The sequence below is a fragment of the Lynx canadensis genome, chromosome X (genome assembly GCF_007474595.2).
Source record: "Lynx canadensis isolate LIC74 chromosome X, mLynCan4.pri.v2, whole genome shotgun sequence".
Classification (NCBI taxonomy): domain Eukaryota; kingdom Metazoa; phylum Chordata; class Mammalia; order Carnivora; family Felidae; genus Lynx; species Lynx canadensis.
In genome coordinates, this window is record NC_044321.2 from 46063004 (window position 1) to 46207182 (window position 144179).

Genomic DNA, 144179 nt, shown 5'->3' on the forward strand with positions numbered 1-144179 from the left:
TAGATGCAATGATGTTGCATAATGGACTGAGTTGGGGTAGTGGAGATGATGCTGTATGGTCAGGTACAGTTTTTAATTGAAGGAGTGCTTCTGTGAAAGGGGATGTATCAGTGCATGTGCATGGTCCTGGGAGTTAGGTGTAGGGGCAAGTGCTATGGCAGAAATGTTACAAATACTTAATTTAGGTTCAGAGTTAAATAACTTGCCAAGGATACAGTTGGCAAGTGGCAAAGCTGAGACTCAAAATATGATCTGTGCCTGTGAATCTACAATTATTTCAAAATAAAAAGTTTTTTTAAAGGTCAAACAAATCAGATGTATGTAATTCTGAAACACTACACTGACATTTTAGGCAGACAGGGATACTTACAAAAGAAAGAGTGTCAAACTAATTTCAGTGATTTCATTCCCAAATCTTAATGCTAGAAGATAGTGGAACAGTATGTGGCATTGGCCTATGGACAACAGAGTCTTAAAAAATCAAAATTTACAAATCACCAAGAGGAGTTATGTCACCAGAATAATCTCAAACCTTGAGAACAGAGGTTGTTTACAACTTAACCTGCATGGCAGGGAGTCCTAGCTTCTCTGGAAATCCCCAGACCCCAGGAGAAAGATGCCAGCCCCAGCGGTGATGGGATAATGTACCCATATAACTCCCTGGGGTCAACCTCCTCAGTGATATCCCCAGGACTGTCCCTGAGACAAGGACAAGGGAAATCTGCCAGGAGCAGAACCTAGGGCAGCCAGATTTTCTGACAAGAGACTTGTTTATCTTCCAAGGATATAATCCAACAACTAATGACCATGAGATTCACTTTCTTGTCATGTATGTGTCCTGCTGGATGCAATATATGCACCAAACAGATGATGCAGGATGAAAGGTCTCTTCCTTCCTTCTTTCTCTTTTGAATTAGTTTTGTTGTTGATCCCACTGTTTTTCTTCCACCATTTTTTTTATGAAGTTTATTGACAAATTGGTTTCCATACAACACCCAGTGCTCATCCCAAAAGGTGCCCTCCTCAATACCCATCACCCACCCGCCCCTCCCTCCCACCCCCCATCAACCCTCAGTTTGTTCTCAGTTTTTAACAGTCTCTTATGCTTTGGCTTCCACCATTTTGATGAGTCAAACTACTGAGTCTCTCTCCCAGTAATTGGTTTATTTTGGTATTTTTTAATGACATTAAGATGATATGATTGTCAGAGGAACCAGGGATAATGGAATATTTCCCCAGACCACTGTCAACATTCCCTATAAAGTTCTAAATTGAGACATACAGTCAGAAAACAACAAATGAAATATATGATGCAACTCCAAAGGCCTGCTGGCTTGATGGCACCTACTCTTGTAATGGTAGGATCCCAGTTCTACCTCAAAGTATCCCACAGTTATTTCTCTGTCTCCCCCTCATGTTTCCTCCTGGTCACTAAGTCTCTCCAAATAATAGACAACATCTATCTGTTAACATTTTAGATGAATTTTCCTTGTTTCTGAACCTTATATAAATGGAATTATGTAGTAAGATAGTCTTTGTCTCTGGCTTCTTTTGCTAAACATTGTTTGTGAGATTCAACCCTGTTGTGTCTAACAGTAGTTCATTTATTGTAATTATTATGGAGTTTTCCATCTTAAAATACACTTTTGTTAAAATAAGAAAATTTTCAATGTAAAGGTGCTGTTTTTTTTAAGTGTATTTATTTATTTTGTGTGAGAGAAAGAGTGTGAGCAGAGGAGTGGCAGGGAGGAAGGGAGAGAGAGAATCCCAAGCAGACTCCATGCTCTCAGTGTAGAGGCAGACAGGGCTCAATCCCAGGAACCATGGGATCATGACCTGATCATGGTCAAGAGTCAGGTGTTCAACTGACTGAGCCACCCAGGTGCCCCAAAGTAAGGGTCCTTTTAAAAGTTGTGATATGGGGGTGCCTGGGTGGCTCAGTCAGTTGAGCATCTGACTTCAGCTCATGTCATGATCTCGCGGTTCATGAGTTTGAGCCCCGTTTCAGGCTCTGTGCAGACAGCTCTGTGTCTCCCTCTCTCTCTGCCCCTCCCCCACTCACGCTCGCTCTCTCTCTCTCTCAAAAAAGGAATAAACATTAAAAATGTTTTTTAAAAAGTCATGATATGGAAAAGAGGAAAGTGCCAATGATTGGCTTCTGCTTTGATTGAGCAACCTTACAAATTACTATTTAAATCCTTTAGTAACATCTAAAGATGCTATGATAGGAAAATATAGGATTCAGTAGGCAGAGAGGGAAGGATTAGGACCTGTGGTCCCTGGGTGGGAAAAAACACGTCTTTTGGAATGATGCTGGGAGTGTCTGACCACAGCAAAGCCCTTCAGGCTTAAGGTCCACTTAAGAATGTAAAAGACCCCACCTACTCCCCCTCAGGTTTCCCTCAAGAATTTGACAAAAGACCTAAGTATGGCCATAAGCCACTCCTCATACAATGGAATAGAACTAATCAGGAACAGACCACCCAGCACCTAGAGCTATCAATCCAATAAGGGTGGGACCTGAGAGGGAACAGGGGGGAGGGAAGGGCTAACTAAAACCTTATAAAACAAAGACCCTTGCCTATTGTTGTGGGCATTCACTTTCAAATATACCTTCTCTGTAAAGAGAGCTTTCCTACTGATGGGGTTTGGGGGTGATGGTGGGGTGGTCCAGAGCTGATGGTTGAGAAGGAATTTTTGAAGACATCTTTGATGTAAAAAAGGTTATTTTATTAAAGCACAAGGACAGGACCCATGGGCAGAAACAGCTGCATTGGGGTTGTGAAGAGTAACTGATTATAGGCCCTCAGGTTGTGAGGGGGTTAGGGATAGAGTAAGTCTCTAAGGAGCTTTGGAAGCAAGGCTTCCAGGACCTTGAGAGGCTGTCTGTTGTTAGGAAAATGCCATTTGTTACCATTTAGTAAAACCTCAGTCATGAGACCCTTCAGATGTATATTAGGGGGCCATAAGCTTGGAGTATGATTGCCAGCATATATCTTGGGGCAGTTGAGATAAAGGAAGTTTCCAAAGGAATTTTTATATTTTAAAGTAGACTTACAGGACCCTGGGAGGTCAGGATAATGTTAAGCCAAGATTCCCTTTTGCCCCTATCAAAGTGTCATCATGGAGGCAGCTGATCTCGTAGAGGGAGGTCACTCTGCCGGTTTCAAACACTTGTCAATGGGCTGTAGGCAGTAAGGGAATTTAATTTTTCATTTGCCTTTGTTTCCCACATCACCATGGCAAGCGCTTAAACCGCCTTACATCTTGATGAGGGTGGTATTAGGGCTCCAGGAAATGGAGTCTATGGGTTTCTAGAGATTAGGCTATGGATAAGATTGCCTTTTTCTTGCAGTTTACTAAGTTATCCATAAACTGAAGGAGACTCCTCTCCTGCATGACTGTGATCTCTATCAGTCAGCCATTTGCTTTCTTTCCTTTCCCCTGTTCTTGGGCAGCCAGGAGTGTCCGAGGAATATCACATATATCCCACCTTTGTGGGGGTGGGGTGGGGTGGGGTGGGGTGCTCTTATCCTGTACTTTTCCCTCAGCTTGCCCCACACTTCCTCATCACTACTGTTCTTACTTTCTGAGTTCATACTCTAATAAATTTTTGCCTGCTGTTCATTTTGTATCCACCTCTTCAGTCTTCCAAGCAGCGAGACAACAAAACCCAACAAATATGGGGGTATTGTGGTAAAATATCCTGCAACAATGTCAATTGCAACATTATTACCAGGGCAAAGATTTTTGTCAAATATGACAACCAAAAAGAATTACAGGCTTCTTTTAGAGGCTATTTTAAGAGGACATTGCAACAATTTCTCAAGTTTTTGGAATCTTAAAAGATCCTGTTGTGCAAATGATATTTCCAAGGTTATATTTATATAAAGAGAGAATACAACAATTTATAACAGTTATTCAATATACAGAAGACTCTATTGTGCACAGAGAAACAAAACTGATATTGTTATGAATGTTTTCAACCTTGCAACACTTTATCAAGTCAGATTCTTTTAAATACTTTGGGATGAAGATTGGTAACCTTCTAGCTACAGAGGAAAGGGTACAACTTCTACATCGTTTTTCTGATACTTTCTTTTTAAAAATAATCATTTTATTGTAAAATATAACTTAGACACAGAAAACCACATGGAATACGTGTATGGCTTAATGAATTTATTATGAGGTGAAAACCACTCAGGTATGAAATATAGTTTCTCCAGTCACCAAAGAAGCCCCTTCCATGGGGCGCCTGGGGGGCGCAGTCGGTTAAGCGTCCGACTTCAGCCAGGTCACGATCTCGCGGTCCGTGAGTTCGAGCCCTGCGTCGGGCTCTGGGCTGATGGCTCAGAGCCTGGAGCCTGTTTCCGATTCTGTGTCTCCCTCTCTCTCTGCCCCTCCCCTGTTCATGCTCTGTCTCTCTCTGTCCCGAAAATAAATAAACGTTGAAAAAAAAAATTAAAAAAAAAAGAAGCCCCTTCCATGTACCATATTCCAATCACAGACTCTCTTGCTGCCAATAAGAAATCGCGATCCTGAATTTTATAGTAATCAGTTCCTTGTAATTTTGTTTTGTTTTGTTGTACAAGTTTTATCACCCAAATGTGATTCCCTACACAGTATAATTGAATATATACTCCTTCATCTTTTTTACTTACCATTTATATTTATACCAATAATACTATCAATATAATTACTAGAGATAGAGCATTTTTGATACATGTTATCCCAATTTTTATCTGCCACCAATATTTTAAAACAATCATACTATATTTACAATGCTAGCATATAGCCTACATAATACTCTCTCCCACTTAACCCATGTTGATTCTTCTGAAGCTGACTCTCCAGGAGATTCTTCTTCAGGAAGGGCTCATGGAAACAATATTCTCTGAGTCTTGCATATTGATAACAGTTTCTCTGTGTCACTTATACTTGAAAGTCAGTTTTGCTGGGTGTAAAATCCTTAGCTCATGCCACTTCTTTTTTCTCTAAGTATATTAAATATGTGACCCTATTTTCTTCTGGTATAAAATGTTTCTGTTGAAAAGTCTGATGATAATCTAAATTTCTTAATTTTGTAAGTCACAAGTTATATTTTTTCCCTAAATGCCCCAAATATTTTCCCTTAAAAAAAGGCCTAGTAATTTTGCTAAAATGTGTCTTAATATTGTCTCTCTGGGTCAATATTCTCTAGTACATGGTGTGCTCTTTTAGTGTGGGAGATGCCACATAGTTCTACCCTTCCTCTCTCCTGTTAGTTGAACATTGATTAAGATAGTTGGCCTGGACTGCTTCTCCCCTAGCTCTTGACATTTAGGTTTTCTCTGATTTCTTTTATCAGAAATGCATCATTTTCATCATACAGATTCTATACACTTGTCTTAGACATATATGTATGTATCATTTCCTTTGGAGCAATTAAAATAGTGTTGCCTTTTTATGTTTTGTTTTCCATTTTTTCATAGTGTATAAAAATATAAGTTACTTTTATGTATTGATCTTGTATTGTGTAACCTTGCTGAACTCACTCATTAGTCTAAGTGGGGTTTTTGTTTGGTAGATTCCTTTCATTTTCTATATGGACAATCATTGTTTTAATGAGTTATTTTTTAAATGTTCATTTATTTATTATTATTAATTTTTAAATTTACACATTTATATATATATATATATGAAATTTATTGACAAATTGGTTTCCATACAACACCCAGTGCTCATCCCAAAAGGTGCCCTCCTCAATACCCATCACCCACCCTCCCCTCCCTCCCACCCCCCATCAACCCTCAGTTTGTTCTCAGTTTTTAACGGTCTCTTATGCTTTGGCTCTCTCCCACTCTAACCTCTTTTTTTTTTTCCTTCCCCTCCCCCATGGGTTCCTGTTAAGTTTCTCAGAATCCGCATAAGAGTGAAACCATATGGTATCTGTCTTTCTCTGTATGGCTTATTTCACTTAGCATTACACTCTCCAGTTCCATCCACGTTGCTACAAAAGGCCATATTTCATTTTTTCTCATTGCCACGTAGTATTCCTTTGTGTATATAAACCACAATTTCTTTATCCATTCATCAGTTGATGGACATTTAGGCTCTTTCCATAATTTGGCTACTGTTGAGAGTGCTGCTATGAACATTGGGGTACAAGTGCCCCTATGCATCAGTACTCCTGTATCCCTTGGATAAATTCCTAGCAGTGCTATTGCTGGGTCATAGGGTAGGTCTAGTTTTAATTTTCTGAGGAATCTCCACACTGCTTTCCAGAGCGGCTGCACCAATTTGCATTCCCACCAACGGTGCAAGAGGGTTCCTGTTTCTCCACATCCTCTCCAGCATCTATAGTCTCCTGATTTGTTCATTTTGGCCACTCTGACTGGCGTGAGGTGATACCTGAGTGTGGTTTTGATTTGTATTTCCCTGATAAGGAGCGACGCTGAACATCTTTTCATGTGCCTGTTGGCCATCTGGATGTCTTCTTTAGAGAAGTGTCTACTCGGGGCGCCTGGGTGGCACAGTCGGTTAAGCGTCCGACTTCAGCCAGGTCACGATCTCGCGGTCCGGGAGTTCGAGCCCGGCGTCAGGCTCTGGGCTGATGGCTCGGAGCCTGGAGCCTGTTTCCGATTCTGTGTCTCCCTCTCTCTCTGCCCCTCCCCCGTTCATGCTCTGTCTCTCTCTGTCTTAAAAATAAATAAACGTTGGAAAAAAAAATTAAAAAAAAAAAAGAGAAGTGTCTATTCATGTTTTCTGCCCATTTCTTCACTGGGTTATTTGTTTTTTGGGTGTGGAGTTTGGTGAGCTCTTTATAGATTTTGGATACTAGCCCTTTGTCCGATATGTCATTTGCAAATATCTTTTCCCATTCCGTTGGTTGCCTTTTAGTTTTGTTGGTTGTTTCCTTTGCTGTGAAGAAGATTTTTATCTTCATAAGGTCCCAGTAATTCACTTTTGCTTTTAATTCCCTTGCCTTTGGGGATGTGTCGAGTAAGAGATTGCTACGGCTGAGGTCAGAGAGGTCTTTTCCTGCTTTCTCCTCTAAGGTTTTGATGGTTTCCTGTCTCACATTTAGGTCCTTTATCCATTTTGAGTTTATTTTTGTAAATGGTGTGAGAAAGTGGTCTAGTTTCAACCTTCTGCATGTTGCTGTCCAGTTCTCCCAGCACCATTTGTTAAAGAGATTGTCTTTTTTCCATTGGATGTTCTTTCCTGCTTTGTCAAAGATGAGTTGGCCATACGTTTGTGGGTCTAGTTCTGGGGTTTCTATTCTATTCCATTGGTCTGTGTGTCTATTTTTGTGCCAATACTATGCTGTCTTGATGATGACAGCTTTGTAGTAGAGGCTAAAGTCTGGGATTGTGATGCCTCCTGCTTTGGTCTTCTTCTTCAAAATTCCTTTGGCTATTCGGGGCCTTTTGTGGTTCCATATGAATTTTAGGATTGCTTGTTCTAATTTCGAGAAGAATGCTGGTGAAATTTTGATTGGGATTGCATTGAATGTGTAGATAGCTTTGGGTACTATTGACATTTTGACAATATTTATTTTTCCAACCCATGAGCAGGGAATGTCTTTCCATTTCTTTACATCTTCTTCAACTACCTTCATAAGCTTTCTATAGTTTTCAGCATACAGACAGCCCTTCATAAGTTTACAAGAATTGAAATTATACCATGCATACTTTCAGACCACAATGCTATGAAGCTTGAAATCAACCACAGGAAAAAGTCTGGAAAACCTCCAAAAGCATGGAGGTTAAAGAACACCCTACTAACGAATGAGTGGGTCAACCAGGCAATTAGAGAAGAAATTAAAAAATATATGGAAACAAACGAAAATGAAAATACAACAATCCAAATGCTTTGGGACGCAGTGAAGGCAGTCCTGAGAGGAAAATACATTGCAATCCAGGCCTATCTCAAGAAACAAGAAAAATCCCAAATACAAAATCTAACAGCACACCTAAAGGAAATAGAAGCAGAACAGCAAAGGCAGCCTAAACCCAGCAGAAGAAGAGAAATAATAAAGATCAGAGCACAAATAAACAATATAGAATCTAAAAAAACTGTAGAGCAGATCAACGAAACCAAGAGTTGGTTTTTTGAAAAAATAAACACAATTGACAAACCTCGAGCCAGGCTTCTCAAAAAGAAAAGGGAGATGACCCAAATAGATAAAATCATGAATGAAAATGGAATTATTACAACCAATCCCTCAGAGATACAAACAATTATCAGGGAATACTATGAAAAATTATATGCCAACAAATTGGACAACCTGGAAGAAATGGACAAATTCCTGAACACCCACACTCTTCCAAAACTCAATCAGGAGGAAATAGAAAGCTTGAACAGACCCATAACCAGCGAAGAAATTGAATCGGTTATCAAAAATCTCCCAACAAATAAGAGTCCAGGACCAGATGGCTTCCCAGGGGAGTTCTACCAGACATTTAAAGCAGAGATAATACCTATCTTTCTCAAGCTATTCCAAGAAATAGAAAGGGAAGGAAAACTTCCAGACTCATTCTATGAAGCCAGTATTACTTTGATTCCTAAACCAGACAGAGACCCAGTAAAAAAAGAGAACTACAGGCCAATATCCCTGATGAATATGGATGCAAAAATTCTCAATAAGATACTAGCAAATCGAATTCAACAGCATATAAAAAGAATTATTCACCATGACCAAGTGGGATTCATTCCTGGGATGCAGGGCTGGTTCAACATTCGGAAATCAATCAACGTGATACATCACATTAACAAAAAAAAAGAGAAGAACCATATGATCCTGTCAATCGATGCAGAAAAGGCCTTTGACAAAATCCAGCACCGTTTCTTAATAAAAACCCTTGAGAAAGTCAGGAAAGAAGGAACATACTTAAAGATCATAAAAGCCATTTATGAAAAGCCCACAGCTAACATCATCCTCAATGGGGAAAAACTGAGAGCTTTTTCCCTGAGATCAGGAACACGACAGGGATGCCCACTCTCACCGCTGTTGTTTAACATAGTGCTGGAAGTTCTAGCATCAGCAATCAGACAACAAAAGGAAATCAAAGGCATCAAAATTGGCAAAGATGAAGTCAAGCTTTCGCTTTTTGCAGATGACATGATATTATACATGGAAAATCCGATAGACTCCACCAAAAGTCTGCTAGAACTGATACATGAATTCAGCAAAGTTGCAGGATACAAAATCAATGTACAGAAATCAGTTGCATTCTTATACACTAACAATGAAGCAACAGAAAGACAAATAAAGAAACTGATCCCATTCACAATTGCACCAAGAAGCATAAAATACCTAGGAATAAATCTAACTAAATTTACACATTTAAATTCAAGTTATCAAGGGCAGCTAGGTTCTTGCCTTGATTTTGCTAGTTTTCAGCATCAGATGGGCCAAAATTCAAAGCCAGATCATCTTCATTAGAATGTTAAATGGTTTAAACTATTTCCTTTCCTCTATAAATTTGGTTTTTGAAAGCCCCAGTTTTAAGCTATACTTTTTTTAAGCCATATTTTCTTTTGAAGTGATTCTTTTTTTTAATTATAGTTGACACACAATGTTATATTAGTTTCAGCCATACTACATAGTGATTCAACAGCTCTATACATTATATTATGCTTACCACAAGTGTAGCTACTGCCATCAGTCACCACACAGTGCTATCACAATACCATTGACTATATTCCTTGTGTTGTAGTGTAGATTGGTTTCAGGAATAGAATCCAGTGATTCATCACTTACATATAACACCCAGTGCTCATACCAACAAGTGCCTTCCTTAATGCCCATCACCCATTTAGCCCATCCCTCCACCCACCTCCCCTCCAGCAAACCTCAGTTTGTTCTCTGTATTTAAGAGTCTCTTATGGGGGCGCCTGGGTGGTGCAGCCGGTTAAGCGTCCGACTTCAGCCAGGTCACGATCTCGCGGTCCGTGAGTTCGAGCCCCGTGTCGGGCTCTGGGCTGATGGGTCAGAGCCTGGAGCCTGTTTCCGATTCTGTGTCTCCCTCTCTCTCTGCCCCTCCCCCGTTCATGCTCTGTCTCTCTCTGTCCCAAAAATAAATAAATGTTGAAAAAAAAAATTAAAAAAAAAAAAAAAGAGTCTCTTATGGTTTGCCTCCTTCTCCGTTTTTATCTTATTTTTCCTTCCCTTCCCCTATGTTCATTTGTTGTGATTCTTAAATTCCACATATGAGTGAAATCATATTAAGTGAATTAAGTCAGAGATAGACAAATATGTATTTATTTATTTTGAGAGAGAGAAAACGTTCAGGGAAGGGCAAAGAGAGAGGGATAGAGAGAATCTCAAGCAGGTTCTACGCTCTCAGTGCAGAGTCCGATGTGGGGCTCAACCTCATGAACCATGAGATCATGACCTGGGCTGAAACCAAGAGTCGGATGCTTAAACAACTGAGACACACAGGTGCTTCTCTACATAGACAATCATATCATCTGTGAAGAGAGTGTTTAATTTCTTCCTTTCCAATTTGTATTACTTTTCTTTTTTTTAATTGCCTTATTGCAATGGCTAGATCTTTCAGTACTCACTCTTAGAGAAAATTTAGCTTTGCATCACTAAGTATGATATTACCTGTGGGGTTTTTTTTAGATGCTCCTTTCAAGATGAGGAAGTTTCTCTCTATTCCTTGTGTAGTGAGAGATTTTTCTTCCTGAAATCATGAATGGGTGTTGGATTTTGTCAAATCCCTTTTTCTGTGCAAATTATGTGCCAATCCTGTTGATCAGCTGGGTTGCATTAACTGACTTTTGAATATTGAACCAGACTTGTATACCTGTAGTAAATCCTACTTGGTTGTCTCATTGTTGAAAATCAATTAACCATAGATGAATGGGTTTATTTCTGGACTCCCAATTCCATTTCATTTCCTATATACCTGTATTTTTGCCAGCACCATACTATTTTGATAATTGTAGTTTTGTATCATGTTTTAAAATAGAGAATTTTGAGTGTTTTGTCTTTGTTCATGGTTCATGTCAGGATTGTCCTGGCTAATTTTATGGTCCCTTTCAGTTCCATATAAAATTTAGAATTGGGGGCACCTGGGTGGTTCAGTTGGTTGCGCTTCTGACTCTTGACTTTGGCTCAGTCATGATCCCAGGGTCATGGAATCGAGCCCTCCACACTGAGCATGGAGCCTGCTTGAGATTCTCTCTCTCTCTCTCTCTCTCTCTCTCTCTCTCTCCCTCCCTCCCTCCCTCCTGCTCATGCACTCTATCTCTCTAAAATAAAAAAAATAGAATTGGCTATTTCTATTTCTGTAGAAAAGGCCATTGGGTTATTTTAGATACTTCGGGAAGTGATGATGAAAGGGGGGCTAAAAACAGATGAATTGCATGAAAGTCAGATTAAGAAGCATGAAAGCAGATGAATTGTGTGAAAGTTGGGTTAGGTTTCCAGATCCCCTTGTCATACTGTGAACTGGTTGATTTATCTCCTGTGTCCCAGCAGAAGACTCAAGGATTTTTCTTGGGAGAAGGTAAAACAGAGGGTCTCTCAAATGGGGGATTCAAGACATAATTGAGGTTGGGAATCCTATATTGCAATAGGGAGCTAAAGGAACATGTTTATACAGACTATTGGTCACCTGAGGTAAGTCTAAACATGAAAAAGGGAGGTGGAAAGAAACTTGAAGGAAACTGTGTGGTAAGAGGAAATCTTTTTTAAAAAGCCATTTAGCCATTCCTCAGAAGATAAAATATTTATGAAACAAGAAGAAAATACTTTATTTTTTTTAAATGTTTTATTTATTTTTGAGAGAGAGAGAGAGAGAGAGAGAGAGAGAGAGAGAGTCCAAGCAGGGAGGGGGCAGAGAAAGAGGGAGACACAGAATTGGAAGCAGGCTCCAGGCTCTGAGCTGTCAGCACAGAGCCCAACATGGGGATCGAACCTACAAGCTGTGAGATCATGACCTGGGCTGAAGTCAGGTGCTTAACTGACTGAGCCACCCAGGCGCCCCAAGAAGAAAATACTTTAAAACAACAAAATGTGCTCTTGGAAATTAAAAATATACAGTTGATCCTTGAACAATTTGGGTTGGAGCATTGACCCTGGTGGTGTGCATGGGTGAAATATGTGACGGGGATTAAAGATTACACTTATTGTGATGAGCACTGAGTAATGTATAGAATTGTTGAATCAGTATATTTTACACCTGGAACTAATATAAAACTGTACATCAATTACACTAGAATTTAAAAAATTAGTAAATAAATAAATTTTAAAAATCTATATATAACTTTTGACTCCTCCAAAATTTAACTACTAATAGCCTACTGTTGACTGGAAGCCTTACTGATAACATAAACTTTCAATTACATGCTTTTGTATGTTTCATGTGATATATACTGTATTTTTACAATAAAGTGAGCTAGAGGAAATATTATTAAGAAAATCATAAGGAAAATAGTTATAGTACTGTACTATATTTACCCAAAAAAATCCACATATAAATTTGACAAATTTAACTGATGACCATAGGGGAAGGGAAGGAAAAATAAGAAACAGGAAGGCAAACCATAAGAGACTCTTAAATACAGAGAAAAAACTGAGAGTTGATGGGGGTGAGGAGAATGGGTGATGGGCATTGAGGAGGGCACTTGTTGGGATGAGCACTGGGTGCTGTACGTGATGAATCACAGGAATCTACTCCTGAAGCCAAGACTACTACACTGTATGTTAACTAGCTTGACAATAATTTTTTAAAAAATCCACATGTAAGTGGACCCACACAGTTTCAAACACTTGTTATTTAAGGGTCAGCTGTATTAGCAGAAATGGAAAACTCGTTAGAAGGATTGGATGATATGTTTGAAAAAAATATTCAAGTAAGTAAATCCAAACAATTACTATGCAGAGAGAGAAGAAGTAAGAGGTCCAGACAAGAAGAGCTAACTTCCAATTAATGGGGATTGAATGGGCAAATAACAGATAGAAAGAAATGATCAAAAAGTAAAGAAATATTTTCCAGAACTGAAGGTTATATATTTTTAGCCAGAGCAAGCAAGGGCAAGTATACCTGGCACTTTCAAGGGACAGCAAGGAGGCCAGTGTGGCTAGACCAGAGTGAATCAAGGGAGAGTGAGAAAAGAGGTCAGAAAATTGATATGGGTGACAAGTAAGCCTGACAAGCTAAAGATTTGGACTTTTACTCCGAGTGAAGTGAGGGATCATTGAAAGGATTTTGAGCTGAGTAATGATGTGATTTGACTTACATATTTTAAAGTTCATTTATTTATTTTGAGTGAGAGATAGAGAGAGAGAGAGAGAGAGAACAAGCTAGGGAGGGGCAGAGAGAGCGAGCAAGAGAGAATCCCAAGCAGGCTCCACACTGCCAATGCGGAGCCAGATGAGGGGCTAGAACTCATGAACACTGAGATCATGACCTGAGTCAGATGCTTAACCGGCTGAGCCTCCCAGGTGCCCCTGATATGACTTACATTTTTTTTAATAGTTTTTGTAAATATTTATTTTTTGAGAAAGGGGGACAGAGCACGAGTGGGGGAGGGGCAGAGAGAGAGGGAGACAGAGAATCTGAAGCAGGCTCCAGGCTCTGAGCTATCAGCACAGAGCCTGATAATGGAGCTTAAATTCGGGAATAGTGTGGGGCACCTGGGTGGCTCAGTCAGTTAAGCGTCCAACTTCAGCTCAAGTCATGATCTCACGGTTTGTGAGTTTGAGTCCCGTGTTGGGCTCTCTTCTGACAGCTTGGAACCTGGAGCCTGCTTCAGATTCCATGTCTCCTTCTCCGTGCCCCTCCCCCACTTGTGCTCTGTCTCTCAAAAATAAGTAAATGTAAAAAAAAAAGAAAGAAAAAAGAAACTTGGGAATAGTGAGATCATGACCTGAGCCAAAGTTGGACGCTTAACCAACTGAGTCACCCAGGTGCCCCTCGACTTACATTTTTAAACTTTTTATTTTAAAATTATAGATTTAAAGACTGTTGAAGAGACAGTTCAGAGAGTTCCCATGTTCACCCAGTTTCCTCTAATGGATAGATCTTAATTTTACTACAATATTATATTGTACTGTGGGTGTAACCATGAATTTGATGTTTTTTGCATTGTGGTTGTGTATTAGTCTGTCGTTTTACCACATGTGTTGATTAATGTAGCCACAATTAAGATACAGCACTATTTCATCACCATAAAGATCTTCGTTATGCTTCCCCACTGTTATAGTAACACTCCCCACTTTCCCTATGACCATCCCTAATATCTGACAACCAATAATCTTTTTTTCCATTTTTATAATTTTGTTAGAGAGTTTTATATAAATGGAATCATAACAGTGTATCACATTTTAAAATTGGCTTTTTTTAATTCGGCATAATAATGACCCTGAAGCCCATCCAAGTTGTGTGCATCAATAGCTTACCACTTTTGGTATTGGCATGGATGTACCACAGTTTAACTATTTACCTACTGACATACAATATTTGACCTTTTGGGCATTTGGTTTTTTTTTTTTTATTCCACATAATGCCCTTGAAGTACATACAAGTTTTATATATGAAAAGTTTATTTCCAGTTTTTGGCTATTAAAACTAAAGCTCCTGTGAACATATGTGTACAGGTTTTGCACCAACATCTATTTTCATTTCTTTAGAGTAAATGCCTAGAAGTAGAATTTCTGGGTCATATGATAAGTGTATGTGTAATTTTTTAGGAAACTGAAAAACTGTTTTTTGAGGTGAATGTGTACTATTTTATATCCCCACCAGCAATGTATGGTGGATCTACTTTCTCCTCGGTTTTTCCAGTATTTGGCATTGTCATTTTTTATTTTAGCTATTCTAATAGGTGTGTAGAGATACCTCATAATAGTTACAATTTGCATTTCCCTAGTGGATAATGACCTTGAACATCTTTTCATGTGTTTATTTTCCATCGTATATCCTCTTCAATAAAATGTCTCTTCATGCTTTTTTGACCATTTTCTAATTGGATTTTTTAATGTGGAGTTGTGGGGGTTCTTCATATATACTAGATATGAATCCTTATATGAGGTTTGCAAGTATTTTTTGTCTTTAGCTTGCCTTTTGATCCTCTTTTAAGTTTATTTTGAGAGAGAGAGTGTGTGTGCATGTGTGAGTGCAAGCGGGGGAGGGGCAAGGAGAGGAGAGAAAGAATCCCAAGCAGGCTCCACACTGTCAGCACAGCTCCTGATGTGGGGCTTGAACTCACAAAGCATGAGATCATGCCCTGAGCTGAAATCAAGAGTTGGATGCTGAACCAACTGAGCCATCCAGGCACCCCATTGCCTTTTAATCCTCTTAACAAGGTCTTACACAGAGCAAAATTTGGTTAAGTCAATTTATCAACTTTTTGTGGACAGGTTTTTGGCATCATGTCTAAAAATTCTTCACCAAGTCCTAGGTTTGCAGATTTTCCCTATGTTATAAATTTTATAATTTTACATTTTACACATAAATTTATGATCCACTTTGAGTTAATTTCTCTATAAGTTGTGAAGTCTAGGTTGAGGTTCACTTTTTGCCTATAGATATCCAATTGCTCCAGAACATTTTTGTTGAAAACACTATCTTTCCTCCATTAAACTGCTTTTGCACCTTTGCCAAAAAAATGAGTTGGCTTTATTTGTGTGTAGATAGGCTAGTTATTTCTGGGTTCTCTGTTTTTATGATATATGTGCCCATCTTTTTGCTAAAATCACATAGTCTTGATTACTGTAGCTATATACACTTTGTTGAAGTCAAGTAGAGTAATTTTTCCTACTTTTTTCCTTTTCCAGAATTGTTTTAGCTATTTTATTAGCTTCTTATTATCTATTACAAATTATCTATCACAGGCTTGGTGGCCCAAAACAACATAAATTTATTTTCTTACAGTTCTGGAGGCCAAAAGCCTGATATCAAGGTGTTGGTATGGTCACCCTCCCTCCAAGAGCTATAGGGGAGAATCCTTTCTTCCCTCTTTTAATTTATGGTGGCTCCAGGTGTTCTTTGGCTTGTGACTGCATAACTCCAATCCTTGCTTCCATCTTCACATGGCCATATCCTTTGTGTCTATGCCATTTCTTCTAAGGACAGTTGTCATTGCATTTAGGGCTCACTCAGATAATCCAGGATGATCTCAAGATCCCTAATCAAATTTGTAAGAATACTTTTATTGAATAAAGTCACATTCACAGATTTGGGGGTTAAGAAGTGAACATATGTTTTGGGGGACCAACATTCAACCCATTTCAGTTATTCTAGTTCCTTTGCCTTTCTATACAAATAGAATAATCTTATCTATGTACCAAAAAAAATCTTGCTGGGAGCTTTGATTAGAATTACATTAAATTTCTAGATCATTCTGGGATAAAAAAATATCCTTACTATGGTGAGTCTTTTAATCAATGAACATGGAATGTCTGTTTATTTAGATCTTCCTTGATATCTTTCATTAGCATTTTTTAGCTTTCAGCATACAAGTCCTATACATGTTTTGTTAAATTTACATACAAGCACTTTGTTTTTTAGCAATTGCATGTTTTAAATTTATATACTTTAATTTATATAATCTTAATTTTATGCTAGTATATAGAAATACAATTGATTTTTTTCTGTTTATCTTGTATATAAATATAGCCTAGCTGAAGTCACTTTTCAGTGCCAGGAACTGTGTTCAACTGGGTCATTTGTATTCTATCTTCAGTTTCTCTGATTACTTCCTCATTTGTCTTCATTCTGCTGTTGAAGCCATCCACTGTTTTTTTTTAATGCGTATTTATTGAGAGAGAGAGAGAGAGAGAGAACGAGCAGGGGAGGGGCAGAGAGAGAATCCCAATCTCACGAACCATGAGATCATGACCTGAGCCGAAAGCAAGAGTCGGATGCTTAACTGACTGAGCCACCCAGGTGCCCCAAAACTTCTTATATTTTAGTTCTAAAATTTCTATTTGGTTCTCCTTTATATCTTCTATTGCTTTGCTGAGACTTCTAATTTTTTTATTTATTTCAAGTGGGTTTGCAATTGCTTGTTGAAGCATTTTTATTATGGCTCCTTTACAACACTTGCCAGAAGATCGTATCTGTGTTATCTTGGTGTTAGCTCTGTTGTCTTTTCTCATTCAATTTGAAATTTTCCTGGTTCTTAGTAGAACGAGTGATTTTTTATTTACATCTGGACATTTTGGGTATTATTTCATGAGTCTGAACCTTAGTTAAATCTTCTGGTTGAGCTGGCCTCTTCTGAGAAGGCTGTGGCAGGGGAAGGTGTGGTGTCACATTACTGCCAGGTGGGGGTGGAAGTCCATGTTCTCCACTTGGCTTTCTCTGACACCACCTTGGTGGTGGGTGGAGGGAGGTTGGAGACTCTCATCAAAACCCAAAAAGAGTCTAGGCTCAGTCTTTGTTTCTGAGGGTGGGGGGTGGAGCCATAGCTTTTCTATGGTTTGCTGCAGTAGAATGGTCATGGTCTAAAGGTTTTCTGTATTGCCAGATTGCCCCTTTTATTAGTCCTTCAGCTAGAGAAAACAGGGTTTTGTCTGCCTCTATTGGTGTTTGAGGATTGCTGGCTTCTCCAGTATCCAGTCTAGGATGTATGAGGCAAAAAGCAAACCAAAGAACTTACCATTGTCTTGTTCCTCAGGCCCAATGCCCTTAGTGATCTGGCTTCTATTTACCATTCAAAGTCTTATGTCTGTTTTATATTGAATATCCAGGGGGTTTATTGCACTTAGTGGCTGGAATAGGAAAAGTTATGTCTTCTCTATCTTCTCTGAAGTCTCCAACATATTTAAAAGATTTCTCTTGATGCTGTATTGAGATTAGACTATGGCAGGGGGCAGGGGGGATGGAGGCAACAGTGAGATGGGTTAGGAGGCTATTGTAGTAAGAAATGACGCTGGTTCTGGCCAAAGTGGCAGCAGTGGAGATGGTGAGAAGTAGTCAGATTCTGGAAACATTTTGAAGGAAAGCCAAAAGAATTTGCCTACAGCTTGGATATAGATTGAGAGAGAGAAAGATATGAATCAGGGATTGCCCAAGTTTTTGACTTGAGCACCTGGAAGGATGAAGTTGCCATCTACTAATATGAGGGAGGTCAGGGGAGAAGCAGGTTTTGCCTGGGAGCAGGGGGTGGGATCAGGAGTCACATTTTGGATATATTTCCAAGTGAAATTGTTGAGTAGGCAGTTGTATATTATATTCCCCTTTCCCCTTACTTATTCCTTCTGCAACTCCAATTACTCATTTATTAGACCTTCTCATCGTTTTCCACATATTCTAGCCTCTTACTTTTTTTCCTTTCACTGTGTGTGCCATTTGCTGAGTAATTTCCTAAGATGTCTTCCAGTTAAATTCTCTCTTCAACAGTGTTTAATCTGTTTAATTCATTCATTGAGCATTTAATTTCCATTATTGCATTTTTCATTTCTAGAAATGTTTTGGTTCATTTCTTTTCAAATATGCCTATTCTTTCTTTAGTGTTTTGTTCTTTTATGTTATTTTATTTCTTCTTTTATATCCATAATCAATTTTAACATACTTTATTAACTCTATTAGATTCTTCTATTATCTAAAGTTCATGGAGGTTTATTCCTACTGTTTGTTTTATTTGCTCTTGCTTATTGTGAGTTACTTTATGTTCAATTGGGTTTTATATATGAAATTCTTGTTCAGCCTGGTTTACAGACATGTTTATATTGAGAGGTGTGGTGTGTTTTTTCCAGATGCCCCAGAGAGACCAATTTTTCTGTTAATTTCACAAGTTGTAGGTTCTGGGACCACATAAGCAGTATAAGCTTGAATCACAAACCCATGTAAAGCTCAGTTACATGATTAATAATTCATATAGGAGAAAAATTTGTCCCCCTTCCAAAGCCTAGGCCAAGACAGACAAGATGCCTCATTGTGTCCATATGCCAGTGGGAAGTCTATTTTAGAAAATGCACCTTTCCATGAGGATATAGATCTTTAAGCACTTTCTTTCTCATCTCAGGTGGTCCATGAGTTTATCTCCTCTCTCTTTTGTGTTAAGACTCAATCCCTTAGATGCTACTCTATATTTCTTGAACTGGGTAATGATTACACAGATGTGTTCACTTTGTGACAATTCCTCAGTCTGTACATTTAGACTTTGTGCCCTACAGAGAAGGGCACTTCTTGGGCACAAAGTCTTTTCATTTCAATTAAAAATTATATAAAATCTAGAAGTATTTAAAACTTGCAACATGTTAATTCTCTCCAAATTGAGCTATAGATTTAATGCAATTCCCTTCAAAATACCAGCAAGATATCTGTAGGCACAGAAAAGCTTATTCTAAAATGTATTTATGAAAAGGCATAGGCCCTGGGATAGCTAAACAATGCTGAAAAAGAAGAATAGAGTGGGAGGAATTACCCCACTTGATATTAAGGCTTTCTATATAGCTACAGTAATCAAAATAGTGTGGTACTGGTGGAATTATAGAAACATAAGATCAACAGAATAGAGATTCCAGAAATAGAACCACACAAGTACAGCTACCTGATTTTTGATAAAGGGGAAAAAGGAATTCAATAAAGAAAGCACAATTTTCTTAGCAAGTGATATTGATATAATTGGACATTTTAAGCCAAAAAAAAAAAAAAAACCTTTGACCTAACCATCTTACAGTATACAAAAATTATCTTAAAGTGGATCATAGAGGGGCACCTGGGCGGCTCAGTCAATTGAGCATCCGACTTCGGCTCAGGTCATGATCTTGCAGTTCATGAGTTCAAGCCCTGCGTTGGGGTCTGTGTTGGCATCTCAGAGCCTGGAGCCTGCTTCGGATTCTGTGTCTCCCTCTTTCTCTGTCCCTCCCCTGCTCACACTCTGTCTCTCTCTCAAAAGTAAGCATTAAAAAAGATTTAATACAAAATACAAATAAAAATAATAAAATTGATCATAAATATAAATGTACAACATAAAACTATAAAACTTTTAGAACATAGGAGAAATTTTTCATGACCTAGGGTTAGTCAAAGAACTCTTAAACAGGACAATTTAAAAAATAGGTAAAATTGATAAAGAAATTGTCAAAATTAAAAAGGGTTCCTCTACAAAAGACACTGATAAGAGAATAAAAGGACAAACTGCAGACTGGGAGAAAATATTTGCAAATTACATATGCAACAAATAATTTATATCCTAAATATATGAAAAGTTCTCAAAGTTCAATTGTAAGAAAACCATAGGCCAACTAAAAATATGAAAAAACTTAAACAGGCACTTTTTACCAAAGAGGATGTATAGATGGCAAATAAGCACAAGTGGAAGAATTGTGTACAGCCAGCTTGTAACCATGAAGAAGTATCCAAAGATAAAGCTAACACACACGAGGGAAGAACTGAGATAATCAGAACCAAAGATCTGATTAAACTGTGCCTGAAATCCACATACATCTAGACTTTGTAAGTACATGAGCTAATAGCCCATGCTTTACTTGGGTTTTCTGTTATTTGTAACTTAAAATATCTTTATGTCTGCCACACTTATTACCAAAGTAAATAATCTTCAAGACTTAACTCCTCTCACCTGCAGGAAATTTTTCATGGCTGCTAAATACTTTCCCCCTTTTTGAGTTCCTCCAGTCTCAAGAGTCTGAGTCATTCATCTTATCTCTCCCTGTTCCCCACTTTCCTCTCCTCTCCATACACACACACACACACACTACAAACCCTTGTGGCACTTTTGTGTTTTACCTCAGTTTTTACTCTTTACTGTTATGGCACTAACCCTGGTGCAATGCAACATTCAACATTTGTTAACACTGAATTGTGACTGTGTTTGTCTCTCCCTGCAAGATTGTTAGCTCCTGAGGGCTTGGCAGTCCCTTGACTCCACTCTTCTCTGCTCCACTGTTACATGCATTGATCCATAAAGATGAGGCTCTGTAGCGGGATAGGAGGAGGCTGAAAGGCATCCATTCAAGCTTATTTACTAATGTTTGTGTACCCCTTATGGTTACCTGCTTTTATGACTTCGCTGGGGAGTGAGCCACTCAGGCTCTGGATCATCTTTCTATTTTCACACATTCCAAATTCTATGCTTTCAAACTCAAGGCCTGCTCCAGAAGGGGGAAGGGCTGTGATTGACCGGGGACACATTTATTATATGGAAATTTTAGCTTAAAAAAGAATCACAAATGTATACTAAACTCTAGTTAATGGCATGCATGCAGATATGCTTAAGGGGAAATATACAGATGTCTAATTTGAAATACATAAAAAATAATATGGGTTGATGGATAGAGGGATGAATAGATGTGTGGGAGAATCAAGTATAGTAACATGCTAATTGTAAAACCTAGATGGTGGATATATGGGTGTTCGTAGAACAATTACTTTGACTTTCTGAAATGTTTGAAAATGTTCATAGTAAAATGTCAGGAGAAAAAGGGCTATGGGTTAACATCTCTGGTATCTTCACAGCCACTGCCTTGCAACTTAACTGGAAACTTGCAACAACCCCTTTCACACTAGCCTCCATACTAACCTGCTTCTATCTCTGCCACCCCAAGGATTACCAAAGAAAATATTCTGAAACATAAATTGGACCTCCACAGTCCCTGCCAACCTCTTCAGGCTTCATTCCCCAGCACTTGCCATACCTTACTCTAGCCTTTACACCAGCCCAACTCAAGGGCTTATAGTTCCACCCATACACCAGGCTTCCTCCACTTTCCACTTCTACTTATGCTAGTCCTTTTGCTTGGAATGCTCTATTCCAACACATTACTCTGCCTTCCCTTGCCTAGTGAATGCCCTTCAACATTCAAATCAGACTTCTCAAAGTCTTTCCTGTTCCTCTGACTGGATTCAGTCTCCTTCATGCTCTCATAGCACCCCACAATTATTTGTAACATATTTATCCAGTATGCTGTACTTGGGTTTCCAAGTCTGTGTATTAAACCACATGCTCCTTGAGGATCAAGCCCTCTGATAGCATGCACAGGGCCTAATACAAAGGAAGTTTTGATAAACCACTGTAAAGCTGAATCAATATTGAATTAGCATGGATGATAATCTGGCACCTTCCAGCAACTTCGTCATAGACTTAGTTGTACCTCCTCTGCAGGACTTTAAGGTGTATCACACCTATTGACTCAGCCATTTTTCTAGGTCTTTCAAACACTTTCATCATGGAACCAACTTGATTTCCTGCCCCAGTTTGGAATATTCTCTCCAATTCCTTTAAAGGCTTACTATTTCTGTAATCTCTATAAGATTATAGGATTTGCTGGGAAAATCTTAAGTGGGTAAATTTACTGATCACTGGAGTGTCAGATATTGAAGTAAGTTCTTTAAAGCTACTGTAATTCCTCCCAACAATTCAATGAGGCAGGGATTATATCTTCATTTTACAGATGATGAAACTAAGTCTAGGAAATATAAAGTAGCCAGCTCAAGATCACATAGGTGGTAAAGATGTAATTCAATCATTGGTCTTTTCAACTTTCAGGAACATCCTCTTTCTACTACAGCCCATTATCTCCAGGCTGGGCCAGGTTCTGAAAAGCCTTGAAACCCAGAAGGTGTAATAAGCAGCAGGAAGTCTCAAATGTTCTTGTGCAGGAGGGGATGATGAAAAGAGGCCTTTGGGGAGGTAACATTGAAAAGTTGTGTATAATAGAATGGAATGTAAGGGAGGCTTGCTGGGCTCCGACAAGGAAAATGTAAAATGGATATTGTGTATCTCTTACCACATTCATTGGTGACTGCTGGCATTGTGTTGTGGTCCTATGGGGAAGGAGAGGGCCTCAAGAGGTAAGCTATTTTGAGTTAAAAAGCTAAAAGGGGGATAAAGGAGTGCAATTTCTGTCTTGTGGGTTGTATGACTGGACAACTCCATGTGTCTGCCTCCTGGAAATAGCCTAGGATTTCTGCCCTTTATGAGATGTAGAAGTCCAGGAAAAGGCCAGAATTGACTGGACAATTGAATGAAGGTTACCTTAGGGAAGCAGCTTTCAATGGGGGCACTAGAAGACGAGATGGTGCCCTCTCCATCCCTCCTTCAGTAACATCCTCACTTGTCTGACTTCATCTCACTTCCTCCTAATCCACTCCTAAGGGATGTTTTTTATTTTATTTTTTTATATATATGAAATTTATTGACAAATTGGTTTCCATACAACACCCAGTGCTCATCCCAAAAGGTGCCCTCCTCAATACCCATCACCCACCCTCCCCTCCCTCCCACCCCCCATCAACCCTCAGTTTGTTCTCAGTTTTTAACAGTCTCTTATGCTTTGGCTCTCTCCTAAGGGATGTTTTTTAAAAGCAAGTTAGATCATGCCATTTTCTGCTTAAACCCTATCATTTTAATGGTTCTCTATCATTCATGGGATACAGTTAAGTCTTTTGACTAACATCAAAAGATAAACATCACACCTAAAACTAATCAACTTTGATCATGTCTTCTCAAACTAGACATGCCCTCTTGGAGATTATTCATGATTCCCCAGGTGAAAGTCACAGCTGTAGTTATACCAAATTGCTTGTCCCCTATATGCACATGGGTGCTCCCCTCTGACTTTATTCATGCTATTGCCTTGGCTTGGACAACTCTTCCTACTGTTCTTCACCTGACTGGCTACTTTTCATCCTTAAGTTCAGGAATCACCCCTGACAAGATTTACCTGCTTTCTGAACACCCTGCTTCCCCAGGACAGATTCCCTAACTAGCATCTTGTGCTCATCTCTGGTGCCCTTCTGATCTACTCAGTTTAGTGGAGGGCAAGTGCCATTTCAGTCAACTTGACATGAACAGGGTCCTGATGGAAAGGGAAGGGCCTGTGTACCTGAGGCAGGGAACACAACATGAACAAGCAGAATTGGGGATCTGTACTCAGGACAGGTCAGGTCTAAGAAGATTCGGTTTGGGAATCAACAGCATCCAGAAAGTTTGGGGGTGACCATACTTCTAGAGGGCTTCATAGTTGAAATAATTCCATCTAGACAATGTAGAAACTGAGATCCAGACAAGCAATCTCCCCCAAATTATTTGGTCATTGAGAAGGCAGGTTCTTAGTGACAAGTCCTGTGTACTTTTCCACTCCATAGAGGAAAAACTGAAGTTGGGTGCTTGTTTTCCTCCTAATTTTTCGACAGGATCCTCTCATCTTCTGGCACCTCCTGTCTGGATGAGAGGTAAGGTAACCAAGACTCTAGCTTATCCTTGAGCTGATGACAAAGAGAACCCAACCCACCATTCCTGCAAAGGCTCTGAAATCCCTCCCCTCTTTCCTATTGCATTTCTACCACAAGACACAGTTCCCCATGCCCCAGACAAGAACCTTTCCTCCCTAGATCCTAATACCAACATTCAGATTGAAAGAGCTAGAGGAGGCTATCCAGCCAGTAGATGCCAAACACAGTCACCCCAGACGCACAGTAGCAGAATCTCTAGGACGAAGAAATTCTCTGGGGCACCTGGGTGGCTCAGTTGGTTAAGCATCCAACTTCAGCTCAGGTTATGATCCCTCGACTCATGGGTTCGAGCCCTGCATCAGGTTGTGTGCTGTCAGCTCAGAACCTAGAACCTGCTTCAAATTCTGTGTCTCCATTTCTCTCTGCCCCTCCCCTGCTTGCAGTCTGTCTCTGTCTCTCTCTCTCTCAAAAATACACATTAAAAAGAAAGAAATTCTCATTGGGTCCAAAGTCCTTTTACAATGGCTCTCAGAGAGGAAGCAGCCTGCCCTGGGTCACAGAGTCAGGGTGGTAGTAGATTTTGAACTGATGCTCCTGACATTATCCCTTGGGCTCTTTTCAAGACACAATTCCCAATGCTGCATTTTGCACACAACAGGTGCTCAATAAACATCTGTTGGGTCATTGATGTGCAAAAGATTTTCTAACATGGTGAGGGGAAAGAACATGAGTTTTGGAGTTAGGCAGATCCTGCTGTGGAAGACCACTGGCAAATTTCAATCTCCTTCACTGTAAACAGGACTAACAACTATCTCCCAACGTTGTCAGTGAGCATTAAATGAGATATCCTAAGTAAAACCCCTAGCCCAATGCCTGGCACAGAAAAGGCACTTAATAAATTGTAGTGGTTATCAGTGAGAGGTGGTACTGTGATAAGAACACAGACTCTGGAACCAGGCTGGCCCCACAACTTAAGATGTTTGATGCTAGAAGGTTTCTTCGCCTGTTTTCTGATCAGTAGGATGAGGACATCAGTGAGGATTAAATGAATCAATATACATAGAACACTAAGAGAAGTGTCTAGCACAAGGAAATGATCATGATGTGTTAGCTCTAATAATTCTATCTTATCCCTTGCACTGAACCTAAACACAGTAATCAAGTTCAGCCTGGAGGAGCATGTCAGATAAAGAGAGAGGGAAGAAAAACAAAACACCAAAATTCCATATTCAAAGACAATACAGGTGTAGCCACTAAGAATAGCCCATGGAAGATATGGAAAGCCTTCCCAACAAACTTGTCAGGCCACTTTGAATTGTTGCCTTTCTTTTCTGCTCACTGTACTTCTGGTTATGTTTCTAATGTGTCAATTGTGTCTCTCATGAAAGCTGGGATTCTGTCCCCTCCCCATCTCAGGTGTAAGGTTGGGCACCAAGGAAGTGCTGAGTTCACAAAAGGGAGAGGAAGAGAAAATGTAAAGAGAAGGCGGCACTCCTGGACCCACCCCACCACCCACCACCACCACTACCACCACAAAAGAATGCCAAGCAAAGCATTTGCCAAGATAAATCACTTTTATCTATATAGGAAAGGGAGGATCTAAAAAAAATATAAATTACATTAGTAACACAACATAAGAAAAAAACAGGGGAAAAAACAACAGAGAAGTCTGTATGATGCTATTCTAACCTGTTTATAAAAAGGCCCTGCATCAGAAATTCACAATCCTACCCACTTCTAAAAATATATTTAGACATGTACAGAAGCGGTGGGCTTGTTTTTAAATTGTTTGCTTTTCTGTAAAAATATATTAAAGGTGAATAGAAATCCTCTCTCCCTGCCCCCTATCCAACCCCCAGCTCTGTGCTAGGGACTGGATACCAGAGGTTAACTCTCACCATGTTCTACACCTTAGTTACTACCACTCCAACCCCTCCCCAACTCACTTCACTTAGAACCTGAAACATTAAAAAAAAAAAAAGAAAGAAAGAAAAAGCACACTAGCCTCTTTGGAAAAGCATAACTCTGAGGGTAAACTTGCTTTTCATTTAAAACACAAAACAACATACAGGAGACTCTGAGAGCCCAACTAAACTAAATGGAAACCCAGTCAAATGGAAGTTGGGTTTCAGCTCCACAGAAACTTCTAACAAAGAAACAGAGGGGAAAGGGGCCTGGAACCAGGGGGATTTGCTAGCAATTAGCTGCCTTTGAAATATCAAGGGGGGAGGGTGTTAATGGGCAGAAGGGCTGGGGTCCTGGTCTTTGTTACAGCAGTCAGGCAGGGCCTAGTCAGGCAGTTGCCCACACAGGGACACAAACTGTTCCTCCTTCCCTCCCCTCACTACCCTCTGCTGCCTTGAAATCCCCAAGAAGAGCAAAGCTGGGTGGAAATAGAGGGGAGGGGAGTGGGGACCTCACGTTCTGGGGGGGGGGGGGGGAGGTAGCCAGGCTTTTTGCCTTTGGTGTGACTAGATGGCGGACTGCATGGCCCCTGGGGTCCCCAAAATAAAAAAAAGGAATGGGGTTAAGGGGCCCCTGATTCCAAATGAGGAGAGTAGATGTGGGGCTGTAGAGAAAAGAAAGAAACTGGAGACACAAAGACAACAAGGGCAGCCTCACATACTCCCATAGCCTGCAATGGTAGCTATTAAATTCCCCAGAAGCACTGGGCAAACTGGGGTGAGGTCAAAGTGGGGAGTAGAGGACAAGGATGCACTCCACTTGGGCAGTACCAAAATGGAGGGAGTGGGGCATTATCCATCCAGTCCAGGTTGCCAGAGAGGCGGGACAAACTGAGGTGGAGGGAGACAGTGGAGGAGGAGGGGTTGGGCACTGTTTGGACAATAGAGACATCCACAAAGGGAAGACAGGGAGAGGAGGATCAGATGATCTGCTCCTTTACAGACGGGCATCTCCTCTCCCAGGTTCAGGCTCTCGAATAGCCCATCTGTACTCTGCTTGAGCATTGACCTGATGTCTGGGAGCACAAAGGCCCAGAAGCGAAGATGTGAGTTCTGAGGTCTTCTTTAGACCAAGACCTTAGGTGGGGAAAGGAGGGAGGCTCCTGATGGAGAACCCAGAGGTGAGCTGTCCTGTCACATCCTTTCCAGAAGGTCCAGGCTGTGCTCTGTGGTACAGGTGAAGAGAGCAGGCTGTACGTAGGGCCAGAGTTATCTGCTTCAGTGGTAGGAACTTTCAGACTGTTGGAAGATCACCTGTTGGGGCCCAGCTATAGCCACATGGATAATGTTCTGCAGGACCTCAAAATCCAGGCAAATCCCTGAAGCTCACCTTGGGACAGGGGACCTCATCTGTAGCCACCCAAAAGTAGCTTCCTCCAATGGGCTACAAAGTCATGGTCAAAGGCTTGGGTGTTGGTCCTCTCCCCACCTTTAGACATGACAGAAATCTCTCTTCTTCCCAAAGATGAATGAAGTCAGCCCACAGCCTTTCTAGTCCACCTCTGGAAATGGCCCCTACTGGGGCAATAAGGAGACTCCAGGCCCTCTTCTTTATTTTCATGATGCATTTGGCAAGAGGGGAAAGAGGCTAGACCCTTCTCCCAGGAACGAATCTGGAATGGGATATGTCCACTTGGCTGGGGGGCAGAAGGGGAAGAACATATGGGCAAAGGTGGACAGGCTTCTGCAGACAGGGCTGGAGTTGTGGGAAGTGTTGAGCACTGGGAACTCCATAATCAGGGAAATAGCAAGGGGCCCAGGCTCACTTTGTTTCTCTTCATCCTGCCTCCTAGCTCTAAGTGGGGATGCGAGTATAGGGCAGATAAGGCTGGTAAAAAAGAAATGGGTTGAAGCAGCAGAAGAAGGTTCTGGTCAGCCAGAAACCTCTCCCATTTACCTGCTAGTCAGAGGTATGGAGAAGGAAGGCAGGATGCTCTAGTGGAAGTAGAAAAGGGAGTTAGGGGAGTTGGTGAAGGGGCCCTTTGGGGAGTCCGTGCCTTTGGTCAGTTCCAAGAAAGCAGGACAATGCGCCTCAGCACCTTGTCCGGGGCAGATAGGATCCAGGAGTGCCCCGAGAGTTGACGATGGAGAAGGCAATGGGGGTGAAGGGGTGAGGGGCAGGACACTAGGAGGCTCACAGAAGTAGTTTGCCATTTCTGTGGATTTTCAGGATACGGCCAAGTCTCTGCTTTGCTGTGGCCAGGCCCTTTTTAGGACGCTTTCCTGTGGGGAAAAGAGAGGTAAGTAAAGGCTTTGGCAAGGGCTTCAGCAACAACTCCAGCACCATCTATATTTGTTCTACCCCCCTCCTCTGTTCCTTTGCCCACAGAGTGTCCCCATTCTTATACTGGCTCCAGGCACATCTTGGGCAAGAGGCCCTTCTTAACTACTTCCATCATGCCTTGGCGCTTCCTCCTATGACCTCCTGCAGCAGCTATCTACTCCCTGATTAGCCTGTCTGATTCCTTTTCCTCATTGATTTATTTGGTCCCAATCATTTTCCTTCCTAAATTCTGCAGGGATGTGGTAATGCCTCCCTGTCCTCTTATCCTGACCACGGAGACTGGATAAGTGCCTGGTTAGTGATTATAGCTCAGTGTTCTGGAAGGTGGCATTCCCACGGCCTTGTTTCATTAGCAACCCTCATCTTCATCATCCAATGCCACACTGACTTCACCACCCTTGAGCTGCATACTCTAGGGACTGGGCTTTGAAGGCCAAAGTGAGGAAAAAGAGAGCTTGAGTCATGCCCCCCCATTGCCTCTTCCTCTCTCTCCCCACATCAAATCACTTCCCATGTCTACTGTGACCTCCTCCATATTTGATCAATTTATCTTCTCCCTCTTCATTCCCTCTGCTATAGCCCCAGCTTCTCTTCACTGCAGCCTGAAACCTGTGTATATGTCTCCTCCCTAGACTTCTCACCCACTGCCCACCCTCCACTCTGGTCACCAGAAGGCTCTTTCTAAACCCACATCTGAAATGCCCCTGTTTAACATCAGTTAACGTCCCTTCATTGCCTAAGAGATCAAATACAAGCGCCTTAGGTTGACCATCAGTATCCCTCCCAGGTATTCTCATCTACCAGGGTACTTAGGGTTTGGAGCTGGTGACCCTAAGATCCTACTCAGTTCTGCAACCATATGGCAGCTGTACCTTGTCCTGCTTGATTGCTCTGGGAGCCAACTGAAGGGCGCCGCTGGGTCAAGAAGACGCCAGGGGCCATGGGTGTGGTGCTGCGGTTTGCCTGGGCCATACCAAAGGCATTGGGACGAGCAGTATATTCGTGGTCAGCAAGACTTCCTGAGAGGGCCTCTTGTTTAGGCTCAGGAGGAGGCAGGGGCGAGGAGGAGGTGAGAAGCTGGGGTGTAGTCGCCAGAGATGGGGCTGGCGCTGCCATGCTGAGATTGGACTCTTGAGGTTGAGGCTGTTCTACCTCCTTCAACAAAGGCTTCTTCTTGATGTATTTCTTCTTCTGGGCCTTCTGCAGCTCCTGAAATATAAGCCAAGTGGGAGGGGAAAATTCAGGAGTGGAGAAGAGAGAATTGCCCAGAAAGGAAACTAGACACTGGTAGATGTGGTTCTACAACTCTCCCCACCCCAAGTCTAGCCTGGATGTTATGTACACAAAACACACAGACCTTCCATCACCTGAGGTCACCTCTTTGGTACCATCCACCCTTAAGTTATCACTGCCACTAACCAGTACAGTGGTAACAGAAGGGTAAATGAGTTCAGAGACTTGGGTTTTAGTCCTAGCATTGCCATTTATGAGGTGGACTACGGATACTTCTAATAAGAATAGCTACATTTATGTCGGCACCTAAGGCCCTTTATACAGTTGACCCTTGAACAACGTAAGGGTTAGGGTAGTACTAACCTCTCACGCAGGCGAAAATCCACATTTTGACTCTCCAAAAACTTAACTACTAATAGCCTACTGTTGACTGGAAGCCTTACTGATAACATAAACAGTCGATTAACATATATTTTGTATGTTCTACATATTATATACAGTATCTTTTGTTTTTTAATATAATTTATTGTCAAATTGGTTTCCATACAACACCCAGTGCTCATCCCAACAAGTGCCCTCCTCAATGCCCATCACCCACCTTCCCCTCTCCCCTATCCACCCTCAGTTTGTTCTCTGTATGTAAGAGTCTCTTATGGTTTGCCTCCCTCCCTCTCTGTTTTAACTTTTTTTCCCCTTCCCCTCCCCCATGGTTTTCTGTTAAGTTTCTCAAGATCCACACAGGAGTGAAAACATATGCTCCTGTCTTTCTCTGACTGACTTACAATAAAGGCAGAGAAAAGAAAATATCAGGAAAATCCTAAGGAAGAGAGAATACATTTACAGTACTACACGAAAAAAAAAAATCTACGTATAAGTGGACCTGTGCAGTTCAAACCTGTGCTGTGCAAGGGCCAACAGTCTGCTTAACTTCATTTAATCCTCAGAGTAGCCCTGAGAAGGAAAATCCCTCAGTTTATAGAAGAGAAAACTGAGGTGCAGGGATATTAAGTAGTTTGAGCCCAAAGCCTCACAGGTGAAGAACTGCTAGGTCCAGGATTCAGCCAGGTCTATCTGAATATCCACCCTGTACACTTCTCAAAAAGGAACTCTGAGAGTGAAAGAGGAGTAGCTTTGGAATAAAATAAAATTTTTAAAAAAACAAAGAAAAACAAAAAAAAAAACCCAAACAAACAAAAACTGGGGTTCAAATATAGGCTTGTGCTCCCTGAGTGGGATGACCTCATCAAGTTACTAACCTTTGTCAATCTCAATCGCCTCATCTGTAAAATGGGCCAAATAAATCTGTTTTTCAGGGTTGTCAGAGAGATTAAATAAAATAATGATGTAAAAACACATAGCACATAGTAGGTACTCAGCAAGTGGTAAACTATTGCTCTATCTTCATATCTTACAAGGTTTCTCTTATTTTTGCTGGTCTTTTAATAGAGGACTTGGCAATCCTCCAGGCCACTAGGTCTTAAAACCTCAATTCTGGATGGAAGAGATGAATAAGAAGTTATGGCACTTCTCCCAACATCTTGGATTTCATCCATCCATTGCTCTATGGAGCTACTATCCACTGTGTAGTGGGTACCTGTAGAGTGGGCATCTGGAGCCCTGAGAACCTGGAAAGGTGGTGCTGAGAGCATGTGAACAACTTCACCTTCTGAAATGCTACACAGCCTCACAGACCAACTCAGTGATTACATTTCTTTGCCTTGGCAGCACGGGCCTACTCCTGCCAGGCTGTGGCTACAATAGGAATTTCTGGGGGATAAGAATAATAATATTAGTAATACAGGCCAGGTACTGTTCTACAATTTAACTCATTTAATACTCAGAAGAAGTATGAGAAGAAAGAATTAAAATCACATTTTGAGAAGAAACTGTGGCACAGAGAGATTAAGTCATTTTCCCAAGGTTATAGGACCAATATGTGACCAAGCTGGGATTCAGACCTAAGCCACTGGGCTTCAGAATCACTTTTCTCAGCCATACTGCTATTCCACCCATACCAGAAACTGCATTTCTGCCCCCATTACTCTCATCTGAATCCAGAGATTATCTATTCACACCTAGATCAAATAGCTGAAATTTTTCTACCTTTGCTGCCAATCTCCTCATGTAATTCATCCAGATGAATTACAGAAGACTAGACTGTTTTATGACAGGATCACTTACACTTGCCAATTTCCTTGCTCAGAAGCCTGTTAGCAGGTCTTCACCCAAGTTCAAATTTCCCAGTCTGACATTCATGGTCTTCTACAGTCTGGCCATTCATCCCTATCCAACCCATAATGATTACACTGAGAAGCTAACACGTCTATAGTACTTACTCTGTGACAAGTGACATGCTCTGAGCTTTTCCATATATTACCTCATCAAATCCTCAAAGTTTATGAGGAAACTGAGGCATAGAGAAATTAAGTAACTTGCTAAAGTGGTAGAGTGAAGATTCAAAGTCAGGCAGGCTAGTTCTACAATCCATTTTTTAATCTGAATTTATCTTACCCTATTCCCCATGAAGCCTCCAATCCAGAAAAGATCTGCTCATTTATTTATTCATCCATCCATTCCTTCATTCATTCACCCAACATTGACTAAACACATGTTTAGTATAGTGGGGATACCAAATTAAATTAGATATATCCCCACCCTTCAGGCACATACAGTTTAATAAGGAACACAGAAAAGCACACTTATGACTGTTAAGAGAGAATGCTACAGAAGCACAGAAGACTACTGTAATAAATTGGTGGTAGGTGGTATGAAGGTGTGTTAGGTAAGGCATCCGAAAGGGATAATTCCCAATGGGCAGAGGAACAACCTGTGCAAAGGCAGAGGCATGAGACACTGTGATACATGCTAAGTGAACTTCAAGTATCATGGTACAATAGTATAGCTGGTGTGAAGGGCATGTATGAGGGGCTGGTAGGAGGTTAGGGAGGAGAGGTGACCAGAGAACAAATTAAGAGGGCCTTGTGTGCTTTGCTAAGGATTTCCCTTCTCCTGGAATGCCTTTCTGTTCCTTCCAAAAGTTCAGCCTGCAAAATGCCTCCCAGATTCAAATCCTCTTCTTTCAAGTCATCCCTCATCAACCGAAACAGAAGTGAGCTCCTTAGAAGGCACTAAAAATAGTTTTCACAGCTTTAATTAATGTATCTGTTTATTTAAAGCAGTAGAACACTCCCCTCCCCCACTTTTTTTCCAGATTACATCTAACATGGCACTAGGGTATATATAACAGAGGGAAGTTCTGGTCAGAGATGGCCTACCTGCCCTGCTTGGTCTCTACTAACTCCCAACAACAGCCTCTGAGACATTTCTAAGCAACTCGAGCGCTCCATATAACAGCATATTTAAAACATCGTTCTATTAAATTTTATTGAGATAGGATATGATTATTAAATTCTATAAACATTTAACTATTTTATTGAAATAGCAAGTAACATGAAATTTGAAGTTAGAGGATATGAGTTTGAATCTTGTCTCCTCCATTTACTGGCTGTATTATCCTGGACTAGTCACTTAAAGAGAGCCTCATTTTCTTTACCTGTAAAATGATGAAAATATCACCTATTGAACAGGGCTACTGGGCAGATTACATGTGACGTTGTACATGGAAGCCCCTAACATAAAAGCAGATACCCAACAAATGCTCTAAGCAATAGTGTGTGGCATGAAGAGCCAAGAAGATGTTGATAAGGAGAGAACCAGAAAATTCAACTCCAACTGTTCCCAGGGATGCTGAGCACAGTATACACATTAGAGAACTTTGTAAACTGTAACCTGCTAGGAGGTCAATTTAATTCTAGTGAAGTGACCCTTTAGGACAAAAACTAGTGGGTGAAGTTTTCTTGGGCAGCAGGGGCTGAAGATTAAGGCAATAATATTTGGCACAGAGGACAAGGAAAGCCTCTCCGCCAAAATCAAAATCCAATACTGGTTGGGTGGCAGAGAACTTGAGTACACTCAGCTAGTAACCTCCTCGGGGTTCCATCTGATGGCAAATGCTCTCATTCAAGGACAGCCCTGGTCCTTCCCACCTAACAGGTTTTTACACACCTAGAAAGGCAAGTGATATCAACAAGAGCTTTTCTCTGGCCCCCTATTTCCTTTCATCCTAAATCATGTCAACTGTGTGATCTGTGGAAGTAGCTTGTCATCGAGTTGGGCTGTGAAGGATATAGGAGGAGCCTATGATAATGCCATATATAAAGATCAAAGGCTACCCACCCACTCCCCGATGAGACAACAGTGGGAACCTATCAGCCTGAAGGTCTCAGTTTTAAGGCTCTAAGGAAACTGGGGTCGGTAGCAAGGCCACTGCCTAGATGTCAGCACCTACCTGCTGGGCTAGTTTTGCAGCTGCTGCAGCCAAGCCCGTCTCAATGGAAGCTACCCGGGTCCCCTCACGCACAGGACGGTCCTGCTTTGGTAGAGTTGGGGTCACACGGGCTGCAGAGGAAACAGGATGAAAACATTTATCTGAATGTCAACCATATTCCCTACCTCTGAGCCTCCCCAAAGGTGGTCTCACTGGTCCCCCTGCTTATAGCTTTTTAGAAAGTTAGATTTTGTTTCCCATCAGGGAAGAAGCTAATTTACAAATGCTCAAAGAACACAATGCACACACTGATTACAGGGTAAAAGTTAACTTCCCTGAATTGGCATTTAAGGTTGTCCATGGTCTGCTCCTGACCTACTTACCTCCTCAACCTTATTTCTACATCCATATTCTCAGCTTCTCTAAACAGAATGGCTTATTATACCTCCAGAATAAGTACAGCTCATCCTCTCTCCCTGTGCCTTCATCCTCACCATCCATACTGCCTAGAGTACCCTCTTTCCTTTGTCCCCCACTTCAAAACCTGCCTATCCTTCAAAGGCAAGCTGAAATCAACTTTCTATACAAAACCTCTAGGACCTCTCTGGCTCACACCGACTTCTCCCTCTCCTGAACTTACAATACATACAAGTCACTCAATATATATTATGTACCATCTTGTCTCATTCCCTAACATTGATGTGCTGCTGTGTGTGTTATGTGGTCAACCAAACAGGCTATGAACTCCTGAAGAAGACTGTCTTCTTGTATAACCCTTTTATAGTGCCATAAGAATCTTGAATCAAAAAATAGTTACTTATCCCACATTTTACATAGGAAGTATACTTCAGGATAACCAAATGGCCCCAGATGATGAAGTTGAACTCTTCTTTATAGAAGAATGCCAGCTAATAAATGGAATGACAGAATTAGAAAATCACAGGTTTGCAAGGCCTAATAAAACAATTGATTCTAGGGCACTGGATATTCACACAGTACCTAAGTATTACCTCACATACTACTTGTAGTCTCAAGAAGGAAAAAAACTAGCTTTATGACAGTAAGATCCTATCACCCCCTTAACTAAGCCTACTTTTTTTATTTAAAAAAATCTTTTTTAATGTTTATTTATTTTGAGGGAGAGAGAGAGACAGAATATGAGCAGGGGAGGGTCAGAGAGAGAGGGAGACACAGAAACCGAAGAGGGCTCCAGGCTCCAACCTATCAGCACAGCGCCTGATGCGGGGCTCGAACCCACAAACCGCAGGATCATGACCTGAGCTGAAGACGGACGCTTAACTGACTGAGCCACCCAGGCGCCCCCCACCCCCAGGTAAGTATTAACCTGATTGTTACTAATAGTGAGACAGCTGACTTCATGTGCCTCCTGATACAGTGCAATATGAAATTCACAGCATCACCTGGGAAGTAGTTTTGCCAAAGACCTAAAATCAAGTAAGTGGTTCATATTACTTCCAGTTTTTAGGAAATGAAGAGATAAGACAACAAGTTAAATGACAACATGAGAAAACAATCAGACATTCTACAAGATAACTGGCCTGTTTCATTAAAAAGACAATGTCACAAGGAAACAAACAAATCTAGAAGTTGGGATGTGTTACAATTACACTAGCTTTTACAATAATCAACAGCATAAAACAAAAAAGGGGGAATGCTCTAGGTTAAGAAAGACTCAAAAGGTATGACAGCCAAATACTTTGTGAACTGTTAGATCCTGATTTAAACAAATCCACTGTAAAAATACTTTTGGTTAGACAATTGAGGAAAATTGATTATGGACTTAGTATTAGATTATGGATAGGAATTATCACATTATTAATTTTGTTATGTATGATAATAGGATTATGGTTATATGAGAAAATGTATTTTTTTAGAGATGCTTATTAAAGTACATTGGAAGTGAGGAATGACACAATATTTAGGATCTGCTTTAAAGCACTGACAATTTTGATAAAAAGAAAATAGATGAATCAAACATAGCAAAATCTTGGTAACTGTTGATTCTTAGTGGTGGGTGTATGGGAATTTATTGTACTATTCTATTTTTAATTAAAGAAAAAAATCAGTGTCAAAGGAAAAAAAAGAGGTGGTGGTGGTTATTGACCTAGATTTAAAGATTCCTTGGTTAGCTATTATTATTATTATAAAAAAAGACTTTCCATATAAGCAGTATGCAGATTACAGAATAAGCAATTCAAAAGGCTGAAGTCCTCTCTTTATAAAGGTGACATTTGTTTAAAAATGATGTGAAGCGAATGTAGCAAAAATGTTAATGTGCAGTTTTGGTTATAGATTCTTGGATATATTTTATATTGTTCTCTATAGTTTTGTTATGTGTGGTGGTTTTAAAACAAGGCCTCAAATTCTTTGACATTGTTCCTATTGATAGGTGGGGTCTTATGTTCCCTCCCATTGAATTTCAGCAGGCTTATTTGTAGCCTATAGAATGTGGTGAAGGTAACACTGCCTGACTTCCCAGGCTAGGTCAGAAAAGGCAATTTCAGTTTCTGCATTGCTTGCTAGAACACACACTTTGAGCCCTGAGCAGGCATGGAAGAAGTTAGATTGCCTTGAGGCCACCAGGCAATGAGGAAGCTAGTCACATGGAGAGGCCACATGTTGGCACTATGCTTGGCAGTTCTAGTCCTTGAGTCTTCCCAGCCTAGGCACCAGATATGTAAGTTAGTGACACCTCAGATGATTCAAACTCTTGGCCATCAAGAAACCCCCTCAGCTTTCTAATTTTCCCAGATAAGGCCCCATACTATATGGAGTAGAGACAAGCTACCCTTACTGTACCCTTTCCAAATGCCTGACCTGTATAATACATGAGAAAGTTCTTGTTTTAAGCTGGAAAAAAAACCCCTCCTTCAGTGAACCTGGATTTTGAGGAAAAAATACTATAAAAGACATTTTGTGGGGCACAGTGGAGAAAATTTAATGATGGACTGGGTATTAGACGATCTTAAGGAATTATTAACTGTTAAGTACAACAAAGGTAGTATGGTTAGGTAGGAGGGTGTCCTTAGGCGATATTGAAGTATTAAGGGGTAAAATATCATGTTATGGCTGCACACTACTTTGAAGTGGCTCACCAAAAGCTAGAAGATAAATGAATAAAGCAAATACAGCAAAATATACTGAGAATATAGGTGTTTGTGTACTATCTTTCTACATTTATGTTTGAAATCTGTCATCATAAAAAATTTTAAATGACTGAGACTAAGAGATTATAACAACCCAATGAAATGTTTAGTCCTTGAAAACATCCTGATTTGAATACACAAATTATAAGATACTTTTGGTACAACGGGGGGGGGGGGGGTATTTGAATAAGGATTTGGTATTAAATGACGTTAGAAAATAAATGTTATTTGACTTAGGTGTCATAAAATGGTACCATGGTTATAGAAGAAAATGTCATTTTCATAGCAAAGCATACTGAACTATTTGGTATGTCATGATGGATGGCAATAGCAAGAATGACAAAGTTAAGGACTTCCAAAAACACACTCCTGAATTAAGACAATGAAAAACTGGTAAAAATTGTCAGAAAAAAACTTTTTCAGAACTCTGGATAATTAGCTAAAGGCTTACAGCAACCCTCTAGTGAATTCTAGTAGGGAAGTGAAGACTGTGAAACGGGTGAGAAGGACACTTTTTATTGTATATCCACATGTACTTTTTGCCCTCCTGGAGTTTATACAATTATTATTATCTTTTAATGTTTATTTATTTATTTTTGAGAGCGCACACAAGTGGGGAAGGGGCAGAGTGTGGGGGAGACAGATGATCTGAAGCAGGCTCTGTGCTGATAGCAGACAGCCCGATGCAGGGCTTGAACTCATGAACCATTGAGATCATGACCTGAGCCGAAGTCAGACACTTAACTGACTGAGCCACCCAAATGCCTGCCCTTTTGGGCATCGTCGGAGATCCATCGTCGGTAAATAATCAGAGACACCAACACATATAAAGATGTTCACCTCAAATATTACTAATTGTGAAAATGTGGCAATAGGCTAAATGCCTCACGTTAAAGAGAAGTTAGGTAAACAAGGTATATCCACAGAATAGAATATTTTGTAGCCATTAAAATACTTATAAACAATGGCGTAAGGACGTGCGTATGAAATAATATTGATTTAAAAGGCCAGGTATATTTACTGGTTTTCAACTTTTACAGTCAACTGCTAGTTACTATAGAGTATTTATCACAAGAAAATGTAAATGCTAACAACCTTGACAATGTAAACAAAAATGTGCAGTTCATGAGAAGTGGGAAGCAGGAAGGAGTACTAATGTCTGTATCTTAGAAAGTGGATGATCAAGACAGACTGGCAGAAGCTGAGAGACAGAGAAATAGAGACTAAGTTGGTACATCAAGAAATGGTGGTATAAATAAACCCTATTATCTTGAATTTTGGAGGTAACAACCAGAAAAAAAAAAAAAAACTATGAGGCTGCTTCTCAGGCACAGGATTGGAAGTGGGGAAAGCAGGGGCAAAGACTACTGCATTTCATCCTAAACTCCTCTGTACTATTTGATTTGCTACCAAATATACACATTAATTTGATTAAAAGGCAAAAAAAAGCTTAAAGCAGGATATAGGCTTGTCTCTACACAGTGTAATTTTAACCATAAAAAGAAATACATAGGAAAAACAGACTTGAAAGAAACGTGTCAAAACACTAACACAGTGGTTGCTTCCGGGTAACTGGATCATGGGTGGTTTCTTCTTTACACTTTCCTCTATTTTCCGTATTTTCCCACTTTTCTATTTTGCTAATCAGCCAGAAACTATATGAAAAAATACAATCAGAAAATAGGACTTAAAAAAGAAAAAAGTAACATTTGCTGACTGGCTCACTAAGAGAACACTTCCTAAGATTACTCTGCCACCCTTGTCCCCCAACCCCAAGCCAACAGCAGAAAGGCCAAATAAGGATGGGTGGGGCCAGCAGGATCTTTATTTCCTGGGGAACCATGGGTAACTGAGATGCCAGCACCCTCTGTGAAAGACTGCTGCAGTAATGGCTTTCAATTTGCTCTCATCTCCCTGTAGCATAGGAGGATTCTGCAGCTGTCTCTCTCTCTCTCCTCTCTCTTGAGATGTAATGTATTTCTCCAACCCTGGAATTGAGGCTTGACTATGTAACTTGCTTTGGCCAGTGGGACAATTGAAAACATGACACATGCTGAGGCTTGAAAAGTGCTGGTAAGCTGGGGCTTTACTTCTCTTACTACTGGACATGCTTCTGCTATCCTGTGAAAAAGCTCAGGCTGGCTTCCTGGTAGACCAGGAGAGACCACATGGAGAGAGGCCCTAGCCACCCCAAATTAGGTCAAGACCCCTGAGGAAGATCTTTTTAGACCATCCAGCCCCAGCCAAGCCAGTCCAGACTAGGACAATAGCTTAGCCAACCTACAGAATCATGAGAAATGATCAGCCGTTATTGTTCTGAGCCGCTAAGTTTTGGGTAGTTTAATAAGCAGCAAAAGCTAACTGACACAACCTCCACTGTGAAAACCACCGAACCAATGAGATGAATAAAATTACCCTCTAAATTCCATGTTCAACTCAATGACCATTCTTTTTTCCTTCCTCAGAGCTGGCCTCTCAGCCAGTATAGGTGACAGTCTAAGGAGTCTTGGGCCTTGTGGAGTTAGGCAGTCAGCAGAATTTCCTTCATTTGACAACATTATTTATTACCAAAGGTCTGGGATGACAGTAGCAGAATGTTCTCAGAAGTCTGAGACTGCTTGTTGGAATATGCTCAAGATCTTTTTTTGGAAGTTTATTTATTTATAATGAAAGAGAAAGTGTGCACAAGAGCATGAGTTGGGGAGGGACAGAGAGAGGGAGAGAGAGAGAATCCCAAGCAGGCTCTGCACTGTCAGCACAGAACCCTATGTGGGTCTGGAACTCACAAACTGCGAGATTGTGACCTGTGCCAAAGTCAAAGTTGAATGCTTAACCAACTGAGCCACCCAGGTGTCCCTCAAGGTATTCTTTTCACTTCAAGCCATATAATATCAGAAGCAACATGGTTCATTACCTCTGGCTATGCTGAGCTGAGTGCATGAAATGTGTCTTATCGATCATTTTTACTCCAGCCCCTAACACGGTACCTGGCACACAGGTGGTAATCAACAAATGTTTACTGAATAAACAAATGAATGACTGAATCATGTCTCCTTATGTTAAATATCCCAACTACCCCCAGCCTATTTTCCCCAAACCATACCTACAGAGTTTAAGGACAGAATACTGGATCACCTTTAGGACTCCATGGAGCATCATCTGAATTTTTCTTTTTCTTGGGTCGAGATTTCAAAGCAGGGTCATCATCGTCAGACTCCAGGGAAGGATAAACTGCAGTGAAAGGGAAAAGCAGGGTAAACTGAGATTTCGTCCAGAAGGGTAAAGACAGATGGATACCTACATTTCAGCTCCTTCCACTCCTACCAGTAGACCCTTTACTTAATTCATATACAAAGGCAGGAACCCCTGAATGTGCCACATATTTTTCATGTCTTTCTACCTTTGTACTTTTGCTGCAAATGTCCTTCTCCAAGCATCACCTAATTCTGATTCACTCTCAACATCCATTTAGTGAGCAACCTCATGAGTTACTTTACTGACCCTGCAAAATTCAGCTCCAGATTCACTACCTAAAGAAGCCTTCCTTGTTCTCCCAGTCTGATTGAAATGCTTCCTCAACTCTCCAGAGCATCCTGGGTATACCTCTACTGGAGTTACTTGTTATACAGCATTTAAGAGTTGATAAGTAAATAGGTCACCCCTGATTTACCCTGAGGACAGGGATATGTATTATTTGATTTCAAACTAAGGGAGCCTAACAATGCAGAGTGGGCAATCAATAAGTGTTGGCTGAAACGGAAAAAGAAATGCTATGCACATTATTTACAGAAAGGGAATAGAAAGACCATCTGGGCTGAGTGGCAACTGAACTGGCAACAAGATTAGTGGAAATGAATTATCTGAATGACAAAACACACATATACAAGTATCTCATCCTATACACATACATACAAACATCCAGTTTTATCATACTCTCCTCATAAACCACATGTAACACCTATAGGATTTAATGGGAAAATGGTCTAGATAGATCCTACTGAAGTCAACTCTGTTACTACTGCTGCTAAACCTAAAAGAGAAGCAAAGTGAGAGTGAAACTTCTTCCTAATGATCCTACTCCCACTTCTTCTAATGACCAGCTTCAAATTTCTCTGGAATTCTACTTCATCAGAGGAATCCAGTCTTGTACTTCCTTCTAGTGGGACCTCTTTTTTTTTTTGTAACTACATGAGATCATGGATGTTAACTAAGTATACTGTGGTAATTATTTCACAATGTATGTAAGCCAAGTCTGTATACTGTATATGGTATACTTTATACAATTCTGTATGTCAATTATTTCTTAATAAAACTTAAAAAAAAGAAAAAAAGGATTTTTAAAAAAATTGTGTGAAAGAGAAAATTAAATTCATTTAAGACTTAATGACAAAAATATATTTTCTAGTTCCTAAAAAAGGAACGTTGATATAATACACACATTAATAAAATGAAAAGACATGATCATCTCAGTTGATGCAGGAAAAGAATGTGACAAAACCCAACACCCATTCAAGATAAAAAACACTCAGATAAAAGGGCACTTCCTCAATACAGTAACAGACATTTATGAAAACCCACAACTAACATCATACTCAAAAGTGAAAGGCTAAAACTTTTCCCTGAAGATGAAGAATGAGACAATTATGCCCACTTTCACCACTATTATTCAACATTGTACTAGAAGTTCTATCCAGAACAATTAGGCAAGAAAAAGAAATAAAAGGCATCAAATTAGAAAGGAAGAAATAAAACTCTATTTGCAGATGACTTTATGCTATGTACAGAAAAATCCTAAAGAATCTTCAAAAATCTATTAGAGCTAATAACAGAAATCAGTAAAGTTTAAGGATCATGAGAGCTAATAACAGAAATCAGTAAAATTTAAGGATTATGAGATCAATGTAAAAATCAGTTGTGTTTCTAGAAGAACAATATGTAAAGAAAATTAAGAGAACAATTCCATGTACAAAAGCATCAAAAAGAATAAAGCAAATAAGAATAAATTTTAATCAAGGAGGTATGAGACTTATATACTGAAAACTATAAAACATTACTGAAAGAAATTAAAGAAGACCTAAATAAATGGAAAACCAGCCTATGTTCATAGATTGGAGTTCTTAATATTGTTAAGATGGCAATAATATTCAAAGCATTCTACAAATTCAATGCAATTCCTATCAAAATACCGATGGCATTTTTTTGCAGAAATGGAAAAGTTGATCCTAAAATTCCAATGGAATTGCAAGGTACCTGGAATTGCCAAAACAATCTTGAAAAAGAATAGAATGATGGAATAAAATTGAGAGTCCAGAAAGAAACCCCAACATCTATAGTCAATTGAATTTCTGACAAGGGTTCCAAGAACATTCTATGGGGACAAGACAGTCTCTTTAAAAGTGAGTGTTATACAAAGAAACATAGTAAAAAACTCATTGATAAATTAAAATCAAATATTAAAAATTATTCAAATAACCCAAATGAGGGGAGGAAATGAGAAAGAAAAACAAAAAGAGAAAACAAATATAAATGACACAATAAAATGGTAAGCCTTCATCTGAACATATCATTAGTTACATTAAACATAAATGGTCTAAAAATAGATAATCAATAAGGATTTTTTAAAACACCATAGAACTCAAGTAAATGGTTACAAAAAAACTCACTTTAAATGAAATCATATAGGTAAGAAATAAAAGAATAGAACAGTAACTTAAATTTCCCCTGAAAAATACCTACCATTGTGTGCATTTTTAATTTGTTGAAAAATCTTAGTTTATTCAGTACTACATCTGAAATCTGTATGTTTCTGTGTGTAAATCTAACCCATTATTTCTGACTGTGCTAACATTTACCACCCATGACTTCTCCTTTCCCCGAGGGATGGCATCAAGGCCCCCTATAGGAATATTAGCATACCTGTCTCCTGATGGATTTGTGGGAGACATTCTCTGGGCTACATGTTCCACAGTAAGATTTCATGATTAATATTCTTGCCACCAGACTGCACCAGTATGGTCCTGCCACATCCCTGTAAGCACTGAAGTCAGAATTCTAAATTACACTAAGTGATTATGTGGTTGTATCCATTTGCATTTTTCTGCAGATAAGTGAGGTAGGTGTACAGCAGTTTCCTGACCTCCAATGAATGAGTCAGTTCAATCTTAGAAGCTTATTTTCCTTTCTTTTTTTCAAACAGTGAATACAGGTTTCCTCTTGGTTCAGTTTAGAGAAATTAGGCCTCATCTTATTCTAAATTATTTCAGTGAATAGCAGTAAGAACAGATTCAAGTTTTTTTTCTCTTAATTCTGTATGGATGTGAATCAAATATCACTTGGGAACCAAAGATAAAGGATACAGGCTGAGTTCTGGGTCATGGTAAAAATAAATGAATCAATGAATAAATGAATGAATACATAAATAAAAAGGAAGAAAGGAAGAAAATGATATAACATACCACTAATTAAAGAAAGCTGGATTAACTATATTATCAGACAAAGTATCTTCAGACCAAGAAAAATTACCTGGAACACAAAGGGAACTAACATAATGACAAGAGTTAACTCAATAAGAAGGCATAACAATCTTAAATGTAGATGCACCTAACAGCAGAGCTTCCAAGTACATGAAGTAGAAACTTATGGAACTAAAAAGGGATATAGACAAATCCTTAATTATAATTGGGAGACTTCAACACTTCTCTCTCAGTAATTGATACAAGTACACAGAAAATCAGCAAAGATATAGAACATTATCATCAATCAGCTTGATCTAATTGAAACTTTTAGAACACTCAACCCAACAATAGTTGAATATACATTCTTATCAAGTTCACAGTGCAAAATTATCAACATAGACTAAATCCTGAGTAATAAAAAAAATCATAGTAAATATTAAAACCAAAAGTAGGTCTTTTGAAAAGATCCATTAACGGATAAAATGCCAGCAAAAATGACAAAGGAAAAAGGACAAGACACAAATTACTAATATCAAGAATAAAAAGGGAGATACTAAAGACATCACAGACATTAAAAGGATACTAGGAGAATACTACAAGCAATTCTGTTTGTAGTATTAATACTATTACTACTAGTAATAATACCTACTAAGGAAAATAAAACCATAGTTAAAACTTGAAAAAGAAGTCTCTAGGCATAGATGGTTTCATTTACAAATTCAACTAAACACTTGAAAAAAGAAAAAAAAAAAACACTAATTCTACACAACCAGTTCCACAAAATAGAAGAGAAGGGAATATTTCCCAGCTCATTGTTTGAGGCCAGCATTGCACTTATACCAAAACTGAAGTCAGAGAGTAAAAAAAAATTACAGACCAGTATCAATCATAAACATAGACACAAAAATCCTCAGTGAAATTCTAGTAATTGAATCGGGTAATATATAAAAAGATTAATATACCATGATCAAGTAAGGTCTATACTGTAATTTTAAGTCTGGTTCAATATTTGAAAATCAATCAATGTAACCTACCATATTAATAGACAAAAGAAGAAAAACCACATGATCATATCCATTGACAGAACAAAAACACTGGGCAAAATTCAATACCCACTCATAAACAAACTCTCAGCAAAACAGGAATAGAAATGAACTTCCTTAACCTGACAACCTATGGTTAATATTATAACAGTGAAAAGACTGAGTGTTTTCCCCCTTACATTGGAAACAAGGTAAGGTTGTTCACTCACCATACAGTGCTTCAAGTTCTAGCCAAAACAAAAAGGCAAGAAGAAATAAAAGACTTACAGATTAGAACAAAATGAATAAGGGGCGCCTGGGTGGCGCAGTCGGTTAAGCGTCCGACTTCAGCCAGGTCACGATCTCGCGGTCCGTGAGTTCGAGCCCCGCGTCGGGCTCTGGGCTGATGGCTCGGAGCCTGGAGCCTGTTTCTGATTCTGTATCTCCCTCTCTCTCTGCCCCTCCCCCGTTCGTGCTCTGTCTCTCTCTGTCCCAAAAATAAATAAACGTTGAAAAAAAAAAATTTAAAAAAAAAAAAGAACAAAATGAATAAGACTGTCTATATTTGCACATGACATAATCATCTATACAAAAAATCCCAAGAATATATTTTTGAAACTCCTAGAATAAATTAATATACCAATATTGCAGGATACAAGGTCAATACACCAAAATCATATTTATGCATACTAGCATTTAACAATTGGAAACCAAAAGTTAAAAAAGGTACCATTCATAATATCTCCAAAAATACAGAACTTTGGGATAAATCTAACAAAACATGTACAGGATCTGTATGTAAAATCTATAAAACACCGATGAAAGATATTTTAAAAAGATTAAATACAGAGGAATATACCATATACATAGATTAGAAGATTCAATATATCTAAGATGCCAATGGTCTCACAGTCATTGTAGAAATAGGTGATTTCTCAAAGGCTTAAACATAGAATTAGCATATGACCTAGCAATTCTACTCCTAGGTATATGCTCAGGACAAATGAAAACATAACATATCCACACAGAAACATAGACGCAAATGTCTATAGCAGCATTATTCATAATAGCCAAAAGATGGAAATAACCCAAATGCCCATTAGCAGATGAACAGATAAACAAATTGTGGCATATCCATACAATGAAATACTGTTCATCCATAAAAAGGAACAAAATAATGATATATTCTACAACTTAGATGAACCTTGAAAACATTATGCTAAACAAAATAAGCCAGACACAAAAGGTCAAATATTACATTATTACTTTATATGAAATATCTATAATGGGCAAGAAAGAAATCAGACAGAAAGCAGATTAGTGATTACCAGGAGATGAGTGTTACCAACAGGGTAACAATCACTTAATGGATATGGGGAGTTTTTCTGAGGTGATGAAAATGTTTTGGAAAGAGAGAGGCACTGGTTTCATAACACTGTAAATGCACTAAATGCCACTGAATTGTACAATTTAAAATGGTTAAATTACATGTTTTGTGAATTTTACCTCAATGAAAAATAAAGATGCTAATTTTCACCAAACTGGTCTATACATTTAAATACAATTCCAATCAAAATTCCAGAAGAAATGTTTGTGGCTTCAGATAAACTAATTCTAAAATTTACATGGAAAGGCAAAATTGAACTCATAGTACTTGATCTTAAGAATTGCTATAGGGCTATAGTAATCAAGACAATAAAGTACTGGCAAAGGCACAGATACATAGATCAGTGCAAAAGAATGAAACAATTCAGAAACAGACCCACACAAATTTGGCCATTTGACGTTTTACAAAGGTGTAAATGCAAGTCAATGGTGAAAAAAGTCTATTAAACAAATGGTGGTGTTGTGACAACTGGATATCCATATGCCAAAAAAGGGGTGGGAACCTCAACCTAAACATGCCTTATGTAAAACTTCAGTCAGAATAGATCATGGATAGAAATGTAAAACCATAACATTTTTAGATGAAAAGAGACAACTGTTATGACCTGAGTTTACATAAAGAATTGCTAAAGGAGACATCAAAAGCATAATCATTAAAAGATAAAATTGAAGAGCACCTGGGTGGTTCAGTTGGTTGAGTGTCCGACTCTTGATTTCAGCTTAGGTCATGATCCCAGGGTTGTGGGATCGAGTCCCATGTCAGGCTCCATGCTTAGCATGGAGCCTGCCTAAGATTCATTCTCTCTCTCTCTCTCTCTCTCTCTCCCTCCCTCCCTCCCTCCCTCTGCCCCTCTCCTTCGCTTGTAGTCTCTAAAAAATAAATAAATAAAATTGAGACACTGGAGTTTTCTAGAAAATGTAAGTGCTTACTTTAAGAAAGAAAGTGTTAAGAATGAAAGACAAGCTATAGACTAGGAGAAAATATATCTGATAAGAGACTTGAACTCAGACTATAAAGAAATTTCAAAGCTCAACACTTAAGAAATAAAAAGCACAACTAAAAAAAGGAGCAAATGTTGGAAGATGGAGGAGTAGGAGGATCCTGATCTTGCTTGTCCTACAGACTTACCAAGGTAACAGCCACATCAGTGCAACTGACACTGAAAATGACCAAAGGCTGGTAGAACAGACATTACACAGTTAATTGTAAACAGGAGGCCACATCAAAAGGGTAGGAGGGATGGAGATGAGACTAATCACAAACAGAAGGGACACTACAAGCACAAAGAAGTGAGAAGATCAGACCCCACCCCAGGCACAGAGGACCCACACTGGAAAGACGAGTTTCTGTAACATTTGGCTTTGAAAAAGAAGTGGGGCTTCACTTTGAGAGTTTTTACTCTCAGCAAGGCTTACCTCCAGGTACTTTAAAAACCAGTGGGCTTAGATCCTGGGAAGAGCTATATTCTGGAGAATTGGGGGGCAATAGGAAACTGGGACCCAGCCCTTCAAGGGCCAGTAAAACAAATAACTTGGCCAAGATACAGCACGGAAGCAGCAGTTTGAAAAGCACCTGGGATATACTGAAGAAGATTTATTTACTAATCTCAGAACTTGCACTAGAGGAGCAGGAATTTTTAGGAGACCTCCCCAAGAACAAAACTGTTGGTAGGCACCATTTCTCTTTCCCTGTCCCCAGTGTGGATAGCAGGTCACTTGTGGGAACCAGTGTAAACACTGTCTACCTATCTTGCTAGCATCATGTGCCCTTCCCCCATGCTCTCCTGCCAATCGGTCCATCCAACCTACCCCACTGAAGAGAGAGGTCTCCCTCCAAAGCTACTCCTGTCCCAATATGCTCTGCAAGGAACCCAAGCAGAGAAAAGCACCAGTCCAAAGTGACTACTGTCTGGGAGAGAAGGGAAGATAACCATACACACCAGTATGCCCTCAGTCCCAGTGCCCGAACCTTATAACTGGCAGCACAGAGATAGTGCCCTGCCCATCAGTCCTAGACTGGGGGCAGGCATCTTGTCCAACTGTCAGCTCCACCGATCAATGAAAGCCTCTGGGAGTACAATATAGAGACTGCCCTGTGGGTCAATGTGACTACAGCCCCAGGAGATGAGCTGAGGGCAGGCAAGTGTGTAACTACTGACACCACCCAACTTATAAGCCCATGGCAAACCCAGACAGGCCCTTTAACAGCACAGGGACCAAATCCTGCCCTGTGTGCCCAAAGTAGGCAGAGTAGGTCATTGCAACCAAGTGGACTGAAGGTATACGTGGCTCAGTTACAATAGCAGAGGCACACCCACCCACAAAAGAGACACCTCTAACTTGTCTGGTTCTGGTGAACAGGGGACATTGTGCTAAAGGGCACCACAGGACCACTTCTTCATAAGGTCACTACTTTCAAGATCAGGAATTGTAGCCTAATTTCATAATAGATAGAAACAAAGACAGAGTCAGACAAAATGAGGAGACAGAGGAATATGTATGAAATCAAAGAACAGGACAAAACCACAACAAAACAGCTAAATTAAATGAAGTAATATGCCTGTTAAGAGAATTCAAAGTAATGGTCATAAAAATACTCACTGGACTTGAGAAAAAATGAAGGATCTCAGTGAGACCTTTAACAAAGAGCCAGAAAATATAAAAAAGACCCAGTCAGACGCCAATAACTCAATAACTGAAATAAAAATATACTAGAAGGAATCAATAGCAGATTAGAGGAGGAAGAAAAATGGGTCAGCAATCTGGAAGACAGTAATGGAAAGCAACCAAGCTGGGCAGCAAAAAGAAAAAAAAATGAGAATTGGTTAAGGAACTCAATAACATTATCAAGTATAATAACATTCACATTATAAGGATCACAGAATCAGAAGAAAAGAGAGAGAGAAGGGAGCAGAAAATTTACTTGAACACATAATAGCTGAAAACTTTCCTAATCTGAGGTAGGAAACAGATATCCTGATCCTGGAAGCACAGAGAGTACCCAACAAAATTATCCCAAGGAGGACCACGGCAAAACACATGATAATTAAAATGGCAAAAAGCAGTGATAAAGAGAGAATTTTAAAAGTAGCAAGAGAAAATGAAACCGTTACATACAAGAGAAACCCCGTAAGGTTATCAGCTAATTTCTCTGCAGAAACTTGTCAGGCCAGAAGGGAGTGGCATCATATATTCAAAGTGCTGAAAGGAAAAAAACCTGCAACCAAGAATATGCAAACCCACCAAGGACATCATTCAGAACAGAAAGACAGATAAAGAATTTCCCAGACAAAAAAAAAAGTTAAAGGAGTTCATCACCAATAAACCAGCCCTGCAAGAAATGTTAAAGGGAATTATTTGAGTGGAAAGAGAAGGCCTTAATCACAAGTAAGAAAATAATGGGAAAAAATTTCACAGGTAAATGCAAACACATAATAAAAGTAGTACATAAATCACTTATCAAATCAGTATGAAGGTTAAAGCACAAAGACAGTAAAATCAATTATATCTATAAAATCAGTCAAGAGGGGCGCCTGGGTGGCTCAGTCGGTTAAGCGGCCGACTTCAGCTCAGGTCATGATCTTGCGGTCCGTGAGTTCGAGCCCCGCGTCGGGCTCTGTGCTGACAGCTCAGAGCCTGGAGCCTGTTTTGGATTCTGTGTCTCCCTCTCTCTGACCCTCCCCCATTCATGCTCTGTCTCTCTCTGTCTCAAAAATAAATAAACGTTAAAAAAAAATTTAAAAAAAATCAGTCAAGGGATTCACAAAAGAAAAGGATGTAAAGTATGATGTTATATACATAAAACATGGGGAGTGGTAAAAATTTAATGTTTTAAGTGGGTACCAACTTAAGCGACCATCAACTTAATATAGACTGCTATAGGCATAAGATGTTATTATGAACCTAATGGTAACCACAAATCAAAAACTTGTAATACATACACAAAAAATAAAGAGAAAGGAATCTAAGCATATCACGCAAAAATGCAATTAAACTACAAGGGAAGAGAGCAAAAGAACTACAGAAATAACTGAAAAACAAATAACAATGGCAATAAGTACATACCTTCCAATAATTACTTTAAATGTAAATGGACTAAATGATCCAATCAAAAGACACAGGGTGGTTGAATGGATAAAAAAGCAAGACCCATCTATAAGAGGCTCACTTCAGACCTAAGATATATGCAGACTGAAAGTGAAAGGATGGAAAAACATTTACCATGCAAATGGAAGCAAAAAGAAAGCTGGCTAGCAATACTGATGTCAAACAAAATAGACTTCATTTTTATAAGTTTACTTATTTATTTTGAGAGTGAGAGAGTGCAAGAGTATGAGCAGGGGAGGGGCAGAGAGAGAGGGAGAGAGGATCCCAAGCAGGCTCTGTGATGTCAGCGCAGAGCCCGATGCAGGGCTTGATCCCATGAACTATGAGATCATGACCTGAGCTGAGATCAAGAGTTGGACACTTAACTGACTGAGCCACTCAAGCACCCCTGATATCAAACAAAATAAACTTTAAAACAAAGACTGCAACAAGAGACAAGGAAGGACACCACCTAATGATAAAGTGAACAATCCAACAAAAGGATAGAACAATTGTAAATATTTAAGCACCCAACATGGAATCACCTAAATACATAAAGCAACTATTAACAAAGTAAGGATCTTCAGTAAGGATCAATGCAAGGATCATTCAGAAAGAAAATCAACAAGGAAACAATGGCTTTGAATGACACATTGGACCAGATGGCCCTAATAGATATATTCAGAATATTTCAACTAAAAAGAGAATACTCATTCTTTTTAAGTGCACATGGAGCCTTCTTCAGAATAGAACACCTGTAAAGCCATGAAACAAGTCTCAACAAATTTAAAAAGACTGAAATCGTATGATGTATCTTTTCTGACTACAACAGTATGAAACTAGAAGTCAACCACAAGACTAACTCTGGAAAAAGCACAAATACATGGAGGCTAAATAACATGCTACTCAACAGTGAATGGATCAACCAAGAAATCAAAGAGGAAATTTTAAAAACACATGGAAACAAGTGAAAATGAAAACACAATTGTCCAAAATAACTGGAATGCAGCAAAAGGTGTTCTAAAAGGGAAGATTACAGCAATACAGGCCTACTTAAACAAACAAGAAAAATCTCAAATATACATCCTAACCCTACACCTGAAGGAGACAGAAAAAGAACAAAGCTAAGCTGAGTAGAAGGAAAGACATAATAATGAGTAGAGCAGAAATAAATAAAATGGAGACCAAACAATAGAACACATCAATGAAACAAAGAACTGGTTTGTTTCATAAACAAAATGGATAAACCTTTAGCCAGACTCATCAAGAAAAAGAGAGAACTCAAAATCAGAATGAAGGAGGAGAAATAACAACCACACCACAGGAATACAAAAGATTATAAGAGAATACTCTAAACACTTATATGCCAACAAATTGGACAACTGAGAAAAAATGGATAAATTCCTAGAAACACATAACCTTACACAACCAAATCATGAAGAAATACAAAAATATGAACTGACCAATTACCAGCAATGAAATTGAATCAACAATCAAAAAACTTGCAGCAAACAAAACTCCAAGACCTTCACAGGTGAATTCTAGGCTTCACAGGTGAACTTTACCAAACACTTACAGAAGTATTAATACCCACCTATTCTTCTCAAATTATTCCAAAAAAAAAAAAAAAAACAGAAGAGGAAGGAAAGCTTCCAAATTCATCCTGCAAGGCCACCATCACTCTGATACCAAAACCAGATAAACACACTAAAAAAAGAAAACTACAGGCCAGTATCTCTGATGAACACAGACGCAAAAATCCTCAACAAAATAGTAGCAAACTAAATCCAACTAAATGGATTTAGTAGCAAACTAAATCCATTTAAAAAATTATTCACCATGCTCAAGTGGGATTTATTCCCAAAATGCAAGGGTGGTTCAATATTCACAAATCAATCAATGTGATACATCATATCAATAAGAGGAAGATTAAAAACCATTTCAATAGATGTAGAAAAAGCACTTGACCAGGTACAACATCTATTCATGATATAAATTCTTAACAAAGTAGGTTTAGAGGGAACATATACTTCAACATAATAAAGGTCATATATGAAAAACCCACAGAGAACATCCTACTTGATGGAGAAAACTGAGAGCTTTTCCCCTAAGATCAGGAACAAGACAAGGATGTCTACTCTCACCACTTTTGTTCAACATAGTACTGGAAGTCCTAGCCACAGCAGTCAGACAAGAAAAAGAAATAAAGGGTATCCAAATTGGTCAGGAAAAGTAAAACTCTCACTATTTGCAGATGACATAATAAAACCCTAAAGATATCACCAAAAATTCACTAGAACTGATAAATAAATTCAGTAAAGTTGTAGGATACAAAATTATATATAGAAACCTGTTGCATTTCTATATACTAAAAATGAAGTAGCAGAAAGAAAAGTTAAGGAAATAATTCCAGTTACAACTCCACCAAAAATAACAAAATACCTAGGAATGAACTTATTTAAGAAAGTAAAAGACCTGTACTTTGAAAAACTATAAAATGCTGATGAGAGAAACTGAAGAGAACACAAACAAATAGAAAGATATTCTATGCTCATGGATTGGAAGAACAAATATTGTTAAAATGTCCATACCACCCAAAGCAATCTACAGATTTAATGCAATCCCTTTCAAAATGCCAACATTTTTTCACAGCACTAGAACAAATAACACTAAAATTTGTATCGACCCACAAAAGACCCTGAATAGTCAAAGCAATCTTAAGAAAGAAGAACAAAGCTGGAAGTTATCACAATCCCAAATTTCAAAATATGCTACAAAGCTGCAGTAGTAATCAAAACAGTATGGTACAGGCACAAAAACAGACACATAGATCAATCAAACAGAATAGAGAGGCCAGAAATAAGCCCATACCTATACGGTCAATTAATCCACAACAAAGGAGGCAAGAAGATACAGTGGAGAAAAGACAGTCTCTTCATTAAATGGTGACAGGAAAACAGGACAGCTACATGCAAAATAATGAAACTGGACCACTTTCTTAGACCATACATAAAAATATACTCAAAATGGATTAAGGACCTAAATGTGTGACCTGAAATCATAAAACTCCTAGAAAGTAAACATATGCAATAATCTTGACAATGGACATAGAAACATTTTTCTAGCTATGTGTCCTTGGGCAAGGGAAACAAAAGCAAAATTAAAGTATTTGGACTACACCAAAACACAATGCTTTTGCAGAGCAAAGGAAGCCATCCACAAAACAAAAAGGCAACCTACGGAATAGGAGAAAATATTTGCAAATGATATATTCAATAAGGGATTAATATCCAAAAAATACAAAAACTTAAACAACTCAACACCAAAAAAAGCAAATAAATACTCTGATTTAAACATGGGCAGAGAACCTGTACAGACGTTTTTCCAAAGACAACCTACAGATGGCCAACACATGGAAAAAATGCTCAACATCAATAATCATCATGGAAATGCAAATCAAAACCACAATGAGATATCACTTTATATCTGTCAGAATGGCTAAAAATCAAAGACAAGAAATAACAACCGTTGGGCAGGATGTGGAGAAAACAGAACTCTTGTGTACTGTTGGTGGGAATGCATATTGATGTGGCCACTGTGGAAAATATGAAGGTTCCTCAAAAAAATTAAAAATAGAATTACCATATGATCCAGTAATGTCACAATGTCACTACTGGGTATTTACGCAAAAAAAATAAAAACACTAATTTGAAAAGATATATGCACCTCTATGTTTATTGCAGCATTATTTATAATAGCCATGATATAGAAGCAACTCAACCACAGATAAGCCCATCCACAGATCAATGAATAAAGAAAATGTGGTATTACACACACACACACACACACACACACACACACACACACACACTGAACTATTACTCAGCCATAGAAAAGAATGAGATCCTGCCATTTACAACAGTGTGGAGGGACCTACAGAGTATAATGCTAAGTGAAATGAGTCAGAGAAAGACAAATACAACATGATTTCACTCATATGTGGAATTTAAGAAACAAAATGAAGGAACAAACAGAAAAGGAGACAAACAAAAAACTAGAATCTTTATAGAGAACAAACTGGTGGTTGCCAGGGCAGGTGGTTATGGGGAATGGGTGAAATAGATAAAGGGGATTAAGAGAACACCTATCTTGATGAGCAGTGAGTCACATACAGAACTGTTGAATCTTTATATTGTATACCTGGAATTAATATAACACTCTATGTTAATTATACCTCTAAAAAAATATAGGCAAGTAATTCAAAGCGTCTATTTAAAGACATCTCAAAAGAGAGATGCATGAATGGTCGATACATCATTAGACATTAGAAAACCCATTAAATGACATATCACTATACACTTATTAGGATGGCTAAAATAAATACAATGATAATACCAAGTGCTGAAAAGTATGTGGAGCAATTGGAACTCTCATACATTATTGGCAGGAATGTAAAGTGGCACAACCACTCTGGGAAACACCTTGGCCATTTCTTATCCACTGCCCAAACAGTCCAGGAATCCCATTCTAAGGCATTTACCCTAGAGAAATGAAACTCATGTTCACACAAAAGCCTGCACATGAATGTTCACAGCAGCTCATCCAAAGCTATAAACAACCCAAATGTCCTTCAACGGGTGAATGGATAAAGAAACTGTGGTTTACAATGGACGAGAGCAGTAAAAAGGAAACATCTATTGATACATAAGAACATCTATACTGAATAATAGATGCTAATCTGAAAATATTATATACTGCGTAACTCCACTTACATGACATTCTGGCAAAGGCCAAAACCACAGGGATGGAGATGAAATCGGTGGTTGCTAGGCATTAGGGTAGAGGGAGAGCACGGTTACCAAGGGACAACATAAGGGAGTGTGAGGAGGTTCTGTATGCTCATTGTGGTGGTGGTTACAAGAATCTAAACATGTTATAGCAGCAAAGCCAATTTTACTTCATGCTGATTTGAAAAATAAAATTTAAAAAACCCTTTATCAAAAGGGAAAAGAGACTGAAAAGAAAGGAACAGAGCTTTCAACTTGAGGTGTTGTGCAAAGAGCATTAAGAAAAAGGACTAAAATAAAACCAGAAATTAATAGTAAACAAACAAAATGATTAGTAGTCAAATGAACTAAATAAACAAACTACTGTTAAACACCATGATCAAGTACAGCCTATCCCAAGAAGGAAATGTCAACTCAAAATCAGTAATTCTATTAACATATATTACAATTAACAAATTAAAAGAGAAAAACTATGCACTTATAATCAAAAGATGCCAAAAAAAAACATTTGCCAAAACCTAATTCTGTTTCTGATTAAAACAAACAAACAAAAACCTCTCAAACTAGAGATCGATACTCCCCCCTGAACTTCATGAACACCGCCTATCAGAGACCTACAGAGAGCCCTATGTATCGAGTGGAGAAATATTGGCAGCATTACCTTTAAAGTCAGAAACAATACAAGGACGCCCCCTATCACTGTTACTATTCAACAGTGTGATAAAACTAGAAAAATCTAGAGCTATGGAACACTAGAAAGAAAAGGGATATTATGAGCTAAATTGTGTCCTGCCCTCCCAATTTCGTATGTTGAATTCCTAACCCCTAGTACCTCAGAATATGTGTATATTTGGAGATAAGGCTTTCAAAGAGATAATTCAGTTAAAATGAGGCCACTAGGGTGGGCCCTGATCCAATTTGTGTCCTTTTAAGAAGAGATTAGGATATACATAGAGACATCAGGGGCCTATATTCACAAAGGTAAGATCAGGTGAGGAAGCAGTAAGAGGGAGATCATCTGCAAGCCAAGGAGAGGCCTCAGGGGAACCTAACACTGCTAGTACTTTGATTTTGGACTTCCAGCCTCCAGAACCGTGAGAAAATAAATGTCTGTTGTTTAAGCCATATAGTCTGTGGCATTTTGTTATAGCAGCTCTAGCAGACTAAGATAGGGGACACAGATTATCTACCTCAAGAGCCCAAGACCATTAACTGAAACAACTAATAAGAGCATAGTAAGGTAATCCAATACAGGATCAAAATAGAAAAATCAATTATCTTCCTGCATACTAGCAACAGCCAAATGGAAAATGAAATAGATGAAAAGATGCCACTTTCAATAGGAACCAAACTTTAAAACACCTAGTAAATAAACTGAACAGATATACAAGAAAACCCACATGAATAGAGAGATAGACCATGTTTGAAGACAGAAGGACGAGATGGCCTGTTTTGTGACTGCTCATGTCCAAATGACGTCAAAGTCATCCAGAAATTACACTGGTTCCAAAGCAATTTTCTTTGGCATGTTATTTTTAACCAATCAGGGATGAATTTTCTCACAATTACAGAGAAAGCCCTAGCAATATATGAATACCTACAGACAGAAGCTGAAAATCCTGCAATAGTGCCTCCCACTAGAGGCACTAGTGTCTTTGTGGTGCCTTTGTTTCCTACAAAATGAAGCTCCGGTGGGAGGAGGATAGCTAAGAAAGCAGATGAGGAAGTTGTGAAGACATTTGCCCTATGTTTAAAAAAGACAAAAAGACTGCTGAAGACTAGGCCCTGAATCAGATTTTAATTTGATTATCTATCTTAAGCAAATGCCCTCAAGAACCCACATCTGGAAGGAAAAAGCCTGAGCCCAGGGTTTAAGGCTACAAAGAAACCACTGATTCTGATGCTGGGTGCAAATGCCAATGCCTTGCTAACTGGGCAAGGATTATTATGACTGTCATTATTTGGGTGTTTTGCCTTCAAAGCCACAGAGACTTTGAGGGGTGTGCTCTTAACCCTCTTTTTCTTGTAAGCCGTATTATTTTTAGTGTACACATTTTCAGGACAAGAAGTTTTTCGAGAATACATTCATCCCATTAGAGCAGAAAGGCCTCTCTGATGGGAGATGTCAGTCTCCATAAATTTATCTACAAATGCATGAGATCCTAATTTAAAAAATCCTAATATAATTTTCCATGTAATTTGACAAGCCGATTCTAAAATCCATCTGGAATAGAAAAAACTCAATAATGGCCTGGAAATTCAGGAAAAATAAGAACAAGTAGATCAGTATCTCCTTATTAAACTGCCTTTCTCGTGTTGCTGGGTAAAGCAGGGAACAAAAGGAAGTAGTTAGGCCAGGGGCAGATGTCTTAGCTGTAGGCTGATTCGACTGTCTGCTGAAGGTATGGTGGGTGGCCAGGGGAACTTGGAAGGCCCCTAAGACCAATCACAGCTCCACTCAGAGATGATGGGCTTGCTGAGCATTTGTGCTCTCTTTAGGTCTAAAGCAAGTTCTGCAGAGGGGATCTGTCCTACCAGACACAAGACCCATTGTAACTAACCTATGTGGTATTACAAAAGGAATGGACAAATTTTATAGAACAGAAAATATTAATAATATCTAACACTTATGTGCTGGGCAATGTTCTGAGTGCTTTATGTAGATTAATTCATTTAATCCTCACAACAATCTATGAGGTAGGTACTATTAGAGAAGCACAGAGAGGTTAACTAGTTTGTCCAATGTCATATAGCTATTAAAGGTCAGAACTGGAAATAGAGTAGAAAAACAAATCCACATACACATGGGAATTTAGTTTATGACAAAAGCGGAACTTCAAACCAGGGGGATAATGATGAACCAGTCAATAAATGGTGTCAGAGCAAATAACTATCCATATGGGAAAAAATTACATTTACATTCTTACCTCCCACAATTCATAAAACTTAATTCCAGAGAAAGAGATACAATTTTGACTTCTACACACGCTTTAGGTAAAAATATAAGAAAGTTTTCTTACACGAGACATAAAATACAAAAAAAAAAATCGATAAAAGATGACTATGTAAAAACTGAAATCTTCGACATGCTAAAAGATACCATAAATAAAATACAAGCAACAGACTAAAAGAAAACATTTTGCAACATTTCCAGAATATAAATTAAAAAAAAACCACTCTAGGGGTGCCTGGGTGGCTCAGTTGGTTGAGCGTCTGACTTCGGCCCAGGTCATGATCTCACGCTTCATGGGTTCGAGCCCCACAATGGGCTCTGTGCTGACAGCTCAGAGCCTGAAGCTTGCTTCAGATTCTGTGTCGCCCTCTCTCTCTGCCCCCCACCCCCTGCACTCTGTCTCCCAAAATAAATAAACATTAAAAAAAATTATTTTAAAAAAACACTCTAACAAATCTAGAATATATAAAGAACTCCTACATAGCAATAAAAAAATCAACATCCTAATAGAAAAATGGGGGAAAGAATGAATCAATTCACAGAAAATAAATTTAAAAAGAGCCAATAAGCATATAAAACAAATTGAAACACCATTTCTTTTGCTATCAGATTTGCAAAAAATTAAGAAGACTGATGATATCCACAGCTGGTAAGGCTGTGGGGAAACATGTATGTCTCATACACTGCTCATATACTGGCCCTTTTGGAGGGGAAATTTGGCACTATTAACATTTATTTTATACATACCTTTCAATCCAGCAGGTCTAGCTACCCTATAGAAATGTTAGCTGGCACATGCACACCAAGAGTTATTTACAAGCATTTTCAATGCAGCATTGTTAGTCAAACTAAAAAATCAGAAACAACCTAAATGTTAATCAGAAGGCAATGGTTAAACAGATGGTGGCACATCTATGCTATAGGCTACTATGCAACAGGTAGATCTCAATGTTATTGATCAAGTAGATAGATCTCCATGTACTGATATCGAAAGATATCCAAGCAAGTTGTAGAACCATGTATACTACACAAAACCCTATCTATTTATGTCCACATGTGGTTGTAAGTACAAGAAAATGAAAGGTATACATCAACTAATAGCACAGGTAACCTTCAAGTAACCTTCCTCAGAGGAGGAAGAGTATTAGTCAAAGGGCTCTTTTGCTTTCTCAGTCTTGTTTGAATTTTGATCAATGAGAATTTAAAAAAACCAACATTAAAACCCACATTAAAGTCAACTGCACTATATAAAAAAAGTGCTTTATATATTGTAGTACTTAATAAATCTTAACTTAAAAAAAGGTCATCTCTTAAATGTAAAAAGCCCGCTGAAAGGTCATTATATACCTTTGCAAGGGATGAACCAAACAGAGAAGTGGAAGTGATGGAGGTAAAACAGGCAAGAAGGGAAAAAAGAATTACCAGCAAAGGAGGTTAGACAATTTTAAAAATGGATGATAGCTAATTATAATGGCTACCATTTTTTGAGGGTCTTCCATGAGCAAGACAATGTGCCAGGTGCTCTGGACAAACACCATCTCTAATTCTTGAATCAACCTGTAGGTATTTCCATTTTACAGATTAAGAAAACATGGCTCAAAGAAGGCAAACATCAGGCTTAAGGTAAGGTCTTTGCTCACTACTGTCCCAGGTTATCCTGGATTGGGACTGGGTTTGAGACTGGGACTAGGGGGAGCGCTTCTGGCCTGGACCCTTACTATACTCTGCATCCTTGAAGCATGCTCCCAAGCTGTCCTGTTCATCCAGACTGGCATTCTCTTCCTCCTCCTCGCTCTCGGTTCTCCAGTATGCTGGACGCTTGATGGGCCGCTTCCCTGGGGTGCGCTGGGAAGCAGGACTGCTAGACACTGTGCCCAGCCCACTGCTGGAGCTCCCACTGCTTCGGTCCTGGCCCCCAGTCCACCAGGCCTGCAGGCTGGAGGTAGCTGGTGAGGACGATGAGGACTGCAGGTTGGCCATGCACAGCATGCCTTGGATGGCCTCCTGAGTGCTGGGAGAGGCAGGGGCCTCGCTGCAAGGGACAGGAGAAATGCTGAGGGAGTTTCTGTAGTTGTCAGAGGAAAATAGTCATCAGAACAGTCAGGGAGAAGGAACAATAGTGGGGCTTAGGGTGAGAGGAAGGAGAGAACAATTCCAGATGAGAAACCAGAAATCAAGCCAATGGATCAAGACAGTATATCAAAGACTGTCTTCACATCAAGGCCAGTCCTTCTTGCCTCAAGTCTTTCCGCAGACAGCAGGAAGGTGGCAAAAAGAGGGGTGCACCTCCCTCACTGTTCGCCCATGCTGAATTCTTTCATTTTTTAAACAAGGCCCAGAAAAGGCCCAGTTTTCCTTCCATGCCCCTTCCAGTCCCTCTTCCAAGTCCCAAAAAACCCAAAATTGATCCCTTTTGAAGTCTATATATACATCCACTTTCTGTCAGATCTTAAGTTCCCCAGGACAGATTTCATGTCTGTTTTAGTCTCTCAGCCTGAATGCCTTTGCTAATTCTTTGTCCCTTTAAATATCTCGATAAATATCTGCTGATTGGCTGATCTAGTCTTTTGGGTGGGGGTGGGAGGGTGTGGCGTCTGATCACCTGGAAAGGGGAAATCAAAGACAGTACTCACGTGAGGGCAGCATAGTCAGGTCCCCCCACCTGCCTGCTGGCCTTGAGCAGATCAAGAATTCCACCAGCACCACTCCCATTCCCAAGCTTGCCTTCGACCCCTTCTACCATGTCCTCATCTGTTGTATAGTCCTCCTGTTGGGGAAAGAGGATATCACCTCAGCTGCTGAGGGTTGGTTTAGTTAGGCCCCAATACAGTGTTGACATTTTCACTCCGGATACTAGTATCTTCTAAGCACCAAGTATTTTAATCTTCACAGCATCTTGGTGAGGTAGGTATTGTTAACTCCCATTTTACAGATAAGGAAGCTAAGGCTCAGTAAATAATTTGTGTAAAGTCATAATCAGATATTCCAAATCAGATACTCTTTCTGCTACATTGCAGTGCCTTTTCTTCTACCTGGCATTAAAGGATTTTTTTAATGTTTGTTTGTTTGGAAACACAGAAAGTGTGAGTGGGGGAGGGGCAGAGAGAGATGGAGAGGGAGAAATCCCAAGCAGGCTCCATGCTGTCAGTGCAGAGCCTGACGTAGGGCTCTATCTCACAAACGGTGAGATCATGACCTGAGCCAAAATCAAGAGTTGGAAGCCTAACTGAGTGAGCCAGCTAGGCACTCCACTGCATTAAAGGATTTTTAAAATATGTCAACTAAATTATGATCTCCCAGTTATATGCTTAGCTGTACTTAGCACACAATCTTTCACTTAATAAATATTTTAGGAATTGAATGCATAGGATATCTTTTTACCTCCGACTAGAATGACAATCTGTCTTCTGTCTCTGTAACCAGAATGGCAGAAGACTAGACACAGAGCAGGCTCCTACCTCAATGTCAAACTCAACTTCTCCTGGTTCCCGAACTCGGTTGGGGTCAGAGCAAGGCTTTGCACGGGGCAACTTTCGAGGAAATTCTAGAAAATAATGAAATGCATTTATCATGAAGCTAAGATAAGCATCTGAGCCAAACACCCAGGGGGAAAAGTAAGACTATAATTTTCCTAAAAGTAATGGCCACAGAAAACTAATTGAGGGAGGTTTGGACTGGTTTATATATAAATCTCTAGAGCAGAGAATACATGGAGGCCTAAAGAGCTTGTAAATCAGAATGTCAAAAAGCTCAGGCCTAAGGCCTCTGGTCTATCAAGGGTACCAGAAACAAATGTGAAATGGGCAGGGAAGGAACAGAAAGAATAGGTACACACTTGGTCTTATTATCAAGGTTGCCTTCTCCTTTCCCAATCTCTCGTCAATTTGCAGTTCATCATCTGAATCCAAGTCAAATTCATCCTCCATCACCTGTTCCACCACCAGCCTAGCCTTATCTGCTTTCTTTGTGAGCTTGGCTCGCCGAGACTTAGATAAGCTCTTTACCCTCTTGGCACTAAAAAGGAAGAGAAGGAGAGCATAAAAAGTCACATTCAATATTCTTAAGAAGGCAAGCCCCACCCCCCAAACTGGTCTACAGATTCAATGCAATCTCTATTAAAATCCAGCTAATTTCTTTTGCATAAATTAATAAGCTGATACTAAAATGTATATAGGCATACAAAGGACTTAACATGGGCAAATGAATTTTGAAAAAGAACAAAGTTGGAGGACTTTTACTACTTGGTTTCAAAATTTACTATAAAACAACAATAATCAAGGTAGTGTGATGAGCATAAGGACAGACATATACAACAGTGGAACAGAGCTGTGAGTCTAAAACTAACCCTTAAATTTATGGTCAGCTGCATTCTGCCAAAGGTGCCAAGGCAATTCAGTGGGAGAAGGGATGGTCTTTTCAACAAATGGTGCTAAGATAACTGGGTATCACATGCAAATAAATGAATGTGGATTCTTACCTCACATCATATACAAAAATTAACTCAAAATGGATCCTGGAGATAAATGTAAAGCTAAAACTATAAAACTTCTAGAAATAAATACAGGAAAATATCTTTATGACCTGGGATTACGTAAAAATCAACACATTTGTGCTTCAAAAGATACCATTAAGAAAGTGAAAAGATAAGCCATAGACTGGGAGGAAATATTTACAAGTCATTTATTTGGGAAAGGATTTGTATCCAGAATATTTAAATAACTTTTAGAATTCAATAATAAGACAAGCAAGCCAATTTAATAATGAGCAAAATATCTGAATAGACATTTCTCTAAAGATGATATACAAATGCCCAATAATCACACAAAAAGATGCTTAGTATCAGTAGTTATTGGGAAAATGCAAATCAAAACCACAATGAGATACCACTTAATATCCATTAGAATGGCTATAATAAAAAAGACAGACAATAACAATGTTAGCCAGTATACTTCTGGTGGGAACATAAAGTAGTACACACACTTCAGAATAAATTTTGGCAGTTTCTTAAAGAGTTAAACATAACGTTACCATATGACCCAAAATGTTACTAAGTGAGAAATGAAAACATATGCCCATACAAAAACTTGTACACAAATGCTCATCACACCATTATTCATAATAGTCAAAAAGTGGAATCACTCCAAATGGCTGTCAGCTAGTTAATGGATAAACAAAATACGGTATATCCATAGAATGGTATACTATTCAGCAGTAGAAAGGAACCAATTAATGATACATACTACATCATGGATGAACGTCAAAAACAAGTGAAAGAAGCCAGACATAGAAGACCACATATTATATTTTTCCATTTATATGAAATGTCTAGAAAAGACAAATCTACAGAGACAGATAGTAGATTAGTGGTTGCTTGGGCTTGGAGAAGAGAACCAAAGGACTAAGTATGAGTGAGCATGAGGCATCTTTTCGGGGTGATAGAAATGTTCTAAAATTGGACTGTGGTGATAGTTGCACATTCTTTAAATTTACTAAAAGTCATTTAATTGTATACTTAAAGCAGGTATGGTATATAAATTATACCTCAAAAAAAGCTATTAAAATACATAAAGGGGCACCTGGGTGGCTCAGTCAGTTGAGCATAGGACCTGATTTCGACTCAGGTCGTGATCTCATGCTTTGTGAGTTCGAGCCGCACACTTGGGTCTGTGCTGACGGTGCAGACCCTGCTTGGGATGCTCTCTCTCCCTCTCTCTCTGCCCCTCCCCTGCTTACACTTGCGCTCTGTCTCTCTCAAAACAAACAAACTTTATATGTATATATACACATACTTCCTATATACATATATGTATATATGTGTATATATATATATACTTCCTATATATGTGTATATATAGATGTATGCATATATATGTATGTGTGTGTATATATATATATATATATATATATATATATAGGAAATGGAGAAAATTAAAAATTTAAAAATGGCTTAAATAATCCTGTTACATATGGCAAACAATATTAACCAGTAAAAACTGTTGAAATAAACCGTATAGTTAAAAAGAAACCAGTTTTTGGTAAATCAGTATACTTGATACATTCAGCAGCCATTTGGTGAACTGGCTTTCTTTCAGTAAATTGGCTGACATTAAATTGACCTGTTTCCTACCCCACAGGGTTTTAGGAGGATTAAATGAGCTAATGAAGAGCCCAACACAAGGCAAGTGCCCAATGGTAGTTAATCTTATAATTAAGTTCTCTGGGCCTCAGTTTCCATATTAATAAAATGGGGATAACAACACTTCAAGGTTGTTGTGAGGACTAAATAATGTACTAAACAGCTAAGATAAAATCTGACGCAAAGCAGAAGCTCAATAAATGGCAGCTATTTATACCCTGGATCTTTTATTAACTTTTAATTGTAAAAAATGTATAACATATACAAAAATATAAAAGTATAAAAAACTCTCATGTACCTTTCATTCAGCTAAGTTTCAGCAATTATCAATAACCAGTCTTGTTTCGTCTATACCTCGGATTATTCTGGAGAAAAGCCCAGCCATAATATCATATTGTCTGTAAATATTTCTGTACCTTGTCTCTTTAGGTTGACTTAACAGCAGTCTCTGGCAGCTGCAGGAGGTGACAGAAGCAACATAAAAAGAGACTGGTGGGGAAGGGGAAAATGTCTCATTGTATTCTCAACAGCCATTATAGGTTGGATCCTTAGGATTCTCAATTTTTTACTACCCAGGAGATCGACCATGGACAAAGACAATGCTCAACAGTCTATTATTATTTAGTAACTAGATTCTCAAACCCCAAGAACAGCTCTGCTGCTTTCAGAATCTGCCCTGCTCTCACATTCCCTTTTCACTGATTTCTCAGCTAAGTGGGATCTGAAGGCCTTTTCCTACAAAAAGGCTATGAAGGTATCCTTGATGCTTGTATTCCTCTACTGTTCATACTTTACTTGGCTCTTGACTCTTCCTGTCTGGTGTTCTGAGTGTCCAGACGATCACTCTTACGGTCTTCCTCTGCCTCTGCCTCTGCCTATGTGTTTCAGGGTTTCTGATGATCTACTTAGCTTCTGGCTATACCCACACCATCATCACTATCACCACCACCATCACCTTTAATCTTCATCATTTTATTTATAAGAGCTACCATTTATTAAGCATTTACTATGTGTCAGGCCCTGTGATAGGCACTTTACATACATAATCTCATTTAGTCCTCCAACAACCTGAGGGGAAGCTTTATCTACAGAAGAGATATAATGAGGACACTAAGGTGCAGGGTTAATTAACTTGTTAAAATCACATAGTGAATTTGTGTCAGAGCTGGGATTCAAACTTGGACCTGATTCCCAAGCCCATGCTTTTTGCTGTGAATGCTTTTATTTTATTCTTTTAGAAAATGCTCTGTTAAAAATTATTTTAGGAAAAGTAATACATGCTCATTGTACACAAATCAAATGCTACTGAAGTAAAAATTTACTCCCCTGGCTCCCTTCTCCTACTTTCCAGAGAGAACTACTATTACAGGTTTGATGTGACAAGTATAAAATATACGATGAATATACTTATTTGCATGAATGTGTACAATTATCTCTAGAAGAAAATCATTGACACTGGTTGTCCACGGGGAAGGGAACTGGGGAACAGGGAGGGGCAGGAACAAAATTTTTCACTAAGTATTCTTCTGTACTTTTTCAATTTTAAACTGCATAAATTAAATTTTAAACCTCTTCAAAAAAAGTTAAATTAAAAATGAAGGAAGGGGCACTGGGTGATTCAGTCGGTTGAGTATCCGACTTCAGCTCAGGTAATGATCTCATGGTTTGTAAGTTCAAGCCCCATATTGGGCTTGTTTGTGTCAGCACGGAGCCCACTTCAGATCCTCTGTCCTCCTCTCAAAAATAAACAAACACTTAATAAAAATAAAGAAATATGTATGCCACTTTTCTACACAAGCATATACACACGCACACACATGTGTACACACACACCATTTTTAAAAATTAAAATGGAACTATTACTATATATTATTTTGTAACCTGATTTTTTCGCTTAAGAATATATCTTGGATATTTTCCCATGTCAATAGATATTTAACTCTTTTTTAATTCAATTCTTTTTAATAGCTACATGCTATTCCACTCTATAGATGTGCCATAATTCATTTAACCAATGCTTACTGATGAACATGTTCCTAATTACTATTACAAACAATGATGCAGTGAACACTGAACATTTCTCTTTACGTACCTGTGCAAATATTTCTGCAAAATTCCTAAAAATCTAATTGCAAAAGGTATATAAAAAAATGAATGTTCTTAACCAGTATGCTATACTTCCTTATTCCTGCCAGTGGTTCTGACCCACTGACTTGCTGAAATTTTTAGAACTTGTATACAAGATTTTTCTCAAACTGCCAATTAGATTCCAGGCCTCTCCCCTAACACAACCATAGTTCTCTGAACTAAGCAATGATATCTCATAATATCTGGGTCCTTCCCCAAGTACAGTAAGCCCCCCCCCACCCATGTTCCAGCCCCAGGTCCTAATTCCATGCCTTGTCTCAGTGACATGTTGCAACTGACAGCCCCAGTATCTCTGTGTTCCTTCTTCCCACCTCACCTGCCATTAGACATCAACAGGGCCAGCGGGCCCTCATTCCCATCAAGGTCCAAGTCTGGCGAGTCATCATCTGAGTCATTCAGGCAGGTACCAGTGACGTTGAACTGCAGAAGGAGGAGGCTCAGTTGTCACCTGTCTGGGACTCCCATGTGAATCACGATGACCAGTTCCTTCCGGTTTCACTGGTTGAGTTCACTGTTAAAATCACCTGAACCAAGGCCTTCTGCTACACTGTCTCCCACCCCCACCCCAAATGATTCCAGGAACAGGAGGTTGACAATGCATGGCTACCCCAGGGGAAACCTATCAATCTTGTAAACCGTGTTCTCTAAAAAGAGGGGAGAGGATCTTCACATGCCCATGGAGAGCACCACAATCTTGAAGCAAGGTAGAGCCCCAGAGAAGGGCTTTTCTTAAGGACCTGTTCAAGACTCCAACATGACACTCATATACCATGTTCTTAAATGTCATTCCCAACCAGCATTTCAAGATTCAGCTCAAGTGTCATTTTTTGGGAGAAGAGCTCCTGATCATAGCTTATGCCCACATAAAATCATCCACCCCTCTGTGTCTCAGGGTCCCCCACACACCCTTGATTATGGCATCCACAATACCTCATTGCACTCATTCGTTTTTATGCCTGCCGTTCTCACTAGCCTGTCAGCCTCTTGAAGGTTACATTCACAGCACCTATCACAGTGCCCAGCACAGACAAGGTCTCAATAAATGCCTATTATATGAGTGGGACTGGTAGCCAAACACCAGGGGCCCTAAGGGAGGTGGGAAGAGAGGACAACCCTTTTGATACCCTGCTCTTCCAAGGGACCCAAAAGGGCTGGGCTGAACCCATGGGCCAGCACCCACCTTTGCTTTCTGGGAAGAGCCTGTCTTCAGTGCCTGATGATTGTATGTATCCATGAGATTATAGCTCAATTGGCCAGCAGGCCCCAAGGCTGAGCTCTCCTTGCCCTTTCGCTCTGCCTTCTTGAAGAGTTCCTTGGGCTTCAGGCCTTTCTTCTTTGAACCACTTTTGGAGGGCAGTGACAGCCTGGACATGGATACTGAAGTGGAATGGACTGGCCTGGTTAAGGGAATGGAGCCAGCTGGGAAGATCCTCTGCAGCCCAAAGATATTGCTCGTCTTCCCAACGTTCTGTTGGAAGATATCCTACAAGAGTGTTAGTACACGAGGGGGTTAGAGCTTACTCAAGAGTTCTCTCTATGCCAAGAGCAGAGGACTGTTCATGGCACTGGCACTAGTGCCATGGAAGTGGCTTACGGATGCTCCACATCTAGATGCACACCCTAGTTTTTTTCACAATGTGTCATCAAGAATTTACGGGGTGGCATATCTTTACCCAGCCATTGACAAGTAAGGAGAAGACGAGCAGAGAAAAAGCCCAGCACTACTGTCAAAATTGGAGAGAAAAGACTCCAAATGCAGCTGGCATGAGACAGAAAATACTTGAGTACTAAACTATGGTTCCAACTCTAAGGACTGCAGGATTTGAGAGGAGAGAGTTTCTAGTCCTGATTCTGCTACTAGCTAGCTCTGTGACCACAGGTAAGTGATCTGAACACTCTGAGGCTGTTTGCTTGGCTGTAAAATTAAAGGATCAGACTGGAAAGGTGGTTTCAAAAGATGATCTGTGGCTCCTTTGAACTTCTTGGGAGGAGCCCTGAAGACTGGAAGTAGGTAGAAGGCAAACAAGAGGAACATGTGTAATTCTAAGCCTCTTGTTTTTATCTTATTCACTGCAGCTATGCTTTGATTCAGCTTCCATGTAGGATCTCATTTGAAAAAAAAAGGTTCCACTGCTTTAAAACATTTGAAAGCCAATGGACCAGACATGATCCATCTCTAAGTCCTTTTCTAACAAGCTCAAAATTTTGTATATACAAAATTGGTTTAAGTGCAAAGAGCTGGAGAAAAGGCAGGCCTTGTAACTAAAGTCTGAAGGGCTGTGACAGATGGGAATGCAGGAAAATGGGGTAGGAGGTGGACAATGTAAGCTATGGTGTAGGCAGTGAAACATGCTGTAAGCGGTGAGGCTAGAAAGCCCAACTTCCCAGTAGCTCACGCTGACCACCCTTTAGCATGGATTTGAGTGCCTATATCCTGAGTGCTAAATGGAAAGTTGACAGCTTCTGAGCTAAAGGAAAGTTTAAACTTCCCTAAGTCCAATTCTCCTCTGGTGCCTCTGCTACTTCACCAGCCCACACTGAGTTCTCTCTTTGCTGCAAAGTCTATTAATAACAATGGCTCACATTTATTGAGTACTTACTCTGCCAGGCACTGTGCGAGGGGCTCTACATACATTAGCTCTTAATCCTAACAAAACTCTGAAAAGGTGGTGTTATTCTCCCTTTACAGATAAGGATACTAAGGCTCTGAAGGGCTTGCAAGTGACAGAGCAGGAACCAGAACCCAAGTTTCTCTGAGTCTCTTACCATCTACACCTTACTGCCTTGTGGTATAAGCACCTGTTGAAACATGGCTTTGTAATCATGTTTAACATGGAAGAGCTGTCATTTTGTAGAATGCAGAGACTGAGTCAAAATATTAGTAACAACAACTACTACTATGAACTCCACCACCCACTACTACTGTGACCCACCATCAGAATTTATTGAATACCTATTATGTGCCAAGTACTATACTTAGTGCTCAACATATATTACCTTATGTAACCCTTTTAACAAATTCCTGAGTAGGTATAATTATCCCCACTTTAGAAACAAGGAAACTGAGGCTCAGGCAGTAAACTTCGCCCAGAGTCCTCTACAGGATTCCAAGTTCTTTGTGGGAAGACACTGAATTACATATTCTAAGCACCTAGCCTAATGTGAGAGACACTCAAGGCACATAATTATTATTTAAATGAATGAATAAACAGAATCTTTGGTGGGGTTTTTCCAACCCTTCCCCTGAGCTCTCAAGCCAACTGAAGAAGCCTGACCTGCCACTTGAGCCTTGAGCCCTTCCCAAACGCCTCCCCTGCTCCCCTGCTTCTTACTTCCACCAGGCGGATCTCCCTAGCCAGATCTTTAATGAGCTGTACGGTCCGTACTGTCTCCGGAATCTCATCCTCGTGGTCTGGCAGAGCCTGTCAAACAAAAGGCATAAGGAATAGACCCACACATAAACGGACAACTGATTTTTGACAAAGGTACCAAGGTAATTCAATGGATAAGGGTAGTTACTCTAACAAATGGTACTGGACCAACTGGATACCCATATGCAAAAAAAAGAACCTCAATCCACATCTTGCACCACACACTCACACACAGGCACACAAACTCAAATTGGATCATAGACTGAAATGTAAAATCTAAAACTATAACCCCTTTAGAAGAAAACAGAGGAGAAAATCTCTGTGACCTTGGGTTAAACGAAGATTTCTGAGGACACAAAAAGCATGAACCATAAAAGAAAAACAACTGATAAATTGGACTTCATAAAAAATAAAATCTTCTCTTCCAAAACCACTATTAAGACAAACCAGAGACTGTGAGGCAGTATTTGCAAAACCTGTATCTGATAAAGGGCAGTGTCAAGAGGTGTGAGGAACTCAATGGTGGGCTTGGGCCATAGCCCTCAAAAAGTCCAGAATCCCTGGGGAGAACGTGGCCTCTTTACTTGTGAGGACAGAGCTCAGTGCTGAGCAGCTACAGGCCCATGGCTAGCTCAACAGCAACCAAGGCTAAGACCTCTTGGTTGTCTCTCTTTTAATTTGTTTGTAATCTTTTTGAATCCTCAAGATTTACATCTTTATGTAGACAGATCTCCCAAGTTTCTCCCTTGTGATTTCTTCTACCAGTTTTCACTTCATTTCTGTATCCAGAGGACTGATAAAAACTCAGCATTACCTTCTTACTTCCCATGGTTTGAATCTTCTTTTTTCCTTGACTCTTTTAATCCATCTTTATTTTGGTGGCTGGGCAGGGGTGGGGTCCGAGAACCCATGTGATCCAGCTGGATAAATTTAATAGCTCCCTCCACCCAGCCCAAGGGCTCTGGAAAGGTCAGGGAGTGAGTACCTCCCATGGAAGTCATCTTCACTTCACAAAAGACTTATTCCATAAGAATGGGCTCCTCAGATCTGTGTCCTACTCTCCTCCAGCTCCCTTTGGCTGTGCTATTTGGGGCCAACCTGGCTCAGGGCCTGAGTGCTTAAGACTCTTCCCGCCCTCCCTCCCTTTTGTTATTCCTGGGAAAGAGTCACTCCAAAGTTCACCTCATGGAGGGGGGGAGGGGAAGGTCCGAAATGAAACCCAAGGCAGCCACACCTGAGGGATGTGGAGAAACAGAACAGTAGGCTAAGGCCCAGGTGTAGGTGAGTCCAGGGACGAAGAGAAGGCCCAAGACATGAAGTCCAAGGATATCTGAGGGGGGAAGGTTGGCAACAGGAAATGGAGACATTGTACAAGTTAAGCCTATAATGGCTGAAGATCTCCATATGCAGGGGGAAAAGTCTATAAAGAATATCAAAAGCATGAGAACAATATTGATATTTCTCTTTTTTTGTATTTCTTAAAATTGTTTTTTTAAGTCAACATTTTGAGTACGTAATCCATTTACAGAGTTCAAAAATCAAATAATATAAAGAGATATACTGAAAAGTCTCAACATACATTTGTCCATGCCATCAGTCCCATTAGCCCGCACCCACAGGTAACCACTTTTCTTCTACATCCCTCCAGATTGTGTCTTCAGGCAAATACAAGCACATATAAATGTAATTCTTGTCCCCCCTCCCCACTTTTAACACATAAAGAAGCACGTTATATACATGATTCTACATCTTTACTTGACAAATTCTGGAGATCTTTCCAGATCAGTATAGAGAAAACTTCCTTATTCTCTTTTATAGCTGTTTAGTATTCAATTGGATAGATGGACATTGGTGTATTTCTACAAAGCCATTTTGGCAGTATGCAGTAAGAGCCTTACGTTTTTTTCATATACTTTGAGCCAAAAATTGCTCTTCTTGGAATCTATCCTGAAGCAACAATCAAGAGATGAGGGAAAAAGGCTGATGCAAACAGATAGTCACTGCATGATTTTTCAATAACTACCCCCCAAATAAAGCAACAATAAACAAGCAGTTAGGTAAGGATGGTATATCCCTGCAAAAGAATATCATGTAACTATTAAATGTTCCTGGAGAACTTTGAGGACACAGGAAATTAACATAAGCTAACAAATTCAGATACAAAATTGTATGTTTAGTGATAGCAATCATGTTTCTTAAATGCATATAAAAAAGACCAGAAGAAAATACACCCACAGATTAATGTTAATTCCCTCTGAGTGCTAAAATTACAGGTGATGTTTTTCCTTCCTTACACTCTTCTGTATTTTTTCTAATTCTCTAGAGTAAGCCTGTATCACTTTTTATAATCAGAAAGAAAGGTTTAAAAATGTAATCCAAAAAGTCCTAACCCAGTCCTCCATTCTAACCCCAGAAGGCCACAAGCCTCCCTGGTCTCATCCACCACCCCAAAGCATCTACCCAAAGCCAGTCTCTGTGGAGGCCACAACTATAAAGGAGGTAGAGAAATAAGTATATTTACTTCTTTCTTTGTCCAGGCTCTAAAGGCCAAGTTCAGAGCTTTGCCACCATGGACCAGGTAGGATGCTGGGTGCCTCCTATTCTCTCGCAAACCTAAAGGGCGAAGGAGGAAGGCAGAGGGTCAATAAAGCCATGTGGGGAAGCAAAGGAACTGTTTCTTTTTTCAGGCAATCAGAGAAAATACTCAGGGTTCTAGGCATGACTCCAGATCTCAGTTCTTACAATAGTGTTCATTTAATAAGTACCTACTACATGCTGGGCGTTTAACATCTACTATCTCATTTAATCTTTATACCCACCTACTACCCAAGCATCATTATCTTCACTTTACTATCCAGGAAACTGAGGCTCAGAGAAGCAAAGAGACTTAACCAAGGGCACATACCTAGTAATTGCCAAAGCTAAGACTGAAGCCATGTCTATCTGAATCTGAGGCCTATGTTCCTTCTACCACACTGGAAGTGTGCTCTGCCTCTTGGGTTTCAAAATGCAAACACTCAGGAGAACCATGATTGCAACCTACACAGACATGAAGGGCCATTAATAAATGCCCTTATCCCTGAGTCACTCCAAGAGAAGGTTATGACAGATAGCCAGCTTTAGGGTCAATACAGAATTTTCTACTGAACTGAGCTATTCAGAACAGGTAACAAGTGGCTAATCATTGAGCCTCTGATTGAACACTTAAGTGCAGTCTGTCTAGGTGGCAGATTAAGGGCCTGAAGTAGTAGGTAGAAGACTGTATTCATTGGCCTTTGAGATTCTTTGTAAATCTAAAATACTGATTGCTCATGGCCAAGTTACCTTGAAGAATCTCAGGTCTGAGCAAGGTTGCTGCTCCATTTCAAAGCAGAAAAGAAGAAACCCAGCAGTTTGGCTTACCACCTGGTCTGATACCAACACAATGATGCCAGCATGGTCAGGACTGGCCTTGTCTTCATCTCATGGGAAGCACATTCAGGAAACTCTGAGACTGTCCAGTTTGAGTTTCTTACTTTAATTAGCAGGGGATAGGGATAATTTCACTGTAATTCAACTTTCTCAGCCACCTTTGCTAAATAAAGTTAAAATACATGCTCTACCATACATTATACTTAATAAAAAAAAAAGTCAATCTCAAAAGATCACACACTATATGATTCCATGTTTACAGCATTCTTGACAAAATTATAGAGATGGGAAACATATCAGCGGTTTCCAGAAAGTATGGATAGTGCAAGGGGAAAGAATGGGTGAGACTATAAAGAAGTAGCACTAGGGAGTTCTCTGTGGTGATGGAATGAACACACACACACACACACACACACACACACACACACACACACTTGGGGAAGCAGGGCAAAAGGGACAGCTGGGAAAGGGATCCATACCTCGAAAGATGTCCAGGATGTGCTTTCCCACGTACCAACAGATGGTCTCAAAGTTAGGAAACTTGAAGAGGTCTGCCGTGCTCAGCCGCTTCTCAATCTCATAGGCTCTAGAGGAAGCAGGCACAATAATAGCAATGATAATAAGGATCCTGTTACTGAGTACCTACTGTGTATCAGGTATTGTTCTGAATGTTTTGTATCCATTATCTCTAATCCTCACAACTACCCTGTAAGATCCAACTTTGTGGGTTAAGAAACTTGAGCTCAAATGTTATGTGACTTACCCAAAGTCACAAAACTACTAAGTAAGGAAGGGGTATTCATTCTCACACTGATCATTATCAGGAACCAGTATCTATTCCCTTCTCATCATCTCGCCTCCTTCTATGCTGCACTTCTCACTAAAGGGGAGAACTCAAGGACTCTAGCAGGTGGGAATGGCCAACTCAGGATCACAATAGCTTCAGTACTCACTTGAGCTGCATTTCGATGTTAAGGCTGTGTAAGAAGTTCCCTCCAAAGGCAAGGCAGTCCACGGGAGTCAGCACAGCATGGATCCATCCTGCAGTGTAACATGGCAAAATCATAGCTGGCAGAGGACCTTACTTCCTCTGGACATCACTGCCCACTCAGCTCAAACATAACTCCTTAGAGCAGCCAGCCAGCAGTGACTCAGAAAGTTTTAGTTCCTCCACTCTTCCAACACCCATTCTGCCACCATTATAACCCTAAACTGGACCACCTTTTGGGGTTAATAAACTCTTTCGACTTTCCTCCTCTCAACCTCAAGTCTCTTTGATGCCTCACCCATCTTCTCTCCCATATCTTAGAAGGGCATTACCTCCTTGCCAAGTCTATCCCTTCTAACTTTACTCCAGGTAAAACAAAGAGCTTTTGTGTTGAACAAACCTGGGTTCAAAGTCTGCCATCTTCTAGCTAAATATCTATTTCACAAGGTGGTTGTGTACAGTGTGCACCTAGATGGAACTCAATTATTCTCCTTGCCCTTAACCCTACACTGCCTTCTGGGAAGTTCTAATTCTACTCTTAAATATCTCTCATATTCATCTTCCTTTCCCGGTCCATCCATCCTATCAAAGCCTTGGTTCAGATCCCTTATTACCTGTCACCTAGGCTATTTGCAACAGCCTCTAAACTGGCTCCTCTACACCAGCGGTTCTCATGGTATGGTCCAGGGAATCCTGAGGCTCCCTGAGACTCCTTCAGAGCATATGCAAAGTCAAAACTATGCTCATAATACTAAGATGTTGTCTTTTTCACCCTCATTCCCTCACAGGTGTAGAGTGGAGTTTTCCAGAGGGTAAATGACATGACATCACAACACCGAGAAGCAGATTTAAGTATCAGTCATTTTCTATTAATCTAAACATCAAAAAGATTTTTAAAAAGGTAGATGTCACTCTTCTCACTGCATTTTTGGTTTGAAAATAGCTATTTTTCATAAAAATTATTAATCATGCTAACATGTAATGAGTTTATTTCTCAATGAATTAATAAACAAATATTTTTAAATTTTCTCTGTTTTAATTTATAATATGGTAAATATTGATGACTATAATCCACATAAATAAAAGCCCTTTGGGGTTCTCAGTAATACTAAAGAGTGTAAAGGTGTGCAAAAGTGCAAAGTGTTTGTAAACCACTGCTCTGTGCAAATCTCAATCTCTGAAGTCTATCCTCCACATCTCAACCCTAAGTGATGTATCTAAAATACAAATCTGTTCATGTCATCCCCTGCTCAAAACTCTTCAATAAAATGTACATCCACAGGAGAATAGATAAATTGCCATATACTAATACAATATAATATTGAAAAGTTGAGTGAACAACTACATGTATCAGCATGAATCTCATAATGTCCACAGGAAAAAGTTGGGAAGAACTGTCTAATATGATTCCATCTACATAACATCCAAAAACATGTAAAACAATACTAGATATTGGTTTGGTGAGCTATACCTATACAATAAAGGAATAGAAATAATCACCAACTTCAGAACAATGGCTAGCTCAGAGAGGGAAAAATGGGAATGAAGTGAGGAGAGGTATACAGGGGGCTTCAAATATAATTGCAATGTTTTATTTTTTTAGTTGGGTTACAAACACATAAATGTTTATTACATTATTCTTTATATCTTTTGCTACATAAACAAATAAACTTACTGTGATCCCCCAGCCACCTCTTGGGTAAGTTCAGCCCGCCTACCTTCTCAGCTTCATCTGTTTCCAGCCTTTGATCTTTAGGCTCCAGTATCCATAAACTACTTCACATAGCCTTGCTTTGCTCATGCCTTTCCCTATGTCTGAGAGGGCTTTTCTGCCTTTCTCCTCTTGGTCACTCCTACATTTATCTGCCAGGTGTTACTCTTCTGAGAATATTTTCACAAACCTCCAGCTAGACTAAGTGTTCTTTTCCATGCTCCCAAAACTTCTGGTGAATGCCTCCATTGTGGCTATTAGAACATTATACTGAAATGAGCCTGGGTGGCTCAGTCGGTTAAGCATCCAACTCTTGATTTTGGCTCAGGTCATGATCTCACGGTTTATGAGACTGAGCCCTGTGTTGGGCTCCATGCTGTCAGAGCAGAGTCTGCTTGGGATCCTTTCTCTCTCCCTCTCTCTGCCCTTCCCCTGCTCATGCTTTCTCTCTCTCCCAAAATAAATAAACTTTAAAAAATCTAGAACATTATACTGAAATGATCTATCAATCTTTTGTCCCTAGCACCTAGACCAATGCAGGGGCATTCAGCAGACCTGCAATGCTTATGGAACTAAGCATTACACCCAGTAATGTACTAGATTACACCCAGTTTGTGTGACTTTATACCAATAAGCAATTAATCCAACTCAAATCTCTGGTAGACAAATTCAATTCATCAAATAGTTATTAAGTGCCCAGCATAGAAAAGGTATTATGTGAGACCCTATTAGGCAAAGGATTCAAAGATGAATAAATGGATGAATAAGTGCCTGGGCTCAGAAACCTATAAAAGAGAAAAGCAGATGGGTATGAGGGGAGGTAATTTTGCCTCACCATATGTGAAACATTCTATAAAACCAATGTAATCAAATCAATATGATACTGACATATGAATAGACAAATCTGTGCAACAAAAAATCCAGAATTATACAATACACAACATTAGACAAAGATATTAGAACTGTATGACAATTTTAAAGCAGTGATCATAAGAATGTTTCAATGAACAATTATAAACATGCTTGAAACAAAAAAAAACAGAAAGAGAAGATATAAGAAACAAATGTAAATTTTAGAACCGAAAAATACTATATCTGAAATAATGAAAACAGATGGACTCAACAGAAGAATAAAAACAATGGAGAAATAGAAAGTACTCAATATTACCAAAAGAGGAAATAGACTGAAAAAAATAAACTCAGGGATCTGTGGAATACAGCAAAATATATACAGCATTCAGATAATCAGAGACCCAAAGAAAAGAAGTGAGAGTGTGGGGATGAAAAATGATTCAAAGAAATAACAACTAAAAATTTCTTCACTAATATGACAGAAACATAGACCTACACATTCAGGAAGCTCAGTCAACACAAACAGTATAAACCCAAAGAAATACATGCCAAGACACATTATAGTCAAACTGCTGAAAACTAAAGAAAAAAGAAATTACAAGTAGCAAGAAATGACACATGTAAGGGAAAAAACAATTTGAATGAGAGCCAAAATTTCATCAGAAGCCATGGAGGCAAGAAGGAAGCAGCACAACATTCTTCCAAGTGCTGAAAGAACTATCAATCCAGCAAAAATATCCATTAGGAATAAAAGGGAAATCAAGACATTTACAGATGAAGGAGAACTAAGAAAATCTACTGACAGCAGGCCTACCCTAAAACTCTAAACAGAGAAGAAATGATAAAAGAAGAATCTTGAAACACCAGGAAGGAAGAAAGAACAACCAAAGAGTAAAAATACAGGCAAACAGGTGCGCCTGGGTGGTTCAGTCGGTTAAGCGTCCGACTTCGGCTCAGGTCACGATCTTGTGGTTCGTGGGTTTGAGCCCTGCATTGAGTTCTCTGTGCTGACAGCTCAGAGCCTGGAGCCTGCTTCAAATTCTGTGTCTCCCTCTTTCTCTGCCCCTCCCCTGCTTGCTCTCTCTTTCTCTGTCTCTCAAAAATAAATAAACATTAAAAAAAATACAGGTAAATACAATAGACTTTCCTTCTCTTGGGTGTTAGAAGTTATGTTTGACAGTGAAACAAAAATTGAAACACTGTATGATATGGTTCTCAACGTATGAAGAAATATTTAAGACAAATACATTATAAATGGGAAGGGTAAAGGGATGTGAATAGAGGTAAGGTTTCAACCTTCCCCTCAAACTGGTAAAATGTTAATTAAAATGTCAATACCAGACTGTGATATGATGTATATATCTATTATACATATAAATTAAACAAGAGCAACTACTAAAAACCTATACAAACCACAGGCTAAAAATTCATATGGAAATACAAGGGCCCTGAATAGCCATAATAATCTTGAAAAAGAAAAACAAAGTTGGAAGACTGACACTTTCTGATTTTAAAACTTACTAGAAATATATGGTAATTGAAATAGTGTGATACTGTTATAAGGACAGACCTATAGACCAATGGAATAGAATTAAAAGTGCAAAAATAAACAAATACATCTGTGGTTAATTGATTTTCGACAAAGGTGTCAAGACAATTCATTAGGGAAAGAATGGTCTTTTCAAATGGTTCTGGGACAACTGAACAGCCACATGAAAAAGAATGATATTGGACCCTTACCTCACATCATATACAGAAGTTGACTTGAAATGGATAAAAGACCTAAATGTAATAACTAAAACTATAAAGCTCTTAGAACACAGGTGTAAATCTTCATGACCTTAAACTATGAATTAGGCAATGGTATCTTAGATACGACACCGAAAACACAAGCAAATAAAGAAAAAAGTAGATAAACTGGACTTTTGTTCTTTCTAGGACACTATAATGAAACTGAAAAGACAACCCCCAGAGAGAAAATATTTTTAAATTACATATCAGATAAGGTACAATATCCAAAATATATATTAAAAAAAACTCTTACAACACAACAATAAAAAGACAAATTACCTAATCAAAAATTGGGCAAAAGTTCTGAATAGATTCTACTCCATAAAAAGATACACAAATGTCTAATAACACATGAAAAAATGTTTGACATCAACAATCATTAGGGAAATACAAATTAAAATCTCAGTGAGGGGGTGCCTGGGTGGCTCTGTCGGTTAAGCATCCGACTTTGGCTCAGGTCATGATCTTACAGTTTGTGGGTTCAAGCCCTGCATCGGGGTCTGTGCTGACAGCTGAGTCTGGAGCCTGCTTCAGATTCTGTGTCTCCCTGTCTCTCTGCCCCTCCCCTGCTCACGCTCTGTCTCACTTTCTCAAAAATAAACATTAAAAAAATAAAAAATAAAATAAAATCTCAATGAGATACCACTTCACATTCCCTAGGATGGCTATAATCGCAAAGACAGACAAGAACAAGTGTTGAGGAGGATGTAGAAAAATTGAGACCCTTATAAATTGCTAGTGGGAATGTAAAATGGTGTTAGGTACTTTAGAGAACAGTTTGGTAATTCCTCAAGAAGTTAAAACAGAGCTAACATATGACTCAGCAATTCCTTTCTTAGGTATGCACCCAAGAGAACTGAAAATATACATTAACACAAAACTTTGCACATGATCATTCATAGCAGCATTATTCATTATAGTCAAAAAGTGGGGGCGCCTGGGTAGCTCAGTCAGTTAAGCGTCCAACTCTTGGTTTCGGCTCAGGTCATTATCTTATAGTTTGTGGGAGTGAGCCCCACATCGGGTCCTGTGCTGAAAGCATGGAGCGTGCTTGGGATTTATCTTTCCCTCTCTCTCTGACTCTCCCCAGCTTGCACTCTCTCTTGCTCTCTCTCAAAAAATAAACATAAATTAAAAAAAAAAACTTAAAACAACACAAACGCCTATAAGATGATGAAAGGATAAACAATATGTGGTATATCCATGCAGTAGAATATTGTTCAGCCATTTAAAGACTAAGTACTGACAAATGCTATAACTTGGATGAACCCTGAAAATATTTTGCAGAGTGAAAAAGCCAGACACAAAGGACCACATATTGAACAGTTCCATTTGTATGAAATAGAAGAGGCAAATCCATATACAAAGAACGGACAAAAGTGGGTTGACAGGGGTGAGAGGAGGGGTGGAAGGAATGGGGAGTAACTGTTAATGAGTACAGGATTTCTTTTTGAAGTGATGAAAATTTTCTGGTATTACATAGTGGTAATGGCTGCACGACATTGTGGATATATTTTTTAAACTTAACTGCACTCTTTAACATGGTAAGTTTTATGGTGTGTGTTATATACCAATTTTTTTGAAAAGTACACTTAACTAAATGAAAATGAAAACTGAACATATCAAAATATATGACACAGCTAAATCAGTGCTGAAGGGGAAACTTACAGCACCAAATGCTTACATTACAAAAGAGGTAAAGTCTGAAATCAATAATCTAAGCTCTTGTCTCAAGACTGGAAGGAGCAAAATAAACCCACAGCAAGCAGAAGGAAGGAAAAACAAAGATAAAAGCAGAAATCAATGAAGCTGAAAACATAAACAGAAAAAAATCAATTGAGACAGAAAGTGTTTCTTTAAAAAGTTTGAAAAATTGACAAACCTCCATCAGATTGACACAGAATAAGAAAAGGCCCAAAAAACTAATACCAGGAATGAAACCAAGGATATCAGGGTGCCTGGGTGGCTCAGTCAGTTGAGCATCTTACTCTTGGTTTCAGCTCAGGTCATGATTTCACAGTAGTGGGATCAAGCCCCAAGGTGGACTCTGTGCTGGCAGCTCAGAGCCTGCTTGGGATATTCATTCTCTCTCTCTCTCTCTCTCTCTCTCTCTCTCTCTCTCTCTTCCCTCTCCCTGCTCTCTCTCTCAAAATGAATAAACATAAAAAATTAAAAAAAAAGAAACAGAGGATATAACTAGAGACTTGGAAGACATCAAAAGGATAATAAGAAAATACAATCAACAACTCTGCATACATAAATTTGACAACTTAGATAAAATGGACCAATTCCTTGAAAAGCACAAACTACCATAGCTCACCCAATATGAAACAGATAATTTGAATAACCTACTAAAGTTTAAGGAAATTGAATGTTAATTAAAAACTTCCCCACAAAAGAAATCTCCAGGTCCATGTGACTGCACTAGAGAATTCTACCAAAGGTTTGAGAAAACTTAACATTAATTCTGAAATCAAAGAATGAAGTTTAAGAAATCAAGGAAGGAGCACCTGAAGTGGCTCAGTCGGTTATGCGTCTGACTTTGGCTCAGGTCTTAATCTCACAGTTCGTGAGTTTGAGCCCTGTGTCAGGCTCTGTGCTGACAGCTCAGAGCCCGGAGCCTGCTTTGGATTCTGTGTCTCCCTCTCTTTCTGCCCCTCCCCTGCTTGCATTCTGTCTCTCTCAAAAAGAAATAAACATTGAAAAACTAAAAGAAAAGAAATCAAGGAGGATCTAAATAAATGGAAAGACATACTGGGTTCATCAAAGACTCAACATGGTAAAGATGTCAACTTCCCCAAATTGAGACAACTGGGGGCACTTTTTCAAAACATACACTCAGATCCCACCCCAGACCTAAAATTCCATAATGCTAGGGGTAAAGCCTAGGCATGTATTGTTTAGGGGCGGGGGGGGGGGGGAAGCCCCACCCCCACCCCAGGTAATTCTGATTTATAGACTGCAATACCAGCCTCCCAGTCACTATTCCTAGAGCCATGGGGCTGAGAGACCTATTCTCTACCTGTCCACCAAGTTGGCATAGCCCAGTGCAAGAGGTCCATCAACCTCTTCCTGTACCTTCCCACCTGCAATCTCCCCAAGGAACTATGCTGCCTACTAGCCATCACATGCATTTTCTTAAGGTCCAATTCTGAGTCATCAGCTGATATGAGAGGGTTTTCCCACATAATCGGATCAATATATTATAGGAAGGGTCTACCTCTGGTACCACAACCTCCCTTCCTCTTCCAGCCCTCCTGAAACCCTCCCAGAGGGGGCCCAGGGAAGACCTGTAGGAATGAAAAGTGTCTGTCCTTGCTTCACGGAACATTTATAGCACTTGTCCACCTGGTCCCCAAAAAACATCTCATTCTGGTTAGAGGAGCTGCTCCAGCACTCAAAGAGAGTCAGATTGGCATTTGTTGGGCGGATCAGGTAGAAGATCTTCTCACCCTGAAACAAAACAGGTTTAGGTGCCAAAAATATCAACAATTTCCATAAAAATGCTCCAGAGGGTCTCCAAAAGGATATTTTCTCTCTCATGCTCCAAGACCACATAATATGACAGATTCTCCCCCAAACCCATCCAGTAATCATTTTTATGTGGATTTGGAAAACTTCAAAAGCTCCTTTTGCACTTTGTGCTTTTGAGCCTCTGTAAGATTGACAAAAAATGATTTGGAAAGGGCATTCCAAACAAAATTGTTCAACTTAGGACAAATATATACCAAAAGCTTCTACTTTAGATACAAAGTCAAATGAAAAATGACCTCTATAGATGAGTAGATCAATACTACTAGCCGTAGGAGAATTTAAGGCCACATTACTGATGAGAAAATTGAATTTGCCTTTAAATGCCGTTTACAGAGAGTGTTCCTTCTCACACCTGCAATCAAAGCTAATAAAAGTTTAAAAGTTCAGTAATTGCCCAAGGACTTCTAAAAGATTATATGTTAGGCGATTATCTGTTGGAAAAACATTTTATTTCCTAATTATGTTTTGCCTAGACAATCACCAGATTATTTGGTTGAAAAGAAATAAAAGCCCACCAGCACAAAAATATCCTCAACCTACAGCTGATTAGTTTACCCAATATTTCCTGATAATAAATTTCAATGTAGAAAAGCAATAACACTAGAAATTATCTATTGCACAATTGGAGAAATTTCATTCAGATCTGTAGATTAGATAACAGTATCCTATCAATATTGATTTTCTGATTTTGATAACTATACTGCAGTTATATACGAGAATGCCCTTATTTTCAAGAAATATGCACTGAATTATAAGATAAAGGGACACATGTCTGCAACTACTCTCAAATGTTTCAGAAAAAAATATATATATATATATAACTATTTTATCATGTTTGCTTTATAGAAAGAATATAATAAAATGTAACATTTGGGGAATCTAAGTGAAGGGCACACAGGCATTCTTCCTACCATTTTTGCAATTTTTCTATAAAAAAGGAATTATTTTAAAATGAAAAAGTTAAATCTAACATTTGCATAGCAGTGATTTACATGCTCCAATTTCATGATAAACCAGTGGAAACAACTAGTTTAGGATTTGTGATCATTTGGACAAGAGCCATATCCAAGTCTTCTGCTCTTTCCTTGGCATTTCTGATAAGAAAAATAGTATGATGGTGGAAAAGAATCAAAATTACTTAAGAAATTTGTTTTCCAGGGGCGCCTGGGTGGCTCAGTCAGTTAAGCATCTGACTTCAGCTCAGGTCATGAACTCATGGTTCATGAGTTCAAGCCCTGGGTCAGGCTCCGTGCTGACAGCCTGGAGCCTACTTCGGATACTGTGTCTCCCTCTCTCTCTGTTCGTCTCCCACTTGCTCTCTTGTCTGTCTCTGTCTCTGTCTCTCTCTCTCCCAAAAATAAATAAAGATTAAAAAAAAATTGTTTTCCAGACTTTAAAAATCCTTCATAGTCACTGATAATCAATATGCTAATTACAAAATTGAAACAATCACTAAAAGGGAAACTACCCATAGGAAGGCTAACATTAAAAAAAAAAAAAACACCTGTCATGGGCACCTGGGTGGCTCAATTGGTTAAGTGTCCAACTCTTAGTTTCAGCTCAGGTCATGATCTCATGGTTCGTGAGATCAAGCCCCACATCGGGCTCTGTGCTGACAGTGCAAAGCCTGCTTGGGATTCTCTCTCTATCTCTCTGACCCTCCCCTACTTGTTGCACATGGTCTCTCTCTCAAAATAAATAAATAAACATTAAAAAAAAAACTTGTTATATATATGCTCTATCTTGGTGGTGGCAGTTATGCAACTACATACAATGTCAAAACTCATCAAACTATACATTTAGAACAGATTAATTTTATGGTGTATAAATTATACCTCAATAAGGACGGGGGATGGGAAGTTTCTCATGTTACCAAGAATCTGCAGCAAATATGAACATTTCCATACATAGTCATAGGAGTATAGATTGGTTCAATTAACAGCCAGAAAACCTTAGGCATCTGCTGTTATTCAAAAAAATGTTAAGCATCAAAACTGTAGAGACAGTTTATACGGCATATCCACTTAGTGCCCAACCCTGATAGAGTAGTTATATGGAAATGTTACCCAAACAGAATCTGGGAGGCAGGTAGACCTCAGCAGCCTCTTCTGTGCTGCCACGTGAAACAAAGAGGGCGGCCCAAGGCCAGGCTGCCTCTAGAAGCCACATTCATTCTTACCTTGAGCACATGGTACCAGACCGAGGTGCCACCAAAGTCAATGTGAAAGTCTGTATAGCTATCCCGCACACTCATGAGGCAGTACTTTTGCACATTGGGCCTCTCAAATATACACTCCTCTGGCCACAAGTTCTCCACCCACGAGAGCTTCCGAACAATCTTGGGAGTCTCCACAAGGTTAGAAAGCCTAGCAAGGAAGGGGTGGAGAACAGACGTCAGCTGATTGGGAATTAAAGATTAAAGCCTGAATAAAATGCTCCCCATCGCAGTGAGAGTCAAATAAGACAAAGAAGTCCTTTCCACAGGATCCCCAAGGGCACATAGGATACTTATTTCTGTAAGTCTGGTCAGCATCCTCATTCCACTCAGCTCTAGAAGTCCCAAGTCCCAGCTCCACAGCATTCCCCAGTCAAAGGAGGTCATTTCCTCCACAAAATGCTCATAACTCCCTTCACCCAGGTCCACTCACTTGGCACAGAGTCAATAACAGTTATTGTACTGTCCCCATGTCTTAATGTCTTCTTTATGAGGAACCATTAGAGAAACCTTTCAAGGGCTCAGTTTCAGGTAGTGTTTCTCCCCAACATCTGGTTGTTTTTATCTTACCTAAAACCACAAACCTTATGATATTGCACTCCTTCCTTGTCCTTACTTTCAGGAAATTGACTGAAAACGCTACAGTCCTTCTCTAACAACTATCCAGACACTCATACACGCATTTTGTGTGCAGATTACCCACCAGATGCATCCTATTTCTCCACTTTTATTTTCCTTTTGTGCCATTTTTGTCTATTCTTTCCTCTCTGTATCTCTGTAAGCTACCTCAAATAGCCTTTCAAGATGAAGTGAGATACAAACAAACACAGCTTTAAAAAAAAACCCTCAGGTTGTTAACTCTGATGTTAACACCAACAGCAAAGATTTTAATATTGTATAGTTATTTAAAATGTTGCCATTGATGGAAACTGGTTGAAGAATACACAGGACACCCTGTACAGATTTTTGCAACTTCCTGTAAATCTATAATTATGTCAAAATTAAAAGTTAAAAAAGTACATAATCAGACAATAAGTTTTCTAAGTGCAAAAAGATATGTTACAATTTGGGAAATTTCCCACATTTCTGAGCACAGAGAAGACTACATGTATCTACTGAGTGCATGAGTCCAGATAGAATCATTTAAAGGTTATAAAAAGCTCTTTTTTCTTTTATATCTAAGTAACCTTACCCTTAGAGAAACTACTTGGGGGTAATTCAGTAAATCTATTTCCAGGGACAGAGGACCTATACTGGGAATTAAATAGTGACCACACCACAATCTAAATACCAAAAAAAAAAAAAAAAAAAAAAGTCTAAGAAAACTGTCCTGGGTCTTGGAGACAATAATTAATTAAAATAGCTACTGTATAATCTATCCAATGTTAGAAACTGTAGAAGAGAAATACAATTTGGTTGTTATAATGGGAACAGCTACCCTAGAAAGCATAAACCAGCTCATCATCCCAAAGGAAGAAACTACCAAGAGGAAGGGAAAAAGGAACACTTATACTCAGTATATCACAAGTTCCAGGGACTTTGTTAGGTTTTTTACTTACCCCTGCTCCTCCTACCTGGTATCAGAGAATTCCAAACTAATGACATTGAGGACTTTCTCCCTCTTCCCACTATAATAGTATTTCACAAAATCACCAAGCTTCATCTTGCAGTCAGCCTGGCGGGTCACATCAATCACATCAATCTCTTTGTCAGAACCTAGAATAAAAAGATAGATTCTGCACCAAGTGGTCTCAGGGACCAGGGAAGCCTCCCTCCCCCCTTCACCTGTACCTAGAATGGACTGACACTCAAAACTTCTCACCGCACACACTGTATTTGTATGTATGTATGTATTTAGGAATCCCTCACGCTCTCCTTACACCAATGTGCTGGGTCCAGGCCTATTAGAGTAACACAACTGCCTGACATACAGTCTCACTCATGATACAATCCACATGCCTGGGCCTATTCCCTCACTTCTCTTCCTATCCCCGAAATTTAATGCCCAGAAGACAACTGGCACATGAGGGCAAAAATCAGAGGCTTTCTTATCTCAAAAGAAGGGAGACTCCTGGGGCGCCTGGGTGGCTCAGTCGGTTAAGCGTCCGACTTCAGCTCAGGTCATGATCTCGCGGTCAGTGAGTTCGAGCCCCGCATCGGGCTCTGGGCTGATGGCTCGGAGCCTGGAGCCTGCTTCCGATTCTGTGTCTCCCTCTCTCTCTGCCCCTCCCCATTCATGCTCTGTCTCTCTCTGTCTCAAAAATAAATAAAAAGGTTAAAAAAATTAAAAAAAAAAAAAAAGAAGGGAGACTCCCATGATCCCTGGAATTTCCCTGGTAAAAAAAAAAAGTGGGGCTCAGCCTGGGGGCTCGGGGCCTATTAAGGAGGAAAAGAAAACCAGGATTTTGGTTCTAGTTTTGCCAAAGACTGACTCCAGGCAAAGCACTTTACCTCATATTCCCAAGATGGCTAGAAAAGAAATGCAAAGGTAGACTGGACGCAAAGGGTCACTGGTCTTGATGGGAGTGAATGATGTCACAGTTAGGATAGTTCATCTTTCTTACCAACATAGTGTTCCACGTCCCTCACAGTGAATGATGGTGAAGGCAGCGTCATCCCCAATCCATCCTTCTTCAAGACTAGGATGGGCACACTGAAGCTATTCTCCTCCAAGAATTCCACAGTCAGCTGACTTCCAGTGGGCTTCAGAATCACTTCATCTGAGCTGCGGGCCACATGAGAGAAAGCCTGAGCCCCAGAGGCACTGACACTAAAGGCTTCACTTGATGCTGCCATTCACCCAAGGGGTGGGGCCTTCCTGAGCAGACCTTAATGTGGACTGTAAACTAATGACATATACTTCATGTGCCAGGGAAGAAATGACTTATCCAAGGTAAGAAACCAGGTCACTGGCAGAGGTGGGGAGCTAACCCAAGGATATCTTGTTAATAGCATACTCTTCTCTGAATGGCAAAAGAAGAAATCAGTCAATAACCTGCCCAGAAAGGAAAGATGTATCTGCAATTTTAGTTAATTTACTCTAACCCAGAGCAGGGTCACCCATTTAAAACACTGGCAAATAAAAAAAGACTGATTTGCAAATGACATATCCAATAAAGGGTTAGTATCCAAAATATATAAAGAACTTACACACTCAACACACACAAAAAAAATGCAAGTAATCCAATTTAAAAATGGGCAGAAGACATGAACAGACACTTCTCCAAAGAGGGCATACACACGGCCAATAGACACATGAAAAGATGTTCAACGTCACTCATCATCAGGGAAATGCAAATCCAAACTACAATGAGATATCACCTCATACCCGTCAGAATGGCTGAAATCAAAAACACAAGAAACAACAAGTGTTGGCGAGGATGTGGGCAAACTGGAACCCTCATGTACTGTTGGCGGGAATGCAAACTGGTGCAGCCACTGTGAAAAACGGTATGGAGGTTCCTCAAAAAAATAAAAACAGAACTACCATATGATCTAGTAATCACACTACTGGGTACTTACCCAAAGAATATGAAAACACTAATTTGAAAGGATAATATGTACCCCTATTTTATTGCAGCATTATTTACAATAGTCAAATTATGGAAGCAACCTAAATGTCCATCAACTGATGAATGGATAAAGAAGATGTGTGTGTGTGTGTATACACACACACACACACACACACACACATACATACATATAATGGCATATATATACATTGGAATATTATTCAGCCATAAAAAAGAATGAAATCTTACCATTTGCAACGACATGGACAGAGCTACAGAGTATAATGCTAAGTGAAGTAAGTTAGTCAGAAAAAGACAAATACCAGATGATTTTACTTATATGTGGAATTTAAGAAACCAAACAAAGGAAAAATAAAGAGACAAATCAAAAAACAGATTCTTAACTACAGAGAATAAACATGGTTATCAGAGGGGAAGTAAGTGGGGGGGATGGGGGAAATAGGTGAAGGGGGTTTAAGAGTACACTTATCTTGAAGACCACTGAGTAATGTATACAATTGGTGAATCACTATACCGTACACCTGAAACTAACAGAACACTGTATGTTAACTATACTGGAATTAACATAAATAAAAAATAAAAAATAAAAGACTGATTAAAAAAACAATTTTTACAACCAATTTCTCAACACATGTATGTAATTAACTAGAAAACAGGAGTTTTTATTTTTTTAAATCATGTTGGAGGAAGATGGACTATTTGACCAAGTTGTGTTGGAACAAGCAACTGGAAAAATATTAAGCTCAATGTCTATCTTTCTCTTTACATAATTCTAGATAGATCAACATTTAAATTGAAAAAAAAATGAAGCCATCTGTATGTCTTCTTTGGAAAAATGTTCATGTCTTCTCCATTTCTTAACTGGATTATTTATTTTTGGGGTGTTGAGTTTGATAAATTCTTTATAGATTTTGGATACTAATCCTTTATCAGATACATCATTTGCAAATATCTTCTCCCATTCCACAGGCTGCCTTTTAGTTTTGTTCATTTTTCCAAAGAAGACATACAGGTGGCTAATAGACACATGAAAAGATGCTCAACATAACTCATCATCAGGGAGATACAAATCAAAACCAAATGAGATACCACCTCACACCTGTCAGAATGGCTAAATAGAAACAGGAAACAACAGATGTTGGTGAGGATTTAGAGAAAGGGGAACCTTCTTACACTGTTGGGGGGGAATGCAAACTGGTGCAGCTACTCTGGAAAACAGTATGGAGGTTCCTTAAAAAAATAAAAAATAGAACTACCCTATGACCCAGCAATTGCACTACTAGCTATTTACCCAAAATACACAAAAATATTGATTCAAAGGGGTATATGCACCCCGATGTTTATAGCAGCATTATCACCAATAGCCAAACTATGGAAAAAGCTCAAAAGTCTATCGACTGATGAATCGATAAAGAGGAGGTGGTGTATACATACAATGGTGTATATATACAATGAAATATTACTCGGCCATCAAAAAAAATGAAATCTTGGGGTGCCTAGGTGGCTCAGTTAAGCATCCTACTCTTGATTTTGGCTCAGGTCATGATCTCACAGATCGCAAGATTCAGCACCACATTGGACTCTGTGTTGACAGTGCAGAGCCTGCTTGAGATTCTCTCTCTCTCTCTCTCTCTCTCTCTCTCTCTCTCTTTCTCCCTTCCTCCCTCCTCCTTCTCTTCCTCCTCCTCCCCTGCTCACACGCATGAGTGATCTCTTTCTTTCTCAAAATATATAAAATTAAAAAAAAAAAAGAAGGGGCGCCTGGGTGGCTCAGTCGGTTGAGGGCCCAACTTCAGCTCAGGTCATGATCTCACAGTTCGTGGGTTCCAGCCCCACATCAGGCTCTGTGCTGACCACTTACTCAGAGCCTGGAGCCTGCTTTGGATTCTGTGTCTCCTTCTCTCTCTGCCCCTCCCCCGCTCATGCTTTGTCTCACTGTTTCTCAAAAATAAATAAATGTAAAAACAAAAATTAAAAAAAAAGGAATGAAATCTTGTCCTTTGCAATGATGCGGATGAAGCTAGAGTGTATTATGCTAAGCAAAGTAGTCAGAGAAAGATAAAGAACATATGATTCCATTTATATGTGGAATTTAAGAAACTAAACAGATGAACATATGGGAAGGAAGGGGGAAAAAAGAGAGGGAAGCAATCCATAAGAGACCCTTAACTATAGAAAACTGAGGGTTGAAGGAGAGAGGTGCATGTGGGATGTGGGTGGGGGGTGGGGTAAATGGGTGATGGATATTAAGGAGGGGCACTTGTGATGAGCACTGAGTGTTATATATTTAACCATATGTTAACTAACTAGAATTTAAATAAAAACTTGAAAAAATGAAGCCATATAGTAGAAAAAATATGGGAGACACAAGGCCCACTAGTCATTAAAAATAGCAATAAATAAATTTAACTACATAAAAATTAAAATTTCCTACAAGGAAATATAGGGGTGAATATACCTTTTTGAATTCATGTTTTCATGTTCTTTGGGTAAATACCCAGTAGTAGAATTACTGGATCATAAAAAATTTCTATCTTTAATTATTTGAGGGACCTCCATACTGTTTTCCACAGTGGCTACACGAGTTTGCATTCCCACCAACAGTGTACAAGGGTTCCTTTTTCTCTACATCCTCTGTAACACCTGTCATTTCTGTCTTTCTTATTCTCACCATTCTGACAGTTATAAGGTGATAATCTCATTATTTAATGTAGCCTTATTTACAATATCTAATATACAGAAGCAACCCAAATGTCCCTGCATAGATGAATGGATACAAAAGATGTGGTGTATATATATATATATATATATATATATATATGATGGAATATTACTGAATGGATACAGAAGATGTGGTATATATATACAATGGAATATTTCTTGGCCATAAAAAGAATCAGATCTTGCCATCTGCAACAACATGGATGGTCCTAGAGAGTATAATACTAAGTGAAATAAGTCAGATATAAAAAGACAAATATCATATGATTTTATTCATATGTGGATCATGAGAACTAAGTAATGGATAGAATTGCTAAATCATTATATTATATAGCTGAAACTAATATAATACTGTATGTTAATTATACTTCAACAAATAAATGCTTAAATAAAATTTTCTGTAAGAAAACCTATTATAAATCAGTAAAAAATGGGCAGTAACCCAATAGAAAAATTGTCAAATAAGCAGGAAATAAACAGAGAAATAAAGATGACTTACAAAGGCACAAAAATATGTGCCTTCTTCATAACTAGATGCAAGTGGAAACATTTCATATTTTATCTTATCGGAAAGGCAAAGAGTTTGATAATAAACAGTGTTGGCCAGGATATAGGGAAACAGCCATCCTCACACACTATCTAGTGGGAATAAGAAATGGTACAGTCACTTTGGAAACAAGTTGCCAACATTTATAAACATTTTTAAAGCAGATAATCGTTAGTCTTACAATTTCACTTTTAGTTAGTAAATCTACACATATACTTAATCCACATATGCAAAAAAGTACAAAGACATTCACTGCATCATTTTTTTCTAACAGCAAAATACTAGAATCAATTTAAGTGTACATCAATAGAGGATTGGTTAAATAAATAAATAAATATCCATACAATGGAATACTAAACATCCATGAAAAAGAATGAAAACCACCAGTATGTGCTGGTATGGACTGAGCTCCAAGATATATAATTTAGGTTTAAAAAAAAGCAAGATGAAGAACACTGAGTGTATTTATGCTTTTTTTAGAAAAGTAGGATACACACACACACACATTTATATAAGTAAAACCTATTTCTGGAAGAATGTACAAGAAACTTGTTGACTAAAGAAGGGATCTGAGGGGTCTGGGACAGAAAGGAGACTCACTGCCTCTGAACAAACAAATCAAAAGATATTAAGGTGAAGAAACACATAATTCTAAGTAACATTTCAATTACAAGACAGCTGAAAATGGTTGCATGAATTAAAAACCAAGCAAAAGTGAGTGCTTTATTCATTACTTTTTCTAATTCATTATTTTTTGTGTAAGGAACTTCTTTTTAATAAGCTCATTTTAATATTTTTAAAAGGTAAAAATAAACCACCTGGCTGGCTCAGTCAGTAGAGCATGTGACTCTTAATCTCAGGGTTGTGAGTTCAAGCCCCAAGTTGGGCACAGAGTTTAATTTTAAAATAAAAATTAAACAATTTTAAAAAACACATTAAAAGGGAGAAAACTTTTTTTATTTAAAAGAAATACATGACCGAACATATTTTTTTTTATTTTTAAAAAGAGTTTCCTCTTGTCTACAATGAGAGAATTAAACTTTTTGATCTTTAGACTCCTAGTTGAAGCATTCCTTGGGTGCATGCAAATATCCTCTAACAGGTGAAAACTGCCTCCCAATCTAACAAAAGTTTTTACAAGTGGACCTTAATGTACTCCGCATGTAGGATGAAACTCTAACAATGTTTCTTAGAAAAATGACTAAAACAGAAGATTCCTCCCAGAGGCAACATTCCTAAATGGGGGAGGCATCTAATGAGACAGCCAGTGGCAAAGTTGGGAAGAAACGAATCCTAGCCTCCCAGAACCCTGGCATTCACCAACCCTCACCTGTCAAAGGTCCTACTCCGGAGCTCTCTAATGAATGTAGGACTTCCGGTCTTCACTGGCTTCCCCTTGTGTGTATCATGCCCTTTCGAAGATACACGGCGTTTTTTCACTAAGCCAGAGAAAGACACAAGACTGAGTCAGAATGGCCATGAGCTATGTAGGGTTCCAAGAGCAAAGGCCTCAGCAGATCCTGCTTATCTTCCAGTCTAACAACCCCTTGGAGCACCTGAAGTCAACTAGGCCCTCACATACTCAGGAAAAGTTCCTGGTGAGGTTGGTGCTTCCTCTGGGAATTCCCTAGGAAGAGAGGGAGGTAAAGCTCTGCAATTCTGCCCTCTCACTGGGGTAGCTGCTAACCTGCTGGGCCTACACAGGCTTTTGCTATTTCCCAAGCGCTCAGACAAAGGCAATCTTCCTTTTAAGCTTCCTTCGTTTTGTCTCACCTCTGGACCACTTTCTCTTGAAAACTCCAAGATGTACTTACTAATGGAGGGCCCATGTAAGACTTCACAGTTGGGGCAGTGGTAGAGGTCAATGTCAGCAGCTTTCTCTTCTTCAACGCCAACACAACTAGAAAAGAGAAAAACAGCCAACGTTTATGGGAATTTTATTTTTCGTAAGGTCTAGAACTGTGCTGTCCAGTATACATAGCTATTTACATTTAAATTAATTCAATAAAATTTTAAATGCTGTCCCTGCATCATCTAGCTACATTTCAAATGCTCAGTAGCCACATGTGGCTAGAGGTTACCGTACTTGGCAGATTATCAAACACTTTCACCAATGCAAAAAGTTATATTGGACCACACTGGTCTACAACAATTATGACAGAGCTAAAAATGTACAGACAGCAAAGCTTCATTAAGACTCAGAATGGGGGTGCGCCTGGGTGGCTCAGTCGGTTAAGCATCCAACATCAGCTCAGGTCATGATCTCACGGTTCGTGAGTCTGAGCTCCACATCGGGTTCTGTGCTGACAGCTCAGAGACTGGAGCCTGCTCCAGATTCTGTATCTCCTCTCTCTGCCCCTCTTCGGCTCACACTGTCTCTCTCTCAAAAATAAATAAACATTTAAAACATTTTAAAAAAAGACTTAGAATGGTAAAAGCTAGAAGAGATTCTAAAACAGTGCTGTTCAACAAAAATATAATGTGAGCCAGATATATAAGTTTAAATGTTCTAATAATCACATTAAAAAGGTAAAAAGAGGGGTGCCTGGGTGGCTCAGTTGAGTGTCCCAACTCTTAATTTTGGCTCAGGTCATGATCCCAGAGTCATGGGATGAAGCCCCATGTCGGGCTCCACACTGAATATGGAGCCTGCTTACGATTCTATCTCTCTCCCTCCTTCTGCCCTTCTCCCCTGCTTGTGCACACTCACTCTCTCTAAAATTAAAAAAAAAGTAAAAGGAAACAGGTGAAATTAATTTTAAAATTTAATTTAACCAATATATCTAAAATATTCTGACTTCAACATATAATCAAAACTTTAAACTTTACTGAACTATTTTACTTGATTAAATGAAAAGGACTGAAAAGAGTATTTTATAATCAACAGTGGTTCTGAGTGAAGGATTACAGGTCATTTTTCTCTTATTTGTATTTTCTAATGCTCTACAATGAACATATGTTACTTATTTCATAATGTAATATATAAAACAGTTTATTTAATTTTGAAAATTTGAGTTTAAGTTTATGTGAGATGTTCATCTCACAAAAGTAAATCCTTCCTCACCAAAGTCATTAGCAGCCCTCCTAATAACTTCTGGCTAAGATTAAACTCCTAAAATCCTTGGTCAGCCACACACAGCAGGGAGCATAAAAATAGGGCAGAACTCCAACTTTTTCCTCCAAGATCATGCTCACAAACTGACTTCTTGGGATCAGGACCCCACCCCTGTCCCAACTGCTAACTGCTAATCCTGTGTCTGTAAATCTGCTGCATATCAATAAATTGAGGATATCACCATCAACTTGGTGGAGTTTTTCTAAGGGCTCAGATAATGTATTTAAAGTACTTGGCACACACTCTGGAAAACAGTATGGAGGTTCCTCAAAAAATTAAAACCAGAGGGGCGGCTGGGTGGCTCAGTTGGTAAAGTGTCCGACTTGAGCTCAGGTCATGATCTCATGGCTCGTGAGTTCAGGTCCCCCGTCGGACTCTGTGCTAATAGCTCAGAGCCTGGAGCCTGCTTTGGATTCTGTGTCTCCTCTCTCTGCCCTTCTCCCACTCATGTTCTGTCTCTGTCTCTCAAAAATGAATAAACATTAAAAGAATTTTTTTTATTAAAAATAGAACTACCCTATGACCCAGTAATTGCACTACTAGGAATTTATCCAAAGGATACAAACATGCTGATAGAAAGGGTGCATGCACCCCAATGGCTATAGTCGCATCATCAACAATACCCAAACTATGGAAAGAGCCCAAATGTCCATCAACTGATGAATGGATTAAGAAGATGTGGTATATATATACAATGAACTACTATTCAATAATCAAAAAGAATAAAATCTTGCCACTAAGTGAAATAGCCAGAGAAAGACAGATATCATATGATTTCACTCATATGTGGAATTTGAGAAGCTTAACAGGTGAACATAGGGGAAGGGAAGGAAAAATAATGAGGGAAGCAAACCATAAGAGACTCTTAAATACACAGAACTGAGGGTTGATGGGGGTAGAGGGGTGGGGGTATGGGTTAAATGGATAATGGGCATTAAGGAGGGCACTTGTTGGGATGAGCACATATTACACATATGTGATGAATCACTGGGTTTTACTCCTGAAGCCAAGACTACGCTGTATCTTAACTAACTTGAGAATAAAAAATAATAAATAAAATAATAAATAAAGTGCTTAGCACAGTGAGCACAGAGAAGCACATCTCACCCTTCACCTGCCTAAACTTTCTTTAAATATATTCCCCAGACCTTGTAGCATTAACTCACTTTGTCAGACCACATGCTTTCTCTGTCTCACACCTGTTAGCCTTGGACACTGCTCAAGAAGGAACCACTAGTCATCCCTCTCTCCTGAACTTTCATCCCATATAGCTATGTACTTTCTCCACCCCCAAACATCCACGGGTCATCAACATTCCTAACTTTTCTCTTGTATCCCCAAGCAACCCCATTTCTTGGTAAACAAACCCATCTAATTCATAACCCCTTCAACAAACCCCTTCTTCACCTTCCTGGCTTACTGACCACAGCTTCTCCTAGGAGAAGCCATCTTCTCTATACAAGTGCCACTCGGTGTGGTCCACAGACTAATGCTCATACGTGAACTGTTCACCACAGGTCTGTAATAAGTACAAAAAGTCAGCATGAGCATCCACAAACTTTTATGACAATTTGGCTGAATAATTTTATGTCTGTTGAATCTAACAATAAGAAATTGGGGCTTATATTTTGTACAGCTTTTTTGGTTCATCCATTTTTCTAGTAATTCATTTTTTATTGTACCAAATGATTGGTCCATTATTGTTTGGAAATTTTAAAAAACAGACAAACCCAGTCCTTCACCACAGAACATCTAAGAAGCACTGTGCTAGAACCCCAATCAGGCAGAAGTTATGCATTCTACCAGACCCTTATGTAACTCAGGGCTGTGTTGGGAGCAGACATTCCCCTCACTCTCCAGTGAGAGATCATCTCTCCTCTACCCCTGTGTATGATCTCTTACTCCTTTTTAAAAAAATGTTTGAGAGAGAGAGCATGAGCGAGTGGGGGAGGAGCAGAGAAGGAGAGAGAGGATCCCAAGCAGGCTCCGCACTGTCAGCGCAGAGCCTGATGAGGGGCTCAAACCCATGAACCACAAGATCATGACCTGAGCTGAAATCAAGAGTCAGATGCTTAACCAGCTGAGCCACCCAGGTGCCCCAGATCTCTTACTCCTTTGAGCTTCATATCATCTAGACATGCCTCTTTCCACTCCTCTTCACTGTCAGCTCCTCAGCTCCCCAACATACCCCTTTCACTCATTTAAGAACCTGTTTCACAGATTCTTCTCCATCCCAAGTCCTGCCAACATCCCACACGATGTTAGTACTGATGCAGAGGCCCAACACACTGGCCTCTTAGCTCTTTGACCTCCTTATCTTCAGAGGCTGGTGTCTCCACTTCCCTTTCAGCTATCAATTCTCATGGTCATCATCCAGCCTTTGTCAATACTTGCAATAGCTCCACATCTAGAATATGAAATTCATACAGCATACTCGTGACCACAAATATAATCATCCAGCTCTTATTCATTACACCTGTTCTTTGCTCTCAAAATCCCTTGAGCCTACTTTTCACCTCTTCATCTATTCTTAACTTCACCCTTCTTCCCTATCTAGCTTAGATTCCAGCATTCCTCCCTTCAGCCATTCTCCAACAGATATCAACTCCCTTGCCCCACTGCCTTTCCATCACTCCCACGTGCACATTCCAACCCTGGCTCAATCCAACTATGTAACACTGGACCATTGGACATGGCTGGAGAAAAATCACCCACTGGATCAGCACCACAATAAATTCACACTGTCCAAAATATCTGAGTCACAGCATAGTCAACACAATATCGAATGAAAAGAACAAAGTTGGAAGACTGATGCAACCTGATTTCAGGACTCACTATAAAGCTACAGTAATCAAGACAGTGTGGTATAGATGAAAGATAGACAAACAGATCAATAAAACAGAATAGAGAGCCCAGAAGTAGACCTACATAAGTATGGTCAACTAATCTTTGACAAAGAGCAAAGGTAGTACAATGGGGCAAAAAGATAGTCTTTTCAACAAATGGTACTGAAACTGGACATCCACATGCAAGTGAATGAATCTTGACACAGAACTTGTACACTTCACAAAAATGGAACTCAAAATGGATCACAGACCTAAATGTAAAATGCAAAAGTACAACACTCCTAGAATATAACATAGGATAAAAATCTAAATGAGCTTGGGCATAGCAATAATTATTTTTAGATGTAATACCAAAGGCATGATCCATGAAAAAAGGAATTGATAAAATAGACTTCATTAAAATTAAAAATATGATCTTTGAAAGATACTGTCAAGAGAAAAACAAGACAAGCCAAAGACTGGGAGTAAACAACTGCATAAATACATATTTGATAAAGGATGCTATCTAAAATATACAAAGAACTCTTAAAAATTAGCAATAAAACAAACCTGATTTAAAAATGGGCAAAAGATCTCTACAGAAACCTCACCGAAGAATATATGCAGATGGAAAATAAGCATATAAAAAGGTGCTCCACATCATATGTTAGGAAAATTAAAATTAAAACAACTATGAGATACCACTATACATCATCTATCAGAATAGCCAAAATTCAGAACACTGACAACACTAAATGCTAATGAGGAGGTAGAGCAAAAGGAACTCTTATTCACTGCTGGTGGGAACACAAAATGGTACAGCCATTTTGGAAGACAGTTTGGCAATTTCTTAAAAAACTGAACATACTCTTAACATACAATCCATCAATCATGCTCCTTGGCATTTACTCAAAGGAACTGAACAAAAACCTACACATGGATGTTTATAGCATCTTTTTTCATAAATGCCAAAATTTGGAAGCAATTATGATGTCCTTCAATAGGTGAATGGATAAATAAACTGTGGTATATCCAAACAATGAAATGTTTATTCAGCACTAAAAAGAAAGGAGCTATCAAGCCAGGAAAAGGCATGGAGGAAACCTGAACACATATTATGAAGTGAAAGAAGCCAATCTGAAAAGGCTATGCATTATAGATTCCAACTATATGACATTATGGGAAGGGCAAAACCATGGGGACAGTAAAAACTGATTGCCAGAGGTTATCGGGGAGAGAGAGATGAATCGGTAGAGCACAGAGAATTTTTTTAAGGCAGTGAAACTATTCTGCATGATACTAAAATGCTATAATGGTGAATGCATGTCATTATACATTTGTTCAAACCCATAGAATGTACAACACCAACAGTAAACACTGTGGTAAACTATGGACTTTGGGTGATAATCATGTGTCAGTGTAGGTTTGTCAATGGTAATGTACCACTCTGGTGAGGAATGTTGATAATGGGAGAGGCTACACATGTGGGGGCAGGAGGAATATGGGAAATATCTGTATCTTCCTCTCAATTTGACTGTGAACTTTAAACTACTCTAAAAAATAAAGTCTATTGAAAAAATATCTGGGTCATGTTTCCTCAGAATCCTCCTATATTTCCCTGCTCAATTCTCTCTCCCATCATTCACAGTGGTTATATCAAATCCATGGTCCCATTACCTCCCTCCTCTTTCAGAAAATGACCCTGCCTACTTCTTAGACAAGATGAAGTAATCAGATGGGAACTATCTCAGCTTTCCACACCAAATCTACCTCCTTCGGTACCCATCCTTTCCTCTGGTTACAATGAAAGAAATATCCTTCAATCTTTCCAAAGTTGGCTTTTCCACCCAGGTTCCCATCTTTTTTTAATCTTCTCAATCAATTATCCCTTCTTTCTTCAGTATCTTCAACCTCTTCCTCCCTCCCTTCCAAAAAGTCTCCTTCACAATAGCATTTAAACAATTAAAAAAGATAAGACCCTCCCTCCTGTCTGCCCCTCTGCCACTTCACAGCCAAATATCTTCTTTGTATGCAGGTTGATACTGACTTATTTGAATAGTTATCAGTTAGTAATGGCACAAAACTCAAAAGGTACAAAACTGTATACACTAAAAAGTCTACCTACTTCTTGCCACCTGGTATTATCCAGAGATGTTCTATCAGAGCCAAACTTATAAGAGGAATTTTCTAGAGTTGTTATGTATACTTTCTTACCCTGCTGCAGTCTGATTTTAGTCCCCACCTTCTTTAAAACAGAGCTCATCAATGTTCTGACTTCCTTATTGATACATGCAATAAGTACTCCTCTCCTTTATCTCACTTGATCTCTTAGCAGTATTAGCACACAGTGCTGACCCTCTGCTCTCTCCCCACTTGACAAGTTCTCTACCCTTGACTTCTATAACACTCCATTTGCCTGATGTCCATTTCTTCAGTTAACATTATTGAGGGGAGCCTGGATGGCTCAGTCAGTTAAACATCCAACTTCAGCTCAGGTCATGACCTCGCAGTTTGTGAGTTCAAGCCCTGCCTCGGGCTCTGTGCTGATAGCTCAGAGCCTGAAGCCTGCTTCAGATTGTCTCCCTTCCTCTGCCCCTCCCCCACTCATACTCTGTCTCTCTCAAAAATAAATACACATTAAAAATTTTTTAAAACCCATTACTGAGCATCTTCCAGGCCCTGGTCCAACTGCTAGGGAGGTAAGGACATAGAGCAAAGCATACAGAAATCCCTGCCCTCCTGGAGCTGATACCATTGTAGTGGCAGAAGCAAACAAGAAACAAAATAAATCCAGGGTGCCTGGGTGGCTCAGTCGGTTAAGCGTCCGACTTTGGCTCAGGTCATGATCTCATGGTTTGTGGGTTCGAGCCCCACGTCGGGCTCTGTGCTGACAGCTCAGAGCCTGGAGCCTGCTTCAGATTCTGTGTCTCTCCATCGCTTGGCCCCTCCCCTGCTCACGCTTTGTGTCTCTCTCTCAATAATAAATAAACATCAAAAAAAATTTTTTTAAAGAAACAAAATAAATCCACGTAATCAGTGAGATACATTGTATAATAGTGAGAAGAACCAAGTAGAAAAATAAAGCAGGAAGGGGAATATATGTGCATGTGTGTACACACACACACACACACACACACACAGTGGGGTAAGGGGATAGCAATGGTATTGAAATTTTAGGTAAGGAAGCCAATAGGTACTGAAATCTTACATACGAACTCACTGACAAAATGACTTTTGAATAAGGACCTGAAGGGAGTAAGGAAGCAAGCCATATGGATATGAGGGAAGAGCATCCCAAGTAGAGAGAATAGCAAGTACAAAGGCTCTGTGGTAGTAGTGTGCCCAGATTACTGAAGCAACAGAGGAGGACAGTATTCTGGAATAGAGAGAGTAAGGGGGACAGTAATAGGTCAGAAAGGTAATGGGCTCACATAGTAGGGTCTCATAGGCCATCATAAAGGATGCTGGCTTTTCCTGAGTGAAGAACTGGGTGAAATCCATAGGAGAATTGTAAGCAGGGATGTGATGTGTTCTTAATTATGTCTCTGGCTGCTCCTTCTGTCTCCCAATGCACCCTTTTTGTCCTGTCCACTCCTTAAATGTTGATGCTTCCTAGGCCTTCTTCTCTCCTCACTTTCCCTTGTCGATCTCACTCCCAGAGCTCAATGTGCCCCTTATGCACCTATGATGGCAAGCTAGATCTCTCTGCTGAGTTTCAGACCCCTCCCTAGAAATGCTTCCTGGTTCTTCTACTGGATAGACTCTTTACATGTTTCAAATTTCACATGTCCAAATTCAATTTCTCCCTCAGCCTGCCCCCCCAACATACTCCCTCTCTTGGCAAATGGCACCATAACCTCAGACTGCCTGAGTTTATATCCTAGCTGTAACTGCCACTTATTAGTATGGGAACTTGAGCATGTTACCTCTGTGCCTCAGTTTCCTCATCCCTAAGGTGGGGATAAAAATTGTACGTACATCACAAAGTTGTTATCAAAAATAAATGAGTTAATCCATAGAAGGTGTTTACAACACTGCTTCATACATAGAAAGTGCTCTGTATCATTCAAGCTATCATGTCCTAGCAATTCTATCTCTTGATTAGCTATCAGTTGTGCCCTTCTGTCATCCTTATTGCCCCTGCCCTAATCCAGGCCCCTGTTATCTCCAGCTAGGATTACTGTCCTGCCCTCCAACTGGGCTCCTGGCCTCTACTCTGTCTTCACCCAACTGGCCCTCCACACTACAGTCAAAGGGACCACTTTTAAAAACACCAATTTGAGGGGCGCCTGGGGTGGTTCAGTAGGTTAAGCATCTGACTCTTGATTTCAGCTCAGGTCATGATCTCACGGTTCGTGAGTTCAAGCCCCGCTGACAGCACAGAGCCTGCTTGGGATTCTCTCTCCCTTTCTCTCTGCCCTTCCCCCTGCTTGTGCGTGCATGCGTATGTGTGTGAGCACATGCACGTGTGCTGTCTCTCAAAGTAAATAAATAAACAAATAAATAATCTTTTTAAAAACCCACCCATTTGATCTTGTCAACCCTTACTCAAAATCCCTCACAGCCTTCCTATTTTTCTTACGTTTAAAGTATAAACTTACCATGGTCTACAAGCCTTGCCTCTCTGGCCTCAACTCTGGCTTCTCACGTGCAGCGTCAGCTACATAATTTATAAGGCCTGGTGCAAATGAAAATCAGGAGCCTCTTGTTCATAACACAGAGGAAAAAAATCTATTTTCCTTTCTTCCACAGTCTCTCAACTTGTCATAGGCCTTTTGATTTGTTATTTATTGTCATGCTCCCTGGGCATGAGGATACTCAAAGGGGAAGTACAGGCCACACCCTGTGACTCAGTGCACAGGATGCATGCACTCAATGCTGACTCTCTTGCACCTGCATCCAGACCTGGTGCCCCAGGCAACCAACTGAGAACCTGTTCAGGGAGTAGGGAGGTAGTAGGAGGTAGGACCACATGTGAGCTAAAGCTCTAAGTCCCTAAGAAACAATCCATTGTCCCACTGGATTTCACAGGCAAAACATAAATTTCACATACAAACAGGTAAAATTATTAAGAATTTCAAAACAACCACAAAACATTAAACCTCAAGCATGGTGTCCCTTTCCAAATATGAGGCTCTGTGTGACTGGTCACACACCCATGACATCAGCCCTGCTCTGAAAAGCCAGCTGGGTCTGACTTTGCCTCAGGTCATGATATCACGGGTTGTGAGTTCGAGCCTGGAGCCATGTCAGGCTCTGTGCTGACAGCTCAGAGCCTGGAACCTGCTTTTGATTCTGTGTCTCCCTCTCTCTCTGCCCCTCCCCCCTCTCAAAAATAAACAAACATGAAAAAAAATTAAAAAGCCAGCTGGACTCTCAATGCCATGCTCTTTCAGTTCTATGGGTCTCATCACACATGGCTCCCTGTGCCTAAAACATTCCTGCTCTTCCTCTTCCCTGCTGCCATGGCACTCCCCCCGAAACACTATCCCTATTTTGGCACTCGTCACGTGGACTTACAACTGCTCATTCACTTGCTACCTGCCCCACTACATTTGACAGCATCGATCTCATTCACCAGAAGTCCTCACCTTATCCATCTCCCAGTCTTGTTTTATTTATTCTTCAACTCAATTCAACAAACATTCATTGGGCTAGATAATTCCTCACATCAGGAAGACAGACGGATGAAAATCAGACTTGTGGCTGCACTGTCTCAATAATTATCACTGAGACCAAGGGTCCTAGATGCTAATTTGCTTCCTTAGTGAAGAGGCAAATTCACAGCACCAGGTCTCAAGATTAAGATGAATTATCCCCAACATGTACCACAGAGCCTGGTACATGGTAGACACTCAACCAATATTTGTTAATAAAGTAAATGCATAAACTTAATAAATATTGATTGAGAACAGCCACTGCCCTCATGGAGTAGACATTCTAGAGGGAGAGATGGACAAGTGGTGCCAGGGGTTTCATAAGTGGTAAAAAGTAAATAGATCAGGTTAAGGGGATGAGGAGAAAACAACCAAATTTGAAGCCTGCATAAAAGGAACTGAGGAGAAAACTGAGCTATGAGTTATATGTATATTATCACATTTATTCTCCACAACTAAGCAGGGCATTCTGTACAGTATTCACAGGCAGTACAGCACAGAGGTAAAAGTACAGCCTTGGGAGCCAAACTGCCTGGGTTTGAATCACCTCTGCCACTTACTGGATGTGTGAACTTAGAGAAGAAAGCAACCTGACTAGGGACAATAGGACCTGAAGTAGTGGGTGTCAACAGAGACTAAGAGACCTGGACTTCCACTCCTACCTGTCAGTAACTAAGGGGTACCCTCTTCCCCTGCCACTAAAATTGCAGTGTCTAAAGAAGCCTGCAAGGGGCGCCTAGGTGGCTCAGTCGGTTAAGTGTCCGACTTCAGCTCAGGTCACGATCTCGCGGTCTGTGAGTTTGAGCCCCACGTTGGGCTCTGGGCTGATGGCTCAGAGCCTGAAGCCTGCTTCGGGTTCTGTGTCTCCCTCTCTCTCTGCCCCTCCCCTGTTCATGCTCTCTCTGTCTCAAAAATAAATAAACGTTAAAAAGAAAATTTAAAAAAAAAGAGGCCTGCAAAAACAGAAGATGTAATAATACCCGAATCTCCTAACATCATACCCAAAATATCCAGGACATAATGAAAATAATCACTTATTATATCAAGAACAAGGAAAATCACAACTTGAATGAGCAAAGGAAATCAATAATCTCAACACTGAGATGACACAGATGTTGGAATTACCTGACAAGGATTTTTAAAGGAGTAATCATAAAAATGCTTCAAGGAACAATTACAAACATGCCTGAAACAAATGAATAGACAGAAAACGTCAGCAAAAAATAAAGAACTTCCGCAAAGTAGAAGATACAGAAAAGAATCAATGGCACTTTTAGAACGGAACGCTATGATAAGTTTAATGAAAATTCATTGGATGGGCTCAACAGCAAAATGGAGACAAGAGGAAAAAAACAGTAAACCTGAAGACAGAATAGAAATTATCCAATTTTGAACAGAAAGAAAATAGACTGAACTATGAACAACTCTACACCAATAAATTGGACAATCTACAAGAAATGGATAAATTCTTAAAAATATCCAATCTACCAAGACTGAATTGGGAAAAAATAGGAAGTCTGAACAAATTACTAGTAAGGAGACTGAATCAGCAATAACAAAATTCCCAGTTAAGAAAAGCCCAGGACTAGAGGGCTTCACTAGTGAGTTTTACCCAAATATTTAAAGAAGAATTAATTTCAATTCTTCTCAAACTCTCCAAAAATATCAAAGAAGAGGGAAGACTCTCAAACTCATTTTATGAGGCCAGCATTATCCTGATACCAAAACCAGACGAAGACACTAAAAGATACTACAAGAAAAGAAAACTACAGGCTAATATCCCTAATGAATATAGATGCAAAAATCTCAATAAAACACTAGCAAAATGAATTCAGCAATATATTAAAATAAGCATTTACCATGATCAAGTGGGATTTATCCTTAGGATGCAAGAATGTTTCAGTATAAGCAAATCAATAAAGGTGATACATCACATTAATAGAATGGAAGAAAAAAACCATGTGATCATCTCAAAAAGCACAGAAAAAGTATCTGATAAAATTCAACATTTGTTCATGATAAAAACTCTCAAAAAATGGGTTATAGAAGAAAACGTGCCAAAAATGGGTTATAGAAGAAAACGTGCCTTAACATAATAAAGGCCATATATGTCAAGCCCACAGTTGACATCATATTCAATGGTGAAAGGTTTAAAACTTTTCCTCTAAGATCGGGAACAAGACAAGGGTGCCCATTGTCACCACTCCTATTCAACACAGTACTAGAAATCCCAGCCAGGGCAATCAGGCAAGAAAAAGAAATAAAAGGCATAAAAATTACAAAGGAAGATGTAAAATTGTCTCTCTCTACAGATGACATGATATAGAAAATTGTAAAGACTCCACCAAGAAACTCAGATCTAATTAATGAATTAGGTAAAGTTGCAGGATACAAAATTAATATACAAAAATCAGTAGCATTTCTACATACTAAAACAAATTATCTAAAAAAGAAACAAAAAAAATCAGCCCACTTACAATAGCATCAAAAACTATAAAGTACTTAGGAATAAAAAATAACCAAGAAGGTGAAAAATCTCTACACTGAGAACTATATCAATGAAAGAAACTGAAGACACAAATAAATGGAAAGATAACCTGCAGTCATAGACTGGAAAAACATCATTAAAAAAGTCCATACAAGGAATCCTTGTACACTGCTGGTGGGATTTTAAATTGGTACAGCCACTGTGGAAAAAAATGGAGGTTCTTCAAAAATTTAAATGAACTACCATATGATGTAACAATTCCACTTCTAGGTAAATATCAAAGGAAAACAAAATCACTATGTTGCAGAAATATTTGCACCCCCATGTTCAGTGCATCATGATTTACAATAACCAAGTCATGGAACAAACCTAAGTGTCTACCAAAAGATGAATGGACAAAGAAAATGTCACACACACACACACACACACAGACACTGGAACACTATTTCATTAAGCCATAAAAAAAGGAAATCCTACCATTTGCAACAACATGGTCAAACCCTGAGGGCATTACATTATATAAGTCAGTCAGAAAAAGATAACATATGATCTTTTATGTGGAATCTAAACAAAACAAAATAAACCACAAACTCATAGTAAAAGAGATAAGATTTGTGGTTACCAGAAGTGGGGGGGACTGGGGATGAATGAATTGGAGAAAGTTGTCAAAAGGTACAAACTTCCAGTTATAAGATAACTAATTACTAGGGATATAATGTACAATATGATGACTATAGTTAACACTGCTGTATTGTCAATCTTATTAAAGTTGCTTAGAGAGTAAATCCTAAAAGTTCTCATCACAAGGGAAAAAAAACCTTTCCTTTCTTCTGGGAGGTATTTATATGAAGTGATGGATATTAACTAAACTTACCGTGGTAATCATTTCACAATATATATAAGTCAAGTAATTATACTCTACACCTTAAAAATCATATAGTACTGTATGTCAATTATACCTCAATAAAATTGAAAGAAAAATAGATTAAAAAATTATGAACAGAGCTTAAACAACCTATTAAAACCAAAACCAAAGACAGGGGTGCCAGAGTGGCTCAGTCAGTTACATGTCCTAACTTCAGCTCAGGTCATGTTCTCGTGGTCTGGGAGTTTGAGCCCCGTGTCAGGCTCTGTGCTGACAGCTCAGAGCCTGGAGCCTGCTTAAGATTCTGTGTCTCCCACTCTCTCTGCCCCTCCCCCACTCATGCTGTTTCTCTCTCCAAAATGAATAAATGTTTTAAAAATTTTTTAAATAAAAAAAGACAACTAAAACCAAAGACAATCTGAAATATTTCTACACTGAAAAACAGCATAATCAAATTCCTGAACACAAAAGACAAAGGAAAAATCTTTAAAGCAGTGATAAAGAAATGGCACATTACCTAAAGGAGAACACCAATTCAAATGACCAAGGATCTCTCATCAGAAACAATGGAGGCCACAGGGGAAGTAGCACAATAGTTTTCAAGTGCTGAAGGAAAAGAACTAAAAACCCAGGATCTAATATCTAATGAAAAAACCTTCAGGAATCCAAGAGAAATCAAGACATTCTCATATGAAGGAAAACTAAGAGTATTTGTTGCCAGTAGAACTATCCTAAAAAAATGGCTAAATGAAGCTCTCTAAAAAGAAAGGAAATGGGGCACCTGGGTGGCTCAGTTGGTTAAACCTCCAACTTAGGCTCAGGTCATGATCTCATGGTTTGGGAGTTCCAGCCCCATTTCAGGCTCTGTGCTGACAGCTCAGAACCTGAGCCTGCTTCAGATTCTGTGTCTCCCTCTCTCTGCCCCTTCCCTGCGCTCGCTCGCTCTCTCTCTCTCTCTCTCTCAAAAATAAACATTAAAAAAGTAAAATAAAAATTTAAAAAAAGGAAATGATAAAAGGAATCTTTGGGAAGATCAGGAAGACAGAACAAGGGAAGGAGTAAATACCTGGGTAACTACAATATGCTTTCCTTCTCCTCTTGAGTTTTCTAAATCATGTTTGACAGTTGAAACAAAAATTATAACACTGTCTGATGTATTTCTCAATGTATATAGACAAAATAATTTAAGATAATTATGTTATAAACAGGGTAGCATAAAGGAATTTAAAGGGAAGTAAGGTTTCTTCTACTCTTCACTCAAACTGGTAAAATGTCAATACTGGTTGATGGTAATAAGTTATGTAAGTATTATGTTAATACTTAGAGCAAGCATTAAAAAAAGCTATACAAAGCTATATATATCTATATTCAAAAACACAATGTATAAGCCAAAGTGGAATTCTAGAAAAGGTGTAAGTAACCCACAGGCGGGTAGGATAAAGAAAACAAAGAACAGAGGAAACAAACAGAAAATAAAGCAAAACAAAAATGACAGACTTAAGCCCTAAGCTATCAATAACTACATTAAGCAGAAATGGTCTAAATATACCAAAAGGGGATAAATATAATACCGAACTATATGCTGTCTACAAGAAACTCACCTTATATACAATGATAGAAGCTGAAAGTAAAGGGATGAAAAAGGATATACCGTGCAAGTTTAATCCAAAGAAAGTGGAGTGGCTACATTGATATGACATAAGGTAGACTTGCATGCAAAAAAATTATCAGAGACAGAGAAGCACATCACATAATGATAAAAGGTCAATCCACTGAGATGTAGCAATCCTAAATGCATATGCATCAAACAACAAAGCTGCAAAATGTGAAGCAATAAATGATAGAACTGAAAGGAAACAGGCAAATCAACACTTGTAGCTGGACACTTCAATATGTCCTTCTCAACAACTGACTGAACTAGTTAGAAAATCAGCCAAGGACAGAGAAGAATTCAGGAAACACCATCAACCAACAGAAGTAAAGCAACATTTATATAAAAAAATAACTCGGGGCGCCTGGGTGGCTCAGTCGGTTAAGCGGCCAACTTCAGCTCAGGTCATGATCTCGCGGTCTGTGAGTTCGAGCCCCGCGTTGGGCTCTGGGCTGACAGCTCAGAGCCTGGACCCTGTTTCAGATTCTGTGTCTTCTCTCTCTGACCCTCCCCCATTCATGCTCTGTCTCTCTCTGTCTCAAAAATAAATAAATGTTAAAAAAAAGTTTTAAAAATAAAAAAAAAATTAAAAAAAATAAAAAAATAACTCAACCCAACAATAGCAGGATTATTTTCATGTGACCATGGAACATTTATCAAGACAGACCATATCCTTGGCCATAAAACAAACCTCAATATATTTAAAGAAATTGCAATCATACAGAGTATATTCTCTGACCACTATGGAACCAATAAGAAATTAGTAGCTGAATGGTAACAGGAAAATCTACAAACACTTGGAAACTAAACAACACACTGCTATGCAATTCTTAGGTCAAACATGAAGTCTCTAAGGAAATTAAAAATTACATTGAACTACATGAAAAGGAAAACATACCAAAATTTGTGGGACATAGCTAAATTGATAATACTAAATGCTTACATTAGAAAACAGGTAAAGACTTAAATCAATAACCCAAGCTCCCACCTCAAGAAATTAGGTAAAAAAATAAACCCAAAACAGGAGGAAGGAAATAATAAAGGCAGACATCCAGATTGAAAACAGAAAGACAATAGAGAAAGTCAATGAAACAAGAAGTTTGTTCTTTGAAAAGATCGATAAAACTGACAAACGTCTATCAAGTTTGAGAAATAGAATTTTTCAGTATCAGGGATGAAATCTCATCACAGAGCCAGCCTACAGATATCAAAAGGGTAATAATATTTTGAACAATTCTACACACTTAAATTTGACAACCTGGATGAAATGTATCAATTCCTTGGAAAGCATAAACTACCACAATACATCTGGTATTAAATAGATAACTTTCATTGTCCTAAAACTATTAAATAAATTTAATCCATAATTTTAAAAACAAAAAAAGATTAAAGATAATTAAGCAAAGTAGTATAGTGACAGGCACATTAGCTAGTACTCAATAAACAAAGGCTATTATCATTTTATTTAAATCATTACAACCACTCCTGGGGAAACTGAAGCTTCACAGAGTTGAAATCCTTTGCTAAAGAATCAGAATTCGAACCCAATTCTGAAGCCAGTGCCATTTCCTCTAGAGTTTTGAGTCCACACCTCAGCCACACACACCCCCCCTTGGAGATGTGCCAACCAGCACTTCCTTTATAGATAGGAAAACTGCAAAGTGGTGAGGTTTTGCCAAAGCCCCAGAAGTCAATAAATGCTCACAAACTAATTCTTCACCAGTGTACAATTACTCTCAAAAATTAGGGTGCATCAGAATCTTTCGTTTTGTTAAATAGAGATTGCTGGGTCCCAGCCCAAGAATTCACATTTTTAAAAAATTCCCAGTTAATGAACCATACTTTGAGAACAAAATGTTAGCACACCCATCCCCCAAACCAGAAGCTGTCACACTCCACAGATAGGGAAGGAATTGAGACAGAATAATGCTCTAAATCAGTGGTTCTGAGGGTGGCCCCCCACTCACCTACTAAATCAGAAACCCTGCAAGTGGGGCCTACCTATCTTGTCTTTTAATAGGTCTTTCAAGTGATTCTGATGCATGCTAAGGTTTGAGAACCATTGTTCTACAAATAAAAGTGATTTGCAAAAACCCAGCCCTTCACAGGAGAAAAAAAGTTAATACCAACTTTTTTCCACTTTTGAGAACTTGGACTCTGGAACCAGATAATTCTAAGTTCAAATCCAGACTTAGAAAGTAATTCCATGAATTCTAGATTCTCAGCAGCAAAATGGAATAGTCATCTTCCAGGAAGTAACTTGGCATTATTAATCCCTAACTGGACTTGAAGCAGTCTAGCCTATGGAAATCATCAGAGATGTGAACAGATTTATATCACCTATAAGGCATCTGTGGGCTTAAATGTTGTGAGCAACCATGAAAAGTCCACAATATTTAATTTTCAATTGTGCTTAAGTACAATCTTATATGGAGCACTGTGAGCCTGGTGTGTGTGCATGTGCACACAATGCATGGGTTAAGCAAGAGCAGCCCACCAGGACCTGATTCTTAGATGACTTCCTTGTTTTCTGCTAGCCCATAGAGAGAGGAATGAGAAGAGATAAAAACGTGGTCTCTTTCATAGAAAAAAATAAGGCAATTAACCTGTGTCAGGGTCTTCGTAGAAACCCATGATTCACCACAGAAATGTAATTAAGGAGGAGCCTATCCCATAAACCCATTTCTACATTTGTAAATTTGCAACTCATAATGGCCTCAGTGGTGTTCTTTATAAATGTCAACAAGAACACTGTGCAACAATGTGCACCATATTTCTCTTTTTGTTTTGACCAGCAACTTGTATCAAAATGAAAAACATTTCCAGAACTCCTAAAGTTTCCCTCATAACATAATATTATAAAAAAGTAGAAATGATGTTAAGTATCCAACCACAGAAGAAGTGACCAAGTAAATGATGACACATAGATATATGGTGGGATATCAGAAATGAGATTTACATGAGTATTTGACAACCTGGTAAAATACTCACAGAATGTTAAATAGAAATAAAAGTCAGGCTACAAATGGTATTTATAATACAATCCCATGTTATAAAAATATAGGTTTATATCCTAAGTCAAAAGACAGGAGATAATGCAACAAAACATTTAATAGTGGATTATGCTGGACAGCAGATTCATAGATGATTTTTATTTCCTTATTATTTTTGTCTTTTCTACAATGAGCATGTCTCACACATATAATCAGGAAAAAACTTAAAACATTATTTAAAAAAGAAATACCTAACTTTTAATTGGGTGTGGATTGAAATAATTTATTCAAAGTCCCTGTCATGGGGCCCGGCATATAGTAAGCACTCAGAAAGCATTTGTTCCAGTTTTCTGTTCCTAGACTATGGAGTTAGAGTCTCTATACTGTGGGCAGTTCACTTTCCAGGTTTGAATCTACACACTTCTCACATAATCCAAAGCAAAGGCCACAGGCAATAGCTTATTTTAAGAAGGCCCACTCATTCATTCATTCATTCAAAAATTCACTCAGTATATCTATTACATGTTCAGCACTAAACTAGGTTCTGGGGATACTAAAAATGAAAAGATGACATCTCTGCCCTCAAATAACTCTGGCTAATGAGTGACACAGGTTTATTAACAACTATGATATGATGAAATAATTACTTTCAATAAGGATGTACACAAAGTACAATGGGAACCAGGAGGAAGGAGGCCTTTTACAGAGGAGGTATGCCATGACCTATAAAAGGGAGGACATTAGTAGGAATTGCATGCACAAAGAAAAAGAGGGATAAAGGAGTATAAAATTTTCCCAGAACTATAAGTAGTTCAGTCTTGCTGGGACATAAAGAACCAGGAGGAGGAGTCGTGGGAAATGAGACTGAACAAGTAGATCACAAAAGGTCTTGTCTGTCACACAAAGGAGACTGAATTTTATTCTGTAGGGGAACCACCAAAAGAATTTTAAACAGAGGAGTGACTTGATCAGCACTAGCAAAGATACCAAGAATCCTGAAAATCATCTTAATCCCGCTTATTTCCAGAGGAAAGAAAAAGGCCCCACCCTCTAGGTCTGTCCTCTCTTAAGTGAAATCACATGAAGCAGTAAAAAGAACTCTGCACCTGGCACACAATAAATAATAAAGATCAGCTGAACATGAATTTGAAGGCGCTGCAAGGGGCCATCCCTGCTGAGAGCAGAATTTTAGCATAGCAGTACCAGCACCTTCAGTTTGGCTGGGACAATAGGAGCTCATTCGGAAGGGACTAGTGACAACTGAAAATTGTAGAATCTAACATACTGTACTCCAGTGCAAAAATTCCTCTCATGGTTTTCTTTCCATAACTGGGCCTTAAGTCCCAACAATAAGAGAACATCAGTTTCTTCCCACACACTAACTTCTCTGGAATCCTGGGTGACAGATGCTTCTGTGCACACATGGTTAACTGGAGGAAATTCATTAGTGGTTTCGCTCCTGCTGTTTTACCCAATACCTCTTCTGCTTAATTCAATTTAGTTGGATGGTTCTGCAGATAAATACTGAAGAAATAAAGTACTATTGCATTTCTGCCTCCACCTGCTGAATGCATGCAAAACGCTTTAAATCATCAGGACAGATGTATTAGATATATTTTATAGGCGAAGACCATGAGGTTCAGAGAGGCAAAGCAACTTGCCAAAGGACACTCTGATAGTAAGTTGAAAGGCACAACTGAAATCCATGCTTGTTTCAATTATTTCAAAAATACAGCACTGTCTCCCAAGAAGCCAGAATCTGAGGCAAAACACAATTTCCAGCATACAAAAATGATACATTCTTTGTGGCTGGAAAGAGAACACTTCCTAAAATAAAAAAGGGGGCAAAGAAGAAACACACATGGGATAGAAAAAAGAGGAGACACCAGAGGTCATTGTGAGCTACGCCCTGGTCTTAAAAGGAAGGATGAAAAAACATGGGTCTGGGAGGTGGGTTGGAGCTAATTCTTGGCCAGAGAAGGGGGAAAAGTTTCTGAGCAGGAACCTAAAACAGGACTGAGAAAGGAGCGTGCAAGTGAGCACCTGTCCAGTCTGGACTGCCCTCCTTACCTGCCATGAAACCAGTCCTGGCACATGTCACACTCGATCATGAAGCGGGTCACATCGTAAGGCAGCCGGCAGAGGCAATACACTGGTACTGAGGCCATCTTCGCCCGGCCTTGGAGCGCTCTGCGGCGGGCCAGGTTCGTAGCGTCAAGAGAAGCAGGAGGCAGCAGCACGCGTCCTTTCTGGACGATAGCTGGGCACAAACAACACTTTTTACCGAGTGAATCAGGTCCCCCAGGGTACCAACCCTCAGTTCACAAATGGGCAGTTAGTGCTGCCGGGATGCAACACAGCTGGTGTGGCTGTAGGGGGCAATCGGAGAAAAGTCCACCGGCCACCAGAATGTTTTTAACAAATAAAGGACGGCATTTGGCCGTCGAGGTTTCTGCCCCGCCCCCCAGCTCCATCGGCCCCCTGAGTCAGTGATAACTTCTTTCCGGGTTTCAGGGAAATATCTGACGCCTTTTCAGGAAGCTCCTTTAATCCCTTACTGATACCTCTCCTTGCTAGCAACCTTGCTTCCCAGGGCTCTCTTTATTATGACGCAAACCAGAGCCAAAATAAATAGGCTGGGGTACCTTAGAAAAAGCCCTTTCTCTCACTCCCAAAATAGGGGCAACTAGAGAGAGATGAGGGATCCCTGGAAGTCGCCTCAGATTACTCGAGAATCACCTCGATGCCCTCAGGAGCAAGGCAGACAAGACTAGGCGCCCAACTCAAACCACAGTTCTGGGGTCGTGCTGAGAGTTGAAATGGTCTTCTCCTTCACTTTCAAAATCATTCCATCCCTAACCAGTCAGTAGTCTCATCACCCCAACAAATTAAATAAATCTCAATTCTAGAAAAGATCAGATCGTCCTCTACTTCGAAGACGACAGGGCTCCGAGTTGCACCCCCAACACTAAAAAGGATCTCCTCTAAACCCCTGAAACTGACTAGAATTTCTTCACACTCCCGCAACTAAGCAAGGATCTCACCCGCCCCCCCCCCCTCCGGCTCGGGAACGGACAGGCATCTCCTCACAGCCCCCTCAGAGTGACGACGACTCCCCTGTCTCCCCAAACTGACAGAGAGCTCATCACAGATCTCAAGACTGACAGGAATATTCTTGCAGCCCCCGAAACTTACGAGATCTCTTCACGCCGCCCAAAATGACAGGAACCTCCTCACGCCCCAAACCTGACAAGAATGGCTTTTGCCCTGAACCCTACAGGGACCTCCTCATCTGCAAAGCTACAGGGATCGCTCACACTAGCGGAGTTCTGTTCCACCGACGCGCCAGTTGCCGGGCTTGCTCCGAAGCGCCTCAGCACCTAGCTCAGCGGAGGATCGGCAAGCAGTTCCGGCCCCACCGGCGGCGCGCGCCGAATTCTGGGATCGTCACGGCAACGCTGCGAATCTTGCTAGCCTTCCCCCAGAACCACCCGCTGGGTTTGCGCGGCCCTGGGCGCCCGGCGGTGCTTCAGAGCGGCTTTCTCCACGGTTTTGCCCCGGGCCCGGTCTTTAGGGCCTACTGGAGCCCGCAGCTCGGGCCTAGTCCGGCGGCCGCCCGGGGAGCGGGCAAACGGCGTCGTCCCTGAGCCGGCTGGAGATCGCTGCGAGCAAAGCAAGAGAAATGAGAATAACCGGCGGCCAGGTCGGAGGAAAAACTGCCGAAAAAGTCGCCGGGAGAAACCCGGTGGCGATGGTAGGCAATTCGAAGTAGTCAATAAAGTTTATTCAAAACAAGGAGGAAGTTGAAGCGGAGAGGGGAGGAGAAATATGGGGTAAACAGCTACCATGTTGAGAGTGGCGGCGCTGCCGCGGGGAGGCTACCAGACCGCCATCTTATGAGGGCTGGGCACGCGAGGTAACCGCGGCAGAGGCGGGGAAGGGAGGCCAGCGGCTCCCGCGTGACGCCAGCAGAGGCGGGGCGCCACCTTGAGAAAGGGTGACGGGATTCGGCTACCTTTGGACCCGCTCGTTTCTTCTAGGTACCCAATCAAGGCTGAGGACCTTAAGCCACCATCTTAGGCGAGGCAGTCGCTTGGCTCCATTTTGAGTGGGGCCAGAGCCTTCCAAACCTTCCTCCTCCTCCGGGCCAACAGGGAGTTAAGCACCCTCCTTCCTCCACCCCCCTCGCCCCGCCCCCCCCACCCCACACCCTCCCCTCACACACCCACCCCACACCCTCCCCTCACACACCCACCCCCCCCCCCACACACACACAATCACTGTCCCTCCACCCCTCCTCTCCTACTTCCTCCTCCTCCTCCGCAGCCTTCTCGTCCTATGAGAGGAGGTGAACTCAGTGACTGCAAACTGCAAAGCTAATGGATCGCGGCGGGGGCGGGCTTCGGCCAGGATAGAGATGGAGTACTCACAGTAGCTTCCGTTTGCTGAGCACATTCTGTGGCTGGTCTCTTTTGCACGGTCTCCGAATCGTTTATTCTTCACCCTGCAAGGAAAGCTCTGTTCAAGTGAAGACATGGGTTTAGGGAAGCCAAGTGGCTTCAGTTTCAGAGCTGGGAAGTTGAACTTTGCACCCTCTACTACCCCCTCTCCCCGCCCCCCCCCTCCCCGCCCCGAGTTGTGTCTTGTCGGTCCCTCACTCGGTCCGTTGGTCCTAGTCCCTCCGTAAAGCTTTTGTGTACTTCCCAGCTCCCTCTGAACTCTCTCTTCTTTGACCCCACTATTTCAGTTCAGTTTGGTTCAGATACTGTGCCATGATTTTTATGCACAAGTCCCAGTGTTTTCTGACTAGCCTGAGGGTGGGTGGGAGAAGAGGTTGAATGAATGGAACTCCACAGACATAGAAGGTGGCGCTGGTGTTCTCTGACATTCTAGAATATTCTCTAGGAATCCTCTTACTATTTCATTTTTTAAAGGGCACCACCACTTTAAACAAGAAAATGTGTGTATGCACATCAATTTCCTAAATGATGGTGGCTTAGACCATGGGGATACCATGATGAAGAGGGACTCCAGTGGGGAAATTGCCAGCCAGTGCAGGAGACAAACATGCAAACCAACAATTGGGATTGCAAGGTCCAGTAAGCATATATCTACCTCTTGCAAAGTGCAAAATAAAGTCATGAAAGTGCCTCAGAAGCAACTTGGTGCTGTCAAGGAAGGTTTCAGGGAGACCTGAAGGCTATATAAGAGTTTACTGAAGGATCAACATGTACAAATGCATGGAGGCACACAGAAAAACATTTACAAAAAGAAGTTAAATGTTATATTTTATCCTGTAAACAATAACAAACCACTAAAGGTTTTTGAGCAAAAGCAACTCAAAAGTCACATTTGCATCTGAGCCAGGGGAAAATTCAGGATTAGTGGGACCTGAAGCTTATACAGTTTGTGAGGTAGGTCTTTAAGAAAAGAATAGAGGGGTGCCTGGGTGGCTTGGTCGGTTGGGCGTCCGACTTTGGCTCAGATCATGATCTCACCATTTGTGAGTTTGAGCCCCGCATAGGGCTCTATGCTGACATCTCAGAGCCTGGAACCTGCTTCGGATTCTGTGTCTCATTCTCTCTCTCCCCTCCCCCATTTGTGCTCAGTCTCTCTCTGTCTCTCAAAAATAAATAAATGTAAAAAAAAATTTTTAAGAAAAGAATATGGGCTTGTGAATACAAAATTAGGCTCAAAGGTAGAGTATTTCCAGAAGCTATTCCTACACCTGGGTAATAACTATAAAGAAGAGATACAAACTGTATACAAATGTCTCACTAAAATGAAACTAAATGTATCCCCCTTCAATCAACTTCCACTCAGCTGGATCTCAAAAATGTCTGAAGCAGCTCCAACACCACCTAATACAAGAGAAAATGTGACTAGGGAAACTAGTGGAAGGGGACAGTGGTTTTAATGAATTGTGGTTTAAATATATTATGCAAACTTTATAAAAACATATGACCATGTGACCATATGACAAGTGACATGCCCTGCAGCTAAAGCTTTCTTAGCTTGGGGCGGGGGGGGGGGGCTGACTTTGGCCACGCATATGATAAAATTGGAAAGACACAGATAAGATTAACATGGCCCCTGCACAAAGATGACATACAATGTTGTGAAGCCTTACATAATAAAAAGGAAAAAAAGGGAAGACAGGAGGGAGGAGGCTGTTGCATTAGTAATGAAACAAAGATGAGGTCTGAATCAGGATAGCTGCAACATAGGTAGAAAAGGATTAAATAAGTGGGATATTTTGGATGTTGAATAGGCAAGGCTTGGGAACTCATTGAAAATAGTAGGTGAATGAGTGAAGGGAGTGTGAGTTCATTTCTGGGTTGGGTGTCAAGAGTGGATGATGGTGCCATTGACTGAACTGGAGTGCACGGAAGGAAAAGCAGGTTTGGTGGGGAAGAAGAGACTAAGTTCAGTTTGGAGCACATTGAGTTAAAGTGTGTTTGGAACATTAATTCACTCACCCAGAAATTCTTTCTTGAGCATCTAGTATGCTCCAGGCACCATATTAGGTGCTGAGGATGTAGTGGTAACCCAGGTAAGATCCTGACCTTCATGGAGCTGCCATTCTACTGGGGGGATCAGTCAATAATCAAACAAATACAGTTTCATTCATGTATTTATATTTACCAGGCAGTGTTCTAAGCATTGGGGACTCAGGGCAAACAAAACAGACAAGTTCCCTGCCTTCCTGTGATTCACATTCCAGCTAGGGAAACAAGCAACAAAATGAGTCAAATAAGAGAATCTCAGTGCTATGAGTTGCAGTGAGTGCTATGAGAAAAATAAAACAAGTTATGAGATAGAGAAAGATCTGGATAGAAGTTAGTCTGTTTTAAATAGTCAAGGCCTCTTGTAGAAGGTGGTGTTTAATCTGAGACCTGAATAGTATGAAGTAACCAGGGACAGGGCAGAAAGAAAAACACGTGCAAAAGTCCTGGGGCACCTGGGTGGCTCAGTTGGTTAAGCGTCCAACTTTGGCTCAGGTCATGATCTCGTGGTTCGTGAGCTTGAGCTCCGCATCAGGCTCTCTGCTGACAGCCTGCTTTGGATTCTGTGTCTCCCTCTCTCTCTGCCCCTCCCCCACTCACACTCTGTCCCTCTCTCTCCTTCAAAAATAAATAAACATTAAACAAAAATTGTTTTAAAAAGTGCAAAAGTCCTAATGTGGTGGGGTAGGGGGCAGTTCAGGGCATTCCGTCAAAAACACTTCCTAAACATTTATTATGGACTGGACTGGATATAGGTGGTGATTGGGGTAGGGTCTCCAGTCATAAATAAAAGAGACCCTGTGTTTACCCTTAAGGAGTATACAGTCTAATGAGGGAGTCAGGTTTCAATGAACAACACAAGGCTGAAAAAAGTCAAACCCTAAGTGCTGCCTACAGGTATCAGCAACATGTGTGGGAACAAAGAGCTATAATGAATTCAAACATTTTCATTTGGTATGTTGCAAAAGCCTTCACAGGAGGTGGCATTTGACCCATGTATAGTAATACTCATACCTGAAAGTTTTTCCCTAGTGTTCTTGGGAGGTGGGATGGAGATGCTAAAGATAATGGGAAAGGCAAAGCTGATGGAGGTGAATCTGACGCAGATTTTGCTGACAAAGGAGCTCTTGGCACTGCTATGGATAGGAGGAAGCTGGCTGCTGCCCTAGAAATGTGTGCTCTGGTTATGTCCATCATAGCATCAGTGCAAGATGTAAACTGACTACCATAGAAGGAGGCTGCTCTGGAAACTTTCCTCCCCTACCCCCACCTCCACTTAATGGTTATAAACATTTCCTTTTAATTACAGAAACAATAGTAAATGAATTCCCATTGTAAACATGCAAACAGGCTGAAGTTACCACCACTCAATCTCTGTTTACTTCCTTAAGGGGAACCTCAATGGCCTCTTTTCCAATTCATCTCTCTGCATATAATATGTACATATGAGATGAAAAGTGATGAGGGCTAAAGTGGACTATAAAGTAAATGAGAAAGAAGGAGGGAAGTGGGAAAAAAATTGCATGAGGAAGAACAGGTTTGCTCCAAAACAGATTGGGAAGTACAAGGACAGTGAAAACAAAAGAAAAATAATAACACATAACATTATCTGAGGATTTACTATGTGTTAAGCACTATTCTAGGCTCTTCACATGCACGCATTAACTCAGTCCTTAAAGCAACATTATGAGGGAAGTACTAGTACTATCCCCATTTTAAGTGTAAGGAGTACAGGCATACCTTGAAAATATTGCAGGTTAAGTTCCAGAACACTGCAATAAAGTGAATATCACAACTGAAATTTTTGGTTTCCCAGTGCATATAAAAGTTATGTTTACACTATATTATAGTCTATTACGTTTGCAATAGCATTATGTATAAAAAAAACAACAGAGATACCTCAATTTAAAAATACTTAAGGGATGCCTGGGTGGCTCAGCTGGTTAAGTGTCTGACTTCAGCTCAGGTCATGATCTCACAGTCCATGAGTTCGTGTCGGGCTCTGTGCTGACAGCTGGGAGCCTGGAGCCTGCTTTGGATTCTGGGTCTCCGTCTCTCTCTGCCCCTCCCCTGCTCATGCTCTGTCTCTCTCTGTCTCAAAAATAAATTAAAACATTAAAAAAAATTTTTAAATAAATAAAAATACTTTATTGTTGGGGCCTCTGACTGGCTCAATTGGTAGATCATGAGACTCTTGATCTTGGGGTCATGAGTTCAAGCCCCACATTGGGCCTAGAGCTGAATTAAAAAAATTACTTTGTTGCTAAAAATTGCTAACAATCATCTGAGCTTTCAACAAATTATAATATTTTTGATGGTGGAAAGTTTTGCTTCAATGTTGATGGCTGCTGGCTGATCAGGGTGGTAGATGCTGAAGACTGGGGTGGTGGTAGCAAGATCTTAAAATAAGGCAACAATGAAGTTTGTCACATTGACTCTTCCTTTCAGGAATGATTTCTCTGTAGCATATGGTGCCATTCAATAGCATTTTACTCACAGTAAAACTTCTTTCAAAAGTGGAGTCAATCCCAGGGCACCTGGGTTGTTCCGTCCAACTCTTGGTTTCAGCTCAGGTCATGATCATGGTTCATGAGTTCAAGCCCCACATCAGGCTTTGTGCTGACAGCGTGGAGCCTGTTTGGGATTCTCTCTCTCTCTCACTCTCTCTCTTTCTCTCCCGCTTTCTCTCTCTCTCTCCCCCTTTCTCCCCCCCACCCTTCCCACACTCTAAATAAATAAATAAAGTGGAGTCAATCCCTCAAACCCTGCCATTGCATATCAACTATGTTTATGTAATATTCTAAACTCTTCGTTGTCCTTGCAACAACCTTCACAGTATCTTCACCAGGAGTAGATTCCATCTCAGGAAACTACTTTCTTTGCTCATCCATAAGAGGGAACTCCTCACCCGTTAATTTTATCATGAGATCACAGCAATTCAGTCACATCTTCAGGCTCCACTCCCAATTCTAATTCTCTTGCTGTTTCTACCACATCTGTAAGTACTTCCTCTGCTGAAGTCTTAAACACCTCAAAATCAAAAGTCATCCATGATGTTTGTTTTTAAATAGTGTGCATTTTATTTAAAACCAACCAAGCACTAATAAAAATATATCACTGCAGCTGTGATTCCACATCAAACCTTAACAGTAAGAACTAGGCATTTAATTCATTCTTCACATCATGTTCTGGGCCTGGCAGAGGACACCCACCTCCACTAGAAGCCTTAGAGGAAGAATGAGACCCCTGGTGGACAGGGCTCAGGTGGTAGGCATCCTGCCCGTCTCTAAGCTTGTGAAGGGAAGGGGCCATGGTGTGCAGCTCTGGTTGCCTGCTCTGCACTCCTCCTGGGCCACTGAAGTGGACCCTGATCAGCAACTCCTTAGTGGCAGTGAATGGAGGGGAAGGGGTGGAGAACCATCTGGAGCTGTGCAGACCAGATGAGTCCTCCTTTCTCTTCAGTGTCTCTAAAATCCCCACAGAGGATTTGATGGCCATTGCAGGGTTCTACTTGCAGGCACAAGCCCATGAAGCAGTCACCTTTTCTTTGGCTATAGAGGAATCAAGATTCTGAGAGGGAGAATTCTTTTCTTGGAATCAACTTCTTCTAAACTCTTGTTAATGTTGACATGTTGACTTCTTCCCATGAATCATGAATGTTCTTTTTTTTTAACATTTATTTTTGAGAGGGGGGGACAGAGGATCCAAAGCAGGCACTGTGCTGACAGCAGTGAGCCTGATGCAGGGCTTAGAGTCACAAACTGCAGTATCAGTGAAGTCAGACACTGAGCTGAAGTCAGACACTTAACCAACTGAGCCACCCAGGTGCCCCATGAATGTTCTTAATGGCATTTAGAATAGTGAATCCTTTCTGGAAGGTTTTTTAATTTTTTTTAATGTTTATTTATTTTTGAGAGACAGACACAGAGAGCATGAGTGGGGAGGGACAAAGAGGGAAACACAAAATCAGAAGCAGGCTCCAGGCTCTGAGCTGTCATCACAGAGCCCAACGCAGGGCCCAAACCCACGAACAGTGAGACTATGAGCTGAGTCAAAGTCCGACACTCAACCGACTGAGCCACCCAGGTGCCCCTGGAAGGTTTTTTATTTACTTTTCCCAGATCTATCAAAGGAATCACACTTACAGTTATACTGTTAGGAAATTTATTTCTTAAATAATGATATGAAAGTTGAAATTAGTCCTTGATTCATGGGCTACAGAATGGATGTTGTGTAGCAAGCATGAAAACAACATTAATCTTGTACATCTCTATCAGAAATCTTGAGTGACCAGGTGCATTGTCAGTGAGCAGTCATATTTGGAAAGAAATCTTTTTTCTGAGCAGTAGGTTTCCATAGTGGGCTTAAAATATTCAGTAAACCATGCATACAGATGTATTGTCATGCAGACTTTGTTCCATTTATAGAGCACAGGCAGAGTAGATTTAGCATAATTACTTTTTTTTTTTTTTAAGTAAAACCTATGCCCAATGTGGGGCTAAAACTCATGAACCTGAGATCAAGAGTCGCATGCTTTACCAAATGCACCAGCCAGGCACCCCATTAAGGGCCCTAGGATTTTAAGAATGGTAGATGAGCATTGGCTTCAGCTTAAAGTCACCAGCTGCATTTGCCCCTAGCAAGAGTCAGTTTGTCCTTTGAAGCTTTGAAGCCAGGTATTGATTTCTCCTCTCTAGCTATGAAAGTCCTAGAGGGCATCTTCTTCCACTAGAAGGCCATTTTGTCTACATTGTGAATCTGTTGTTTAGTGTAGCCTCCTTCATGAACTATCTTAGCTAGATCTTCTGGATAACTTGCTGCAGCTTCTACATCAGCACCTGCTGCTTGACCTTGCACTTTTATGTTATTGAGATGTCTTCTTTCCTTAAACATCATGAACCAATATCTGCTAGCTTCCAACTTTTCTTCTGCAGCTTTCTCACCTTTCTTAGCCTTCACACAATTGAGGAGAGGTAAGGCCTTTCTCTGGATTAGGCTTTGGCTTAAGGGAATGTTGTAGCTGGTTTGATCTTCTATCCAGACCACTAAACTTCCTCCATATTAGCAATAAGGCTGTTTTGCTTTCTTATCATTTGTGTGTCCACTGGAGTAGTGTTATGCCCAGAATTCGTGATCCCCAAAGACCACCAGGGAGCCGAGTCTGATGCAAAAGCAAAAGAGCCTTTATTCGAGCTAGCTCAAGCTCAATCCCCTACCTGCACCAATGCAGCGGTGAGATACCAGGGAGAGAGAGTTTCAAAAGCACAAAGGTTTTATTGGGGTCTAGGGGCAGTTGGTGAGGTAATGGCTGTGACCTCAGCCGATTGGCTGGGGAAGGGTCGGAGTCCTGTTACGCAGGTCGCCGGGCGTGTTTTGATCCGGAAGTTTGAACGGGTGAGGGGGAGGTTATTCAAGGGGAGGAGGCGTGGTCAAGGTGGAGGACACAGAACAAGATGGAGTCAGCCGGTGTAGGTCCGCCCTTCCAGTAGCACTTATAATTTACTTCAAAAACTTTTCCTTTGCATTTACAACTTGACTGGTGCTAGAGGCCTAGCTTTTGGCCTCTCTCAGCTTTTAACCTGTCTTCCTCACTACACTGAATCATTTTTAGTCTTTGATTTGAAGTGAAAGACATGTAACTCTTCCTTTCACTTGAACACCTAGAGGACATTGTAGGTTATTAACTAACCTAATATCAATATTGTTGTGTCTCAGGGGATAGGAAGGTATGTGCAAGAGTGAGAGAGATGGGGAATGGCTAGAGGGTGGAGCAAATAGAGCACACAACATTTATCAATTAAATTTTCTGTCTTATATGGGCACAGTTCATGGTGCCCCAAAACACTAACAACAGTAACATCAAAGATCACTAATAAGAAATCACCATAACAAATATAATAATAGTGAAAAAGTTTGAAGTATTGTAAAAATTACCAAAATATGACACAGAGACACAAAGTGAGTAAATGATGTTGGAAAAAAAGGTGCAAATAGATTTGCTTGATGCAGGTTGCTACAAACTTTCAATTTGTGAAAAAAAAGGAAAAAACAAGCAAACAAAACAAAACCCTACTATCTGCAAAACACAATAAAAAGAAGTATGCCTGCACCGAGACTTTAAATCACTTGCTTAAGGTCATATAGCTGGTATGTATCCAAGCTGGGGTTCCTGGTAATACAAGTCCAGAGCCTAGGTTCTTCACCACTCCATTATTCCACTAGTATAGATTTTTTTTTACATTTTATTTATTTTTTTGAGAGAGACAGAGCACAAGTGGGGGAGGGACAGAGAGAGAGAGACACAGAATCTGAAACAGGCTCTGAGCTGTCAGCACAGAGCCCGACATGGGGCTCAAACTCACAAACCGTGAGATCATGACCCCAGCCGAGGTCAGACACTCAACTGACTGAGCCAGTCAGGTGCCCCTCCACTAGTATAGATTTAACAGCAACTGGTGTTTCTAAATTAGAATCAATGTAAGGGGGGAAGGTAATCAACCATTCTTTGCATATTGAATCACAGAAGCAAAAATAGGGTTTACACTCACTTGGAATAAAAACTAGCAGGATGGTCCCTCTGGTGCCAAACTGGGTAGCTAAGAACACCAACCCATTTCTCCAGGGCTTACTTTAAGAATGTGCCTATTAAAAAAAAAAAAAAAAAGAATGTGCCACCTGTGGGGAACTCTGCTCCCAGAAAGGGCTTCAGGCTTGGTTTAATGCTCTACTGTCACCCTCTTGACATTCTTCACATAAGACAAAGGATAAGAACCATATGATATTTCAATAGATGCAAATAAAGCATTTGACAAAGTACAACATCCATTAACATTAAAAGCCCTCAACAAAGCAGGTTTAGAGGGAACAAATTCGGTAAAGTTGTAGGATACAAAATCAATGTACATAAACATATTGGATTTCTACACACCAATAATGAAGAAGCAGAAAGAGAAATTAAGAAAACAATTCCATTTACAATTGCACCAATAATAATAATAACCAAAGACATGCAAGACCTGTATTCTGAAAACGATAGAACACTGATGAAAGAAATTGAAGATGACACAAATGGAAAGACATTCCGTGATCATAGATTGGAAGAACAAATATTGTTAACATGTCTATACCAACCAAAGCAATCTACACATATAATGCAATCAAAATACCAATAGCCTTTTTCAGAGAACTAGAACAAACCTAAAAATTTGCAGGGAACCACTAAAGACCCTGAATAGCCAAAGCAATCTTGAAAAAGAAAAGCAAAGCTGGAGACATCGTATTTCTGGACTCCAAGTTATATTAAAAGCTATAGTAATCAAAGCAGTATGGTACTGGCACAAAAATAACACATAGATCAATGGAATAGACTAGAAAGCTCAGCAATGAACCCACACCTATATGGTCAATTAATCTTCAACAAAGCAGGAAAGAATATCCAAAGGGGAAAAGAATGTCTCTTCAACAAAAGGTGTTGGGAAAACTGGACCACTTTCTTACACCATACACAAAAATAAATTCAAAATGGATTAAAGACCTGTTTGTGAGACCTGAAACCAGAAAAATCATAGAAGAGAACACAGGCAGTAACTTCTTTGATATTGGCCGTAGCAAATTCTTCCTAGATATGTCCCTCCAGGTAAGGGAAATAAAAGCAAAATAAACTATTGGGACTACCTCAAAACAAAAAACTTCTGCACAGTGAAGGAAACAATTAACAAAAGTAAAAACCTACAGAATGGGAGAACATATTTGCCAATGACATATCTGATAAAGGGTTAGTATCCAAAATATATAAAGAATTTATAAAACTCAACACTCCAAAAATGAATAATTAAGAAATAGGCAAAAGACATGAATATCTATTCTTCCAAACAAGATATACAGATGGCCAACAGAGACATGAAAAGATGATCAACATCACTCACCACCAGGGAAATGCAAATGAAAACTACAAGATAAAACTTCATACCTGTCAGAATAGCTGTCAGAATCAGCAACACAAGAAACAAGTGTTGGCCAAGATGTGGAGAAAGAGTAACTCTCTTGCACTGTTAGTGGGAATGCAAACTGGTGCAGCCACTCTGAAAACAGTATGGAGGTTCCTCAAAATGTTAAAAATAGAACTACCCTACAATTCAGCAATTGCACTATTAGGTATTTACTCAAAGATTACAAAAATATGAATCTGAAGGGATAGATGAACCCTGATGTTTATAGCAGCATTCTCTACAGTACCCAAAGTATGGAAATAGCCAAAATGTCTATTGACTGAAAATGGGTATGTGTATGTATGTGTATATATATATATATATATATATGTAAATGGGTATACACACACACAACACACACACACACTAGATTATTACTCAACCACAAAAATGAATGAAATCTTGCCTTTTGCAATGACATGGATGCAGCTGGAGAGTATTATACTAAGTGAAATAAGTAAGTTAGAGAAAGAAATACCATATGATTTCACTCATATGTGGAATTTAAGAAACAAAACAAACAAGCAAAGAGTAAAAAAAGAGAGAGAGAGCAAACCAAGAAACAGACTCTTAACTATAGAAAATAAACTGATGGTTACCAGAAGGGAGGTGGGTAGAGGGATGGCTGAAGTAGGTGATGGGGATTAAGGAGTGCACTTGTTGTGATGAGCACCAGTGATGCACGGAATTGTTGAACACCTGAAACTAATATTACATTGTATGTTAACTAACTGTAATTTAAATTAAAACTTCAAAAAAAGAATTTTTTTTCTGTCTTGCTTTTCTGCAAATTCAATTATTTTTTTAACTTTTATTATTATTTTTTTAATTTACATCCAAATTAGTTATCATAGTGCAACAATGATTTCAGGAGTAGATTCCTTAGTGCCCCTTACCCATTTAGCCCATGCCCCCTCCCACAACCCCTCCTGTAACCCTCAGTTTGTTCTCCATATTTACGAGTCTCTTCTGTTTTGTCCCCCTCCCTGGTTTTATATTTTTTTTGTTTCCCTTCCCTTATGTTCATCTGTTTTGTCTCTTAAAGTCCTCATATGAGTGAAGTCATATGATTTTTGTCTTCCTCTGGCTGACTCATTTCACTTAGCATAATACCCTCCAGTTCCATCCATGTAGTTGCAAATGGCAAGATTTCATTCTTTTTGATTGCCGAGTAATACTCCATTGTATAAATATACCACATCGTCTTTATCCATTCATCCATTGATGGACATTTGGGCCCTTTCCATACTTTGACTATTATTGATAGTGCTGCTATAAAACATGGGGGTGCATGTGTCCCTTCGAAACAGCACACCTGTATCCTGTGGATAAATGCCTAGTAGTGCAATTGCTGGGTCATAGGGTAGTTCTATTTTTAGTTTTTTGAGGAACCTCCATACTATTTTCCAGAGTGGCTGCACCAGTTTGCGTTCCCACCAACAATGCAAAAGAGATACTCTTTCTCCGCATCCTCACCAACATCTGTTGTTGCTTGAGTTGTTAATGTTAGCCATTCTGACACGTGTGAGGTGGTATCTCATTGTGGTTTTGATTTGTATTTCCCTGATGATGAGTGATGTTGAGCATTTTTTCATGTGTCAGTTGGACATCTAGGTGTCTTCTTTGGAGAAGCCTTTTCTGTCATTTGCCCATTTCTTCACTGGATTATTTGGTCATTCATGTCTTTTTCCCATTTCTTCACTGGATTATTTGGTTTTTTTGGGTATTGAGTTTGATAAGTTCTTTATAGATTTTGGATACTACCCTTTATCTGATATGTCGTTTGCAAATATCTTCTCCCATTCTGTCGGTTGCCTTTTAGTTTTGCTGATTGTTTCCTTTGCTGTGCAGGAGCTTTTTATTTTGATGAGGTCCCAGTAGTTCATTTTTGCTTTTGTTTCCATTGCCTCTGGAGACGTGTTGAGTAAGAAGTTGCTGCAGCCAAGATGAAAGAAGGTTTTGCCTGCTTTCTCCTCGAGGATTTTGATGGCTTCCGGTCTTACATTGAGGTCTTTCATCCATTTTGAGTTTATTTTTGTGTATGGTGTAAGAAAGTGGTCCAGGTTCATTCTTTTGCATGTTGCTGTCCACTTTTCCCAGCACCACTTGCTGAAGAGACTGTCTTTATTCTATTGGATAGTCTTTCCTGCTTTGTCAAAGATTAGTTGGCCATACATTTGTGGGTCCGTTTCTGGGTTCTCTATTCTCTATTCATTGATCTGAGTGTCTGTTCTTGTGCCAGTATCATACTGTCTTGGTGATTACAGTTTGTAATACAGCTTGAAGTCCGGGATTGTGATGCCTCCTGCTTTGGTTTTCTTTTTCAAGATTGCATTGGCTATTTGGGGTCTTTTCTGGTTCCATACAAATTTTAGGATTATTTGTTCTAGCTCTGTGAAGGATGCAGGTGTTATTTTGATAGGGATTGCATTGAATATGTAGATTGCTTTGGGTAGTATCAACATTTTAACAATATTTGTTCTTCGTATCCAGGAGCATGGAATCTTTTTCCATTTTTTTGTGTGTCTTCTTTAATTTCTTTTGTGAGCTTTCTATAGTTTTCAGTGTATAGATTTTTCACCTCTTTGGTTAGATTTATTCCTAGGTATTTTATGGTTTTTGGTGCTACTGTAAATGGGATCAATTCCTTGATTTCTCTTTCTGTGGCTTCATTGTTGGTGTATAGGAATGCAACCGATTTCTGTGCATTGATTTTATATCCTGCAACTTTGCTGAATTCATGAATCAATTCTAGCAGTTTTTTGGTGGAATCTTTTGGGTTTTCCGTATAGAGTATCATGTCATCTGTGAAGAGTGAAAGTTTGACCTCCTGCTGGCCAATTTGGATGCCTTTTATTTCTTTGTGTTGTTGGATTGCAGAGGCTAAGACTTCCAATACTATGTTGATTAACAGTGGTAAGAGTGGACATCCCTGTCTCGTTCCTGACCTTAGGGGGAAAGCTGTCAGTTTTTCCCCATTGAGGATGATATTAGCATTGCGTTGTTCATATATGGCTTTTATGATCTCGAGGTATGCTCCTTCTCTCCCTACTTTCTTGAGGGTTTTTATCAAGAAAGGATGCTGTATTTTGTGAAATGCTTTCTCTGCATCTCTTGAGAGGATCATATAGTTCTTGTCCTTTCTTTGATTGATGTGATGAATCACGTTAATTGTTTTGCAGATATTGAACCAGCCCTGCATCCCAGGTATAAATCCCAGTTGGGGTATATATACACAACGGAATACTATGTGGCAATGAGAAAAAATGAAATATGGCCTTTTGTAGCAACGTGGATGGAACTGGAGAGTGTAATGCTAAGTGAAATAAGCCATACAGAGAAAGACAGATACCATATGGTTTCACTCTTATGTGGATCCTGAGAAACTTAACAGGAACCCATGGGGGAGGGGAAGGAAAAAAAAAAAAAACGAGGTTAGAGTGGGAGAGAGCCAAAGCATAAGAGACTGTTAAAAACTGAGAACAAACTGAGGGTTGATGGGGGGTGGGAGGGAGGGGAGGGTGGGTGATGGGTATTGAGGAGGGCACCTTTTGGGATGAGCACTGGGTGTTGTATGGAAACCAATTTGTCAATAAATTTCATATATATAAAAAAAATAATAAATCCCAGTTGGTCAGGGTGAATAATTTTTTTAATGTATTGTTGGATCCGGTTGGCTAATATCTTGTTGAGTATTTTTGCATCCATGTTCATCAGGGAATTGGTCTATAGTTCTCCTTTTTAGTGGGGTCTATGTCTGGTTTTGGAATCAAGGTAATGCTGGCTTCATAGAAAGAGTTTGGAGGTTTTCCTTCCATTTCTATTTTTTGGAACAGTTTCAAGAGAATAGGTGTTAACTCTTCTTTAAATGTTTGGTAGAATTCCCCTGGAAAGCCATCTGGCCCTGGACTCTTGTTTTTTGGGAGATTTTTCCTGGAAAGCCATTTGGCCTTGGACTTTTGTTTTTTGGGAGATTTTTGATTATTAATTTGATTTCCTTACTGGTTATGGGTCTGTTCAAATTTTCTATTTCTTCCTCTTTCAGTTTTGGTAGTGCATATGTTTCTAGGAATTTGTCCATTTCTTCCAGATTGCCCATTTTATTGGCATATAATTGCTCATAATATTCTCTTATTATTGTTTTTATTTCTGCTATGTTGGTTGTGATCTCTCCTCTTTTATTCTTGATTTTATTTATTTGGGTCCTTTCCTTTTTCTTTTTGATCAAACTGGCTAGTGGTTTATCAATTTTGTTAATTCTTTCAAAGAACCAGTTTCTGGTTTCATTCATCTGTTCTACTGTTTTTTTTGGTTTCAATAGCATTAATTTCTGCTCTAATCTTATGAATTAATTTTTTTCTGCCTTGCTTTTCTGCAAATTCAATTATTTAGTCATCAAAATTCATATTTTTAGGAACTTCATTTTCTTTTTAAAAATTTTTTAATTTTAGGATAGTTTACACACAATGTTACATTAGTTTCAGGTGTACAACATAGTGATTCAGCTTCTCCATACATTATGCTATGCTTACCACCAGTGGACCTACCATCTGTTGCCATACAACACTATTACAGAATCATTGGCTATATTCACTATGCTGTGCCTTTATTACCATGACTTATTCATTCTATAACTGGAAGCCTGTACCTTCCATTCCTCTATACCCATTTTGCCTATCCCTTCATCTGCCTCCCCTCTGGAAACCATCAATTTGTTCCCTGTAGTTATGTTTGATTACGTTTTTTGTTGTTGTTGTTTATTCATTCATTTTGTTTTTTAGAATTAGAAATTTTATTTTCAACCAATATGATGGAAAGCACCATCATTCACAATATTGCAAATAGTATTTGATAACTTTTCATTTTGAAAGGGGGCTTTGTGTTGGTGCAACTGTTACTGGGACTTTTTTGTAGGCTGTGACAGCATTGGGATGGATTTCTGATAAGTTATTTCAAAATACAAATGTTAATGCACCTAGAGCTGATGATTCTTGTGGAACAATTTTTCTAAAAAATGATCTCTTCATACAAAGCACTTTTGTGTTAGTCTGAATCTAATTTTAAATACAAATTTGTACAATGGCATTTGATGTTTCCTTTGACATTTCCTGTAACTTGTGGAGGTCTGCTATAGACTGAATGCTTATGTCAGAGTAATATGTTAAAATCCTAACCCCCAGTGTGATAGTATTAGGAGGTGGTGTCTTTAATAAGTGATTAGGTCTTGAGGGAAGAGCCCTCATGAATAAGATTAGTGTTCTTATAAAAGAGACCCCAAAGAGCTCCTTCACCCCTTCCACTACACAGCAATAAGATGGCCATCAAATGAACCAGAAAGTGGGCTCTCACCAGACACTGAATCTGCCAAACCCTTGATCTTGGAATTCCTAGCCTCCAGAAATAAAGTTTTGCTATAGCAGCCTAAACAGACTAAGACAGGGTCATACAAATGGAAAATGGTTTGACAATTTATTTATAATTCAAAATGCCTGTTTATGTATTCTACCACTGTATCTTCAATTACAACGAAAACACTTTAAAAGTGTTAATAATTGTCATTAATAATTGGCTCATCGGAAGCTTCATCAAATGTGTCTAATGTGATGATCTTTAAATTTCCTTTCCATTTTTATGCCTGTGGTTATTTGCTTTGCAATGTTGCAGCAGTTTTCAAAAGCAGAGATTCTAAACTCTTCAAAGAATTCTAACCGCCCCCCCCCCGATGTACTTTACTGCAATATGAATGGGTACACTTTTATTTTGTAATAATTTACTGAACAAGTTTACAGCCCGGGCACCAGCAGTTCCTGTCCCAGTGCTCAAACCAGAGTTAATATCTGTGCAGATGCTGCAGCGACAGGCTCTGCTGACAGAAGGGCAAGATTGCCTCCCACCATGGGTCCCATCACTGCCTCTATGCAGAAGCCATCCTCAGGCATATGGCCTCTCCACCACCACTGCTTCTGCTACTGCTGCCACCATTGTCAATGGCCCAATGTCTCTCCTCTGGGCTGGTGCCCCAGACTGCCCTAGATGTGCTTGTGCATGGCAGGCAGTGTGACCAACTGCTCAGCATGCACGCAACCTACCAGGCCCACGTGCTATGCACATTGCCATCCACTGTATCTCTACTGCTCATGTGTACAGTCCGTTGTCACATTGTACTACAATTACAAGACGCTAGTTCAAAGATAAAATAATTAAGAATGTCAAGACAGGGGCACCTGGGTGACTCAGTCAGTTAAGCGTCCAACTCTTGATTTCGGCTCAGGTCATGATCTCATGGTTTGTGAATTTGAGCCCAATGTCAGGCTACATTCTGAGTGCAGAGCCTGCTTGGGATTTTCTCTCTCGCCCTCTCTCAGTCCCTCCCCCACTTGTGCTTGCTCTCTCTTTCTCAAAATAAATAAATAAACTTAAAAAATATGGAACCACCCTTGCAACCTAGGAATAAATCAAGGTGATTGTGGTAAATGATTTTTTAATGTATTGATGGATTTGGCTTGTTAGTTTTTTGTTGAGGATTTTTGCATCTACGTTCATCAGAAATACTGGCCTATAGTTCTCTTTTCTATTGGTGTCTTTATCTGGTTTTGGTATCAGGGTAATGCTGGCCTCAAAGAATGAATTTGGAAGTTTCCCTTCCTTTTCTATTTTTGGGGGGAAAATAGTTTTTTTTTTTTAATTTTTTTTCAACGTTTATTTATTTTTGGGACAGAGAGAGACAGAGCATGAACGGGGGAGGGGCAGAGAGAGAGGGAGACACAGAATCGGAAACAGGCTCCGAGCCATCAGCCCAGAGCCTGAGGCGGGGCTCGAACTCACGGACCGCGAGATCGTGACCTGGCTGAAGTCGGACGCTTAACCGACTGCGCCACCCAGGCAATAGTTTAAGAAGAATAGGTATTAACTCTTCTTTAAGTGGTTGGTAGAATTCGCCTTTGAAGGCATCTGGTCCTGGGATTTTATTTGTTTAGAGCATTTTAAAATTACTCATTCAATTTCTTTGCTGGTTATAGATCTGTTCAAGTTTTCTATTCTTGTTCCAGTTTTGGTGATTTATATGCTTTTAGGAAGTTGTCCATTTCTTCTAGGTTGTCCAATATGTTGGCATATAGTTTTTCATAATATTCTCTTATAATTGTTTGTATATCTGTGCTGTTGGTTGTTATTTTTCCTCTCTCATTTGTGATTTTATTTGATTCCCTTCTATTTTTTTCTTGATAAATCTGGCTAGAGGTTTATTAATTTTATTGATATTTTCAAAGAACCAGCTCCTGGTTTCATTGATCAGTTCTATTGTTTTTTTACTTTCTACATCATTTATTTCTGATTTGATCTTTATTATTGCCTTACTTCTCCTGGTTTTAGGGTTTGTTTCTTGTACTATTTCTAGCTCATTTAGGTGTAAAGTTAGGTTGTTTATTTGGGATTTTTTGTACTTCCTGAGGTAGGCCTATATTGCTCTAAACTTCTGTCTTAGAACCTCCTTCCTGGATTCCAAAGGTTTTAGACCATTGTGTTTTCTTTTTCATTTGTTTCCATGTTTAAAAATTTCCTCTTTGATTTCCTAGTTGAGTGATTCATTGTGTAGTAGCATGTTATTTAACCTCCATTATTTGTGGTCTTTCCAGATTTTTTCTTGTGGTTGACTTCTAATTTCATAGCATTGTGGTCGAAAAAGATGCATGGTATGACTTTGATCTTATTGAATTTGTTAAGGCTTGTTTTGTGGGCTAATATGTAATCTATTCTGTTGAATGTTCCATGGGTACTAGAAAAGAATGTGTATTCTGCTGTTTTAGGATGGAATGTGCTGAATACATCTGTTAAATCCATCTGTTCCTGTGTGTCATTCAAAGCTACTGTTTCCTTGTTGACTTTCTGTTGAGATGATCTATCCATTGATGTAAGTGGGAATATTAAGGTCCCCTAGTATTATTGTATTATTATTGATGAGTTCTTTTATGTTTGTTATTAGCTGTTTTATGTATTTGGGCGCTTCTATGTTGGTTGCATAAACATTTATAATTGTTATATCTTCTTGTTGGATTGTCCCCTTTATTTTTTTAAAATAATTTTTTAATGTTTAGCCATTTTTGAGGGGGGAGGGGCAGAGGGAGAGGGAGACAGAGAATCTGAAGCAGGCTCTGTGCTGTCAGCACAAAGCCTGACCTGGGGCTCGAACCTATGAACCATGAGATCATGACCTGAGCTGAAGTTGGACACTCAACAGACTGAGCCATCCAGGTGCCCCTGACCCCTTTATCTTTATGTGTGTCCTTCTTTGTCTCTTGTTATAGTCTTTGGTTTAAAGTCTATTTTGTCCCATATAAATATTGCTACCCCAGCTTTCTTTTGATGTTTGCATGATAGATTTTTCTCCATCCCTTCACTTTCAATCTGTAGGTGTCTTTAGGTCTAAAATAAATCTTTTGTAGGCACATATAGATGGGTCTTGTTTTTTTTAAATTATTTTATTTTATTTTTAAATGTTTATGTATTTTAAAAATTATTTTATGTGTTTTTACGTGTTTGTGTTTTTTTAATTATTTTATTTTATTTTTAAATGTTTATGTATTTATTTTGAGAGAGAGCGAGAGAGAGTGTGCATGCTCACACAAGCAGGGGAGGGGCAGAGAGGAGAGAGAGAATCCCAAGCAGGCTCCATACTGTCAGTGCAGAGCCTGATGTGGGGCTCAGTCTCATGACTGTGAGATCATGACCTGAGCTGAAATCAAGAGTTGGACACTTAACCTACTGAGCCACCAAGGTGCCCCTTTATTTTATTTTTTTTTAATGTTTATTTGTTTTGAGAGAAAGAGAGAGTGTGCCAGTGAGGGAGGAGCAGAGAACAGGAGACAGAGAATCCCAGGCAGGCTCTGAACTGTCAGTGCAAAGTCTAGTGCAGGGCTCAAACGCATGAACCATGAGATCATGACCTGAGCTGAAATCAAGAGTCAGATGCTTAATCAAGCCACCCAGATGCCCCAGGTCTTGTTTTTTAAAATCCATTCTGTCCCCTGTGTCTTTTGATTAGAATATTTAGCCCATTTACATTCAAAGTAATTATTGACAGATATGTATTTATTGTCATTTTATTATTTGTTTTGTGATTGTTTCTGAAGATTTTCTCTGATCCTTTCTTGTATTTCTCTCTTTAATGGTTTGCTGATTTTATTTATATATTTGGATTTATTTATCTTTATTCTTTGCATATTTATTAGTGGTTTTTGACATGTGGTTCCCATTAGGTTTGTATATAGCCTCTTCTGTGTATACCAGTCTGCATTAAGTTGATGATCATTTAGGTTTGAACCCATTGTTACTCCTCTCCTCTGCATGTTTTATATTTCACATCCTTTTATTTTGTGAATTTGTGGGCTAATTTTTTATAGGATTATTAATTTTTACTGCTTTTGTTTCCTACTTTGAAGTGTCACTTTTGGTATCTCTTTTCCGCTCAAAGAGCCCCCTTTATTATTTTTTGCAGGACTGGTTTTTTGGTCATGAACTCCTTTAGTTTTTATTTGTCTGGGAAACTCTTTATCTCTCCTTCTATTCTGAATAATAGCATTGCTGCATAGAGTATTCTTGGCTGCAGATTTTTCCCATTCAGCACCTTGTACCTATCATGCCACTCCCTTCTGACTTGCAAAATTTCTGCTGAAAAATCCCCTGCTAGCCTTATGGGATTTTCCTTATATGTAATGGTCTTCTTTTGCCTTGCTGCTTTTAATTTTTTTTCTTTATAACTATATTTTACAAATTTAATTACAATATGTCTTGGTATGGATCTGCTTTCGTTGACTTTGATGGGGGTTCTCTCTGTGCCTCCTGGATCTGGATGTCTGTTTCCTTCCCCAGATTAGGGAAATTTTCAGCTATTATTTCCTCAAATAAATTTTCTGCCCCCCTTTCTCTCTCTTCTCTGGGGATTCCTAGAATACAAATGTTATTACATTTGATAGAGTCACTGAGTTCCTTAAGTCTATTCTCATGCTGCACAATGCATTTTTCTCTTTTGTTCAACTTGGTTTCCATTATTCTGTCTTCAGCATCAGTAATTCATTCCTCTGCTTCTTCCATCCTGCTGTTCATTCCATCTAGCATGCTTCTCATTTGGTTTATTGAGCCCTCTACCACTGCTATTTTATTCCTTATCTCTGTGTTAAGGGTCTTACTGATGTCTTCTACTCTTTTCTCAAGTCCACTGAGTCCTCGTGACCATTACTTTAAATTCTCTATCAGGCATGTTACTTATACCGTTTGACTTAGATCTCTGACCTTGGCCTTGTCCTGTTCTTTCATTTGGGATAAATTTTTCTGTCTTTTCATTTTGTCTAAGTCTATGCGCCTGTTTCTGTGTGTTAGGAAAGTCATCTACATCTCTTGTTCTTCAGAGTAATGGCCTTATGAATAAGAGGCCCTGTAGTGCCCTGCCCTGTGGTGTACCCTGTTCCCCAGGACCTGGCACTTCCAGGAGCATCTCCAATCTATGCTGCATGTACTCTGCTGTTGTGTCCTAGTCACTTTATCCTTCAGACAAGTCCTCTGCAGAAGTTCTGTTTGCCTGTTGTGGGCAGTGTTTGGTCCCTGGCCTGAATGTTGTGACTTTTAACCAGGTGTACTTTGGTCTATTTGTGAAATGAGACTTGTTGCCACCACTGTAGGAACTGAGGCTCCAGTAGACTCCTATGTTAGAAGACATGGTGTGAGCAAGGGTTGGGCCTGTCTTCTCATGGAGGAGGCCCACCATGCTGGGACTGAGGCAAGTGTGCCTGAGAAGGGCAGTTCCACTGGAGTGTGGGGTGGTGGGGCTTAGTGTAAGCAAGTTAGGTAGTAAGTGTTAGCACTGCAATGGTTCCTGAAGCGGCTCTGTGCTTATACTGAGGGGTAAGGGAGGGGAATGGTGCTGGCCAGTTCCTTTGTTCCTGAAGGGATCTCTTCGTAAATGCTGTCTGTATGGGATGTGATCTGAGGTGAACAAATAACCTCCCCACTATGTGCCCCAGGTGCTCTTCAGATCTCTTTCCATGCTGTATGTCTACAGATTGTTTGCCTGCCTTCTACCAACAAGCAGGGCAATGCCCTCTAGGCTGTATTCCAGCCAAGACTGCTGACATTTAAAACTCCAGGCTTTAAGCCCCACTGGTTGCCAGAACTCATGAAATTAGGCCCCTCTTGCTTTCCAAGCCAATTGCTATGGGGGTTTGTTTTCCCTGTGTGCTCCTACATGTCTCTCACCCTTCTCTGCAATGTATCTCGCACTTCTCCATGACCATGGCTCCCTCCCCAACCTGGTAGCCACAATCTGTTACTCTCCCAAACTGGGTCTCCACATGTCCTACCTTCTTTGATATGACCTCTTCTCTCCCTTTAGTTGTGGAGTTTGTTCTGCCAGTCGTCAGGTTAATTTCTGGTGTACTTAGGATGATTTGATAGTTTTGTAGTTGTAAATGGGACAAGTAGAGCCTAGGGTCCTCCTACTCTGCTACCATCTTCCAACTACATTCCTATTATGTTTTATAAGTAAAATATTTTTTAGTGTTTATTTATTTTTCAGAGATATGTATAGAGAGACAGAGTATGAGCAGGGAAGGGGCAGAGAGAGAGGGAGACACAGAATCTGAAGCAGGCTCCAGGCTCTGAGGTCTCAGCACAGAGCGTGACGTGGGGCTCGAACTCACAAACCATGAGTTCATGCCCTGAGCTGAAGTCAGCCACTTAACTAAAATATTTTTTAATGTTTATTTATTTTTGAGAGAGAGAGAGAGAGACAGAGACAGAGTGTGAGATGGGGAGGGACATAGTGAGAGGGAGACACAGAATCTGAAGCAAGCTCCAGGCTCTGAGCTGTCAACACAGAACCCGATGCAGGGCTCAAACTCATGGACTGCATGATCTGAGCTGAAGTTGGATGCTCAACCAACTAAGCTACCCAGGCACCCCTGTAAGTAAAATATTTTTAAAGTAACAAACTTTTAGTATCTTTAACTGCACTTCCCACCTCTCCCTGGATTTTTAAACAAGGAGCCCTCCATTTTCATTTTGCATTGAGCCCCACAAACCATGTAGCAGCCTGGTTGAATGGTAATTATAAGGTGAATTGAGGGTATTGTAGACACTCAAATAGTCTTACTGCTCTAACCAAACTCCTTTCCACTGGGGGGTTGTGGTGGCAGTGGGTAGAGCCAGAATAACAATACAGACACAATGAGGTTAGTGTGGATATTTATCATTTTCACATGAATAGGATCATACTGTCCATATTATTTGGCCAGTTGCTTTCTTCACTTGGAGATATATCTTGGAAATCTTTCTACCAAAACCAAAATCAACCTTGTTTTCTTTCTGGAATTCTTACTCAGGGAATTCCATAACTCAGCTGGGTCTTGATTTATTTCTCTACTCCTCTGATGGATATTTTAAGTGGTTTCATTTTTCACTAATACAGAGCTGCAGCAAACATACCAGTAGGGGCCTCCTGTGCTCAGGCATGTTTCTTTAGGTGGCCACTCAAAAGTAGGTTGCTGGGACGTGGGGTATGGGTATTTTCAATTTTAATACATACTGTCATGTTGCATTATGCCAATTTTCATTCTCATCAGGAGTATATCTTCATATTTCCTAAGAGTCTGACCTTTAAATTGTTTACCAATCTGATGGATGAAAAAAATGGTAACTCATGTTTGTTTGTTAAAATTTTTTTTTAACGTTTATTTATTTTTGAGACAGGGAGAGACAGAGCATGAACAGGGGAGGGTCAGAGAGAGGGAGGCACAGAATATGAAGCAGGCTCCAGGCTCTGAGCCGTCAGCACAGAGCCCAACGCGGGGCTAGAACTCACGGACCGCAAGATCATGACCTGAGCCGAAGTCGGCCGCCTAACCGACTGAGCCACCCAGGCGCCCCTGTTTGTTTTAAATTCTTATTATCTCATCACTAATGAAGTTGAACATCTTTTCATATGTTTATTGGCCCATCCTTTGTGAATTGTTTATAAGCTTTGTCTAGTTTTTCTTACAGGGTTGTCCTTTTTCTATATATATTGAGTTGTAGGAGTCATTTCTAGTTCTGGATATTAACCCGTTGTCTTCATGCATGTTGCTGATATTCTCCCATAGTATGTAACATGTTTATGGTTTATGTTATCATACAGAATTTTAAGTGTTTGTATAGTGATTTGATATATTTATATCAACCTTTCTCTTCTATGGCTTTTCTGTTGTGTTTATTGTTAGAAGGCCTTTCTTATCCAAGGCAACAGCCATCTTCTCTTTTTCTCATTCTGTTATAGTGCTTTCCATTTAGGTCTTTAATCTACCCTAAACTCATTTCCTTCTCAAAACCTTTGCACTTTTGCTATCTAGAACTCTCTTCCCCCAGATCTTCCTATGGCTGACACCTTCAGCACTTCATTCAAATATTGCTTCTTCCAAAAGGCCTTCCCTGACTACCTTAACTAAACTGACCACCCACTCTCCATTAAGGTGTTCTATAGTTCATTACCTTGATTTATTTTCTTTATAGGTCACCTCTCTCTGAAGTTATCTGATTTGTTTATTTGTTGTATCTCCTTAGATTGTAAACTTGATGAGAGTAGGGATTTTTGTCTTGTTCCCAACTTCTAGAATACTTTTAGAGTTTATTCTAGTGAATTTGATATGCTATAGGGATAACTAAAATTTTTTCCCAAAAAGATAGCTCATTGTTTCAACACTAAAATCCCCTTTTAAAAGGAGTATTATTTCAGTCATCCTGTTTTTATACTCCTACTAAATACTGAGTCAAGAATAGTTATGATTATTAGTCCAGTGGTTCTCAACCCTGGTGGTATATTAGAATCACACTTAAATATTTTTTAAAATTTAGGTATAGAGTGTGTATTAGTTTTCTAGGGCTACCATAACAAAGTATCACAAACTGGGTATCTTAAAAAAACAGAAATTTATTGTGTCACAGTTCTAGAGGTGAGAAGTCCAGAATTAAGGTATTGGCAGGCCATGCTTTCTCTGAAAGCCCTAGCAGAGCATCCTTCCTGTCTTTCTAGCTTCTGGTGGTTGCAATCCTTGACATTCCTTGGCTTGTAGATGTATCAAACTGCCTCCATCATCACATAGTGTTCTCCCTGTGTGTCTGAATTTCCCTTCTTATACAGACACCAATCATTGGATTAAGAACCACCCTACTACAGTAGGACCTCATTTTAACATGATTACATCCACAAAGACTGTATTTCCAAATAAGGTTACAATCACAGGTTCTGGGTGGATGTGAATCTTGGGGGCATACTATTCAACCCATTACAGAGTGTCACATTTTAAAAATCTGCTTCATTAAGTCTAGAGTGGAGGTCCAATATCTTTAATTTTTAAAAGCTTCACAGACTTGACAAATGTCAGTGTTCACCTGGAAAGGCAAACATGAGAGATCAACTAGAACGTTTCTTAAAAAAATAAAAAAGGAAGTGCTAGAAAACTAGTTCTGTAAGATATTAAAAATACTAAAAAATAAAATGATTAATACAGTTTAGCACAATAAATGAATTAGATCAATGGAACAGATTCAATAAGTAGACCCAAATATCTAAAGGAATTTAGTTTATGATAAATGTGACAATTGAAGTCAGTGGGGGAAAAAAGGGCTTATTCCATAAATGGTGTTCAGATAACTGGTTATTTGGTGTTGGGGTGAGGGAGGGAGTATCCTTACTTATTCCTTGTACCAAAATACAATTTTAGATGGGTAAGAAGTGGAAAAGGAAAAAAAGTCAAAACATAATTCCAGAAGAAAAGATGAATGTACTTATATGTACTTAGGAATAGGGAATGCCCTTTTAAAGCAGAATCCCAAACGCAGGTGCTAATAAAGGAAAATACTGATGAATTTGTGTGCATAAAGGTTAAAAGCTTTGTGAGACAAAAAAAATACCATAAACAAATTCAAAAGATCAAAAAGGGAGAAGTTCTTTGCAACACATATGACACAGGGCTAGTTTCTTTACAATGAATTCAGAAAAAAATATGAAAAAGGCAAAACCCAATAGTAAAATGAGCTAATGAATAAGAAAATAATTTATAGAGAAAGACATACACATCAGTGAAGATTCAAAAAGATCTTCAGGGGTGCCTGGGTGGCTTAGTCAGTTAAGTGTCCGACTTCGGCTCAGGTCACGACCTCGCGGTTTGTGAGTTCAAGCCCCACACTGGGCTCTGTGCTGACAGCTCAGAGCCTGGAGCCTGCTACATATCCTGCGTCTCCCCCTCTCTCTGCCCCTCCCATGCTCATGCTCTGTCTCTCTCTCTCTCTCAATAATAAAAAAAATGTTAAAATTTTTTTTAAAAGATGTTCAATCTCATCCATCAGATATATAGGAAATATATTTATGTATTATATAAGATATATAAATAAAACACAATAAAACTCCATCTTCACCTATCATATTGAAGTGTTTAAAGTTTGATTATATGCAGAGCAAGAGAAGATATGAGGAAATAGAATATACACTGCTGGTGAGACCATAAATTGGTGCAACTTTTTGCAGGTACGATTTGGCAATATTTATCAAAATAGAATATGCACATATTCTTTGAATGTGGTGGACTTTGCTAGAGCATTCCCAGCAATCATTCCCCACTTTTTCCTTCTTACCAATGCATAGGTTTTTATTTGTGTATCTATTCTTCCCACTCATAGTCCATGTATTTTGGGGTAAACTGATTCTACTAGTTATTCTGGCCACAGACATTATTAGTTCAGGGGAAGGTTTGTGACATAAGCAAGCCAATTAAGGTGCATCTTGGGAGTCCTGTTCACTTGAAAGGCTGGATCAGAAGTTTTTGCCAAACTTAAAAGTTGAGACTCAGCCTCCATTGCCACTGACAGCCATCTCATGGTTGGCCTTGCCTACAGCAAATGTTCTCAGCCTTTAGTGTGCATCAGAATCACCTAGTTTGTTACAACACAGATTGTTGATCTCTACCCCCAGAGTTTCAAATTCTGTAGATCTGAGGTAGGGACCAAGAATTTCCTTTTGTAAGAAGTTTCTAGATGCTGCTGATGCTGCTGGTCCAGCGACTGCACTTAAAAATCCACTTGCATAAAGGAGAACTGCAGAACATAGAGACTGAAAGAAACTGGGTAGCTCTGTTTCACCCTACTGCTGAATTGTGGTTTTTTTTTTTTACTTGTAACCAAAAGCATCCTAATCAATATACCTAGTAATCTTGCCACTAAAAATTTACCCTATGGATATCCTTGCTGAAGTTAACCAAAATATATGTCCATAGATGATCATTGCAACATTGCTTGTAATAGCTAACTGGAAGCAATCAAAGCACATATTAATAGGGAACTAATCTATCTGATAGAATCATCCATCTAATGGAATACTATATGGTATTAAAAATGATGAAAATATATGCTCATAAAGAAATATCTCTAAGATATATTAAATAAAAAAATCATGATGACTAAGAGTAATTTATACTTTTTAAACAAAAGAATAAACATTTATTTGCAGGTATATGATTAATTACTTCCTGGAAAGTTAATTCTGATTAAGAATGGCTATATTTGAGGAGAGGGGTTGTGATTGAGGTGGTGCTAGAGGTTTTTCAGTCTTCACTTTGCACGTTTGTATTGTTTGAATTAACTTGAGGTAAATTTTCCTTTTTTGGAAAAGGAAATGCCATTTGGAGTTATCTGGGCAGAGCACAGGTCAATTTTAGTTTCTATGTAATTCTGTATTGAAAAAACAACTAAAAAATGTTATATTCTTCTTTAAAAGATTAAATCATGAAAAGATAAATGGAAAATTGAAGACTTCTTAGGTATTCAGCCAGGCTTGAGTGCCACTAACATGGTGCATAGGTTATAAACTGGGGAGGACCTATACCTATCCAAATTGAGACTCAACTAGAGAGTTGTTTATTGTACCCTAATATGCTTATGAATCACCTAGGGATCTTGTTAAAATGCAGATTCTAATTTTTTTAACACATTTATTTTTGAGACAGAGAGAGAGCACGAGCCGGGGGGTGGGCAGAGAGAGTGGGAGACAGAGAATCTGAAGCAGGCTCCAGGCTCTGAGCTGTCAGCACAGAGCCTGACACAGGGCTCAAACTCACAAACTGTGAGATCATGACCCAAGCTGAAGTTGAATGCTCAACCGACTTAAGCCACCCAGGTGCCCCTAAAATGCAGATTCTAATTGAGTAGATCTAAGGTGGGGTCCAATATTCTGCAGTTCTTTTTTTTTTAATTTTTAAATGTTTATTTTTGAGAGAGAGAGAAAGAGTGTGAGCAAAGGAGGGGCAGAGAGACAGGGAGACATGGAATCTGAAGCAGGCTGCAGACCTGAGCTGTCAGTGCAGAGCTGGATGTGGGGCTCTAACTCACAAACTGTGAGATCATGACCTGAGCCGAAGTTGGACGCTTAATTGACTGAGCTACCCAGGTGCCTCCCCCCCTTTAAAAAAATGTTTGCTTATTTTTGAGTGAGAGAGAGTGACCGTGAGTGGAGGAGGGGCTGAGAGAGGGAGACACAGAATCCAAAACAAGCTCCAGGCTCTGAGCTATCAGCACAGAGCCCGATGCCCAACACAGGGCTTGAACTCATGAATGGCAAGATCGTGACTTGAGCTGAAGTTGGACACTTAACTGACTGAGCCACCGAGGTCCCCCTATTCTGCAGTTCTAGTAGGTCCCAAGTGGCATTAATATTGCTGGACCACTGATCAAACTTTGATAGCAAGAAAAAAAGAAGTGAAGACGAAGAAGAAATAGGAAGTATGGGAGGGGGCGATTAAGATGGAGAGGAAGGGACAGATATAAGATACTACAGTAGAATGGACATATTGGATGAGGAGAGTTTGGGATCATGTTTTTGGCCTGGATGACATTAACCACAGATAGAGGAATCAAGCTGGAGATAGGAGGAGGTATAGGAAACAATGGAGGAGTGGTAGCAAGACTTCACATTTAAACATATTGAGTTATACTTTTTCTGGGAGAGTATTATATGGACTTGTCCATCAGACCATTTGAACTCTGCATCTCCTCAGCAGAGTTCAGTTACAGGTAGATTTGGAAGTCAGCTATTTAAAGGTAAGAGTTGAGGCCATGGGATGGGATAAAGCTCACCAAGGAGAAAGAATAGTGAGAAGATGGCTGAGAACAGAAACTCTGAGAAATGCTGATCTTTTTTTAAAAAAAAAATTTTATGTTTATTTATTTTTGGAAGAGAGAGAGAGAATGAGTGCAAGTGGGATTAGGCAGAAAGAGACTGAAACACAGAATCCAAAGCAGGTTCCAGGCTCTGAGCTGTTAGCACAGAGCCCAGTGCGGGGATCAAACACACGAATTGTGAGATCATGATCTGAGCCAAAGTCAGCCACTTAATTGAGCCACCCAGGCACCTCTGAGAATTGCTGATCTTAAAACAGGCTAAGGAAGGAAATGAAGTAGAGAGGCAGTACAGCAGTACAGAAGACTAAATATTCTGAAGGGCCCTCCTACTACCAGAACAATTTGATCCTGCATAAAACATAATTTTTATTGTATTGCTGGATATGTGAGTTAGCAACTGCTGCATAATAAACCATCCCAAAACTAAGGGGCTTGAAACCAAACCATTTATGCATTGGCTATATAGCTCTGCTGTTTGGGACCAGGCTTGGCTGATATTGGCTGAGCTCATGTGCCTGTGGTCTTTTGGTGGGTTGGCTGGGGGTTGACAGGTCTAGGGTGGTCTTGTCTGGTATAGCTGGACAACTGGGTTTCACCCTCCAGAAGGCTAGCCCAGGCTTGTTCACATGGTAGTTCCAGGGGTTCAAGAGAGTGAGCAGAAGCATGCAAGCCTTCTTGAGGCCTAGGCTTGGAACTGGCACAATTATCACTTCTGCAACAGTCTATTGACTGAAACAAAATACTAATCCAGATTTGAAGGGTGGAGAAACAGATGCCATCTGTTAATGGGAGGAGCTGTAGAAGGTGTAGATACAAGAAGTTGTGAACAATTGTGGCTATTTTTGGAATCAATTTATCATGCTGGACTTACTAGAAGTAAAAGGAGTCTTTAAAGAACAAGCAAACAAACAAATCTATGACAACAAAGTTAACAAACCCCAGTAATCTGGCTGGGGAGAGCAGGGCACTTGAGGAAACTTCCAAAAATGGAACAGAGGTATATCCTTGGAAAACTGAGGAATTATTACTGGATTAAACAAGGAAAGGGTGCTAGGTATCCAAGAATCTAGCCTTTTTTCTCAGAAAATTATAGAAATACTTTAAATTGACAATGAATAGTCTTGGTCTTTCTGG

At 39.6% G+C, this 144179-nt stretch overlaps 1 protein-coding gene and 1 non-coding gene across 7 annotated transcripts; one reads left to right on the forward strand and one right to left on the reverse strand.

The window, feature by feature from the left end:
* Positions 1-25698: 25698 nt before the first annotated feature.
* Positions 25699-114477, reverse strand: PHF8 (PHD finger protein 8). Of its 6 annotated transcripts, XM_030304707.1 has the most exons (23): positions 114375-114477; positions 113555-114021; positions 112430-112619; positions 92580-92665; positions 92096-92204; positions 86529-86689; positions 85539-85680; positions 83929-84115; positions 81506-81668; positions 73827-73914; positions 73353-73459; positions 71984-72075; positions 69424-69513; positions 67272-67574; positions 66408-66511; positions 61643-61821; positions 61266-61351; positions 60441-60574; positions 59526-59839; positions 40254-40349; positions 33973-34082; positions 29264-29600; positions 25699-28330 (listed from the first exon to the last, which is right to left on the reverse strand). In XM_030304707.1, exons 3-23 carry the CDS (start codon positions 112525-112527, stop codon positions 28242-28244), a joined length of 3075 nt encoding a protein of 1024 aa, XP_030160567.1. In that variant the 5' UTR covers positions 112528-112619; positions 113555-114021; positions 114375-114477; the 3' UTR covers positions 25699-28241. The 6 variants fall into 6 exon arrangements, with proteins under 6 accessions (XP_030160567.1, XP_030160568.1, XP_030160566.1 ...); XM_030304708.1 differs by lacking the exon at positions 114375-114477 and having other exon boundaries at positions 113677-114355; XM_030304706.1 differs by lacking the exon at positions 114375-114477 and having other exon boundaries at positions 113555-114355.
* Positions 114478-116392: 1915 nt separating this feature from the next.
* On the forward strand, positions 116393-116497 carry LOC115507930. The gene has a single exon (XR_003966850.1). It is a non-coding gene; the product is annotated as a U6 spliceosomal RNA (small nuclear RNA).
* The last annotated feature ends 27682 nt before the right edge of the window (positions 116498-144179 follow it).

Coding starts and splice junctions, on each gene's coding strand:
- PHF8 (XM_030304707.1), bottom strand. CDS start 112,527: ATGGCCTCAGTACCAGTGTATTGCCTCTGCCGGCTGCCTTACGATGTG. Junction 73,915..81,505: donor GACACTTTTCATTCCTACAG/GTCTTCCCTGGG, acceptor GTTACACTGCAG/GATGGATCCATGCTGTGCTG. Junction 34,083..40,253: donor TGCTCCATGGAGTCCTAAAG/GTGATCCAGTAT, acceptor TTTCCTCTGCAG/CCCGTGTGACCCCAACTCTA.